The 126,778-nt window shown below is 48.6% G+C and overlaps 5 protein-coding genes across 36 annotated transcripts; 2 read left to right on the top strand and 3 right to left on the bottom strand.

The window, feature by feature from the left end:
* Positions 1-19,466: 19,466 nt before the first annotated feature.
* Positions 19,467-23,192, top strand: Rasl10a (RAS like family 10 member A). 3 transcript variants are annotated; one of them, XM_085692090.2, is made up of 4 exons: positions 19,467-19,854; positions 21,106-21,390; positions 22,202-22,326; positions 22,557-23,192. In XM_085692090.2, exons 2-4 carry the CDS (start codon positions 21,172-21,174, stop codon positions 22,822-22,824), a joined length of 612 nt encoding a protein of 203 aa, XP_085548216.1. In that variant the 5' UTR covers positions 19,467-19,854; positions 21,106-21,171; the 3' UTR covers positions 22,825-23,192. The 3 variants fall into 3 exon arrangements, with proteins under 3 accessions (XP_085548216.1, XP_085548215.1, XP_087765260.1); XM_085692089.2 differs by lacking the exon at positions 19,467-19,854 and adding an exon at positions 19,871-20,181 and having other exon boundaries at positions 22,595-23,192; XM_087909134.1 differs by lacking the exon at positions 19,467-19,854 and having other exon boundaries at positions 19,874-21,390.
* A 127-nt stretch (positions 23,193-23,319) lies between these two features.
* Gas2l1 (growth arrest specific 2 like 1) lies at positions 23,320-28,086 on the bottom strand. Of its 6 annotated transcripts, XM_085692076.2 has the most exons (8): positions 27,931-28,016; positions 27,583-27,810; positions 26,612-27,264; positions 25,597-25,689; positions 25,391-25,498; positions 25,214-25,310; positions 24,954-25,140; positions 23,320-24,624 (listed from the first exon to the last, which is right to left on the bottom strand). In XM_085692076.2, the coding sequence occupies exons 3-8, from the start codon at positions 27,242-27,244 to the stop codon at positions 23,604-23,606; spliced, it is 2,139 nt and encodes a 712-aa protein (XP_085548202.1). In that variant the 5' UTR covers positions 27,245-27,264; positions 27,583-27,810; positions 27,931-28,016; the 3' UTR covers positions 23,320-23,603. The 6 variants fall into 6 exon arrangements, with proteins under 6 accessions (XP_085548202.1, XP_085548201.1, XP_085548203.1 ...); XM_085692075.1 differs by lacking the exon at positions 27,583-27,810 and having other exon boundaries at positions 27,931-28,086; XM_085692077.2 differs by lacking the exon at positions 27,583-27,810 and having other exon boundaries at positions 24,954-25,125; positions 27,931-28,085.
* Positions 28,087-31,893: 3,807 nt separating this feature from the next.
* Ewsr1 (EWS RNA binding protein 1) lies at positions 31,894-61,948 on the bottom strand. 6 transcript variants are annotated; one of them, XM_085692080.2, is made up of 18 exons: positions 61,828-61,948; positions 56,915-56,951; positions 56,729-56,780; positions 54,297-54,420; positions 53,750-53,767; positions 49,375-49,561; positions 47,186-47,353; positions 44,692-44,903; positions 43,635-43,815; positions 40,904-40,941; positions 40,340-40,372; positions 39,803-39,921; positions 35,100-35,229; positions 33,683-33,805; positions 33,146-33,308; positions 32,807-32,904; positions 32,406-32,658; positions 31,894-32,280 (listed from the first exon to the last, which is right to left on the bottom strand). In XM_085692080.2, the coding sequence occupies exons 1-18, from the start codon at positions 61,838-61,840 to the stop codon at positions 32,241-32,243; spliced, it is 1,989 nt and encodes a 662-aa protein (XP_085548206.1). In that variant the 5' UTR covers positions 61,841-61,948; the 3' UTR covers positions 31,894-32,240. The 6 variants fall into 6 exon arrangements, with proteins under 6 accessions (XP_085548206.1, XP_085548207.1, XP_048305834.1 ...); XM_085692081.2 differs by having other exon boundaries at positions 40,904-40,938; XM_048449877.3 differs by lacking the exon at positions 53,750-53,767.
* Positions 61,949-61,950: 2 nt separating this feature from the next.
* Positions 61,951-69,350, top strand: Rhbdd3 (rhomboid domain containing 3). 14 transcript variants are annotated; one of them, XM_048449884.3, is made up of 8 exons: positions 61,951-62,087; positions 62,563-62,709; positions 63,193-63,391; positions 66,471-66,660; positions 67,307-67,690; positions 68,421-68,583; positions 68,671-68,955; positions 69,040-69,350. In XM_048449884.3, the coding sequence occupies exons 3-8, from the start codon at positions 63,314-63,316 to the stop codon at positions 69,215-69,217; spliced, it is 1,278 nt and encodes a 425-aa protein (XP_048305841.1). In that variant the 5' UTR covers positions 61,951-62,087; positions 62,563-62,709; positions 63,193-63,313; the 3' UTR covers positions 69,218-69,350. The 14 variants fall into 14 exon arrangements, with proteins under 14 accessions (XP_048305841.1, XP_048305839.1, XP_048305844.1 ...); XM_048449882.3 differs by having other exon boundaries at positions 62,051-62,184; XM_048449887.3 differs by lacking the exons at positions 61,951-62,087; positions 63,193-63,391 and adding exons at positions 62,198-62,377; positions 66,094-66,214.
* Positions 69,351-69,541: 191 nt separating this feature from the next.
* Positions 69,542-117,436, bottom strand: Emid1 (EMI domain containing 1). Of its 7 annotated transcripts, XR_015738592.1 has the most exons (16): positions 117,159-117,432; positions 110,615-110,728; positions 110,177-110,280; positions 99,428-99,505; positions 98,363-98,424; positions 96,174-96,294; positions 95,722-95,805; positions 94,637-94,783; positions 93,409-93,507; positions 93,216-93,268; positions 92,807-92,869; positions 92,661-92,705; positions 79,610-79,654; positions 73,956-74,040; positions 72,747-72,837; positions 70,231-70,257 (listed from the first exon to the last, which is right to left on the bottom strand). XR_015738592.1 is itself a non-coding variant. In XM_087909125.1 (15 exons), the coding sequence occupies exons 1-15, from the start codon at positions 117,257-117,259 to the stop codon at positions 70,127-70,129; spliced, it is 1,338 nt and encodes a 445-aa protein (XP_087765251.1). In that variant the 5' UTR covers positions 117,260-117,436; the 3' UTR covers positions 69,542-70,126. The 7 variants fall into 7 exon arrangements, 6 of the variants coding, with proteins under 6 accessions (XP_087765251.1, XP_087765252.1, XP_087765254.1 ...); XM_087909125.1 differs by lacking the exon at positions 73,956-74,040 and having other exon boundaries at positions 69,542-70,257; positions 117,159-117,436; XM_087909126.1 differs by lacking the exon at positions 73,956-74,040 and having other exon boundaries at positions 69,542-70,254; positions 117,159-117,436.
* Positions 117,437-126,778: the final 9,342 nt, after the last annotated feature.

The raw sequence follows: 126,778 nt of genomic DNA, 5'->3' as shown, positions 1-126,778 counted from the left end.
CCAGTTCTCGTGTGCAATCAATAACAGTGGCTATTACCTCTGTGATTTGTAAGGCATCGGGGATCCTTGGCCATCAGCTACTAGAAAGAGAACTTTTCTCTGTGTAACAGCTCCAGCTATCCTGGAACTCTCTTTGTAGACCAGGCTAGCCTCGAACTCTCTGCCTCCCAAGTGCTGGTATTGAAGGTGTATGCCACCAACACCCGGCCTATTTTTACATTTATAAACATAGTCTGTTGTAGGGTTTTCTGTCACCTTGTTGGGTATTATCAGTACCTTAACCACAAAATTCCCGAGAGCTCTCCAGCTGTGCCTGGACCCTGGATGGACTTATTTTTCATTCTAGGAAGTTATTTCAGGGGCTTCTCTAAATTTGTAAGAGACTCAGAGGTTAAATTATAATCAAACTTTTGTTTTTCTTTTGGACAAGGTATCAATAACTTTGTTTTTGGTTTTGGTTTTTTTGAGACAAGGTTTATCTGTAGCTTTTGGAGCCTGTCCTGGAACCAGCTCTTGTAGACTAGGATGGCCTCGAACTCACAGAGATCTGTCTGCCTCTGTCTCCCGTGTGCTGGAATTAAAGGCCTGCGCCACCACTGCCCTGCTAATAACTTTTTAATAGTTTCTTTTTGTATACAATATATTCTGATCATGGTTTCCCCTCCTTCATCTCCCACATCTTCCCCACCTACCCAACCCCATGCATTCTTTCTCTCTGTAGAAAGCAAACAGGCAAATTAAAAAATGACCATAGAAAAGAAAAAGGGGGGATTGGAAAGATGGGTCTGCAGTTAAGAGTACTGGCTGCTCTTCCAGAGGAACTGAGTTCAATTCCCAGCACCCACTATCTGTAACTCTAGTTCAGGGGATCTGACACTGTCTTAGATAGGCATACATGTGCAGGCAAAACACCAATGTACATAAGATAAAAATAAGTTATCTTTTAAAAAGGAGCATGAATATATGCAAGCACATGGATCAGAAACCAAACTGTAAGCAAAAGATCAGTAAGGTCAGAAATTCCCAGACAAAACATTGAGACCAAAAAAGAAAAAAACCTCCCAAACACCACGGAGTTCATTTGAGTTGGCTGTCTACTGCAGGACATGGGGCCTGCCCTTAAATGTGGTTTGTGTACTCCTTGAGACTCCATTGGGGAAAGTTTTCCTTTGCAAGTGGTTGTCAGTTGGAGATAGCTTTTTGGTTAGGGATGGACCTCGTGTTCCCTTCCCACTCTCAGTGCAGACCCTGTACATGTTGCCACAGTCTCTGAGTTCATATGTATGTTACTCCTGTTGTGGCTGGAAGGCATTGTTTCCTTGGTGTCTTCCATCCCTACTGGCTCTTAAACCTTCCTACCTCCTCTTCTGCAAAGTTCTTTGAGCCCTGAAGGGAGGAATTTAATGGAGACATCCCAATTAGGACTGAGTGTTCCAAAGTCTCACCCTGCACAGTGTCCAGCTGTGGATCTCAGTTTGTTCCCATCTACTACAGATGAAAGCTTCTCTAATGGTACCTGAGCAAATCACTGGTGTATGAGTATAGCAGACTGTTGTTGGGAGTCATTTTATTGCTACATTCCTTCAGCAGAACAGTAGTATTTGGTCTTCCCTGCATCCATGGATACCTAGTCCCAGGTTCTTGGCCTCCCCAGCAGTGTCAGGCATGTGTTCAGCAATGGAACCTTACCATCAGTTTGTAGAGAGTAAACGGTAGCCTTGGCTGAAGCCTGAGTTTGCTGGGGTTTCCATGGGCCCCTTTGGCCAATAACCCAATTATATGTAACACATTCCTAGCACTGGAGTTTTCATTTGGTGGTGAGAGATGTCTAGTTGAGGCTTTGTTTCCCTGCTAATTTGTGATTTCATTTAGGTTTGTTTTGTTTTTCAAGACAGGATTTCACTGTGTAGCCCTGGCTGTCCTGTAACTCATTCTATAGACCAGGCTGGTCTTGAACTCACAGACATTCACCTGCCTCTGCCTATGTGCCTTGGCTTAGATTTCTTTGGTGTATGTATGTGTGTGTGTATGTATACATATATATGTATTTATCTATTTATATATGTATATATATTAATAATCTTCCACTGTAGTAGGTTTCTATATGCCCTCTCAAATGTACCTTAGTTTTAGCTGTCCCTTTCCTTATTCCGTCATTTCCTCCCTCCCTCTGTTCAATCCTTCTGTTCCAGAACCCCCCATAAATCTCTCCATAAATATATATTTTATTTCTCCTTCCCCAGGAGATTATTGCCTCCACCCTGGTCTTTATACCTAACTTCTAAGGTTATACAGAGTGTGACCACGCCTATTAAAAACTAACATTCACATACATATTTGTCTTCACCCAAAATGATTTTTTCTAGCTTCATCCATTTACCTGAGGATTTTGTTTTTTTTTAACAGCTAAGTAATATTCCATTGTGTAAATGTACCACATTCATCTGGGTTTTGTTGTTGTTTTGTATGTGTAGCTTTGGAGCCTGTCCTGGCACTAGCTCTTGTAGACCAAGCTGGCCTCGAACTCACGGAGACCTGCCTGCCTCTGCCTCATGAGTGCTGGGATTAAAGGCGTGCGCCATCACCGCTCAGCTCACATTCATCTGTTGTTGGAAATCTAGGCTGTTCGCAACTTCTGGCTATTGTGAATAAAGCAGCAATGAACAAGGTTGAGCAGATGTCTCTGTAGCAGGATGTGGAGTTGTTTGGGTATATGTCCAGGAGTGGAATAGCAGGATCTTGAGGTAGATCTATTCCCATCTTTCTGAGGAATTTTCTCACTGATTTCCATGGCAGCTGAACAAATTTTCACTCCCACCAGCAGCAGACGAGTGTTCCCCTTACTCTACATCCTTGCCAGTATGAGTTTTCAATTTGTTTTATTGATCTTAGCCAATCTGATGTGTTAAGATGAAATGTCAAAGAAGTTTTGATTTGCATTTCCTTGATGATTAAGAATGTTGAGCATTTCTTTAAGTGTTTCATCTTTTGAGAATTCTCTGTTTTGCTCTGTACCCCATTTTTTTTAATTGGGTTTTCTTTTTCTTTTTTTTTTTTTGACAAGGCTGTCCTGGAACTAGCTTTTGTAGACCAGACTGGCCTCAAACTCACAGATATCCGCCTGCCTCTGCCTCCTGAGTGCTGGGAATTGGGTTGTTTTCTTGATATCCAGTTTTTTGGGTTTTTTTTTTTTAGCTCTTTATGTATTGTAGATATTAACCCAACACTGATGCATAGTTGGTAAAGATCTTTGCCCATTCTTTAGCCTGCCACTTGCCCTAATGTCTGTCCTTTGCAGTACAGGAATTTTTCAGTTTCATGAGGTCCCATTTAGTAATTGTCGTTTTAGTGCCTGAACTATTGGCATTCTGTTCAGGAAGTCTTTTCCTACTCCCATAAGTTCAATATTATTCCCCATTTCCTTTTCTACCAGATTCAAGGTATCTGACCTTACGTTGAGATCCTTAATCTATTCAGAGTTGAGTTTTGTGCAGGGTGACAATTAGGACTCTATTTGCATTCATGCACATGTAACCATCCAGTTTAACCAGCGCCAGTTGTTAAAGATACTCTCTTTTTTCCCCAGTGTATATTTCTGACTTCTTTATGAAAGATCAGAGGTCCACAGGTATGTGGACGAATGTCTGGATCTTCAGTTTGATTGCATTGATCAACGTGTCTGTTTTTATGTCAATACCATGTTGTTTTTACTGTTGTAGCTCTGTAGTACAATGTGGTGGTGATACCTCCAGCAATGCTTTTATTATTCAGGAGTGTTTTAGCTATTCTGGGTTTTTTATGTTTCCCAATGAAGCTGATCGTTGTCCTTTCAATTTTTGTAAAGAATTGTGTTGGAGTTTTGATGGGAATTGTGTTGAATCCTATCTATCCATGAGTATGAGTGGTCTTCCATCTTTTGATATCTTTTTTAATTTCTTCAATATCTCAAAGTTTTTATTATGTCTTTCACTTGCTTGATTGGAGTTACCCCAAGATATTTTTTGAGGCTATTGTGAAAGATGTTTCCCTGATACTTTCTCAGTCCCTTTGTCATTTTTATATAGAAAGGCTACTGATTTTTATGTGTTAATTTTGATTTCATGCTACTTTGCTGAAGGTGTTGGAGTTTCCTAGTGGAGTTTTAGGTTTATTTATGTATACTACCATATCATCTACAAATGAAGATACTTTGATTTCTTCCTTTCCTGTTAGTTTTTTTTTGTTTTTTTTTTTTTGTTTCTTTGTTTTGTTTAGTTTGTTTTGGTTTTTCAAGACAGGGTTTCTCTGTGTAACCGTTTGCTGTCCTGGAACTTGCCCTGTAGACCAGACTAGCCTCAAACTCAGAGATCTTCCTGTTTCTGCTTCCTGAGTGTTGGGGTCAGAGGTGTGCACCACCACCACCCTGCTCTTCCTTTCCTATTCATATGTTCCTAATCTCCTTCAGTTGTCTTTTTGAGATAGCTAAGACTTAAAGTACTGTGCTGTATAGGTATACAGAGTGTGAAGAAAATCCTTGGCTTGTTTCTGATGTTACTGAAAATGCTTCGAGTTTCTCTGTTTATGTTGGGTGTGGACTAGCTGTAAGTTGCTTCTGTTATGTTGAAGTATATCCTATATCCCAGGACTTCTATCATGAAGGGGATTGGATTTTGTCAAAGACTTTCTTTTCTGCATCTGATGATATGACCATGTGATGTTTGTGTGGTGGATTACATTTATTGGTTAACCATCCCTGCATCTCTGAGATGACCATGTGTTGTTTGTGCGGTGGATTACATTTATTTGTTTGTGTATGTTAACCATCCCTGCATCTCTGAGATGACGCCTATTTGATCATGGCGGATGCTTTTTTAAAATATTTATTTATTTATTTATTTATTTATTTATTATGTGTACAATATTCTGTCTGTGTATATGTCTGCAAGCCAGAAGAGGGCACCAGACCTCATTACAGATGGTTATGAGCCACCATGTGGTTGCCGGAAATTGAACTAGGGACTTTTGGAAGAGCAGGCAATGCTCTTAACCACTGAATCATCTCTCCAGCCCCCACAGATGCTTTTTTTAATGTGTTCTTGGATTTGGTTTATAAGTATTTTTTTGAGAATTTTTGTATTTTTCTGCATAAGGGAAATTGGTTTTTAATTTTCTTTCTTAGTTGGATCTTTGTGTGGTTTAGGTAGCAGAGTAATTGTGGCCTTTTAAAAAGAATTGGGCGGGGGCTGGAGAGATGGCTCAGTGGTTAAGAGCATTGCCTGCTCTTCCAAAGGTCCTGAGTTCAATTCCCGGCAACCACATGGTGGCTCACAACCATCTGTAGTGAGGTCTAGTGCCCTCTTCTGGCCTGCAGATATACACACAGACAGAATATTATATACATAATAAATAAATATTTAAAAAAATAAAAATAATTGGGCATTGTTCCTTCTGTTTCTGTTTTGAGGAATAATTTGAAGAGTACTGATGCCATTTCTTCTTTGAAGGTCTGGTAGAGTTCTGTGCTTTTCTTAGTTGGGAGACATTTAATTACTGCTTCTGTTTCACTTGGGATTATGGGTCTGTTTAAATTGCTTATCTGGTTTTGATTTAACTTTAGCAGGTAGTATCCTCATGATTCTATGGTTTACCTTGGTGTCTGTTGTGATGTCTCCCTTTTCATCTCTTAATTTTCTTAATTTTTATTTCCAGTCTTTTAGTTAATTTGGCTTAAGATTTATCAGTCTTATTGGTTTTTCTCAAAGAACCAACTCTTTGTTTCGTTCTTTGTCATTTTTGTTTCTATTTTATTGATTTCCTGCCAGCTACTCTACTTGCCTTTTGGTTGTTAGTTTTTTTTTTTCTAGAGCTTTCTAATGTGCTACTAAGTTGCTAGTATAAGATTTCTCCATTTTATTTTTTTTTTTACTTAGGCACCTACTGCTATGAACTTGCCTCTTAGAACTGCCTTCAAAGTGTTCCATAGGTTTGGGTATGTTGTATTTTCATTTCGTTCCATTCTAAAAACTTTTAAATTTCTGTCTTACCAGTAGTGGTGGCACACACCTTTAATCCCAGCACTCGGGAGGCAGAGGCAGGCAGATCTCTGAGTTCAGGGTCAGGTTGGTCAACATTGTGTGTTCAAGGACAGCCAAGGCTACACAGAGAAACCCTGTCTCAAAGGAAAAAATAATAATGATCTGTCTTGTTCCATTCTCCATTCAGTAGTGAGTCATTCAGTTTCCATGAATTTGTAATATCTCTGTTGTTTCTGCTGTTGATATTCAGCTTTAATCTGGGCTGGTCAGATATGTTGCAGTGTCTTTTCAACTTTCTTGTATCTGTTGAGGATTACTCTGTGTCCCAAGTGTACTGGCTGGTTTTGTGTGTCAACTTGACACAAACTAGAGTCATCAGAGGAACGAACCTCAGCAGAGGGCATGCCTCCATGAGGTCCAGCTGTAAGGCATTTTCTCACTTAGTGATCAATAGAGGAGGGCCCAGCTCATGGTGGGTGTTGCCATCCGTAGGCTGCTGGTCCTGGGTTCTATGAAAAGGTGAGCTGAGCAAGCCATGGGAAGCAAACCAGTAGGCAGCTCCCCTCCGTGGCCTCTGCATCAGCTCCTGCCTCCAGGATCCTGCCCTGCTGAGTTCCTGTCCTGACTTCTTCCTTCATTGATGAACAGCAATGCTAAAGTGTAAGCCTAATAAACCCTTTCCTCCCCAACTAGCCTTTTGGTCATGGTGTTTCATCACAGCATAGTAAGATACCAAGTATGTGGTCAATTTTGGAGAAAGTTCCATGAGTGTCATTGTTTTTTGTTTGGTGAAATGTTCTGTAAATATTTGCTAGGTTCATCTGGTTTATGACATCTGTCTAGTTTTTGTTTGAATGACCTATTTACCATAGAGAGAAGGGCACTGAGGTCTTCCACCTTCACTGTGTGAGGGTCAATATGTGATTTCAGCTGTAGTACTGTTCCTTTTTGAGCTTGGTTATACTTGTGTATAAATGTTTAGAATTGCAATATCCTCTTGCTGGATTTTTCCTTTGGTGTGTATGTAGTGTCCGACCTTATCTCTTTTAATTAGTCTTGGTTTGAAGTCTGTTTGGTCAGATAGTAAAATGGCTACACCTGCTTGCTTCTTAGGTCTGTTTGCATGGAATAGAACAGGGTCTCTGACTGTCTGTCACCATCCATCACAAGTAAGTGCCAGTTGGCTTGGGATTCAGTAGCTAAAAGAATATCCAGTACAATGTGAGAAGATGTCATTGCTTGGCATCTTAGCATGCTTAGCAGCATGGATAAGGACATTGCCTTAGATCTTTATTATCCATAATGATTCTCCAGGAGCCTTCCTTGCCTCCGAATCCTGGGGGGTCGGGGGGCTGCACATCTCTCTGCCCCTTAGCGCTTGGCGGGCTCAGTTTGTGTTTCTGGTCCAGCTTAGAGTGCAAGTGAGGATGTGATTTCAGCTGTGTCTGTGCATGGCCGCTGCCTCGCTGACCACACCTGGGGCTGAAAGAGTTCCCACCCCAGCATCCTTCTTCCAGGACAGCAGTACGCACAGTTTCCCATCACTGAGACATGGCGGTCTCCTGCACTGCTCCTTTGCCCAGCTGAGAAGACAGATTTTTAAAGCTTCCTTAGCACTGAATTTCCACTTCTTCCTTTTGAACTTTAGCTTGACACAAATCTTGGCCTGTTTGCTTTCAAGTGGCCCAAACAAGCCCGTTTGCTGCCTTTTGCCCCATCCCTTCCCAGTTCCTATAGCACTTTATGAACATGACTTACCTGTCAGTCTAAATCACTCAGAGCCTCTTTTACCAAGACCATGAGGCACTGTGGGGCTCAGCAAAGCCATTGCAGCCTCCTACTAGTCCAAAGTTCCTGCTGAATCCTCTGGGCTCTCCTGTGTTCACAGTCTTGCCAGACCGGATACCCTGACTATCAGAAGACAGCTTGCACATGGCTGCTTCCTTCAGTAATGCCTGTCCTTCCTCTCTTGTCTTCCAGCCCTGGATATTCTCGGCTGGCAAAAGGCCGACTGAGTAAACCTAATGTCTGTATAAACCAGTCCTACTCTCCCTCCATAAATCCCTCAGCTCATATGCAGTCTCCATCTTGAGAATGATTGGGCAGGTGCAGCAGTCAATGCCCTGCATCCCCATGTCCCGTGGCCTCGAGTAAGACACTGAGAGGTTCATTTCTTGTCTAAGAGTTCCCAGTACTTGGCAAGTAGAGGCCAGAGTTCTGGAGTTCAAGGCTAACCTCAGCTACATAGCAAGTTGGAGGCCACCCTGGACTCCATGAAATCCTTTGTCAGAAAATAACTGGGCTGGAGAGATGGCTTAGTAGTTAAGAACACTGCTGTTCTCCCAGAAGAACCAGGTTTGATTCCCAGCACCCACATGGCAGCTCACAGCTGTAAATCCCAGAGCTATGATCCCCTCTTCTGGCCTCTGTAGGCCCCAGCAAGTGTGTGGTACACAGACATACATGCAGACAAAACATGTATCTGTTTCTAAGACACAGTTTTAGAAAATTCAAAGTGATGGCTTAGTGCTCGATGGTGCTGCATAGGACTCCCCTTTGGTTCCCCGCGCGTACATTAGGCAGCTCCCAACTGCTGTGACTCCAGCTCCAAAAGGTGTGACACCTGCATTCAGGGACACATTCCCACACACAGACACCTAATTTAAAAAACTAAATAAAAACAACCAACAAAAACTTTGTAATTCAAAGAGTTCAAAGGCAACTGTATTCCAGTTCTTGTGTTTTTCTGTGTGGGATTATTATCAAGGACTCTATCTGCATGCTGAATCGTGGGTTTTATTTCTTCTGTATTCAGTCAGACCTGAGGAGTCCTAACATGCCTACCACTCCTCACTGTCCGGTTCTTCCTGTGGGGTCTGAGTGTTTGGATACCAGGAAGTGCTCTTAAGCACAGATTAATTTGTGCTGCACAGGCACACATACACAAGCTGTAACAACTGGACAAACCCATCTCACCCTCACTACCCCCTCCTGCCAGTTTAGATAGCTGTGTGGGGACAGCACCTTCATTGTCACCCCTCCCTTATACAGGCACACTGAGTAGAGTTGGACCTCCAATGCATATCTTGTCACCCACTACAAAGAGCCACCACAGCCTGCTCACAGTCCCGTATCCTTTGCCTGACTTTCATCAACAGCTTAGGAGGGCATCCCTGAATTCATATCTTGGACCCCATTGATAAAAGAGGAATAGCAAACTGAAGACAACAGCCACCATAGGAGACTCCCTCTCCATGGACACTCCATCTTCAAATGGAGCAGCCTCAGTGGGTGTTTTATCGCCTACAGCAGGGACAGCGTAGCTGCTTCACCCAACTTATCTTTGGTTCAGTCATGTTCCTGTTTGGGTAGCAAGTGGTTGTGTGACTTCCTGGGAACAGTAGACGTTCATCCAGATAGGGTACCAGCAATGGAAAGAAAAGGATTCTACCCAAGTCTAGCATGGTAAAGCCATGGATTTAAGGAGGATTGCTTACAGGAGCACACTGTTTACACCTGCGCCAGCTGCTGAGGAAGTGTCCCTTCCTCCCCCAGCAAATGACAACCATTTCTACCATGCACCACCTTCTGTTCTGAGTTATGAGCTCTCCCCTCCCTTCCATGGGGACCAGCCACAGCTGCAACCCAGGGAGGAGTCCACAGCAGTGACCCACCGCCAAGACCTCACAAACCTCACACTAGCTAGTTCCCAGGGAGCTCTTCTGGAGGGTTACCTTCTGATCCCAGAGGCTAATGTTTCTAGAAGGTTTGCACATGTACTCCATCAGCCCTGCCTCCTGCCCAGCTCAGACACTGGTTCCCACTGGTCTAACTGCTGCAAAAAGAGAAAAAGTGCCCCTCTCCACTGCTCAAGCTCAACCTGTGTGCCAACCGTGCTGCTCTGGGGACTCCGGCATCCAGAGCCAGTCAAAGCCCTTGAGTGCACATGCTCTGTTCTTAACAGAAAGTCTGGTCCTGGGAAGCCCCAGGCCAACTGAAGAGAAAGACTGTCACTTGCCACTTTACTCCCCTGACCCAGCTTCCTGAGTGCACCCTTGGAGAGCAGCTGCGGGGATCACTACCCCCACAGCCTGCATGTTTGAACCTTCGAGGGCCTTGTAGGCCCCCCTCCTACTGAAGCCAGGGGAGTGTAGACACAGGATGACTGTCCTCTGTGGAGGACAGTGAGCAACAGAAGAACAAGGACAAATGACCTGGGGAAAGGAAAGCTGATAGGAAAGTGTGGACGGAGGACGAGGACTTCAGCAACCTCACCCTTGGTCACTCTCCTCAGCCTACGCCCTCCTCTCGGGTGTGGGCAGAACTCCACCACAGCTCTGCCCACACCTACAGACGCTCAGTAAGAATGGCCCCAGCATGAGGGGAGAAGAGCCTGAAAGGAACATAGAAGGTCCATACAGAATACGGAAGGATGGAGGGAATCCTAGGGAGGCAGCGGGTGCTGTGTGGTGGGTCTGGAGAGATGGCGCAGTGGTTAAGAGCATTTACTGCTTTTCAGAGGACCTAGGTTTGGTTTCCATCACACACACAGTGGCTCACAACCACCTATAACTCCATCCAGTTCCAGGGGATCCAATCCCTTCTGATCTCTGCAGGCATCTGCACATAGGTGGTACACATACAAACACTCATACATACCACAAAATAAATTTTAAATTGTAAGAAAAGGGAGAAAAAGGAGGTTAGGGAAAGGGTGGTTAGGTTAACCGAAACTAAGGATGAATAAAGAAGCCATATGGAAGACCAGGCATAGCGGTGCATGCCTTTGATCCCAACACTTGGGAGGCAAAAGCAGGCAGATCTGAGTTCAAGGCCATCCTAATCAGGAGCCAAGTGGTGGCCACGCCTTTAATTCCAGGACTCAGGGGGCAGAGGCTAGCGGGTCTCTGTGAGCTCAAGGCCAACCTGGTCTACAGAATGAGTTCCAGGACAGCTAGAGATGTTATACAGAGAAATCCTATCTTGAAATAAAAAAAAAGGGGGGGGAGAAAAGGGTGCCACCATATGGAAACCCTACTACTACATAAACTAATTTTAATTTTTTAACACTTTTTTTTTTTTTTTGCTCTTGGTGGCTCACCCTGTTGCTGAAGACACCACACATCTTGGTTACAGGACGCAGAGAAATCAAGCTGACTGAACTGGAAGCTTCTTCCCTGCTGGCAAATTTTCACAGTGCCAGAAGGTGTTTATGCAGACCACTGGGCAAGGAAAATCACTGAGGGGGTTACCCACCTGTGGATCCTGCGTTCGTTACTACCAGTCTGTGCAGTGAGGCAATAGTGCACATTGTTATGAAGGTGACCAGTTGGTTCCAGTTTGAGCTGAGACCCACTCCCCAGGAGGAATTTGTCCACGGCACTGCCGTCCACCACGCTGCTGTCCATGGCGCTGCGAACCGCAACCCAAAGGCTGAGAGGAGGTCATAGGCCCTGGGACTGAACTTACTTTTGTTTTGATGAGTGGGCATATTGTCAAACTAACTCCTAAATACTTGTGCAGCCTTCTACCTTGATCAGAGAAGCTTGTTTTTGTTTGTTTGTTTGTTTGTTTTGGGTTTTTGTTTTGTTTTTGATTTTTTTTTTTTACAGCAAACAGCAATTACTGCAGATTCATTGCTGCTCGAGGTGCTGGGAACAATGGCTGTTAAGTGCTCAGCTCTGAGCTCTAAATGGGACATATAAATCTTCATTCTTGTTGCTACTTCCATTTGATGGTAATTTCTGGAACTCATTCCCTGTGCATGAAGATTGACCCGCCTCAGGATTTCTGGGCAGTCCCTGTCAGTGGATAACCATGAGGGATGTTCTTGTCTTCTGTGAGTCCCGGTGATGCCGCAGCCACACCCTGCCACATACTCCCACGACCACTGGCACAATACCGGCCTGGGGCCTCACTCCAGGCACCTGCAATGGAGGGAGTATGAGGTTTCCATCTGAAACTGTGGTTGGGCTAGCCGAGGCTAAGCAGACTAGTGTGCTGGAGTGCACGACACCCTGGGTTTCATTACAGCACTCCTCTCTCCCAAAGGAAACAAATATGGTTATCTAGGATCTAATATTTTTTTTTCTTTTAGCTTTTTTGAAACGGGCTCTTACTATACAGCCTTGGCTGCCTTGGAGCTCACTATGTAGACCAGGCTATCCTCAAACTCAATCAAGGATATCTGCCAGTCTCTCTCTCTCTCTCTCTCTCTCTCTCTCTCTCTCTCTCTCTCTCTCGTGTTGAGATTAAAGGTGTACACACCACACCTGGCTTTCTTTCCTCTTTTGAGGCAGGGTCTCACTGTGTTTCTCTGAATAGACTGGAACTCTTTACATACATGCTGCCTTGAACTCAGAGACTGCCTGACTCTTGCCTTCCAAATGCTGGAATTAAAGGAATGTGTGACCATGCCTGGCTTGATTTTCCTATATTACATACAAATTGTGTTGCTAAAATTCCTTGGATGAGGGAAAGAACACCGACCCCTCCTCCCAAGATTCCATGGCAAACCAAGTGAGGCACAGTTCCACCGCAGTTCAGTCTGGGGGAAACTAAGTTTATTCCTGCAGAGCAGGAATATTTATTTATCTGCAGAGCAGAGGTGATGGGTCACCTGGCAGGGGTGCCACACTGGCGGTCTTTGCTTTCCCATAGCTGCACGGATGGAGACGTCCCCCGTGCTCCCCCACCAATACTCTCCTGTCCACGTGCAAAGGAAGAGTTGCAACCAACTGGTGGCGAAGGGCATCTGGATACTCAGGGTCTCCTTACCACGCCCCTACGGTGGCGCTGCACCTGAATACTCAGGGAGGGTCTCCTGACCACGCCCTCCCCCCTGCACCTGGATACTCAGGGAGGGTCTCCTGGCCACTCCTCCCTGGGGCTGCAAACAGCCAGCAAGCCCAGCTGGGATGACCCTTTTGCAAAGGGCACAGCTGAACTCCCTGAGGTGGCGGTTGCTCGGCCCAGAGGTCAGTCATATACAACAAATGGAGCACACTGCTGGCGTTTATTTTACTCTTTTGGCTCTTTACTCTTTGTGGGGGGGGCACCACCCAGCTCCCAAATAAATCACACAGAGGCTTATTGTTTCTTATGAATACCCGGCCTTAGCTTGACTTGTTTCTAGCCAGCTTTTCTTAATTTAAATTATCCCGTCTACCTTTTGCCTCTGGGCTTTTATCTTTCTCTGTTTCTGTACAACTTTCTTTCCTTCCTCCTCTGTGCCTGGCTGTGTAGCTGGGTGGCTGACCCCTGATGGCCTCACCTCATTTTCCTTTTCTTGCTACTCTATCTTTTTATTTCTCCTCCTAGTTATCCTCTCTGCCTGCCAGCCCTGCCTGTCCTTTCTCCTGCCTTGCTATTGGCCGTCCAGCTCTGTATTAGACCATCAGGTGTTGTAGAGAGGTAAAGCAGCACAGCTTCACAGAGTTAAACAAACACAACATAAAAGAATGCAACCCATCTTTGCATCATGAGACAAATGTCCCACAGCATGAGCAGACGTGACACATCTTCAGCTAATAATCTACAACCATGCCCTGCCCCACACTGCACTCCCCCTGTTTTCCTGTCACTGAGATGACACAGAGACGTGCCTGTGCCACTCCAGACAGCGTGCTTTCCACTCGGGGAAGAGGATCCAGTTAGCACCAGCCCTGGGTGATTCAAATGAACTTGGCATGGTGTCACCAGTACTATTAGTCAGACATTTTATAGAGAAACAACTGATAGAATTAATATATATTAGTGCAGGGTGGTGGCGGCACACACCTTCAACCCCAGCACTCAGGAGCGGAGAGGCAGGCAGAGACCTGTGAGTCCGAGGCCAGCCTGGCCTACAGAGAGAGTTTCAGAATAGCCAGGGCTACAGAGAGAAACCCTGTCTCGAGGAAAAAAAAAAAAAAGTTAAGAGAAAAAAGAAAAAGAATTAATATATATTAACAGGATTTAGGGGCTGGAGAGGTGACTCATCAGTTAAGAGCGCTGGTTGCTCATGCAGAGGACCCGGGTTTGATTCCCAGCACCCACATGGCAGCTCACAACCTTCTGTAAGACTAGTTCAAGGGGACCTGGTGCCCTCTCTGATCTCTGTGGTCACCAGGCACTAATGAGGTGCACAGACAAAACACCCACACCCACACATAAAATAAAACAATTTCTGGCCATCCAGCCTGGTGCTAACAGCCTAGGGGATTCCTGGAGAACCGCTAGTTTTCGGTCCACATAGAAATTTGAGGAAGCCGGGCTCTGATGGCGCCAACAGACCGCTGTGTCTCTGTTTGCCAGCAAGAGGCATAAGCAAGCAGGCAAAATGTGAAAGCTCTCACCCCAATACAGCTGGGCCACTGCTGGGAGGCGGCACCCGCGTTTAGGAGGTCTTCCCAATTCAATTGATTTAATCGAGAAAGCCCTCACAGGTGTGCCCAGCGGCTGGCCTCTCAGCTGATCCCAGATCCAGTCAAGCTGCCAACCAAGATAAACTGTCAGAGCTTATCTGCCGAGACACCTTGTTCCTCGTGTGCACAGGCAGATCAGCTCCACCGACAGGAATGTCTGGGTCACAGATAGGTATGTTGGTAATTCTGACAGCTATAGCTAAATGGTCAGGTGCCAGCTTCCCACATCCCTACAACAAACTGGCCGGTGTCTGTTTTCATTTAGTTACTTGTCTGATTCATCTGGATTAAACTTTTTCTATTACTTTTGTGTGCCACGGCATGGGTGTGGAGGGCAGAGGGCGACCTCCGTGTGTGCCACGGCGCGGGTGTAGAGGGCAGAGGACAACTTTCAGAAGTGGTTTCTCTTCTACCATGTGGGGGTGGAACTCAGGTCTGGAGGCTTGGAGCAGGTTACCTTTTCGACCAACTAATCAGCCCTTGTTTTCTTCTTAGGGAGATGGGGACTTATACAGCCCAGGCTAGCCTCAAGGTCCATATGTAGCTGAGGATCCTCCTGCCTCCACATGCCAAGTGCTAAGACTCCAGGTGCATGCTAGCACAACCAGCAATCCTGTGTTTAAAATCTTCGTTTAGATTTACTTACCTTTCTCTATGTTGTAAGTGTTTTTCTGCATGTATATATGTGCACTACGTGGGTGCTTCAAAGGTCTGAAGAGGGAGCTGGAGTTACAGATGGTTGTGAGCCCCATGTGGGTGCTGGGAACAGAATCTGGTTCCTCTGCAAGAACAACAAGTGCTCTTGGCCCCTGAGCCATCTCTGCAGCCCCAATATTGAATTTTAAGTGGGCCTGCATTCATGCGTTTCTAGGCACTCCCCCAGTTTTGGGCGCTGGCTCACGCCTTTTGCCTGTTTTCTGTGTGGTTGTTGGTTACTTTTTAGTGATTTGTCTTCATTTCTCCGCATTTTGTTACTCTTGTTTTCTCTTCCATGTCAATATTGTATTTTCTTTCTTCCTTTTTCCTCGTGTGTGTGTGTGTGTGTGTGCGTGCACGCACACGTGCACACAACTCTGGGAACAGTGCTTGGATCCTCTGCAAAAGCAGCCAGTGCTCTCCACCATCTCTGGGTTTTATGTAACGTTCTTGTATTTCTTTCTAGTACTTGTCTGGCGTGTTTGAATTTCGCTCCCACTCCATCTGGCCGTGTGTAGGAATGAAGTAGGGCTCCAACTTCCCCTCCCCCTCACGGTCCCCTAGTCGCCTCCACACCACGTAATGAATATTCATCTTTCCCCACAGATCTGCAACACATTTTTTATCATATATTGAACTTCTACATATACTTGGATGTCTTTCTGGACTCCATCCTGTACCAGGAAATTTCAGTACTTTCTTTCCAAAGTGTGCCTACCAGAGTTCAAATTAACCCAGCACTCAGGAGGCAGAAACAGGCAGAACTCTGTGAGTTCTGTGAGTTCCAGGCCATCTTGGTCTACAGAGTGAGATCCTGCCTCGAAGAAGAAGAAGGAGAAGGACGAGGAGGAGGAGGAGAAGGAGGAGGAGGAGGAGGAGGAGGAGAAGAAGAAAAGAAGAAGAAGAAGAAGAAGAAGAAGAAGAAGAAGAAGAAGAAGAAGAAGAAGAAGAAGAAAAGAAGAAACAAAAATAACAAAATACAAACCCCCAAAACACACATACACAAGACAGCACCCTCTATGTCCCGCTTGAGCTTCAGAACTGGCTAGTGTTGGGAGACAAATAGTATTTCTATTTAGATTTCATCAAGTGTTGACATTGCTTTTAGATCCTTGGCGTCCTTATAATGATCTCAGTTAACACAGAGGGGTTGAGTATAGCCAAGTGGTAAGGAACTTATGTAGGCTGTACAAGGCCCTGGCTGTGATCTCCACCACAAGCGCACACACACACTCATACACACACATACACACACACGTGCACACATGCGCACACACACTCACACATACATACACTGGTTGTGTTAGTTTCATTGTTTTTCTTTTTAGACAGGTTCTCCTTGTGTAGACCAGGCTGACCCCCGGCACTCACAGAGATCCACCTTCCTCTGCTTCCTGAGTGCTGGGACTAAAGGCATGCACCACCATGCTTGGCTGCACACATACATTTTTTAAATTAAAAATAATAAAATATTTTTTTAAAAAATATCTATTTATTTATTTATTTATTATGTATACAGTGTTCTGTCTGTCTGTACGCTTGCTGGCCAGAAGAGAGCACCAGATCTCACTATAGATGGCTATGAGCCACCATGTTGTTGCCCGGGAATTGAACTCAAGACCTTTGGAAGAGCAGGCAATGCTCTTAACCTCTGAGCCATCCTCTGGCCTCAGTGCACACACAGGAGGCTTGTGCTAGCATGCATGTGTGTATAGCACTCACACAGCGCAGGAAAGGTAAACAGACAGATGGTGCTTGGTAAAGGCCGGGTCACAGGGACACATCTGGTTATTCCAGAATTCAGATGGCAGAATGATTCCAGAAGTTCAAGGCCAGCCTGGTCTACAGAGTACCAGGCCAGCCAACGTTATACAATGAGACCTGGTCTCAAAAGAAAGAAAACAATGCTTCTTGAATATTCTAGCACATGTATTGATTTCTGGCTTCAGGAGGTTACACGACACTTTGGCCTCAAACAAACCAACAAAATAATAACTAAATAAACGTTGTTTATACATTTCTACCACGCTGGGGATTAAACAGGAACCTTACACATGCTGGGCCAGAAATCTAGCTGCCTTGATTTTGCTTCTTTCCTTCCTTCCTTCCCCACCCCCAACTCTCTGCACAGGGCAGCTGCGGCCTGAACTGGCATCCTCTTCCTGCAGCCTCCCTGGTGCTGGATGGAGGTCTGAGTCACCACTATGCTCAGCTTCTTTCTGATTTTTCCTTTATCCTCCCAGAGCTGGGGATGCAGCCAGAACCAGGCTAGGCAAGTGCTATGCCACCGAGTCACCTCCAGCCCTAGGCCCCCAGATTCTTCTCTCTGGAAACAAGTCACCGACCCAGTGCTCTGGGAGACAAAACACGGGGGGGGGGGGGGGGGGGCAGGGTACATACAATCTTTGAAAGTCTTCTGAGAGAAAAGTAAGTTTATTCTCTTGGGATTGTTTGCATATTCAATCATTTTTATCAGGTTGGACTTACGGATCAGTTTTTGTGTTTGTTTTCTAGTTGTTACATATTTGTGTGTACGTGTTCATTTGTGTGTAGGGGGTCAGCACGCACATGTGTGAAAGTACTTCCATTGCTTCATCCAGCTTTTGATGTGGGGGCTGGGCATGGCAGCTCAGGTCCTCAGCCTGCAAGCACTTCGCTGACTGAGCCGCCCTTCCAGACCTTGTTTTGTTCTTGCTATCCAGCCTAGACAGGCCTCAAACTCAGCATCCTCAGCCTCAGGCTCCTGTGTGCTCAGCTCACGAATGCCTCTAACCTGAGCAAGCCGGCCACATCACTGGACCGCTGCTGGGAGGGTTCCAGGCCCCAGGAGCCCTTTCCTGTCCTACCCTGCCCCTTTGACACACCATCCTTGTGCTAATTTATTTGTTTTGGCATTTCCTTTTTTTCCTGACTGCCTAGGCTATTCTGGGCTGTGTTTGTCCTGTCCCAACCTTACAGCAGGCCATTTCTCAAAGAGCCTGGTTCCTGTCATTGAACACAGAGTACGGAACCAAGCCCTGGGTCTGAATGTGCTCATTACTACTCAGGGTGCCACGTAGGTCCTCACAACTGACAGAACGGAAAAACATGTGTGCCTGCTTACCATGTAGACACACAGCATCCCACGGCCACATCTTTACATACGAGATGGAATTGTTTTCTCTGTACAGATTTTCATTCCCTAATCTCATTGTGTCCCACAACTCTATGAGGTCTGGACTAGGAATTTTAATAGTTTAAACTTATTTTCCTAAATATTTATTTTGAGACAGGGTCTTGCTATACAGTTCCTTGTGTTCTGGGGTTGCCCATGTGTGCGACCACCATCAGCGGGGTTACCGTCCCTTTGAGAGAGGTGGGAACTGAGGCTCTGACATAGCTCTGGGAGGAAGATCTGCCTGCTGAGGGCTCCCCTCAGCACCCGAGCTGGCTCTTTGCCTGATGATGGGGAAACCCCATTTCCCCTGCAGGAGGGTGAGGCCACTGTGGATGATGACATAGTGCCTGGTGTCTGAGCAGCAGGGGACCCCATTTAACGCTCAGGGAGGTGAGTACGTGCTGGGACGGCTGCTGTGGTGTCATGATTGTAGGCAGAACAGTGATGTGGCCTGGGATAGCCCAGGTCAAAGTCCCCTGAAGCTGATGCAGGCTGAACCCCAGGGAAAGACTGGAACCGGGCTCCCCAGAAAGAAATCATATGTGTGCAGGTCAATAGAATAGATCTGAAGATATGCCTTAAAAAACAAAACCAAAAAACAGAGCGTGGCCTTCACACTGTTGCCCGACTGAGAGGCGAGGGCAGCAAACTGGGAAAGAGAAGGGGGAAGGGCCTCCCAGCCTGGGTAAGTGTGAACTGCTGTTGGTAACTCTGGTGTGCAAGGGATTTGTGGGGTCCTGGGGGCCGTCCCAAGGATAGCATCTTCCACGGTTCTAAAAACACGCAGGCCAGGTATAGTGCTGCACATGTAACCCCAGAGCTCAAAAGACTGGTGCAGGATTAAAATTTTGAGGCCAGCCAGGTGTCTTTTCAAAAACAGACATCTGGGCGATGGTTGCACATGCCTTTAATCCCAGCCCTCGGAAGGCAGAGGCAGGCGGATCTCTGTGAGATCGAGGCCAGCCTGGTCTACAAGAGCTAGTTCCAGGACAGGCTCCAAAGCTACAAAGAGGAACCCTGTCTCGAAAAGCAAAACAGATAAACACAGGCTTCACAGTCTCACTGGGGGCCAGAGTTGCCCCACCCACAGTGTTGCTTGCGACTCCCGAGGAAGCCCAGCCTTGTGCACTCAGCCAAAAAAAAAAAAAAAAAAAAAAAAAAGGAATCTTTTAGTTTTAGAGAACTCCAGAGCTGGGCCCTAAGGCACACACAACCCCAAAGACCAGCCTGTTGTCTGCCCTGCTCCTTGCTGTGTGGTAAGAGGAAGAAAATTTATGTACTCACTTCTTTGTTTCTGGAAGCAGCTCGTAAAACTCAGAAGTCTGAAAACCTTTAAACGGAAGAGGAGTCATTCTAGGGAAACTCAGCAAGAAGGGGAAGGGGGGGGGGAGCCAGCTGTCGCTAGTCTGAATGTAAAGGCCTAGAATATCGCCGCCATACAGTCCCTAGCGGCTGAAGCGGGAAGGAGCCAGACCAGGCCCAGGTTCGCTCTGGGACAGGAAGAAAATCCAGCCTCCAAGCACTACCCCTGGCAGCTGACACCTGCTTCCTGTGGGAGGGTCTGTCTCCTCCCCCTTCACAGGTTAGTTTCTCCCGCCCTTTCTTCCGCTAGTGGGTGTGCGGGTCAATGCCTTTAGGCCTTTAGAGCTAGTTCTAGTACTTCTAGAGCCTTCCGGCTAGACTTGAAGTACTTGTTGGATAGGTGACTGAATAACCACCTTGGTTAGTGGGAGGTCACGGATCTGCATTTTGCATTATCTGGGTGGAGGGCAGAGGCTTGGAAGTTCTTCCTAATGTGTGAAGATGGCAGAGCCAGATGGAGGCTGGACAAACCCAGACTTTCCAAACTGTCGGAGGAGCTTTGACGCTTGCCCACGGAGGGGGGAACTGGACCCTACCAGTTCGGATGGTATGATGTCTCCCTGTGAGGGACTCTATGCAGTGACCCGTGGATCTGGATCTGTTTCTGCACCTCCAATCTCTTGAGGCAGTGGTTTGGGGCTGAGCTTCTGAGCAGAGATTTGTGTGTGGGCTCAAACCCTTCTGTCCCCCCGCCCCCACCAGGTTAGTCCTTTGAAACCCTGTTCCTCTGGTCATTTGCCCTTGTGGGTGTAATGAAGGTGGAAGGGTCTCAGAGGAGACGCAGGTTCGGACCAGGGCTCCGCTGTTCTTACTTGGAGACGCCTCTCTCCAGCCTCAGTTTCCTCCTCCCTAAACTAAGAATACCAGGTTAAAGTTTCAGGTTCAAAGATGACCCAGGGTAAAACTCAGAAAAGGACCTGGCATTTAGGGTCTCAGGAAATAGGAGGAAGCCTTGAAGCCACGGGTCTACGCCGCTTGCAGGGACAGAGATCCAGGAGATTGGTCCAAGGTCACTCAGCCCGAGGCCGGGTCTGACCTCAGGTGGCCTGATTCCCAGGGCCTGGGCTTGGCCAACAGCCAGGTTGCAGATAGCGGTGTTGGAGGAGCGGGAAGGCGGCGCCTAGGGGCTTCTGTTTTGGAACGGTTGACGGGAGCACGCTGCCACCCGGGGGACTAGGCACCAACGGGGCGGCAGTCACTGAGCCCTGACCCTCCCCGGGAGGGGCGGGGCGGGCGGTTACCTCATCGCCGCCTCCGAGAGGACCTGCTCGCTTGCTCGCCCGCGCGGCCGGCTGGGGCGGCGGCTCCCGGCGCCGGAGCGGAGAGGACAGAGCTGCGGGCGGGGAGGGTCTGCGCTGCGCGGGGTGCGCTTTCCCAGCGGGGCTGCGGGTTCGTCTGCCCGCTCGGTCCTCGGGCCTGGCCTCTTACTGCCCAGGTGCTGCAGGCGGCGCGACGCGGGTGTCTTCGGCAGGGCGCGCACGGCGCGGTGCCGGCTCATGAAGCTCCCCGGCACCGAGCGCGGGGGCGCGGGCCAGCCATGGGCGGCAGCCTGCGTGTGGCTGTTCTGGGTGCTCCGGGAGTGGGCAAGACTGCCATCATCCGCCAGTTCCTGTTCGGTGACTATCCCGAGCGCCACCGGCCCACAGATGGTCCTCGCCTCTACCGGCCCGCCGTGCTGCTCGACGGCGCTGTCTACGACCTGAGTATCCGCGATGGTGACGTCGCTGGCCCTAGCTCAAGCCCCAGAAGTCTCGAGGTAGCGGTTCGAAGGTGGCCAGGGGTGTGTGTGTGTGTGTGTGTGTGTGCTTGGTGCCCACGTGCATGTCCACGTGGACTGTCAGGGCGCCCCAGCGTGTCACGGAATTGAAGAGTATGTCTTGCTGTACCGCATGGGAGCCTCCTGCACTAGCCTAGAGGCACCCTGTGGCTGTTTCTTGTCACCGTGAGTTCTGGTGTCTTTCTTGCCTGTCTGGGCTGGTGGCGTGTGGCACAGTACTGTCTGAGCTGAGCCACTGTGATAGACTGAGCCAGACATAGATACAGGAGCATCTTTTCTAGAGGGGGCCAGCGCTCGCTCATTCCTGTGTCCTGGATCAAAAACTCAGTGATTTGTGCAAAGTCCCAGACAGGCTTCTAGTCTTTGGCGCTGGATGCCTTTGAAGACTTCCCAGAGGGGTTGGCAGTTGAGCAACACCTGGGAGGCTAAATGGATAAAAGAAGCCGTAAGAATATTGCAAAGGGAAAGAGCAGCAGGTGCTTAGGCCAGAGGCTTCACCTGTCCAGCTGCACCGGGACAGTCACAGGAACCATCTGCTGGCTGGTGGAAGGCCGATTTCGGGGTCCGCACCTGGCAATTAGAGGCAGCAGTAGTTGTATAGGTAGGGAGGATAGTAGTTTGACAGGAGGTCCAGGACGGAGGGAGAGTTCGGGACTGACAAGATCCAGGCATGCCTGGGAAATCTAGACTGAGGGACGGTGCATACAGAGTTTGGGAGGTGATGGGATCTGAGGAGGAACCTTGGGGTTTTGGAGTACGTCCAGCTGTAAACCTCAGTCTCTACCCCCAGGAGTGGCCAGACCCTAAAGAATGGAGCTTGCAGGACACAGACGCCTTTGTGCTGGTTTACGACATCTGCAGCCCCGACAGTTTCGATTATGTGAAAGCCCTGAGGCAGCGCATAGCAGAAAACAGGTGAGGGCTTGGCTGGCGGTGGAGGTCTGCTTAGGGGAGTGGGTAGTTCTGGTTTGGGTGTTTTTGGATCATACTTTGTGCCCACGAGGTCTCCTGCTGTATGAGGTCTTTGGCATACCCCGGGGGTCTCTGGCAGTAGGAAGGGACCCGCCTGCATTTGTACAATGGGGAGGGTTCCTCTGGCCACGGAGTCTCCAGCACCGCGTCTCTCATATCCATCCGGCCTCCAGGCCGGCAGGCGCTCCAGAGGCCCCCATCCTCGTGGTAGGCAACAAGCGGGACCGTCAGCGGCTGCGCTTCGGACCTCGTCGTGCACTGGCCACTCTAGTACGCAGGGGCTGGCGCTGCGGCTACCTCGAGTGCTCAGCCAAATACAATTGGCACGTGCTGCGTCTCTTCCGAGAGCTTCTGCGTTGTGCTCTAGTGCGCACACGTCCTGCGCATCCGGCCCTACGACTGCAGGGGGCGCTGCATCCAGCGCGCTGCAGCCTCATGTGACTGGAATGGACAGGAAAATCTCATAAAAGCAGGCTCCCACCCAGTTTCCTAGCCGACAGGCTTTTCTTTGAACTTGATTGGACCCAGCCAACTCCCAATCATTCAACAAGACCAATTTTATCTGAGACCTTATTGGGTCACAATCACTGATGGAAAGGACTTGAATATGAACATGGCTGGAAGCATTCGTATAGCTCTTGGCGCTTTACTGGAAATACCTTCTGGTTTTGGCTTTTTGAGACAGGGTCTCACAACACAGGCCTGACTGGCATCGAACTACAAAGATCCACCTGCCTCTGCCTCTCCAGTGTTGGACTACTTTTTAAGTCATGCCTTACCAGGTAATAAAAAACAATTTAAACGCACAATTTAAGGGTTCTTGTTCTGCTCGAACAGGCAGGTTTGGCCTGAGGTTTGGCCTCGAGGCAGTTAACTCTAGAATCCCAACATATAATGAAGTCTCAGTCCCCCAAAGAACAGGAGCTGGAGCAAAACTTTACTGTCAGAGGTTCTGTTTACTGGACCACAGGTCCTCAGGACACCAGGCTGACCCAGTATCCTCTAAGGCATTCAATAATATTAGTAATTAAATAGCAACACTCATCCCTGAAACCGGAATGTACAACAGGTGTCCCATTGTGCCATGTGGTCCCTTGGGGTCTGGTCCCATGAGGTCTGGTGCTCAAGAGGTGGAAGGGGGGACCCTGATGCAGAGGGTAGGTTAAGGCCACAAAGAAAATGGAATGGGGTATGGGTGCAGCTGAGCCGGTTCATCACATTCAAGAATCTGGTTGGGTCCTTGGGGTGACCGACTGCAGGGAATGCCAAGCCCCAAGCTCCATGGGTCCTGATGGGCGGCGGGGTCCCCGAGGTGTGGGGATGCGTGAGGGTTTACGGTCTGGTTGTGTGTCCATCCGCCCCCTTGCCAAGGTCAGAGGCGGTGCTGGGCCAGTTAGAGAACTGGTTGTATCCACTGCCCCCCCTACAGCAAGGCAGGGGCTGCCTTCATCAGAGGAGCTGGACAGAGCTTGGCTGCGGGGTGTGGGCAGCCCATTGGCTGTGCGGCCTGATTCCCCGGGTTGGCCACACTTGCCACCGAGGACACTGAGTGATGAAGATGAAGAGCTGGACGAACAGTAAGCAGAGTCCGGAGCTGGGGGATCAGGGGCTGGTCCCATGGGGGTATGGCTGGCCGCAGCCTCCAAGGCTCGGGAATTGGCCAAGAATTCCTCTTCCAGTCGCCGGAACAGCTGCTGCTCCTGCTGTGGATCAAGCTGCAGCGGCGTGCGGAAAACGCTGGCGGGTGTGGCAGCCAGCTCTGGGCTCCGGCTGGGGCCCCGGGAAGGCCGGGGCGCCGCAGGGCTGCGAGCACGCGGAGTCTGTGGGGTGCTCCTTCCAGAACCTCCCGGTCCCCCGCCACCCCTGCCCCGGGCTATCCACGAGTGCTGCCCGTCTTGGTCCCTGCGCACCATCAAGACTGCCTGTTCCTCGCGGCTCTGGCTACGGGCGCGACGCACGGGGCTTGAGGCCGAAAGCTGAGCGCCTCGGCCTCCCGGGGCCATGCGGGGCCGTCCCCGGTCCAGCCGGTCTCGAGACTGGCTGCGAGGGGTGGGCGGCCGTCTCGGGGAGGCGGGGAGGCCAGAGGTCAGCCGGTGGCTGGGCTGCTCCCTCCTGAAGCTAGTGGCCGTGTCGTCGCTGCGGGCACCCAGGGAGCCGCTCTTGGCCGAGGAGGCTGAGGAGGAGTCACTATCCCCGGAGTAGCGGCGGGAGCGGGGGAGAGGGGGCAGCTGATCTCGGGGCCTGAGACGGGGAGCGAGAGAGATGTGTATCACTGGCGCGGGTGGAGAGAGCTGGTGAGGCTTGGGCTTGGCCAGGGGACTTCCAGGGACAAGTGAGTATCCCGGGTGAGGCCGCTACTCCCCGCCCCAGGTTTCCGAAGTCTCGGTTGGACGGGCCACAGCCTGGAGCCCGCCCCAGCTGTGTTGTTGGTTTGTCTGGGTTACCATGGAGATGGAAAGCCAGGCCCGCCCCCACGCACGGGAACTTTTCCCAGGGTGTGAGTCACCGCGCCCAAGCGGACGCCCCTCCCCCACCAGCCCCGGTAGCTTCTCTGCCCTCCAGCTTCTCACCTGAGCGGGACCTCAGGCCCCTCCTTTGTGCTTCGCAGGCTGATGGGGGTCATTTCTGGCCGGGAGCCCCGGCGTTCACTCCCAGGGACTGGACTACCAGGGCGGGGACTAGGAGTGGGTGATCCCCTCCGTGGGGAGAAAGTCCCGGCCCTCTGTGGGGGCAGACGGTGGGCTGTGGGGATGGATGCTGCAAGTGAGCGGCAGGGCCTCAGAAACCAGTCCCTCCCTGCCAGTGGCCCACACCCGCACCCGGCACTTACCAGTAGACGAGCAGCGGCATGGGTCATGCTTGTCTAGGTAGTGCTCCAGTGTATCCCAACCGCCACCCACGCGAACCATCACGTGGCTCCTCAGCACCTGCAGGTCAGAGGGCAGGTTACGTGGGCCTCCTAGACACACCCTGGGCGGCTGGACTTGGCCTTTCCGTCCCCACTTACCCTCACAAAGATGAGCAAGCTGGAGTCTCCTACTCGGTACTTCCCCTCAGAGACCTTGATCATGGGGAACTGGTCCGGGCAGGTGCAATGACCCAGGATCTCCCTCACCTGAGGCCAAAGAACAGGTCAAGGATTAAGTCCCTCCTTCTGGGGCTTAACAGCAGCAGCAGGACAGGAGGAAGTGCCCACTCCCTCCCACACAGGACCTTTTGCCAGCTCACTGTCGGGGCTCTGAGAACTCTTGAGAGTTCTGGAAGCCAACCAGAGGATAGGACTGCAATCAGGTCAGGAACTGTCCCCTGGAAGAAACACCCTGAGAAGCCTTAAGCCCATGAGAGTCTTGGAGCCTCCACTGCCAGGCCAGGATGAGCACAGAAGGCCCATGCTCCCATCTGAGCATCCCAACCAGTGGTACCATGTGGGACACACGCATGCACCAACAGGCACAAAGGCCTGACAAGCACACATGTCAATGGAGGCAGCGGTGACAAGCTGGCTATGTGGAAAGTCTATCCTCCCTACCAACAGAGGCACCAAAGGGAATGGGCAGGTGGGGCCTTGGGTGATCCAGGCCCGGGCTGGGGGTGGGTGTGGACGGGGTGTCCATTCTGCCCACAGCCACCCAGCGCCTGACTCTTAGAAAGGCACATCGTGGTCCTAAGCTCCTGATAAGAAAGAAACTCTTGATCCAGCTGCGGGGGCTGCGGGGGCGGCAGGGACACCTAGGTCTTGGGAAAGGAGGAGGGAGCTGGAAGCCTGGACCTCCTATGCTCCAATAGCATTTCCTGTTCCCAGCAGCAGCCATAACGGGGCTAGGCTTTCCATCTGGGCACCAGAGCTGAGGTCTCCCCAGATACTGTGGACACCTAGCCTAAGCCAGGGGCAGCAGGCGCTTAGCACCCGTGTGCCAAAAGATGCCCCAGTCAGTCCTCCAAATGAAGCAACGCAGGAATTGTGTTGCTGCTCACTGAATACAAAAGGAAGAGCTCATGCCAGAAGCTGGGGTTTTATCTGCTCAGACACAGCTGGGCTGTGTGTTTAACGCTGCCTCTCTGGCCTTATCCATTTTTTTTGTGTCCAGGTATACACCCGGCAGTCAACATAGGTATTACCCTTTCTGTGGGGCAGGCTCAGGGATGGGGTGGGCATTAGCTCTGCCATCTGGTCCCCAGGTGAGGAGGGTGGGCAGGGGCCACCCAGTGTGTGTCTCAGAAGACTCACCAGCTCATCGAGGTTCCGAAGGTCATTGGGTGTCATACGGGGTGTGCGCGTGTGAGCTCCGGATGCAGCGACAATTTCAGTGGTGCCCTCTTCAGCCGCAGGGACGCTGGATACCTGAGGGGTAGCCTGAAGTTCCCGCTCAATTTCCTGCTCAAACTGTACCAGCCTCGGGGCTAGCAGGCCGAGACGCGCCCCGCGCCGGGCCACCTCCAGCAGGCACAAAACCACACTCTTCTCGTTCTTGCGCAGCACCAGGTCCTCTGTCTCAAACATGAGCACTTCTGGCACCCCCAGCTCGGCCCGGCACCAGCCGATGAAAGTGGCCACGTTGTCTCGGGCCAGGAAGGAGCCGGGCGCCACACTCTGTGCCTGGAAAGCTACACCTCGGGTTGGGCGGGCAGCAGCCAGAGCCCGGGCAGCCTCGGTGACAGCGTTGGCATGTTGGCACAGGGTTGTGCCTGTGGCCAGCCCTGTGAGGAAGCCATCACCACTACCGGGTAGACCTAGACCGTACAAGGCATTGAGCCAATCGGCCAGGTCTTCCTTCATGGCTTCCACGTAGGCCTCACTGGATCTGAAGGGCCGCACACTCTTGGCCGCAGAGCCCGCGATGCCCGCCACTGGGTCCGCCATGCCCAGGGCCAGTGGAGTCACTGTAGGCAGAAGACAAAGGTCAGGATTGCCGTGGAGACCCGCATGGACTCTCCCTCTGCAGTCTGCCCCTGTGGCTACAGTGCCATGGCCTGCTCCAAAGCGCTCAATGAAATTTACACCGTCTTAGTGTTTGTTTGCTGTCTGGCTCGTGAGGGGTGGGTGGCTAGGGCCAGGCTGGCACCCGCGGGGAAGAAATGCCACTTAAAGACATGTGGGCAGGGAGGGACAGGAGAGGGGCCTCGCCCAGGCAGGACCACAGAGGGGCAGTTTCTACTGCTCAGCCCAAAGCCCTCACGAAGTCCCCGCCTTTCCCTCACCCGTCCGCTAAGCGCCGCGCCACCGGCTGCGCGGCGACGCTATCTCCATTCTACAGATGAGGAAACTGAGGCGCAGAAAGGGCAGGCGCTGGCAGAGGTCGCGGAGCAATGGGTGGAAGAGTCGGGTCGCTCAGCCAGGCCCTGCCTTCTGGGAGAAGCCGCCCCCAGCCGGTGCCTGAAAGGTCGGGGCTCCGAATGAGCCCCGCGAGCCTCCGCAGTGCTCGCGGCCTGGTCCAGAGAGGGTGCGTGGTCGGTCAAGGTCACACAGCCCTGAGAAGCGAAGGCCCAGCTCCGCCCGGCCCACCTTCGGGCACCCTGGACAGGGATCCTGGGAGTCCCCGCGCTCACCTGACTCACCCCGCCGCCCCGCGGAGCATCGCCCCGGCGGGGCCGGAGCCGGGCCGCGCCGCCGCACACAGGCGCCGCCCGAGCTCGCAGCATCCCGGCGCCGGCTCCGCCCCGCCCCCCTGGAATTCGGATCCGGCCAGGAAGGGGCGGGGCCGCTCTCTTAAAGGGACCGTGTCCTTCTCGACCTTTAGACCCCGAGGCCGGCGAAGACGCCCTCTTGATCTTTGACTCGGCGCCTCTGCCACCTCCTCAGTCCTGGATCTCCCGAGGAGGAGTTCGGACTCTTAGTTGTCCTCCCTCCGCGACAGTGGCCTTCCCGGAAGCGATAGGGGCCCGGACTGCAGAGTCACCTCCGTCCCTGGTGGACCTCTGCAGGCCAGATAACCCGATGCCCTTCCTCCAGGGTGGCCTAGAGACAGTAGTTTAGGGGGCCAGGACATTGGGGCTCAGGGATAGGCAGGTGGGTGCGGGTTAGGCTACGGAGGGGGCGTGGCAAGGGCAACTCCACGCCTGAGGAGGAGCGCGGAAGATCTGGGGAATCCTGCCCCCTACTGTCGCCCAACGGTCTGGGCACCGCCAGCTACTTGGATGGCCACAGCTTTCATAAAGCTCCCACTGTGCTCCCTAGACCTGAAGACTGTGGAATCACCTCTAGGAAGGGCATCTCTAGGAGAGAAGCTGAGGGAGTAGCAGCTTGATCAGTTCTGTTACACTCTCAAGGATCACAGGCATTTGCTAGCGCCTACTGTGAGCCAAGCTCAGTTGTCAGGAAAGCAGCCCCTGGTTTGAGAGAGGAAGAGGTACTGTGGGGAAGAGTCTGGGACCTGTGGGTATGTGGAAAAACTACAATTTTAAGTCAGGTCAAGGAAGGAGGTGAAGGAGGAATCTGGGTGATATCTAAAGGGAGAGTTTTTCACACTGAGGGAGCCTGTCTCAAAAAAGAAGGGAAGGAAGGGCTGGAGAGATGGCTCAGAACTTAAGAAAAAACTGACTGCTGTTCCAGAGGTCCTGAGTTTAATTCCCAGCAACCACATGGTGACTCACACCCATCTATAATGAGATCTGGTGCCCAGAATAGTATATACTATATATAAATAAGTAAATAAATAAAAATTTCAAAAAAAAAAAGAAGGGAAGGAAGGGAGGAAATAAGGAAGAAAGAAAGGGGGACAGATAAGGCTGGAGTGGTAGAGACATGAGGGCAGGTCATACAGGACCTGTGCTTTTCAAAGGACATGGACATTATAGATGGGGCTTATTATTATTAAATTGTTATTGCTGGGTGGTGGTGGCACATACCTTTAATCCCAGCACTGTTGGGGGAGAGCTGCTAAATAACAACCAGCAGGGAGGGAGGGAGGGAGGGACTGGGGGTAATTGGATATGGAGACTAAATACTAAGTGAAGGAATTGAGAAATGACCTGGTCTAGAACAAGCAGTAATGAGCCATCATACCCAGCAATAATCTGCTACACAGATACTTTGTATTACCCCCCACCCCGTGTGTGTGTGTTTGTGTGTGTGTGTGCATGGAAGGCAGGCTTTTGGGAGTTTTCTCTGCCTTTCACCATGTGCAGTCCTGGAGATTATAGCTTGGTGGCAAGAACTCTTATCCTTTGAGTCATTTTGTCAGCCCCATATGAATTTTGTAGATCTAGAGAAACTGGGGATTCGGGAGGTTGAGGTACAAGTGCAGCCAGCAGCTGTGCAGGAATTTGACTCCTGGTTATATCCACCTTCAGGGTTCTGGACACAGGAGAGACCTACGACAGACTGAGGTACAGATACCACAAAAGTTCAGTTTTTATTGGAGTTACTTACAGGAGCAGAAATAACTCAGACATCAGCATCACCAAAGCCCATCCAGCATGAGTGATGGCTCACAAAGCTGGGAACCTGGAGCACAGTGCACAGTCTGCAGGCAGCTCAACAGGTTGGAGAGTGTCCTGTCCAGGTGCCTCAGTTGGTCTAAACCTCTTCTAGGCAGCTAGCTCAGCTGATTTCTACTTCTTTCAGGTCTCCTTTCAGCTCAGCTTGTCTGAGAGTCTTTGCAGCCTGACTCTGCTTACCCTGGTGGGGAGAAACGGGCCTAGTAAATTTGGTCTGTTTCAGGGACTTCCTGAAGCTATTTTGAGTTATCTTGTTTAAATAGCTTCCTTGTAGGATGGAATGTTTCAATCTTTTTTAAAAATTTTATTTATTGTTTATACAGTGTTCTGTCTGCATGTACACTTGCAGGCCAGAAGAGGGAATCAGATCTCATTATAGATAGTTGTGAGCCACCATGTGGTTTTGGGACTTGAACTAACCCAGGTGTCCTGGTAGAGGAGCCAGTGCTCTTAACCGCTGAGCCATCTCTGCAGCCTGGAATGTCTCACTCAGTCTTGAAACTGCTTCTCAAGTATAATAGTTAAGCTCACTAAGCCTTAATGGTTTTATCTGTAAAACAGGACTGTAGTCATCACATCAGAGTTAAAAATAGTACTCACCGTGGCTTGGTGACGGGGATGTCTATCAACCTTCTGAAGGGAGGAGCAACAAAGACAACTCTTTTCCAGTCCCTTGAGCAAGGGCCTTTGGATCTTGCTCCACACGGCAGCCTTTAACACTGGAATTCCCTGACATGGCAGCAGTGAATGCAGACCTCATTGATGTGACCATGATCAAAGTTGCCAGCTCAGGGCCACTGTGTAGCCTTGGGTTTCTTGCAGATCCTACACATATAGCAGAAACAACTAGAACAAAAGGGTTGTGTTCTGGGATGCCTTGAGTCCATCTGCCTCGAGGGACAATCATCTTGAGGCAATGGCTCCTGGCATGAACACATGACCAGTTTCCCGTTTTGAAGTAGGGTCCATGATGTTTTCTAGCTGGCCTTCAACTAAACAGTACGGCAAGCAGTTTGATTGCACTCACTGTGTGAATGACTCTGACGAGCTTCCCGTATTCTACAACAGAACAAAGCAGAGCAAAGGCTTAAGGCAGTCCCCTTGACTGGTACCCCTACATCCCTCAGGACTGAGGAAGAATGGGATGGCAGGGAAGCTAACTGCTGCCCTGAGTTCTGATTGCACTGAGGGATACTCCCAGTCTCTTCCCACATGACCCCACTTTTGTCAAGACCAGTGGTGTGGCCTGAGTGTGTGGCCACAAGACTATTTCAACAATTCTATTTGCCGTCCTTCCTTTCCTCCCTCCTGGCATCCACCTGGATGTTTAGGCACATCTCCAGTCAGAGGCAAGGGTTCCACCACTCAACCCTATCCTATTCTCGAGTCTTCAGTATTTGTGACCTTAATTCATGATTGTATTTTAGCCTCCCGAGTCCTGGTCAGAATGTGTATCAACACACTTGACTAAATGTTAAGTTCTTTGACCTCTCCAATCATGTGTTTGGAGTTAATATATTAGTATGTCAGATACATTTGACATGGTATCTGACAGCTGTCTGAAGGCACTGTGGCGCTGCTTGACTGTAGTGATCAAGAGCAGGGTGTGGGTGAGGCACTAGCCAAGATCACAGAAGTCTTGGGGAGGGTGGATCTGCCCCAGGCATGGTGGAAGATTTTAAATGCCTGGTCTATACAGACAAACAGGGTGGGAGATCAGCTGGGTGTGAAAGCCCTGAAAGTCTCAGGATGGGGACAGCAAAGGAACTAAGGCTGACCTGCTGGCATTGCAGAGGACGTACGATTTAGTTTTATTATCTCAGTGAAGACATTGAATGATCCTGTGGGTTTAGTTAGCTAAGTGGAGTTGGGATGACTAAGGGCCTGATGGCTGGCTCAGTCTTTCAGAAGTAGGGGTGTAATGATGCAGTAAAGCCTACCAATTACACCTCACTCTGGAGGCACAGGTTTCCAAAGGTTCACCCCTTCAAGAACACCACTAAGTCACTATTCCCATCCAGTAACGGCTGGAAAAAACTAAACAGGAGATTGCGTAACAGAGGCTGAGAAGGATGACAGTTTATAAACATTTGGAATTTTATTTAAAAAAAAAAATCACAACCATGAACATTGTTACAATTAGAGGCCCTCTTGGTTCTCCACAATGATACTGAGCATGCTCACAAGGGGTTCCCATTGTTAAGTCTTAAAACAACCATCTTTAAAAGAAAAAAAAAATAACTCAGCACACTACCATTTAACTTGTTTTAATGTTTCTTCACAAATGGTGAAAATACTAAAGTACAGACAAGGAATAATCATAATGTTGTGGCCAACATTATAAATATGGAATTATAAATTTAAAACATTTTCTGGTTTAAAAAATAAATCTGGTCGTCAATGCAGCTCTGCAGGTCTCTCTAGTAGGGCCGGTCTCTACGTTCCTGACGGTGCTCACCTCTGCAAAGTAAAGGGAGGCTTTAGTTAGAATGAGGAAGAAAGACAGAGCCCTATCAGAGCCCAGGTGCTCCAGGAGACTCACTGCAGCAGAGGTGGGCAAGGGCAGCGCTCTCCCCACCACATACTTATCCATTTTCCCAGGTCCTCCACGTCCGCCTCTTCTTCCTCCCATCTGTTCCATCAATGGTCCAGGAGGACCCCCAGGACCACCTCGTCTTCCTCCACCAAAGCCACCTCGGTCCATGCCACGGCCACCACGGAAGCCACCTCTGTCTCCACCTCTGCCACCTCTGAACATTCCTCCAGGTCCACCACGGTCCATAAGTCCACCTCTTCCTCCCCGCATACCACCAGGGCCGCCTCGGCCACGATCACCACCTAAGGCAGGAATAGTGGCAGGAGAGTCAGTCAGAGGAGTAGAAGCTGAGGCTCTGAGGACACAGTGGTAGATCTGCTAATCCTTCTCCTAGAGTAGACATTACTCAATCACCAGGAAGCTGAGGAGCTCCAGGAAACCTCTACCTACCCGGAGGTGGGAAGGGTGGCGGGAGGAAGCCCTCAGGCTTGGGGGCCTTACACTGGTTGCATTCTGTTCTCCAGGCGAAGTTCTGGTTTCCACAGCCCCTGCATAAAGTTGTACACAGCAGAAATCACCAACAGAACAGAGGGAAGTGGAGAGAGCCACACCATATTCTATCCACAATCATGGGATTCCAGGCATGAAACACTAGGTCTGCAGAAAGTCTCTCTCAGGCAGCGATGCACCCCAGCAGCTCAATCAGATCCCTACCCACAACAGAGTGGTCAGAGTGGGAATGGGGTGACACCACTAGCAGGCTCTCAGTCTGCAGGGGGAGGTACATACGGATTGGGACACTGCCAATCTCCGGCTCGGTGCTGGACATTTCCTCCTCCAGAGGGGTTCCCTCGGGAGCCTCGGGGTCCTCGTGGGGGGAAGCCTCCTCTGTCTCCTCCACGGCCTCCCATGCGACCCATGGGCCCTCCAGGACCTCCTGGGCCACCAGGACCTGCAACAATAATCAATCACCTCTTCATTCCAATTTTCCTACAGGAAATTCTTCCACTGGGCCCAGAATGCTGGCCATGAATGCTATTCTTTCTGTGTAATCCCATGTAGCCTCCAACTATGGCATTTTTATATAATGAAACTGACACCCAGGCAGAGGTTCGCTGGAAGGAACTTCCACCCCCTCTAGCCAGTTAACCCAATAGTACAAACATGCAATGTTGGCTCAATGGTCTAGTATCAACTTTACACACCCTTTTCTTAATTTACTGCTCTACTAAGTTTCTCAAGGGCAAAAATTACTGAGAAAAAAAAACCCAAACCAACCCTGTTTAAAAAGAAACACAAGAGTAGCTAGAAGTGCCCAATTAATACCTCCACGAAGTGGTGGTGGCATCCCTCTGCCCTCACGAGGTGGCATGCCACCCCGCATACTGTTCATTGGAGGCTTCTTTCGGGCAAGAGAAACTTTAAGTTTGCTTCCTTGAAAATCTTTTCCTGGAAAAAGATAACAACATCAGTAATCCTCACATTTCAACTCTTCTCTCTTCAAGCAGATACTTTCCAACAAATTCCCCCTTACTGAACTTGTCTACATCCTGAAGCACAAAAACCTGCCCCCTCAAATCTTTAGGATCTTTCCTGGTATGATTGGAGATATATCACAGTTGGTAGGGCTTGTTTAACATGAACAAAGGTTTAGGTTCAATCCCTAGCACTGTATAAGACTGGGCATGGTAGCCAGCTAGCTAATGCCTATAATTTCAACATTTGGAAGTAGAGTAGGCCTAGAAGATTAGGAAGCACAAGTCATCAATAGCCACATGTGGAGTTTTGGCCAGCTTGGACTAGATGACAAGCCAGGAAATAAAAAGAAGAAAGAAAGAGAGAGAGAGAACAAAGGCTGCTAAAGATATTTATTTAAGCAAGGTATGTGGCACACTCCTGTAATCCTAGCATATGGTATAGAGACTGCCACATTTGAAACCAGCTTGCCCATACAATGAAAACGTTACTTAAAAGACATCAAAGGCCTAGGGATTAAACTCAGCACTCGGGAAGCAGGAGTTCAAGGCCAGCCTGGTCTACACAGAGAAACCCACTCTTGAAGATTCCCCGCCCCAAAGATGCAACTGCCCTAGCCTAATTATCAGAACTTGGTGGTGGCTGCTTGCCTTGAAACAATCAATGTACATTGGCAAAGACATTTTCGCTCCTGTATATGTCTCTCTCATGGCGCTAGAAACTGAACTCAGAGTTTGTACACATTAAGTGAGCTTGAGCAAGGTAGCTTTGCAATCAAACAAACAATAAAGGGATATTCTGACCCAGGGCCAGTGTCTGTGTGCTTTAACAGTCGAAGAGGAACATGATGAACAACTTCTTTTAAAAAAAAAAAAAACTTATTTATTTATTTAGTATACAGCTAGCCAGAAGAGGGCACCAGACGTCATTACAGATGGTTGTGAGCCACCATGTGGTTGCCAGGAATTGAACTCAGGACCTTTGGAAGAGTAGGCAATGCTCTTAACCACTGAGCCATCTCTCCAGCCCGATGAGCAACTTCTGCAATAGATCGTCTTAGTATTTCAGCTCTCAAATTCCTCCCTCCTCCTATACTGTGGTCCAGAAAAGGTTAAGTACATGATTCTGCATCTAGACTCTAGAGAATGGTATTTTAATGGTTTCCAATATAGTACATGCTCTCTCGGAAGGTCACACACACAACTGTTCTAAGTTCCTAAATATGCCTGAGTGAGCAGAATTCTGAGCTACAAGGAGCACATCATACCATCAAACCATTCCACAGCAGCCTTGGCAGTTGGTGGATCTTCATAGGACACTGTGGCATCACCTTTAGGCTTTCCTGTCTCCTTATCCAAGTAGATGTGGATCATGGGTTGCCCAGTTCTCTTGTTCATCTACAGATAAAACAATAATTAGGATGTGACTGTAACACCTGAGCCTTAAAGAAGTTCATAGTTACAGGGTGGTGGTGGTGTATTCCTTTAATCCTAGCACTCGGGAGACAAAGACAGGTAGGATCTCTGTAAATTCAAGGCCAGCCTGGTCTATAGATTGAGTTTCTGGACAGCCAGGACGACACGAATTAACCCTGTACCAAAACAAACGAAATAAATCAAACATTCACACACACAAATAGGTGGCAAGCATTTCTGTCTTTTTTGGGGTAGTGGTGGTGGATATTTTTCTAGACAGGGTTTTTCTGTGTAGCCCTGGTGGGATTAAAGGAGTTTGCTGTCACTGCCTGACCAAAAAGCTTTATCTCATGGAGCCATCTTTGACAGTATTAAGACTTTAAAAAAATATTATATGTATATGTGAGTCTTCAGAGGCGAGCATAAGGTGTCAGATCCCCTGGAACTTAAGTCATGGTTGTGGCTCACCATGTGCATGCTGGGAACTGAACCTGGTAAGGCAGCAAGTGTTCTTCATTACTTAGTCATGATGCAAGCTCATGCCTATAATCTCAGCACTCAGAAGGGTGAGACAGAAGGATCATCACTGGTTCCAGGTAAGACTGGGCCACAGGGAGTAGGACACTGTCTCAAAAATCCTAAAATTATACATGTGTCTGTCAATACCATTTTTTGTTTTTGTGACAGGGTTTCTCTGTCTACCCTTGGCAGTCCTGGGACTGCTCTGTAGACCAGGCTGGCCTCCCAAGATTAAAGGTGTGTGCTACCACTGCCTGGCAATCAATACCATTTTTAAAGAACACAGAAAATACAGCAAAATAGTCATATAAACGAAATGTCATTTTAAAAAGATTTTATAGCCCAGAATGCCTGCATGTATGAATGTTATCTCATGTATGCAAATAATCACAGAATCCAGAAGAGGATGTCAGATTCCCTGGAACTGCAGTAACAGAGGGTTGTGAATGTTGGGACTTGGGAAGGACAGCAAATGCTCTCTAACTGTTGAGTCATCTACCTAGCCCCAGATGAATGAGCATCCTACCTGTGAATGTCAGCACACTATTTATGTGACTGGAGCTACAGACAATTGTGAGTTGTCATGTGGGTGCTGACAACTGAACCCAGGTCCTCTGGAAAAGGAACCAGTGCTCTTGACTCCTAAGCAATCTCTCCAGTCCCACAATCTTTATTATAACAAAACTGATGGCAAATTACTGACTTAACCAGAGTTAATTATTAACCCAATTAAAACTAGAACTATATGTGCACGTACACATGTATGTATGTATCAGTCTATCTCTATACAGTCCCGTCCAAAACAGCTGGCTGGGTGGTGCTAGAGCATACTTTTAATCCCAGTAGTCAAGAGGCAGAGTCAGGTGGATCTGAGTTTGAGTTCAAGGCCAGCCTGGTCTACAGAGTGAGCTTCAGGACAGTGAGGACTATTACACAGAAAAACCCTGTCTTGAAAAATCAACCAACCAACCAACCACACACAAAGAGACCGACAAGCTGGCTCAGAAGGTAAAGGTGCACGTTGCCAAGTCAACCTGAGTTGATCTCTAACATGGTAGAGAACCCACTGATTTACAAGTCATCCTTTTATCTCCATATACACGTTGAAATGCTCTTTTAAATGCAATAAACTAAACAGATGTAATCAATAGACACCCCCCCCCCACCCAGGAACTCCCTGTGAAGCCATGGCTGGTGTCAACTCAGAGATCGGCTTGTTCCCTGCCTCTGGAGTGCTGGGGTTAAAGCATATGTCACCACACCTGGCTAATAATCAACATCTCAAATATAAAATATAAGCACAGAATTTGAACTTTCACTTTTGCCCAGAGTGGATAGGACAACAGAAAATATAATAGCATATGGTGAATCTGTGTGTATGCATAAACATAGAGAACATGGGGTATTCTTGCAAAGGACCTATGTTCAATTTACAGTACTGACGTCAGACTTTGCAACTGCTGGTAGGCCTAGTTTCACCAAAGACACCCTCTTCTAGCCTTCCTGGGGGCATCTACATGCATTCAGTGCAGAGACAAACACTCAGAGATGTTACAGATGGGGTTAAACCTGTACTGCAGACTGGACAGCAACTGTGCAAAGAGAGCTGATCAGACAACTGACACATGTACCAATCCCTGGGTCCCACAAAGGGGAAGGAGAGACATGACTCTCAAATTGATCTCTGACCTCTAGAGATATTCTGTGGATCGTGTATATATACTCCCACATTTACACAAACATATGGATTTTAAATAACTGTAAAGACAGGCAATGCAGAAGAACCTATTTTCCTGGCTATGGAGACTCAGAACAAAGCTGTTGGACAAATCAACCAAGTATACCAGTCAGCCAATATTAACATATGGGTACACCTTTCAGTAAGATGTCACAACAGGCCTGTAAACAGGAAAAAGGAAAAGTCAACAAAGAGCAGATCTGATAGCTAACAACATTATTTAAACCAAGAACTTCTAGTCCAGCCAGGTGTGGTAGCAATGTGCTTTTAATCCTAGCACTGGGAAAGAAACAGGCAGGAATATCAGCCTGGTTTACGTGGCCAGCTTCAAGTCATCTATCTTTAAAAACAAACAAACAAACAAACAAAAAAAAACAGCAAGCCATGGCACCAGGCAGTGGTGGCACACGCCTTTATTCCCAGCACCCAGGAGGCAGACATAGGTGGATTTCTGTGAGTTTCAGGCCAGCCTGATCTACAAAAGCTAGTTCCAGGGCAGTTAGGACTATAACACAGAGAAACCTTGTATTAAAAAAACCAAAAACCAAACCAATGACAACAACGAAAATCAAAACAAATTATAAAGAACTTCTAGTCACCAAAAGAATATAAATACATGAACAAAGATAAAGGCTGAAAGAAGGTACTTCCCACAGACAAGGATTAGCACTTAATCTATACAGGGCTAGAGTTGGTTTATTAGTTAAGAGCACTGGCTGCTCTTTTAGAGCAGTTGGGTTCAATTCCCAGCATTCACGTCGCAGCTCACAACTATAATTCCAGTCCCAGGGATATATCACCTTTCTTCTTTCCTCTGAGAGTACCAGACATGCACACAGTGCACACAAAGACAAAACACTCATAAAATAGTAAGTCAATCTTTTTGCTGCTGTTATTTTTGAGATAGTGTCTCACTATGCAGAACAAGCTGGTCTTGAACTCATAGAAATCTACCTGTCTTTGCCTCCAGAGAGCTGGGATTAAAGGTTATGTCACCATAGCTAGGCAGCGCTGGCTCACACATTTAATCCCAGCACTCAGGAGGCAGAAGCAGGCTGATCTCTTGTGAGTTTGAGGCCAGCCTGCCTAGTCTTCAGAGTAAGTTCCAGGCTGGCCAGGGCTGTTACACAGAGAGACCCTGTTGTGTGTTGGGGGGACACACTCTCTCCCAAGAGGGATCACCACACCTGCCTTAATTTACTAGTGTATTATATTTTCAAAATTTGGTTGCTTAATAGGAATGTGAAATAAAATATTATGGAAACCACATTTTAGAGATGAAAATAAAATTTAAGTATAAGAATGAACTCAATTGTTATATGCCAAGTAATTAGAGAATATATCTAAATCAGGTGTGTGGTACACACCTTTAATCCCAGCACTAGCAAGGCAGAAGCATGTGGCACTCTGATTTCTAGGCCACCTGGAGCTTCATAGTAAGACTCTGCCTTAAAACAAAATCAAAATTCATAAAATTCTAATTGTTTGTTTTTGTTGTTGTCGTTAAATTCCCTCTGAGACTGAGTTTGTCTGAGCACACCAGACTGGCCTCGAACTCAGATATCCTAGCAAACCTTCAATTCTTATTGAAAAATAAATCTGTAAGCATTTAAATGTCTCTTAATATTACACAATTAATAATATTTTTTATTTTATAAGCCTAATGTTTGTATAAGCATTTGAACAATTAATAATTTAAAATCATGTCTCCAAGTAATTAACTACTCAGGGAATAGTAAGAAAAACCTATCTTTACTTTTTTTCCCCTCAACAGAAAAAGACAAGTTTATTTATCTTTAAATTAAAAAACAAACAATTTAGTAAAAGAATCAACAGCTGCTTAGCATTTTTCAGCTATAAAAACTGGCTAAAGTTGGTGCAGTAGTACCAGACTGTAAACCTGGCACTTGGAAGGTGGAGGCAGAAAGATCAGGCTATCCTGGAATACAAGAGAACTTGTTCCAGAAAAAAAAAAAAAAAAAAAAAAAGACAACAATAACAACACCCCCCCAACAAAAACCCAGCTAACAAGAGAAGAAGCTATTTATCTTTGTAGCCTTAAGGGCCTTGTGCATTATATTATGCACATCAGGCAAGTGATCCATCACTGGGCTATAGCTCTCAGGTCTTAACACAGGGTCTTGCACCACACAGTGTTTAAGGAGTAAACTACAAGGCACCTATCTACTGACAAAAAGTCAGGGAACTTCATCAACAATTCTTGACATGGTTCTGGGTATTTCAAACATGTCTTGCTGGTTCAATTTCTGCTGGATCACTTGATCACTAGCCACTTACCTTGACAACCCCACACTGCTTAAAGAAGTCTGCCAGATCATCCAGAGTCACATTGTCATTTAAACCTTGCACATAAATTGCACTGTTGTCAGAATCTTCATCAGGATCTATAGGAAGGCCTTCCAGAGAAAATAAGATAAAACAGAATTACTGTCCTGTATTAATGGTGGCTTCTTCTTTTGGGGGAAGAAATAAGCTAGCCTCAAACTGCTAATTCTCTTTTTTCAACCTCACCCCAACAGGAGCTAAGAACAGGGACTTCTTAAGCAACTGAACATTATCAAACAATATTCATAACAAAAATCAAGAGAACTACCAATCATACTGATAGTAAGATGGAAATTTTTGGCTACTTTAAAACAACTGTAAAAGGAAGCCCCAAGTTGTCTTTGCCAAGAACAGCATCAGTCTACAAGGCTGCTGAATTCTCTCTTTTTTTTGGTGGGGGGGGGGGGGAAGAGGTTGCTGAACTCTTATTTCTATGGCATTTACTCAAAACAGTACAAGGTTAAAAAAAGTTCAAGAATTCAAAGTTACCTAGATCAAGATCTGGTCCTTCATCCATGGGTCCTGCCAACCAGGAAAAGATCATATAAGATATTATTAGTGCAAGCCTTGCAAGCTACAAATCTTACAAACACACACAGCTATCTACTACACCACCATTTGATGGGGGACTCATTAATTCAAAATGACCCGCACTGCTAAAATGGAGCAGTGCCCCTTTAGCGTTTGTGAAGTTTGCTAGGGCTTCTTTTTCCTTTGCTCGTTTGTTTCTAAACCATTAACCAAATACACTCTTAATGCTTTATGTGCCAAATTAGTGTTAAATTAAAGCCAAAACCTTTCCTCCACATAAACCAAATTAAAGCTGTACTCTCCCCCATATTATAGAAGCAGTTGCTCAATACTTCAAGTTACCCTTTGTTTTGTAACCATAGGTTAACCTTATAACCCCTAAGACAATGCCGGCAGTACCCATTAGTCTCTTTTGTATAGATCATTTTTAAACCACTTATGAAACTAGTAAAAATTATAGTTCTCTAAAAACTGACTGTATTTTTTTTTAAACACTATCCATGGTAATACTCAAAAACTTACCACCAGGCTTATTGAAGCCACCTCGCTCTCCAGCGCTGCTGGGGGGATAAACGAAGAAATGAAGGCCTTTCCCTTTAAAAGCCAGTACCGCTCTGAGCCTTGCGGGGGCTCGTGGGGAAGAAGGGCACTGGCTAAACACATCTCCAAACAATGCATCTCTCTCATCTTGTCACTATGCCTTTCTTCAGGGCAGCTCGCTCAAATTTCCTTAATATACAACCTTGCTTGTTTGATTGGACACACCAGTGTGGCTTGTTTCTTTCATGTCAGGGGCTGGTATTAATAGTGCAATACTTGGCAAATTAAGGAAGGAAAAAAAAAAAACCCTAGACCCAAACACCCACCCCATCAGCTGAAACACCAGGGAGCTTGGTGTAGAACTGTGAAGGCGGAGACAAATGCTGTGATGAACCTTTCCAAGTTCATAAAGGTGCACCCTCAACCTCTCCCAAGGGAGAGTCAAATGAGGCCCTAGGCTTCCTAACAAGTAACAATATAATAGAGCAGGAGACAACCACATTAAATGTCTACAACACACATCAGAGGACGCATCCAGCCAATCTTCAGCATGAAGCCATACAGTCCAGGGCCCTAATGGATTCAACAGTTACTGAGAAAGGAGAATTTACAACAAATACCAAGGCTCAGCGGACTGGGGGTGCAACTTTATAGACATACCAGTTAAGAAGACTATGGCAATATATACACTATAATACAGAGAGGAGAGGGAAGATGAGTTGTTTTTTGGGGGGAGAGAAGGCAGTATTTTCTAGGGTTAAAAAAGGTAGCTCCCCAGTGGGAAGACCTGACATTTTCTTAACCAGTATTGCACCTTTAATACCTAAATATACAATTAACTTCAAGCTGTTGCATGCAGCTTTGCTTCTCTTTTAAAAGTACACACCATAAAATGTTCTCTCTCTTCAAACACAAAGTTTACACTTTAATGTTACACAATTCTAGATTATTATACCTCCTCTGGTTCATTACCAAACAACAAGTATGCAGTTACCAAAGTTACAGAAGAATTCCATTTATACAATGAATACATTTTGTTTAAAATATTCTATGTATATTTTTCCTCTCCATATGGACACCGTGTCTAGTCCCACTTTTCATTATGCTGCCGGCTGAGTACTGAGTACGGGTACTTTTTAAGTATTGAAGTGTATACAAGGCTCTCACTTTGTAACCTGTAGCATATAAATGCGACAAAGCATGTTAAAAAGTTTCCACGTTTAACAGCCAATGAAAATATCAAAATACTGAGGCAATGAAAAAGGGCATGTTAACAACATTGAGCGCCTTACCTGGAGCAGACACTGAAAACCATCACCACACCACAATAAAAAAGGGGAAAGGGAATGCCCCGTGTCCTGTCCTCACAGGATCCAACAGACTGCTTCACAGTCTGTTAAAAACCTATGGGGTAGGCCATGGTCTCTTCTATGGCTCCAGGAGAGACTTCTCATCCAGAGAGATGGGCCCCTCTAATAGTAGTCTAACAAAGTCAGTAGAATCATTACTTCTGGAGTATTAAGATGAATAAACTTCAAATTGCTTTTGCAATTGAAAAATACTAAGAATTCTAAGTGATTTGAGACGTGATGATAGTAATTTCAAGTGTCTATGTCTATTTTAAAACATCCATAAAGACGTGAAACCTTTATAATGGAATGATATCCAAATCAGAAGACCAATTTTTACTTTGTCAAATACTCATAAAAATTTGCATGTTATGAAATAGCTTTTTCCAATAAAGATTTCACTTAAGACTTTATTAAAAAGTTATGCAGAATAAAGAAAACATTAACTATCTTTAAGTAGTATAGAAATTTGCTAGTACGTGAATAGGTCAAATTAATTGCTTTGAAGTTTGTTTCTATAAAAAAGAATTGCTAGCTTTTCTTTGAAGTTACCCCAATCAAATTTATACTCACTACAATATTCTGCATAACTTTTTTACTAGTTTATAGGGACAGAACACACACATAACTAAATCTGGATTATGTTAACCACCAACATCATACCTCACCTTCATCAAAGTATAGACACCAGAAAGGAATGAGGGATGGAAGGAGGGAGGGAAGGGAAGGCAGAGGCAGCAGGGTCACGTTACTGATCTAAACAGTCTTCTAAACCAGATTGTGCCATCAATTACAATGGTCAAACCAATTTAGACTTTTAAAATCTCCAATAGGGAGCGATGTTACACTCATACACATTACTCTGTAAAAGTTATTAGGTTGTTCTGTGCTCCAACTCAGGCCATGGTTTAAGAGTTACGGGGCCAGTCTTCATCATGTTCAACAATTCTGGGTACAAACACTGGAAAACAGCTGCATCCTTTTTCTGTAGTATATACACCAGGTATTTTAAGACAACCGTTCAAAGTTCACTAGTTAAAACCTAGGTGTTAGATGGTTGTGTGTGTTCCATCCCAAATCTATTATCCAAAGAGGTTCTCACCTCTGAACACCATGAAGGGGACTGAAAGCTCAAGTTTCAAAGCCATTATTTGTTCACCCCAACCCAACGAAGGTTACTGGCAGGGAAAAAAAAGCAATCTGCCACATAAATAACATTTCCATGTTTTAGAAGATAGCTTGACCTCAACAGATTGTCCATGGAAATGTGGAATAAATTTCTTATGTCTTTCAGTCCCTTCTTCCCATTGAAAATCCTATGGATGAAGCAAAATTAGGTAAAAGGAGAAAAGGTTTGCTCTTACCCCATTCCACCGCGTCCTCCTCCCCGCCCACCTCTGCTCATGCCTCCACGATCAAATCCCCCTCTTCCCCTGCCCCGGTTATCAGGGCCACTCATGCTCCGGTTCTCTCCTGGTCCGGAAAATCCTCCAGACTCCTGCCCATAAACACCCATGCTACTGGGGTGGTCCTGTCGGAATGAACCTGAGGAAAAGAGTCACATCTGTAAGCCACGGACATTTATACCCCTGCCTGACATCCTTTCTCTTGGAATCATGAACCCCTCAATTTTAAGCAACTGTGTATGTACTACACTGGAAGTACTTCTACCAGAAGGCTCCATTAAAGAACTATTGACTCAACAAGGCTAACATATTCTTGTACAGCCAGGCCATAATAAACTACTTCCAAAGGGGAAAGGTGTCCTGGGAAAAAACACATTCACAGGTTTGGGTCTCCAAAAGTAGTTTCTTTGCACTATCCTCCAGAAACAAAAGCAGAGCCGGGTTTTCTAGGGCTCTGAGTTATATATAGCAAGGAGCCTTAGTCCAGTCAAAAAAAGCACAGATGAAACAAAAAGGACAGCCAGGGCTACCCAGAAAAACAAAACAAAACAAAACAAAACAAAAGGGCAACAAGTGAGGCAGAAATTAAATAGTAAATGAAGATACTTTTGGGTTTTAGTTACTTCTCCAAATATAAGAACAGGGACTCCATGTTTTTAAGACCCTGGGCTTAACCCCAGCAGAAAACAAAAATCAGTTCCACCCCAATCATCTCCTAAAGTTTTAAAAACTCCTCCGAACTAGTTTTTACTTGACTATCAGAAACCCTAATAGCCCTCTACAGCTACCTTCCCACTCTTAATAATTTGGGGCAGGTCCTAAAGAATGTCAGCCCTACTCACTGAGACAGCCCACCTTGCTGACTGAATCCTACTGGGGCATGCAGACTATCTCCAGGATGTTATGCACACTCATACCCTTGACCCCAGAAGCAAACAGTGGTAACAAGCAGCCCCCATTTTTAGAAACTCCAGGCACAAACACTCATACTTATTTGTCTCTCTTAGCAACTCACTCTGCTGCCCGTAGCTGCTGCTCTGTTGGCTATATTGACTTGGAGCCTGGCTGTAGGATCCAGTCTGAGGGGGGTAACTAGTGGGAGGCTGCTGCCCATAGCTGCTTTGTTGACCATAGCTACTCTGCTGTCCATAGCTGCTCGGTTGCCCATAGGTGTTCTGCTGAGAGTAACTGCTCTGATCGTAACTAGTTGGCTGTGAAGAGGAGTAGCTGAAAGAAAAAAGAAAAAACAGTTTTCAGGAAGGAAAAAAAGGCATGTTATTTTTCCTAAGACCTCAAATACAAGACATTCATGGGTATCCTAATAGTTACTTTTTTCATTGTCATGAGTCTTACTATACGTAGCCCAGGCTATTCTTCCACCTACACACAACATTTCTGTTTTAAGTTCATGAGTGCTGGTATGCTTCACTGTAACTGGCCAAGGCAATATTTTTTGTATTTATAATAACAAAGCTTTAAATGGAAGAGAGAAAATTAAAACAACTCATGCATGCTCTGAGCTGCAGTTTAGAGCTCCCATTTAAAACAATATTTATTTTGAACTACATTTAAGGCAAATCCAGGAGTTCAGATGGGCAGTATATGTACATGTGCCCTTAGAAACAACTAATGCAGTGAAAAGTGACATTGAAAGTAAGGACAAAGACGCAAGTGAGGTATTCAGTTCCAAGAATGCCTTCCTTTCTTTTTGTAGCACCAAGGCTACGAACTAGAGACTCATAGGCAAGAGTTCTACTCCAGTCATCTAGTAAGCTGAGTGGTGATTATGATGTTCTGAGTCACGGTTGTATGGTACAGTGTGAACATGTGTGCATGCCACTCCTAAAATGACAGTTTTTCCTTCAGACTCAAAATTGCTTTGTTATAGTTTCATTCTTTTAAACATCCTTAGAAGTCTAGGAATAAACCTTAGGTTGTTGTATCAAAGGTGCAAGGTCTCTGCGAAACCACCCAGCAAGTAATCCATAAAACTTAGCTGGGCAGTGGGGGCACAAACCTGTTCCAGAACTTGGGAGGCAGAGGCAGGAGGATTTCTGAACAAGGCCAGCCTGATGTACAGAGCAAGTTCCAGGATAGCTAGAGCTACTCACAGAAACCCAAAACAAAACCAACCAAAACACACATACACACACACACATACAGTCACCCCTCTAACCCCAACCAAAACCTTAAAAGTCAGACTTAGTGATACACCTTTAATTCTAGCACTTGGGAGACAGGCAGATTTCTGAGTTTGAGGCCAGTCTGATCTACAGAGCAAATTCCTGAAAAGCCAAGGCAACAGAGAAATGCTGTCTAGAAAGAAAAAAAGAAAAAGAAACAAAAAACCCAACGCTCAATGAAGCATAAATATGTGCATGTTACACCTTTTCACAGCTGTTAAAATGCACGACTACACGCACCAATTCAACTTTCCAGAGCAATTGTTTTACTGTTTTTAACGTGACAGGTATAGGTCTCCTTTCCAAGAAGAGTTATAAACCCTGCCCACTGGACTGACTGAAGAGATGGCTCAGAGGTTCAGAGAACTGGTTGTTCTTCCAAAGGTCCTGAGTTCAATTCCCAGCAAACCACATCGTGGCTTATACCATCTATATGTAATGAAATCTGCCCTCTTAGGGCAGAACACTGTATACATAATAAATAAATCTTAAAAAACAGAAAACCTGTCCACTTCTGTTCCTTGTTGTATTCAATGTGTTAACCTATGAAATAGATGATCAGGAATTATTTTAGCAAATTAACCTTTAAGATTCAATTCTGGGGGCTGGCAAGATGGCTCAATGGTTAAGAGCACTGACCACTCTCTTCCAGAAGACCGGGGTTCAATTCCCACCACCCACATGGCAGCTCGCAGCTGTCTGTAACTCCAGTTTCAGAGAATCTGACATCATTATATCAATGTACATGAAATAAGGTTAAAAAAAAAAAGACTCATATCTGCCAATTTAGTTGACGCTTACTTCAAATGAGACACAGGTCAGAAAACTTCGAGCTTTCCTTATTTTAAAGAAACCAAAATTAGACAGTGTAGCTACGGTGGTTAATTTAATACAGAACATGAAGTATAACTGAGTTTGAGCTGCCCAGCAATGAATAAGACCCTGGATTCTCTTTCTCAGCCCTGCAATGGGTGGTAGAGAGGAAAGGCTTGTCTCTACTTTACCAATGGTGACTGCATTTGAGAAGACAGTTTCTATGGTTTTATGAAGATTGTTTCAAACATTTCTGTTTCTCATATTTCTAAGTTAATTGCAAGAGCAAAAATAAGTTTTTGGTCAGTATTTAGAGAATAATTATTAAGATAGAACCCAGATACCACTATAGGAACCCAAAACTGAGGCATGAACATTAACTATTATGTAGTCAAGAGTTATGAGAGTCAGAAAACAAATCTTACCTAAGGAAGCCAATGCTAGTTGGTTAACAACCTGAAAAGAAATACCTGTCCTGTTATGTTATTTACTGGCCACAAAGGAGAGACTGACCTGGTAGGAGGATAGGATGGAGGTGCGGTGACTGGCTGCATGGGGTAGCTCCCAGGTACCTGGGGATAACTGTAGTTACTCTGTCCATATCCTAGGCTGGGCTGGTTATAACCCCCTGTGCTAGATTGAGGTTGACTAGTCTCAGCGGGCTTGTTACCATCCTGTGGTCTAAAAGGAGAAATAAAATAGTCAAACTTAGTTTCAATGACCCCCAAGCCCCAGGTTAAGAACCCTATAGTTCCGTGAGCAATAGGAAACATAAAGACCAGCTAGAAAAAAGAAAATAAACTCAGTATCAGTCCATCAGTATTTGTTAGAAGAGAACATCAAGGAAAGTGAACAGTGTACTTCATTTGTTTTGTACCTTTTTTGGGGGGACTGTTTATTTTTCAACACAGGTTTCTCTGTGTAGACCAGGCTGTCCTGGAACTCAAGAGATCCACCTGCCTCTGCTCCCAAGTGATGGGATTAAAGGTGTGTGCCATTGCACCTGGCTGAACTTTATTCCATTTGTTCTGTATTGGTAGTTACTAAGGGACTTTCATCATGTTATATTAAGTAATGGAGGGAGGAAAGAAGAAAACACTTTTCTTTTTTAAAGTGAACTTCTGAAGAGAAGAAATTTAAATAACAATGTAAACTGATGTTTAATTTGTAAGGTCACAGCACCATACATTTTGAGTATCTGTGCGTTTAAGCCACTTATTTACTAGAAACAGATCAGAAAAGACACTTTCTAACTTGGGCTGCTGTAAATTCACCTAACCTTCCACAGCAGTCTCTACAAGACAGGGGATGCACCTCCCATCCCATGCTCAGATTAACTAACTCAGGACCCCCAATTCCTCATGGCCCCAGTAGTTTACACCAAGGCAGTAGCAGAGTTAATTTAAGGCTATCTCAAGCAAAGCCCAATCAGCAGGTGGACCAGGGAACATGCAAAAGCGCTGGTTTCGTCACTGAGATGAAATGGGTTGTAAAGTTATAAGGTTCCTCTTTCCAGTGAGAAAGGGGTAATGTTGATCAAGACTAGCTATTCTTAAAGGGAGTCAGCTCAGAAAACTTAGCTTGGGGGTGGGACACAAAATGATGATCAAAACCCAATTGATACACAGAGTAGTATATCCCACTGTGGCTTGGATATACATACCTCTGCACGAGGGCATCACATGGGACTTTGTATATCTGATAAAATTCCGTAATACCTAAGTCAATTGCAATGGGACCTTCTAGGAACCAGCTGATTAAATATATAACTACTGTACAGGCTTGTCTATTGGATATCAACTACGAGTGGCTCTGATTACTCACTGTGCATTTTAGAAGTAATTTCACGAGTGTTTGCCAGAGCTAATGTCTTACCTCTACAGCAGATAAAAAGTCTAGGTTACAAGTTGATCTCTTGTTTATTCCCTAAAAAGTCTTCATTCAAATCAGAATTCAGTGTTCCTTCAAGACTGTATGCAGAAGCCACCTAAGTACATTGTCTAAAGCAAAGACCTGAAATCTTCTGTTAAGTAATAATATACACCACTTATCTACCAACCAGCCATGGAGTATGAACTTTATTGGACCTTTAATATTTACCACATAGCTGGGTACCCAAGAATTTACTTGTCTATGACTTTCGGTCCAAACTACTACACTACATGGAAGAAATTATGCTTCAACTGAGGCAATAATTCTTTCTAGACATGGAAATATCCTTTACTGATAACTGGATCATATACTACACTTCTGACTCATGTGTAACCCACCCATCCTATACTATCAACTACTGCATTATTTCCTAAAGGAAAAATAGTTATCAATTTACAGGGTTAATAAACCAAAGCTTAAGTATCAAAAGTGTAATTCTATTGGTAGTTAAACAATGTGGGAAAACATACTCAATTTTCTTGTGTTTAGAAAAAACAGTCTCCTCTTTCCGGTAAAGTAAGTTCTAAAACCAGGCAACTGATAGTCCTCATTTTTGGTCCCCAGACAGCACCATTTCTTTACCAGAATACCACCTGTATGCTATGCTCCAATACCCTGACTGCTGTAAAGACTGTGAGAACAGTCAATACCCAGGGTACGTGAAGAGCCATCAGAGGGAACAAAGTCATGGACAGTCAAAGTGTACAGGGTTACTCTTTCCTTCATATCCAAAGCTGACGTATCAGAGGAATATGCAACTATTGCCTTACCTTGTAGGTGCAGTGGCTGCTGGCTGCTGGCCATAGGCTGGGTAGGCAGGCTGGGTGCCATATGCAGACTGAGCTGCATAAGAGGCCTGGGTTGTGGTGACTGTAGCAGTGGTGGTGTCATAAGCACCAGTGCCATATCCTTGGACAGGCTGGCTGTATGCCTGGGGGGCAGTTGGAGTGGTATAACCTACAACAAAGAGAATCAGATCAGACTCAAGAATCAGACTTCAGGTTCTTTTTGTCAATGAGTTGTGCTAACGAAACAACTCAAACTGCCTACTTTAAAGCATCAAATATTGAATCCCTATATTCTCCTTGCAGGAAGAGTAGTAACAAAGAAGTGTTTAAATTACTGTTTTTATTACATTTATTTTTTAAAAAATTAAGTATGTGCACATGGGAGTGCACCATGACACGTGTGGAAGCAGAAGACAAATCTTGGAAGTTGGTTCTCTCCTCTGACTACATGGATTCTGGTCATCAGGTTTGGTGGCAAGTGCCCTTATCCACTGAGCTATCTCACTGACCCAAAAATTTTAAAGTATTGTTTTTTAGAAACTCATTCATTCACGCATGTATGTGTTTTGCCTGCATGTCTGTCACTGCAAGGGTGTCGGAAAATCGAACCCTGGTCCTCTTGAAGAACAGTCAGTGCTCGTAAATGCTGAACCATCTCTTTAGCTGTTTTTTGTTGTTGTTGTTTTAGTAATGTATTACTTCATCTCTTTTCAAACTGTATCTACAAGAGAGGTAAAGTGTGCTTTTTTGTTGGTGGTGTTTTGATATGGGGTCTCATGCAGCCTAGGCTGTTGTAGAAGATATCCTTCTAAACCCCCCAACCCCAAGTTTCTGGCCTTGGGACTACAGACACATCATACCTAGTTTATTGGTGCTGGGGACCACAGGGATCCATGAATGCTAGGCAAGCACTCTACCAACTACGCTACATTCCCTACCTCAAGACAGAATACTCTATAAAAACCCGTTACCATGGAGAACAGGCTTCTTTCTACCCCCATGAAAATGGACCTGACAGAAGACAGTGCTGTTTTAATTTCTCTGACTATAGACCCATCTTGCTAGCAGATTTCCTGAACAAGTTTCTCAACTAATTAAAAAATAAACAAACCCTCTCAAAACAAGAAATAAAATGCTCCAGAACAGGAGGTAAAGAGCAAATAATATAACACTTAAAAATAGCTACGTAATAGTTATCAGGTACTAGATTATGCACTAAAATCTACCATTTTAACGGCAGTATATAGATAAGCTTAAAGTATCACAAACTTTCCTGGTACTGGATCTTTGCTTTCCTCATATCAACAGGCTCCAGTAAATGATGCACTTTAAAAGCTCAGTCCAGATGCCAGGATTCACATCTAAAGAACCCCATTCTGCCAGGCGGTGGTGGCACATGCCTTTAATCCCAGCACTCAGTAGGCAGAGGCAGGTAGATCTCTATGAGTTCAAGGCCGGCCTGGTCTATAAGAGCTAGTTCCAAGACAGTCTCCAAAGCTATAAAGAAACCCTGTCTTGAAAACTCAACAAACCCAAAACAAAACACAAAAAGAAAACCCATTCTTACTAATGTTAAAAATGACTTCTGTGACCAACATTGCAGGATCACAAATACCAAATCCGCCTGGCCTACAAAGGAGAACATAGCAAACCAACCAAACAAAACCCCAAAAACAACAACAAAACACAAACAAACAACTCCCAAGAAAACAAAAACAAAAAACAGGCGCTTTAACATTAAAAAAAAAAAAAAGATCTTGAACTAAGACTACTTAGTTTACATTATATTTAGGACTAGCCAAGAGAGTATCCAAAAACCAAACCAAAACAACCTACAAAGACAACACCAAAAACTGAGGTAATATCATTCAACGGTCCATGCTTGCTTACTGTAATCCTTTCTTTTTTACCTCAACTGACAGACTTCTAGGATTACAGACATAAACAACCATGACCAGCTTCAACTTGTTTTTATTTCTTTGAAGCAGGGTCTCACTATGTAGCCCAGGCTGCCTTTGAACTCAGACAGGAACCTGTCTCCGTTTTTCAAGTACTGGGATTAAATTAATTAAAGGTGGCACCACCATCTGATTCAACTCTTAATCTAATGGTATCATTTTTTTTGTCGCATGGAATCCTTTCTTCTTAAACATTAAAAAAAAAACCCTAAAATTATATACAAAGACAGTAGTCTCCTGTCTAAACTGGTGAAAGTCACTAAAATATATTTTACAAAAGAGTCCAAAAACTTTTGAGATCATCTGAAATTGAGCTGTTTTCTTTTGTAGTAATAGGAATAGGAAGAACCCAGAGCTTCATACACATGCTAGGAAAGAACTGTACCACTGAGCCCTGTGTCGTGAGGATAATCCTTTTATACACTGTGTAGATGTTGCTGCTGTTTTACCTTGCCTGCCTAGGCACATTCTGATTGGTTTAATAAAGAGCTGAATGGCCAACAGTTAGGTAGGGAAGGATAGGTGGGATGTGCGGGAAGAGATAGGAACTCTGGGGAGAAGTAGGATTTGCCAATCAGACACAGAAGAAGTGGGATGAACAGTACTAAGCAGAGGTTAACAAGCTATGTGGTAGAATATAGATTAACATAAATGGGTTAAGTTTTAAGAACTACTTGGGAACAAACCTAAGGCAAGACCAAGCTTTTACAATTAATAAGAAGTTTTTGTGTCATTATCTGGGAGCTGGTGGTCCGAAGAAAATCTAACTACAGTCTTAGGTATTTTAAAGTTCTTAGCAAAGTTCTAAAGTTAACCATACACTGTACTCATCTAAACTACAACAGAAGTCCACCTATCCAATTACTCTTTATACGATTTCTCCCTACATGATTATAAGACCCACAAAAGTTCAACCAAAACCAGACTGATCAAGACAGTAACTTATATCTCAGATTTGCAGAGTACGGGCCTGTATAATATTGCTATTAAGAAATGGCAAAAAATAAAATAGCAATGTTATAGTACTAGATACCAGGTTAATAAGTAATTTTTAATTAATCTGTAGTACTTACATAAGCACCCAAGCAAAATAAACAAAAATCTACAAGATGACAAGACGCTAACAGCACATCTATGTGACTGTTAGTGAAAAAGGTGGTAAGAAGCATTGTACAAAATTTTGTTTACACTGAACAACAACAACAACAACAAAAACAGCTTAAGAATTGTTTGAATCATGTAAGTGAGATGCAAATATATAGTACCTTTCTTCTGGAACTTCATTTACAATCCTAGAAGAGAACAGTTTATTTCTACGCATTCCCTCAGATAGTTATTCACTGACTTTTATGTGTAAAGGCAGCATGGGGTTCAGAAAAATATGCCTGGATTCAGCTTCCTACAGCCTAAAAGCAGTTGACAGGAGTAAGTGAAGTATGAGAGATAACTTAGAATCACTTACCATGCAAAAGCCTGCCTGGCTCACTAAAACCACCACTTTCTGCTTACAGTGCTCTATAGTTTCTGGGCTCACAATCAGGACTAGACTTTCTATTCTGCTTAAAATCACTTTGTTCTAACCCTGTTGAATGGCTTAGGGATAGCAAAGGCTAAACCTAAAACATGTTTTCAAATCTACAGTTTTAGTTTCAGTTCTCATCACACCTGCACTAGGTTAGATACACACTTCCATCCAAAGACAGTAGTTAAGATAGGTTAGCAAATTCTTCCCATGAAATCCATGACAGTAAACTAAATGCCACATATTTTCCCCTTTAATTCAGAGTTTAGATGCTGGAAGATAAAGTCTTCATATCTCCAACATTGTATAACATAGCAAAATATGCCAAAGCAAAAATATGGTCACTTTTCATATATCCCATATAATGGACTCTTAGACCAGCTTTCTTTTTTTTAGTGTCCTGGAATCTTATTTTATGTTTAAAACACACTATGTCTAAAAAAAAATTCATAACACTTAAAACAGAAAACGGATTAAAATAATTTATAACACTTAAAACAGAAAATAAAATGTGCCTGTGCTATATACAACGGACAAACATGTACATGCAGGGTGGTAGTCTGCCCCTTAAATAAATCTAATCATGCAATCTAGCTTTCAGGGAGCAGGGAAAATCAGTCGGAGTAATACCTTTGGGAAGGCAAATGACTTTAACAAAGGCTTGACCAAAGTTAAGTTCAAAAGCACAAAACCTTCCCTCAATTATAGAAGGGCATGGATCTGCAAATGGCACCTGAAGCAGCCTTTTTCATTAGCACCTTTTGTGTGATGTTAGAAAGTCTGGGGTTTAAACAAATGAAACACCTAAGGGTTAACATTACAGGGTTAGACAAGATGAAAAGCATTTCCCATGCAAGAATGAGCAGGATAGTCAAACCTGTACTGGTCCCTTCTACTGTGGAAAGCACAAAACAAAAAGTAGAGGGTACACTATCAGATGAAGCAAACAGATGTGAAAACCACTGTTTTTCCTTGAGACAGGGTTTCTCTGTGTAATAGCCCTAGCTGTCCTGGAACTCACTCTGTAGACCAGGCTGGCTTCGAACTCACAGAGATCCACCTGCCTCTGCCACCCAAGTACTGGGATTAAAGGCGTGCACCATCATGCCCAACAACCATTTCGATTTTTAAGCAGCTCAGTTTAAGAAGGCTGAATCCTTGGGATTAGCACAATCTTTTACCTTAGTCCCATTTTGTTGTATATTATACAGGGTATAAAGTTTTAATTTCTTTTGAAACTCATTCCACCCACACTCTATTGAAATATAGCTCTCAAGGACAATTAAGGGCAAGGAAAAAAAATACTTCCTAAAATAAAAGATCCCCAGATGTCAACACATGAACCAAAACATATACCTAAAAGAACAGGCCTTTCAGCAAATACCCTCAACACTATCACCAAGTCCCTTTAAAGCTGGCCTTACCAGTGGGAGGCTGTCCATAAGAAGTCGCATATGCTGTCTGCCCGTAGGTGGCAGTGCTCTGAGCCTGGGTATAGCTGACATCAGTAGGCTGTCCATAGGTTCCATAGCTTTGTTGCCCATACGCCTGCTCCAAAGAAAACCATGTAGTTTTGTAAGAGAATTTTGTATTTTAGCAAAACACAAACTGATTTATTAGTTCATAAACTGGAGAAACAAATAGAAAATATTATTTTCTGGAAAAAAATTATAAAAATAAGACAAATCTTAAAAATTCTAAGTGTTCAGAGGCAGGCAGATCTCGAGTTTGAAGCCAGCTTGGTCTACAAAGCAAGTTCCAGGATAGCCAGGACTGTTAAAACAGATAAACCTTGTCTTGAAAATACAAAAATAAGTAAATGCTATACATTCATGTTTTAATAAAGTTAGAAATAAAAAACAATTAGGTACTGAGTGATGGTGGAGTATGCCTTTAATCCTAGCACTCAAGAGGCACAGGTAGATAGATAATCTCTGTGAGTTTGAGGTCAGCCTGGCCTATAATAGCTAGTTCCAGGACAGCCAGGGCTGTTATACAGAGAAACCCTGTCTTGAAAAACCCAAAATAAACAAAAAAATAGGCAAAGTCTAAGTTAACTGAGCTTAGCAAAATGCTTTCAAGAGCAATACAGGCACAGGTATGTAACTGACAGCACAAAATGAACATCAAGAAAGATAATGAAGGATCAGAAAGCATCCTGCCATATTTGAAAATCCTGCCAGATTTTCAACATAATATGAAAATAAATGCTCTTAACCCTATGTCAAGAAATTGAACCAGAACAGTTTTTAAGAATGTTAGTTTATCAAAATCACTGTCTTTAAACTTAGACATCAGGGGTTGGAGAGATGGCTCAGTGGGTTAAGAGCACTGGCTGCTCTTTCAGAGGTCCTGAGTTCAATTCCCAGCAACCACATGATGGCTCACAACCATCTGTAATGAGATCTAGCGCCCCCTTCTGGCCTGCAGGCGTACATGCAGGCAGAACACTGTACACTTAATAAATAAAATTAAATAAAAAAAACCTTAGACATCAATAATACCTAAAACCAGATAAGGAATAACTTGGGCTTTTTTTTAGATACTAATGTTATTTTATAGACTTATCTGAAAGATCAATTAAATGTGAAACATGACTTCCAAATGTTTCCATGGCAGTTAATATCAACTTCTTAGCAGATCATTCCAGAATTAGAGGTCTTTTTTTTTCTTTTTCTTTTTTTTTGGGGGGGGGGAGAGAGTTTTACTGTCTAATTTAGTTCTGGAGCTTGCTATGTAAACCAGGCTGGCCTCAAATTCAGAGGTCTACCTGCCTTTGCCTCCCCATGTTGGGATTAAAGGCCTGTGCTACATGCCCAGCTGAGATAATTAATTCTTGAAAATATAAACAATATATACTTTCTAGAATCTGTTACCCTTGGCATTTTGAAATGTTGGTGGCTGAAGTCAGCATATCACACATTCTACCAATGAAATAGTCTCCTACCTCCTGGTCAATCCTGTACCCCTCCCCCCAAATATTTCTGCAGTGCTGGCACACAATCTACCACTGAACTCCAGTTGAGAAGTATTTAATTACTTAATTTGACTGGTGGAAGGCTGCATATGTATATACCATGCATGGTGTATATGTGAAGGTCAGAGAACAATTTAGAATTTGTTTTTCTCCCTCGTATGTGGAACTTGGGGATGAAACTCAGGCTGGGTGGCAAGGGCTTTTCCCTCAATGAGCTATTTCTCTTGCCCCTGGCCTATGTTTTTACACAGACTTACATAATGACAAAAGCCGAGGAATAGTAATTTTCAAAGCTGACTCCAGTAGTCAATGTACAACCACTTGTAAGTTATATAACTGTAACTTGCTATATGTGTGTGTGTATATATATATATAATTTTCTCATCTACAAAAGGTCAAAAGAGGATCTTCCTCTGAAAAACTGCAATGATGATTAAATTAAGCATAATAAAATATGTAGATAAGACCAAGACTGCAGTGAAATGCTTATTTTGAGCCTAGAAGTTAAAAGATGAGCCTATTTTCAGTTTTAAAATGGTTTCATTTACAACAAACCCTCATTGTAAAAGATTAAAGTTACTGAGTTTTTAAAGATTAGATAATACCACTACTAGTTACATGCATATAATTTTTAAAAAAGATCTGCTAGCTATTGTTTTAGTGGTCAACTGAAACATCTTTTTGTTGTAGTCTTTTTTGAGATAGAGTTTCTCTGTGTAGCCCTGGCTGTCCTGAAACTCACTCTGTAGACCATGCTGGCCTCGAAATCAGAGATTGGTCTCCTGAGTGCTGGGATTAAAGGCACGTGCCACCATAGCCTAGCTAAACTGAAACATCTTTATTGAAAATATAACTACACATCCTAGTCTTTGGGATTACCTGGGTGGTCTGCGCATATCCTTGAGTTGGCTGGGCGGTATAAGCACTGTAGCTGCAAAAAGAATTAAACACGAGAATTGAATATAGAACATCTGACTGTGCTACTATATCCTTTATAGTTACAAAAGGCCTCATACTCTAAAACATTAAATGCGGACAAAGTACTGTTGCAGAAGGCTGACTTACCCCTGCTGGGCTGCAGCTTGGCTGTAGGTACTGTAATCTAGAAGAAACAAGAAAAAAAATTATTAGTATAGCCAAGGAACAGGAGACAGAGGAATAATTCAGGCAGCAAAAATTAATTCTTTAAATTGTTTAGAGTGGACCTATATGCAGACACAGGTCACAGCACATCTCTCAACACCAAACCAATTAAGTCAGTTAAATGCACAAAGTCTGAATATGGTGCTAACTTGAGTTGGCAGAGATACCTTGCATATCCTGCATACTCCCATGACCATAACCCATCTCAACCACCAGCTATTAATTCAAACATATGATCATTATTTTAAGGCTAACAGAAACTAAGACCACAAAACAGGATCAACTTTACAGTCATAAAAAAGGACCCCCACAAAAGTATTAGAATCCACCCCACTCCCGCGCCTTTCTGCTTTTTGAGACAGGGTTTCTCTGTGTAGTCCTGGTTGTCCTGGAACTTACTCTGTAGACCATAGTGGCCTCAGGCTCAGGGATTCAGCTGCCCCCTCCCACTAAAGGCATGCAGCACCATACCCAGCATTTTTGTTTTTGAAACAGGGTCTCTCTAAATAACCTCAAACTCTGATCCACCTGCCTCTGCCTCCCCAGGACTGGGATTACAGAAATGAGCTACTGTGTCCAGCTTCTATCAATCCCTCTAACATTACAGTGAAACAATAACAAAAACTACAACAGTCATTAAATCTAAAAAGGGCCTGTTATCAGAGATCTACCTTTACAGTAATGAAAAAACTAGAAACCCCAGGGAGGCCAAGGTAAAGGATGGAGTACATCCATGGTTGGAACATATGCATATTCCCACGACTATAATGTGGAATGTGTGGATGCCCTGGGTTCCAACTCCAACAGCAAGCACACACAACCGAAGCAAGGTTAACATAATCCTAAAAATTGGCAAGGATGAGAAAGCACTTAATAGGCCTGGGGGGGGGGGTTATTCTAGGCTCACTATTGTCATTTCCAAAAACTTGAAATTATTTCAACCTAAAAACGCCACAAATTTTCTTCTCTCTAAATAAGTTCAACTATCATTTTCTTTCTCATATGTAATTTATACTATATCAAAAGGAATTAGTTTGGTGAGGTGGCATATGTCTCTAACGTCAGCATTCAGGAAGCAGAGGGATGTGGGTTTGAATTTTAGGCCAGCATGGTCTACACAGTGAGTTCCAGTACAGCCAGGACTATGAAAGACCCTGTCTCAAAAACATCAAAAAGGGATAAAATTCAGTCTACACAGGTAACAAGTGATGAAAATAAATGCTTAAATTTTCAAAGCACCACTGAATTAAAGTTCCACAAGTTTGGGGGCATTTTTTTTAAGGCAGAGCAATTTTTTTGTTTTGTTTTTTTTTTCCTTTTTTTTGTTTTTTTTTTTTGAGACAGAGGTTTCTCTGTAGCTTTAGAGCCTGTCCTGGAACTAGCTCCCATAGAACAGGCTGGCCTTGAATGCACAGAGCTCCACCTGCCTCCCAGGGTTTGTGTAACAGCTCTGGCTGTCCTGGAACTTGCTTTGCAGACCAGGCTGGTCCTGAACTCTGTCTGCCTCTGTAGTTTGAGGTTGGCCTCAAATTCAGATCCACCTGCCTCTGCCTCCCAACTGTTGGGATTAAAGGCCTGTGCCACTATTGTCCAGCAAGCAAATATTTTCAAATAATAATTCTACCTAATTATTTCCCCTTTACAAGAATAGATATCTTCTTTGGTGTTCAAAGACAGCACTGCCATCAAGAGAGAACAAATGGGTCCTTCCTTTTCTAATCAGAAAGTAGTCAATCTCTAATCTAAAAGCAACAGTTGACATCTTTATGGAGGGGATCTTCCCCACTCCATGCAATCCAAAGCATGCTTCACAATATCCTGGTCAAGAATACTTTCCTGAATCCATCTCTTAAAAGCTGATTGTCTTTCTACCTTTTTGCACCTTACATGACTATTTCTCTCCTCTAGACCCTTAATTTCAGAGCCTGCTTATCAATGTTATCAGTAAGCTGTCCAAAAGATACCTACAACAAAAAAAGAAATGTTCAACAAAATCCTATTGTTTTTTGAGACAGGATCTAACTACTTAGCTGGCACACCAAGCTAGTTTCAAACTTGCTACAGACCCTATATCGCTCTCTCTACAATTTAAATGCTGAGAATTACAGGTGTGTTCCACCTTTTTTGTTTTGATTTTTTTCCGAGACAGGGTCTCAATATGTAGCTCTGGCTGTCCTGGAACTCACTACATATCTGATCTCATACCTGATCACGAACTCTGCCTGCCTCTGCTCCCCAAATTTTAGGACTAAACTATGGCTATTTGTCACATTCTTTATATGAAATAAAAAATTGTAAAACACTTCCTTCCATGTAGTGTTTGTAAAATATACCAACAAAGCATGTAAATCCAAATATTGCAACCTTCATTTTGTTGAGGTTTCTATGTAAAAAATGATTTTGAGTTACTGGCATTAAGCTCAATGTTTACAAAAGACTTACACAAGAGCAGTTATGTAAAATTGGCAAAGCTGATACAGAACAGCTAACCACCTCAGATCAGCATAAAACCGAAGGATTTGGTGGGCTAAGAGAAGCAACCCCCAACTCATGTTTATCTACCTAACAGCACACAAGCCTCCTACAGTCTCAAACATTACACTGAAACAATGGCCAGATAATTTAACAATCAAAAAACCATGCCCAACTATACAGTGAAAGAAGCAGGTAAAAAGTAGGATGGGTGGGGAGGGCTCAAGAATGCTGGCAACGTTATTACTTCTTGTTCTGACAGTAGTTATTTTGGTACTGTAATTCTGCTTTATTGAACATACTCTGTAGGCACTATTCCACAAGATATAGATGAGGGGGAAAAACCATTATTCCCTAAGGCAGCGGTTTACAACTCAGGGTAGTCATTAGCCAAGCTGTAGAGATTTGGAGGTTTAAGCTACATAATGTATTAAAGTCAGCAAGGGAGATTTCCTGGTACCCAAAAGCTTTAAGGACCGAAGAACTCAAGAAAACTCCCCCCCCACCAGACAAGGTTTTTCTGTGTAGCCCTGGCTATCCTGGAACTCACTCTGTAAGACCAGGTTGGCCTTGATCTGCTGCCTCTGCTGGAACTAAAGGTGTGTGCCACCACTGCCAGGCAACAAGAAAACTTTAGCTAAACTCTATTTTTCAGAAAGGATGCTAAGTCCTAAATAAGTTCCTTCCGCAAGGGTAGGGCTATGGGTATAGCAGATCATTTTTTTTAAACCTTGATTTATTTAACTTTATTTCACGCACACTGGTATAACGATGTCAGAGTCTCTGGAACTGGAGTTACAGACAGCTGTGAGCTGCCATGTGGGTGATGGGAATTGAACCTGAGTCCTCTGGAGGAGCAGTCAGTGCTCTTAACCACCAAGCCATCTCACTGAGCCCCAGAGCAGACTCGAATATGGTTCGTGATGGTCTTCAGTAAAACGGATTTAAAACACAGATGACTAAAAAGTGTCAATGATCTACCAAGCAAAAATCTGCAATTGCCTTCTTGGTCTTTAGCGGGTTAAGAGAAGCGTAGAAGGCTCACTGCCGAAATCGTTTCCCACCAGAAGTACTGGGCTGTAGTTTCTCAGTCTTTCTCTTGGTAGCTTGGTATCAAAAGTCAGCATTTACCTGTTTACTGACTACATCGTTAGCATCGCCAATATGTGATGCTGGAACTTTTCCCAAGCACAAAGGAAGGACCCAGAGCTTCTCCTGTCTTCCCCTTCGATTTCTCCTGTCTCCAGGGCCACATATCAGACCCCTAATTCCTCCAGACGAAAAAAAAAATCGCTACTGTGCCAGTTAACTGTGCACCAAACTGCTGGTGAAGCCTAGGCTACACTCATTCGCTCATTAAGGAGCACAACACTCATCGCATCCCCGAGCTCCTAGCAGTCGACTTTCAAAGTCCGTCTTCTTTCCCTGGCCTCGACAGGACCACAAAATAAACCTGCTGGTTTAACGAGCAGGTCTACAAAAACGTTCTGGGTGAGGCTTTGTTTCTCCTGGATCAAAAACGCTAAATCTTTCTGGTTAAGATTCTGCTCCCCGGATCCAGACGGGCCTAGTTACACAACCGATGCCCGCGCCAAACGCTTGCTGAGCAAGGGACCCCGGGAAGTCACTGCTTTTTGGGTTAGGGAAGGTAGTGGAGTTAACACACGATCAAATCGATGCCTCCGAAAGGATCTGTGGGACCCACTAGGTCTAAAGGCCGAGCAGGCTTTAGACCTCGGGGCTTGAGGCTGCGAGCCCTCTCGGGTGCACCTCGGCAGCGCCGAGCCAGGCCTGGAGGATAATGGGGCTCCCACTCATAAGCCGGCGCCCCTCAGCTCAGACACTCGCGACGCCTTTTTGTTTGTTTGTTTTGAATCTGAGTTTCTATACAAGAAACGCCCTCAGGCTGGCAGCGGGAGGAGGTTACCGGGGCCACCGACCGCGGCTTCTCGAGCCGCTACCCGACACCCCACCTCACGCGCCTTCGGGGTGATGGGCCCGAGGCCCAACCGCGGTCCCCTCTGGGCCTCGGAGGCCGTAGGCCCCGCCCACGTGGCGGGAGGCCCGGGTCAGCCGCACCGACAACCGCCACACAAAGGAGACCAAGGCCGGCCCCGCACGCCCCAGCTACCGCGAGGCCCTCGCGCGCAACGCGGGCGCCGGAAGGTTCCAGAACCAGCCCGCCTGGTGGGGGAGGGGCGGGGGGAAGGGAACGCGGACCCCCGAGCTCGTTGGGTGGCGGCGGGAACTCCAACCCCTCTCGGCAGCTCCACTCAGTCATCCCTACCACCCCCAGAGACAAGCGCCCCCGAGTTTGGGTGTCCCAGCCGTCGCCAGCGCGACCGCGATCCCACTCCACTTACCCGTGGACGCCATTTTCTCGCCTTCCTCCTCGTTCTCTCAACGTCCGTCTCCCTCTCGCGGTCCCCCTAGGCGCCGCACTGCGCAGGCGCGAAATCCGCAACCTCGGAAGCTACCATAGGGCCAGGCCGCGGGGGTGGGCAAGGAGGTTTGAGCCAGTGATAAGCCGGTCCTTGGCGCCTGAAACCGTCGACCCAATCCTCTCTAACGAGTCGGACGTGACGCGCGGGTTAAGAAAAGCACCTCGGCGGCCAGCGCGCTCGTGAGCGAGTGTCCCCACCAAACCCCGGGGAGCCTCCGCACGAGGCTCGGGGGTTGGAATGGTTACGCCCGCTGGCTCTAGGGACCGTCTCCGAAGAGTCCGTCCTGGAGGGAGACGGAGGCTGGCGGGAGGGCTGGGGGAAGGGATCCTGGCCTGGAACAACTGCTGACTAATCGGCAGGCGGGATCACGCGCCCGTGTGTGCGCGCTGTGGGTTTCGGGCACCTAAGTCTCGACCGGGAGCTGGCGGCCCGACTCCCAAGCGGGACTCCCCCCACCCGGCCTTCCAGGGTAGGGGAGAACGTGCTTCGTAGAACCTTGGACGCGTGGCCCGAGAGGGCGGGGGAGGGGACTGAGGTCGGTCGGTCAGTCGGTCGGCTGGGGAGGGAGGCCGGGAATGCCGCGGCAGGCTCCAATAACGGCCGGAGTTGAGTAGCCCTATAATCATCCTCCAACCAGTACCCTTGTTTTAACAGAATAGAAAACCCAGGCCCACGAATCGAGTACTTTCCCCTAAGTTACAAAGCTGAATTCGACTCCGGGACTCCCCCCATCTGTGCACCACCCGGAACCATCTTCCTTGCCCTTGACTTCCCAGTCTGTCCTCCTGGCTTCCCAGTAAGGTAGGCAGGATGTGATGGTGCAGAACTGTGAGAGGACCCTGACAGGGCTCCAGGGGGCCACTGAGGCGGATTGTTAGCGAGTGAGGAGCTGTCTTGTTCCTAACACCGTGGACAGATTCAAACATTAGCATGGCGGGCGAGGACTCTGAAGAAAGCAGGGCCCATGTGGGTGCAGTAGGCGTGTCACACCTTTCGAAGGATGGGAGTGGTTTCCCCGCTGAAGCTTCACACCAGTCTCTCTGATTCCCTGGCGAGAAGCAGGGAAGGGAGTGGGGAGCAGGATGTCGTGACCCCCGGTTTCTTATTTGATGTAAACTCACTTCCTCAGGTGAGAGATCCAGGCACTTGTTAGCTAGGGACTCCGCGTCTGAATAGGGTGCTCGTGGGTCTCTGAACGTGAAGAGCTGCTCCATGTGTTGTGTGCTAGGAGCAGCAGCTGGGTTCATTACTTGATTCTTACGAGTTCCATTTTATTAATTGAAGATACGGTTGGAGATAGAGGCGCAATGATACTGCTTGCCTAGGATGTGTGAGGCCCCGGTTTCCGTTTGCAACACCAAGAAAGAGAAGAGACTGATCCAGAGGACTCGAGGCCCGGTCCCGAATGTCCATGGATCAGTCCCTTAGTGCTCAGGGATGGAATGGTTGTGAGAAGCTTCAATTTAGGAGACCCTGCCTCCAGGTAAGGGTGAAATCGGCCTGCTTTTCTAAACCCAGTGCCACAGAGGAAGGGCAGGGTTCACCCCAAATCCGGAGTTCACCCCAGCAGGATCTGGGGCCAGCTAATATGTCTTTCAGTGAACACATAACTGGAGATGAGAGGGAATGTTATGTACAGATCGCGAGGTTCCCCCAAAACCACCATAAAGTCTGCACTCGTATGCAAAAGTGCAAAGAGCCTTTAGCCAGTCTGTGGTGGCGCAAGCCTTTAATCCCAGCGCTTGGGAGGCAGAGGCAGGTGGATCTCTGTGAGTTTGAGGCCAGCCTGGTCTACAAGAGCTAGTTCCAAAATAGTTTCAAAGCTACAAAGAAATCACATCTCGAAAAGCCAAAAGAAAAAAAAGAGCCTTTAATCAAGCTCCAGGTTGGACCATCCCATCTATTTGACATAGTGGTGAAGTAGAGAGCCACGAACCCAGTTGGAGTAGGTTTTTGTGGGGTTTTTTGTGTGTGTGTGTGTGTGTGTGTGTGTGTGTGTGTGTGTGTGTGTGCTGGGATTAAAGGCTTGTGCCACCACTGCCCGGCTGGGGTGGGTTTTTTTTTTTTTTTTCTCATAACAGAGGTTGGAGTGAGGGAGTTTCTAAGGTTCAGGACCCCTGATTGACTATCGTGTGGGGGGGGGGGGATGGGTGTATGCTGGCCGAAAGGACATCAGGTGATCCTGTCTATAATAGTTGGAATGTTAGGTATTTCCCCTTGGATGGTCTGTTCCCGGGTGGTCCCTATTGAGCCTGTAGGGCAGGGGAGCCTCTTTTCCTCCATTAGTTCAACCACTTGGGAGAAAATTCAAACTTTGTTCATTAGGATAAGATTCACGATGTGGGAAGGCACCATTTGAGCTGGGCTTCAGAGTGAGTAGGAGGCTGTTTGTTGAGGGGCTGGAGGTAAGGACCCTGAAGGCAGAGATTTTCACATTTCTGTCCTGTAGGAAACGGGCCTTGGCAAGGAAGCTAACTAGGATCCGCTTTCTGCCCTGAGTCATCCCAGGAGACTTGAGAGCATTGCTAGGGAGTGCTAGCAGGGCCCGCAGGCAAGGCTGGCTGCGAGGAAAGTGATGACTACTCCCAGAGTGCAGGACCCTGAGCTGGGCCATGTGGGGACAGGGGGAGGAGAAGAAAGAGGGAGAGATGAGAACCTGGTGCAGCAACGAGAAGCCCACCATACATAGAGCAGGTAATCAAAGTGGGAATAGCAGTTTAGTCCCCTGGGCTGCAGAAGTTTAGGGTGGGGGTGGGGGTATGCCAGCCAGGAGGGCCCTGTAACTGGTAGGGACCAAGGGACTGCAGGGAGAACCTGCCTGCCAGCATCTGCATTGATATGTTAAATAGGAACCTCAGCCATTTGTCCTGGTTTGAAACTTAACTGGAGAAAAGCTTTGCTGTTTGGGCAGGGAATGACCTGTTTGGGGACCAGAGCTTGAACCAGCTGGGCCTTCACTTGTAAGCTATCTGTCCCTTCCATAAGTAATTAGGTGGTGCCTTGGGTTTATTGGGAAAGAGCTGGAGGCCAAACTAGGTGCAATGGTGCAGACTGTTGATCCAGTACTCAAAAGCCCAGGCAGACACAGGAGAATCTCACATCGCAGGCTAGCTTGGGCTCCATGTTGAGACTTTAAAAACAAAACTTTTTTTAAAATTATTATGTATATAGTATTTTGGGATGTATGCCTACGTGCCAGAACAGGGCACCAAATCTCATTATAGATGGTGGTGAGCTACCATGTGGTTGCTGAGAATTGAACTCTGGACCTCTGGAAGAGTAGCCAGTGATCTTAACCTCTGAGCCATCTCCCCAGCCCCCAAACAAGCAAAATTTTAAAAAAGAAAAAGCTGAGCCAGGTGTTGCCTTTAATCCCAGCACTTAGGAGGTAGAGGCAGAGGCAGGCAGATTTCTGTGAGATCGGGCCATCCTGGTCTACAAGAGCTAGTTCCAGGACAGGCACCAAAGGTACAAAGAAACCGTGTCTCAGAAAAAAAGAAAGAAAGAAAGAAAGAAAGAAAGAAAGAAAGAAAGAAAGAAAGAAAGACTGTGGGCCTCCAGTCTTTTCTCTTATGATGCTGTAAGCAAAATGTTGGTTTTTTTGTTTTAGTTTTTTTTGGGGGGGGCTGGCCTCTAATTCACAGAGATCTGCCTGTCTCTGCCTCCTGAGTGTTGGGATCAAAGGCATGTGCACCACTACTACCCGGCAGAAAAAAGTGTCTTAATCACCCTTTCACAGACTGGGAAACTTGCCCAAAGACAAACAGCAGAAGGCTGGAGCAGATACCAGGGCTGGGGAGGAAACAGTGCCACAGTTATGAACCACTTTGTAAGGCTTGGAATGTGGGTCTCCTGTAGCTTCAACCCCAAGCTGCTTGTCCCATTGGTGGGCCTCATGAGGCCCCTTGTTCAAGGGCACCCCAGGCTATCTGGACTCCCTGAGGCCTGGAACACTAGAAGGGGGGGCGGAGTCTAGAACTGGCCTTGGCTTTGCCGTTCCCAGGGAGAATGTACCCGTCTTATTGGCAGTGAAGGGCCACAGCTCAACTTTTCTGGCCCTGTCTCTTCCACTAAGACACCTTCAGGGCCCACCAGACTCTTGTAGAAACTGGGTCTCATGTCACCCAGGCTGGTTTTTCAACTCTGTTTGCAGCCAAGATCTAAATGTTTCTTTTATTTTTACAGCACTGGGGAGCAAATCTAGGTGCCCATGTATGCTAGGTAAGCCTCTCCTGCTGGTCTGCATCTCTAATGGTCTTGGTCTCCTGAACCTCCTGCCTCCACCTCCTGAATGCTAAGATTACAGGTGTGCACTACCACACTGACCTCATCAGGACTTTAAGCATGGCCCATGGCCATCCCAGACCCGTGGGCAGGTAGGATAGAAACGTGGCTAGTAAGCACACAGGTTGGGGCTTGATAAGCACACAGGCCAAGCTATTGGACCTGCCTCTGCTGGTTCAGTTTCTGCCTCTGTATAATGGGACCATTGGTAAAGTAGTTGGGAGGGAGTCAGATAAAAGCAGCAAGGATGATTTGTTACTGTTTTTGTTTATTCCCAGCTTACAGCCTCAGGACCACCTCTGACTACCATCAACCAAACTATGCATGTCTGGGACTCTCCCGGCTCACTGTCCCGGGCACTGCCCCTTGCCTCCTCAGTCCTGATGCTCCTGATGAGCTGCCTTTGGTTGTTGGGGGCTGGCCCCAGCCTCACATTGGCTCCAGAGCTGCTGCTGGACCCATGGCAGGGTGAGGACCAGCTGCATAGCCCTTGAAGAAAGCTAGAGACCTACTCTAGGGCCTGAGACCACCTAGTGGAATTAGTGTGCAGCTCGTGAAGGTCACAAGAATAGGACACAGTGTGGCAGGGCAGGTTAGCCTACAGACATGCCCAGTTCGTCCACAGTCGAGAAGGAGGACAGAGAATCCTGTCCAGAGGGTGAGGTGGGAAGCTGTGCGTGGGAGTTCTGATAGTGTCCCTTTCTGACAGCCTTCCCTGGAAATAAGAAGTTAAATTTCTGCCAAACATGTACTTCGCACAAAGCCTCTGGTTTACATTTGAGGAACCCAAATGATGTTAAGAGAGGTTAAGCGATTTTTCTAAGGCCTTGCAGCTCTGTGGGAGTGAGAGGTTTTGGCAGGCAGTTTTCATTAGAACTTGTGCTATTAACCAGATGCAAGAAAAGATTCGGTAACTGACAGACAGCTTCACTGTACCTGGGCCATGGCACCACTTGGTGGCTAGTGGTGAGTGGGAAGACTGTGTTGGTTCCCTTCAATATACCCACAGAGTAGCTGTGGTGTTGAGAAGCCTCTGGTCCCATCTACTGGCCTACCAGGTGGCCCTTGCAAAGGCTAGTCCAGCCCCCTAACCTGACACCCTTCTCATTCCCAGTGCACCGGCTTCTGACCCATGCTCTGGGCCACACTGCACTGCCGGGCCTGCTCCTGAGCCTGCTGCTCCTTCCCACTCTGGGCTGGTGGCAGGAGTGCCGTCTAGGCACTCTGCGCTTCCTGCACAACTCCGCCCTGCTTGCCTTGGCTGCTGGGCTGCTGGCTGTGCTGCTGGCAAGCCTTGGAGTATCCAATGCAGCTGGAGGCTGTGGATATATGCCTGTCCATCTGGCCATGCTGGCAGGGCAGAGTTACTACCCTGGATGGCGTCAGGGGACACTGCCACCATGGCTGCTCCCATGGCTACTGCTGGCCCTGACCCTGCTGCTCAGCTCTGAGCCGCCCTTCCTGCAGCTCCTCTGTGGCCTTCTTGCTGGCCTAGCCTGTATCCTTTGCCTGAGCCCAGGGACCATGTGGACTTGTGGCTGGGCCTCCGGGGTGCCTTAGAAAGGAGTTAAATGTTAGGTGAACAAACACCTGCTCCTGGCACATCTTCTGTGCCATGCTCTGGGCTGGGGACAGGGCTCATGGCCAAGAAGAGGTGTCAGTTATCAAAGGACCCCATGGGATGGATGCTTGGGAGAGCTGAAGGGACCTGAAAGTCACTAACCTGGATCCTGTGTGAAGGTGGGATCAAAGCAAAGATTAGCAAAGAGGAAGGTTTGGGGTAGGAGTGAGTGTGGGGCTCCCTGGAAACAGAGGGCCAACTTAGGGCCCATAGTGCAGGTATCTTAAGCATAAGCTTTGCTCCTAAAATATGGGAAAATAGCTACCATTTTTGGTGGTGATCATATAACCCTTCAGGCAGTCACAGGGAACCATTTCAGGATCCAGACACCAGCTACTTAAGTCTGGCTGATAGTAGGAGGACCTATCTCAGGTACACGGGGTTATGCAGTAGCCAAGAAAGTGGAAAATAGGGTTTGGGGAAGGCACATACAGTTCCCTGGCTGAGTAGTTTCAGGTAGGCAGTTTCCTTTTGTTCTCAGCTTCAGCTGCTCATGTGGTCCTGGGGGGATGCAGCAAGGGGAGACGCATGGGAATGCCTAGCACACTCTCCTCCCCCCAGTTCAGTTTGATTTTCCTTGACCTGCCGCCCTGCCCTGGGCAGGCAGATGCTGCTGGGGCCTTCCGGTGGCTGGAGCTCTCTGAGCGGAGACTGCAGGTGTTACAGGATGGTGTCCTTTGTAGGACTCTGGCCCAGTGCTGGCCACTGAGGCTCCTTCCCACCCCAGGCAGTCTGACTGAACTGCCTGTCACTTATCCTGCTGCAGTGAGGTGAGGGTAATGCCAGGGGCTCGGTATTGGGTGGTGGAAGTTGTGACAGTAGCTGGCAGCCCAGGCCGTCCACCTCTGTCCCTACAGGCCTGCTACCCCTGGACCTCCCTACCTTGCTCCCCCAAGCTCCTGGTCTCACAGTGATGGTTCTGCCCAGCTTCCACCAGGCATGGGGCCTGTGCAGCTGACATGGAAGGACTCAGAGAGGAACTTGGACTGGGCTGCGTCTAGCTTTGCTCCAGGAACCCCGATGTGGGCAGCCCTAGATGAGCAAATGCTACAGGAAGGGATCCAGGCTTCACTTCTTGATGCATCAGTTCAGGGTTCCCAGAGCTTGACGTGGTTGCCCAAATCCTCTGGGTCTTCTCTACGGTGAGACAGGGTGGGCAGGGGTGTGTCTTCCCAATGTGGGAGACATGCATGCCCTGACATTTCCTCCTTGTCCCCACCTCACAGGCTGCAGCAGCTAGAGCACATGGGATTCCCCACTGAGCAGGCTGCAGTAGCCTTGGCAGCTACAGGGCGTGTGGAGGGCGCAGTGTCACTGCTGGTTGAAGGGCTGGTAGAAACCGAGGCCGTAGTGACTGAGGGGAGGAGTGGTCCTGCCCACTGCAAGGACACTGGACCCTCATAATCCAGGAAAAGAGCAGGATCTTCGGCCTGACCTGAGTCCTTGCCCAGTCTGTTGAGGACATCCCTGAGGGCAGGAGTGGGCCCCGGCATGTTCTAATGCTTCCTAAGAATAAAAGCTGATGTTTTCAACCTGGCCTCCTGAGTGGCAGTTGTGTCTGGCTCTTCTGTATTGGCATGGGAAGGATGAAGGAATGAGTGGAGAAGGAGTGAATGGGTGGCTGATGGCAGGAGGGTGACTTGTGGTGTCTAAGCCCACAGGCCTCCTGCCCCAGTATCCTCAGCCTAGGTGGACCCTCTGGCTGCAGCACACAGAGACCAAACTGGGTAGGGTCAGGCAGGGGCGTTTATTGTCCAGTACATAGCAATCCATGGCATCTGCAGCAGATACTTGGAGTGGGAGTCCTTTCTATACATCCTATCCCCACATGGAACACTGGGGAGTGGGGTTGGGTAGAACTGACTTAAGGAGCACCAACCATTCAGTCGAGGATTAAGCAGCCTGGACTCAGGTGGGAACTCAGCACCAGAAAACAGGGCTCCCCAAGGTCTTAAGGAGGGGAATTGAGACTTCTGCCTCGATCCATGCATATCTATAGGGCCAGGCAGAGTCCCAGGTCTCTACTCTAGAAGACTGGAAGCATTGTATCTCCACCCACTCCCCTTTTCACCCCATTTCACAAGGGGAAATAGGCCTGACTTCTTGAGTAGGCTTTCTCTCAGGGCCCAGTCCCTGCTTTGTCATGTACAGGCTGACATCACTGAGACCTGCCTGCCTATCCCTAAGGCCAAGATGGCACAGGGGTCCCTGAGGTTATTAATAAATAGGAACTGGCAGTCTCTGGAGACAGCTGGCCAAGTCCAGGCTAGGGGAGGAAGCCTGGTGTGGAACCCTGAAGAGCCACCACCATCCTCAGCTCCTCTTGTCGTGTCTCCTGGGGGTCACGATCTGGTAGTTGGTTGGGTGTCCTCCCCTCTTGCCCCGAAGGAGGCTGGGGGTACCTGTGCCATCAGGGCCTACCCCGGATCCCAGCTCTGGTTCTGCTGAGGGAATAAGAAGAAAAGCTATGTTAGGGGGGCATTCACATTCATGAAGAGTGGGGGAACCCACTCTGTGTCCTGGGAGGTAGCAGGGTACCCTGGCATCCTAGAGATGGAGCTGTGGGAAGTAAGGGTACTGAAGACTGGTTAGTACTTCCCCACAACCTCTGAGTCCCCAGCCATCTGATGCCTGATTTGTCTAATGGGGATGGCCGGGCTCACCACATTTACATGTTTGGTATATGAATAATGCTCCCTAAGTAATCAATTTGGATTGATTTGGAGTGAAGGTAAATTCTGCATCATCCAAACTTCATTGCAAGGAAACTGAACTAGAGATGAAACTTCCTCTTTCCTTGGATTATAGCGCCATTTGGAGGAAGGGTTTTGCCCTGGAGCAGCCTCAGGGAAACTGGACCCCGTCAGGGCCCCAGCTGTCTGATTTCTAAAACCAGGGACATTTTCAGATAGACTCTGAGGCCCTAGATGGCACCAACAAAGCCTGAAGTCAGTTACCAAGGGAGTTGTGGTGAGATATGCCCTAATCTGTTTATAAGCTGAACCCCACGCATGAAACAGCATGCTTGCCCCCCCCCCGGAAACTAACATCCTTCAAAACCCAAGAAGGTGCTGTCTTGTCCAGGAAGCCCATGTGTATCCTTTGGTAGCCCCTAAAGCTAGGGAGGTCAGGACAGGCCGTTTTTCTGGTGGGGGAGAGCCTCGGAAGGGGACTTGGCCAAGCCAAGGACAGACAGTTGGAAGCTTGATGATGACCACTTCCCACAGAAGGCGCTGCTTAGGGGTGGGCCACTAATGGGGCCTGGCTTTTCCCAGGCGCCTTGTACATCCTCCAGGGGCTATCAGGAGCTTAGCCAGCTAAGGACGGGGTACCGTGTCGCCATTCAGCTCTTCTACACTATCTAGCTGTCCCTTCCACTGCTGCGCCATGCTGAGAGGAGGGGCACCTGGAAATGTGCAGAGAGTCTGGAACTTGGGTCTTTGCTCCCAATGGTTCCTCAGGTCATTTGGAGGCAATGAGGGATGGAGGACAGGTGCCAAGAGACTTCAGGGGAGGGGCTTGATAAGTCTCCATCAAGTCTCATCAAGTCTCGCCTCCTAAGGTAAGGACAAGGCTGTTGAGGCCAAAGGAGGTCCGGCAGATAGTCCCTGATGTTTCTAGAGGTCAGAGAAGTCACACAGCTAATGGTGGGGATTAGAAATGAACCGTGTCGAGCAAAACTTTGTTTTGCTCAGTAGCCCAGATCGGCCTCAAATTCGCTATCCTCCTGTCTCAGCCTTCCAGTGCTCGGCTCTTAGGCACATAGCCACCATTCTTGGCCTGGACATACACTCCAGCCTCCAGATCTTGTCTCACATTAGGCTTCTTGTCAGGGTTGTTCCTCCACCTCCACCAGATACAACCATGTATCTTTTATGACCCCACACACAGTCCCCTCTTCCAAGAAGTCACTAATGTCTAGCAAGAAGGGCCCAATCCTTGGGTACTCCATTTGAGTGTCTAAAGTGACTGACGGACAGCTCCCCAGAGCCCAGCTACTTTGCCGGGCCCAGTGCCCATCCAGGCCTAGCATTCAGTAGGTGCTTCCTGGTTTTGCTGAACAAAGGACTGGTTTTAGCCCAGACCCGACCCTCCTCCTTCACACTTAAGGCCTAGAGGGGAGGTTGGACACAATATGGAGGCCTCTGGGCACTGATGTGCATATGGGCTGTGAAACAGGACAGTGACCGGAAGGGGCAAAGGACAGCCAGTGGGTGAGGACTCTCGGTGGGCAAATGAGAGGCGCCATTCCTGTGAAGGGCCAGCCCCATCTTCCCACACCAAAGCTTCACCCCAGGAGCCAGGTGTGTGTGGGGACTACCCCTGCCCCCAGTCAGAAGCCTAACCACCTCTCAGGCTGCCTGAACCAGTCTTCTAGAACCATCCCAGTACAGCTCTGCTCCGTGTTCGTCTTCACCTCTCAGAAACCTTGTGGGGAAAAACTCTGTAGACTTCTTAATCTCTGATTCTCCTCTGCTTGGTCACTCACCTATGATCCTTGCCTTTCTGGGCTCCACTGAGATATCACTTCCAGGAAGCCCTCCTGGACTGTCCTCTCATGGTGACAACTGACTAAGGACTTGTACATGCGAGGTAAGTGGAGCCATGTCCCCAGCAGGCCAGAGGCAAATCTATGCTCACTACTCTGTCACTTACCTCTTCTTGGCTTTTGCTACCGGTGCCAGCCCCCACCCCCACCCTAAACTGCGCTAGGGCACGGCTACATCGTTTGGGTATGTTGGAGCCTGTGCCGATAGGTGGCTGCCAGAACAGGAAAACTAGTTCGCTGTGCCAGGTTCTATTTCCTTGATGAAAGGAAGGAACCAGTGTCTTCTGGCCCAGACCAAACACTGGGAGGCATCTTCTTCATGCCCAAGCCTGCCCCAGGCCCTTCCTGGGAGAGTTTGCCCCTGCCTGCCCACCCTGCCATTACCTGGCCAGATGATGGCTTCCAGCAGGGTGACCCGTCTGGCCAGGAGCTCCAGCTGGGCCTGCTGCTGCAGGAAGCTCTGTAAGCTAGGAGCCTGATGGGAGATTGAGAAGAGCAGACGGTGCCGAGGCTGGCCTCTAAGGGCCGGGCTGGGAGTCCAATGGTGGGGGGCGCAGAGAGAGGCTGATGGGCTTCAGGGCAGAGGTCTGGACCAGTGTCCATCAAACCTCATTGTACCCCTAGGAGGTGAGGAGAGGGCGTGCCTAGCTCCTCAGGTAGCCAGATGAATGGGAACTTGGAGGGTGAATGTCAGGCTACGGATCTGGCTCCCTCGAGCCCTGACAAGGAACTTCAGGACACACTAGGACTACTGTGGCAACTGTGGGAGGGATACAGGGCCAGGAAGGTAGGTCCTGTGAAAATCTCCAGAAGTTTATGGGGAAACTGGTCAGAACTGGCAAGTGGTCTATTACCCAGAGTTCTTTGGGTCCTGAGTCTGACTCTGTCACCCACAGTTCCCTGCATTTTTAGAATCTAGCTGCATTGCTCATGACTGGTCTAGAGTTGAAGCCCAAGTAGTTTACAACCTTGATCTATAATCCTGTGGCCTTGGGCTCTGACTGTGTGACCCATGACCCCAGTATGGCTAGAGTTTGCTTGTTAACCACAATCCCTCACTGATCAGGTTTCCTTTTTTTTCTCTCTTTCCCTTCCTTCTTTCCTTCCTTCCTTCCTTCCTTCCTTCCTTCCTTCCTTCCTTCCTTCCTTCCTTCCTTCCTTTCTCTCTGAGACAGGGTTTCTCTGTAATGGCCCTGGCTGTCCTGGAACTCACATTGTAGACCAGGCTGGCCTTGAACTCACAGAGATCCTCCTGTCTCTGACTCTCAAGTGCTGGGATCAAAACCATATGCCATCACACTTGGCTTAGGAGTCTGGTTTCATTGCCCATAACCTCTTGCAAATCTCATTCTCGGTTGTCTCCACGCTCCTGAAGTCCTGTAACTGTATCACCCACATTGTCTAGAGAGAGGCACACAGATGAGTCCAGGAACAGGACCTTCCCCTGCAGAGAAGGGAAGGATTGGGTAGCCTATGTAGCCTCTGCTTCTTCAGCTTCAGAACTGGACTCAGGCCAGTTACACCCCAGGACGGTTTGGGGGATGCTGGTAAGCAGGGGTTGGGCTGGCTGGCCGTCTGTCTGTCTCTACTCACCATAGAGCCCAATCATTGTTTCCAAGATTAAAACCCTCTCAGCTAAAATCTTCAAAGCCTCGCGTAGTTGGTGCAACCCCTCCCCCTGTGGAGAAAGAGACAGATGCAGCCGTGATGGAGGGTTGGGAGGGGACCCCGCAAAGCCTGCCAGTGGCCCCTGCCCCACCCGGGACAAGCACCTGTAGCCCTGTACCACCTGCCACAGCCCAGGACCCACGGACAGCCAAACAAGACAGAGAGGGACAGGAGGGAGGCAAGGCAGGAGGAAGCGACCCCTGAAATCCCCCCTCAGAAAGTTCCATTTGATCCTAACTGGCTGCAAATTGCGCCACTCTGGAGGGCAACTCCTCTGCTTGCCCCACAGGCTGCCATCCATTTGTTCCCAAGGCCCTGGGGAGCCAGCTTGTCCTCCATCCTCACATCCTCTGCACAGTTCCTGCGATACCCCTGGCGCCATCTGTACTCTGGGGGCTCTCCGCTCTCCCCTTCCTCTCTCCTCTCTATTTCTCCAATTTAAATTCTTAATTTTTTAACATCTTTCTCTTTACTCATAGTCTTCAGATTGACGTTTTGCTTTAAGCCATCATGCTGGCCTCACCCTAACGAACTATATCAGGGAGAGCAAGCTAGTGATTCTGTCCCCAGTAGAACGGGTAGTAAGTGAAAATCAAAAGACTTGACTAGCATTGCTGCCTAAAATGAGGCTGAGCTGAGGCCCCAGCTTCCTTCCCTTCAGGAGATCAGTCCTACATTCTCTCTGCCAGCGCCAGTCCCGCATTCTGATACACCTTGGGGATAGCCCGCAGCCCAGCCCCTCCCAGCAGCAGCTGAAGGCATCAGTGTGTTCCCAGGGGTGTGGCAGTGGGTCCACCAAGCTCCTTCTCTAAGGCCCCCAAGCTTCACGGCTCTCCACTTCCCCAAAGCAGAGGCTTATTCAGAGAGCTCTCTGAGACTTCCTCTCAGTTTATTCTCTCCTTCCCTAGCACAGGGTCCATGGTCTTCACTTCATGTTCCCTCCCTAAACAGCTTTCAAAATGCGAGTGTTTTCCAACAAAGCACCAGGATGGTGTGACAAACTACCCCAAGCCTGACAGCATCTAGAAGAGCCTCTCAGCATTTAGGATAGGGCGGGTGAAGGGATGCATAGTATGAATACATCTCCTTGTGTGTGTGTGTGTGTGTGTGGTGTGTGCACACGTGTGCCCATGAGGACTTATACAGAGGCCAGAGGAGAATGTGTTCCTCTTTACTCTCCATCATATGCAAGATTTTTATTATATTTTGTGTGTGTGTGTGTGTGTGTGTGTGTAGGCCTCATTGTGTCACAGTGTACATGTTGAGGTCATAGGCCAACTTGTGGTCACAGCATGTGTGCGGACAACAGAGAACAGAGAACAAATTAAACGAATCGGTTCTTCCTTCCCATCACGCAAGTCCTGGAGACTGAACTCAGCCCTCAGCCTTGTTGGAAGCATCTTCCCCAGCAGAGCCACCTTGTAGACCCCTTCATCTAATTTTGTTTTCTACATTTTTGAGACAAGGTCTTAAGGTGAACCTAATGTGTGCCGTCTCAGCTAGTCTGGCTGGTCGCTGGGCTCTACCTGTTTCCAGTTCACCATGCTAGTGTTACAGGCACATGTGCCACGCCTGACCTCTCTGTAGTGCTAGGGATTAGGATTAGGTCCTCGTGTGTGAGCAGCGAGTGCTCTTACCCAATTAGCCATCTTCCCCACCCCTTTTTATGTGATGTGTGTATGGTGTGTGTGTGGATTTGTACACTGATGCTCACATTTGTGTGTGTGCATGCATGCATGTGCATGTGTCTACAGGTTAGAAGTGGACATCGGAGTTTTTTTCCACCCATTTATTGAGGCAGGATCTGTCAACTGAATCCATAGTTTGTTCTGGTAATCCTGTTTCTGCCTTCTAAGCTTTGGACTTAAGGGTGGGCTTGAAAGCCCACCCGGCATTTATGTGGATCCTGGGAATCCACATAGAGCTTGCTATCTCCCCAGTTCTTCTCCCTTCTCCCCTCTCCCTCCTCTCCCTCTTCTCCTTCTGTTTTGAGATATATCCCTCTGTAGGCCAGGTTAGCCTCAACTTACAACAGTTTTGTTTTCTTTGAGATATGTCAACTCTGTAGCCCAGGTTAGCACCAAACTCACAACAGTTCTGCTTCAAACTCCCATGAGCTGGAACTCCAGACATGAGCCCCTACACCTGACTCACTATCTAACCCATTGAAGCAATGGTTCCCTATAAGAACATCGAAGCAACTAAGAGGACTCCCAACATGTCCATTATGAGCTCGTTCATTCCCTGGGGCTATTCCTTACTCTTCTTACGCTCCAGCTGTCCTGCTAACATAAAGACTGAGCTATTCATGGGTCACTGAAGTGCCATTTCAGCCTGGGGTACTGGGGTCACTATAGGTCACAAATGCAAAGTAATCCCTCTTTGAGTATCATGGAGCAGGATGCAAAAATGGATGATCCTGGGGCTGGGGAGATGGTTCAAAGGTAAAAGCACTCACCAATAGCGAGGACCTGAATTGGAGCCCCAGAATTCATGTAAAAAGCCACCCAATGTCCATAACTCCTGTGCTGGGCAGGTACAGAGAAAGGGAGGTTGCTGGCTGCTAGTCTACCTGAAAAATAGTGAGCTCCCACCCAGTTCCATTCACAAGGGAATAGGGCAGAGAATGATACATGTGCACACACACACACACACACACACACACACACACACACACACGCCTTGCTGCCTGTCCATGCTCCCACTGGTCTCTGAACAGGATGCCCACAGCCTTCTAGAGTCCTTTTCTAGTTCCAGTCCATTCTGTATACTGGCATTCAGAGACATACTTTGCAAACAAAAACCTGACTATACCATTCCCTCTCATTCTTTAGTTTATTTTTTTAAAATGATTTGTTTGAGATCCTTGAGTATCTCACTCTGTAGCTCAGGTTCACCTTGAACTTGTGACCATCCTCCTGCCTCAGTCATCTGAATGCTGGGATTATAAATGTGAGCCACCATGCCTGGCTCCCCATTCAGAAATACTAAAACAATGTCCCATTGGACACCAAAGTTCGAATTCTTTAATGTGGCCTCCCAATTTTTGAAAGCCTCTAGACTCTGTCACTTCTTGCCTGTCAAATTGTCACTCTACAAATATCCCAGGCTCACTCTGACCCCAGGCCCTTTGTACAGACTGCCCCTACTTCTCAGCTACCGTATGACTGGTTATATTCCCTTCATCACCAATACACTATATCCTCAAACACAGCTAAATTCCTTTTTTCCTGTTACTGGTGACCCCAGCTCATTGTGACTTCTCCTGGGGACTGAATCTGCAAAGTATCGCTCTGCACTGCCCAGCCCTGAGCTTGGTATACAGAAGAGAAGTTTAGGGAAAAGCATTGGGTTCCCAGACCCCCTCGGGGGATTTGGATGTCTCATCCTATTTCAGTTCTGGCCCCAGTTTGCCATCAGTTTGCTCTGAAGAGCTGGATCTCAGTTTCCCTGTCTGAACAAGGGCTTCCCTCTTAATAAGGTAGAGTAACTCAGGCCAGTCACTCAGCTCTTGCAGTACATGACTGTGACCACTTGGTGACACCACTGAGCCACAGCTAAACTTGGCAGGCAGCTCAGAAAGCTGCACTACCCCTAGGGGGCGCTGGTAGGTGAAGTGTATCTGGAGAGTGTCCACAGGATGTTTTCACTGTACCTTCCCTCCCTCCAACAGAGCCGGTCCCTCAGCCCAGAAGCCTCATGCATCTGCAGCCCAGCGAAGCCTCTCCAAGGCAGCAAGCAAAGGAAGAAGTGCAGGGGGTAAAAGAAGGAAGGTGGGCAGGTAGGGGTCCTGCTACCTCTTGGAATCCTTCCCGTAGGTGGTCCTAGGTTCAAGGTCTCACCTGGGGTAGCTCAAGGTTCCCATGCAGGGATAGTTCAGTCTGGCTCTGTTGTGACCTGTTTTGTTTTGTTTTTTTCCCCATACCTTCCAGGATGGGCCAAAAAAAAAAAAAAGCCCGTTTTCTCGCCCAGGGTCTCTGGGAGAGTGAGAGGTTGCTCACATGGGTCTCCCTGCTGGGTCCATATCCATTCTGTCAAGGGCACAGGGGGTGGGAGAGTGAGGATGGAGAGCGGGGAAGCAAGCATCTTGGAGAGGTAGCAGGGCCCCTAGAAGTCATGGGCTACACGGAGCGCTCGTGCAGGGTGAGGACTACACGGCTGTATCCATCACTGACTCCATGACCACAAACAGAGAAGACATGGCTTGTGGCTGGTGCTGGCCACACCCTCAGGAACGACTGGAAGGCAATGACACCTTCTAAAGAGTACCCAGGCTGGCTTTCTTGTATGACCCTTACTCGACCCTGCCTATTTTCCAAATGTCTCAAATGCCAGCAGGGGCTGCCAGGTTGTGCATCAGAGCATGGTTCGTTCTAGGCACATGTGTCTTTAGCAGAGTAGACTCTTGGGCCCCAAATCTGTTCATTAGTCATCTCCATTGATCTTGAAGGTTCCCAGGACCTCACATGCATCATGAGATTTTTGAGTGTGTAAGTTTCTGGGTCTCTCTTCCCATTTGCTCAATCCCTGCTAAGCATGGCATGTGACAGTTTCGAGGCCTCCCTTTCTATTGTTCACTGTTTGCTTTGTAGCTGGTAGTGTCTAGATCCACCTCATCTGATTTTCCACAGTTCTCTGTGCATATGACGGTTCCTAGATTTCCCTTGGGGACTGCTTGAAGTATGTGATAGTACCTATTACAGATCTTTTGGGTACAACCGTTAGGTCTCATGACCTCATTAACTATGTCAAACACATACATAATGGTTTCAAGGTTCCCCTTGCCACGCTTCCTAGAGTCTCTATGTGTATGCTGGTTTCTAGGTCCTTGTGCTTCCCTTTTTGTTTCCTGACTTTCCTAAGGTCCTTTTCTGTTTGGGTGGATTCTGTCTTCTCTTTCCCCTTTCTTCTGTAGACAACAGGACAAAGCTAAAACCTTTGACAGGAGGGACCCTAGAAGTGGAGATGCAGTCTGGGTCACCAAAACTGCCCAGTAGAAGCAGGCAGAGCCTCCTGGGCTTGGAAAGGCTACAGAGGGTAAGTGGTGAAGACAGAGACAGAAAGCGTGAGTGGGGGCCGCTGGGAGGGCTTGTCCTGCCTAGTGGGTGTACTAGGAGGGGTGTGGGAGCAGGGCTCCTGCAGGTATGTGACTAGACACACTCAATCCCAAGATCTACTGGTGACAGAATTTTTTTCCTGAGTACCCAGGGCATGGGAGGACAGGATGAGGTAGGGTAGAGGAGGGGAAGATGGGAGGGCAGGGGGAGGTAAGGGAGGGCGGGAGAGGCAGCAGAGGGCAGAGCGAGGCAGGGGAGGGCAGGGGGAGGCAGGGTAAGCAGGTAGAGGCAGGGGGAGGCAGGAGGAGGCAGGTAGATGCAGGGGAGGGCAGGGGGAGGCAGGGGGAGGCAGGAGGAGGCAGGAGGAGGCAGGTAGATGCAGGGGAGGGCAGGGGGAGGCAGGAGGAGGCAGGTAGAGGCAGGGGAGGCAGGGGGAGGCAGGAGGAGGCAGGAGGAGGCAGGGGAGGCAGGAGGAGGCAGGGGAGGGCAGGGGGAGGCAGGGTAAGCAGGGATGCAGCTTACCCAGTGGCTCTTCTCACCAGGGTCTCCTTTGGGACCAGGTTCTCCCTGAAAGGAGAGTCAAAGTCAGAAGCAAGGAAGAGGGGTGGGGGTGGGGCATGAGGGAGAAAAACTCAGAACAATTCAAAATAACAGTGGCAACTTCCCAGCATAGGTGGGTTAGATCCTTGCAGGAGGGAGGAGCGTGGCACCCAGGGAGCAAACAACAGGCTGGCAGACCTGAGCAGGCTTCCCTCACCGCCTATCAAGTCGGAGGCAGAGCTTGGAAACACCAATGCTTTCCTGTGAAATCGCAGAAAACCCAGGCCTTAAACTACAGCACACAGGTCAGGGCTAGGGAAGCTCTCTAGGACCAAGAACAAAACCAAAATGGATTTTCTGTGATAAAATTGAATTTCTGAAAGAGTGAGGTGACATCTGAATCTAGCCTTGGGGCACTCAGCGCTTCTCACAAGAACAGAATGGAGTTTTTCAGACATTACCGCTCTTGTCCAATAACACATAAGAGAGTCACTAGCTATGTGAAGAACAGGAAACATGAAGCACATTTAAGAGAGAAATCAGTCAACAGAATCGGATCCATAGCTGATTGGTGTTGTCAGTAGGTATTTACTATCTCCACGACGGGCTGGAGAGCCGGCTCAGAGCTTGAGAGCACTGGGTGCTCTCGCACAGGGCCTGGGTTTGATTCCTAGCACTCACACGGTGGAACACAACCATCTGTAACTCCGGTCCCAGGGAATTCAACACCCTCTGCTGACCTCTGCAGGCACCAGGCACACATGTGGTGCACAGACATACACGCAGGCAAACACTCATACATATAAAATGAAATTTTTAAAAAAATTAATGAAAATCTATGACAGATATTTGGACCATCAGGATGATTCTGCAAACCTGGGCACCAGAGAGCCTAGGAGTTCAATTCCTGAAATCCACAGGGAAGGAGAGAGATGACTCCTAAAACTTGGCCTGTCTTCCACACAAGCTCCCACCATCAAACACACACATAACAATAGTAAAGAAAATTAAAAAATTTTTAAAGATTAATTTTGTTTTCCAAGACAGGGTTTCTCCGTAGCTTTGGAGCCTGTCCTAGAGATCCATCCGTCTGCCTCTGGCTCCCGAGTGCTGGATTAAAGGCGTGCGCCACCACCACCCAACCCAAAATTTTAAAGAGATATGTGCTCATGAGTGGTACACCAACAGAGGCCAGAAGAGGGTGTTGGGTCCCCTGGAGCTGGAGTTGCAGGCAGTTGTGAGCCACCTGACAAAGGTGCAGGGAATAGAACTTGGGTCCTCAGGAAGAGCAGTTATGCACACTTGACCACTGAGCAATCGCTTCAGTTCTCTGAAAAAAATGTTTTAAAAGAATCAGTTGGGCTAGACATGGTGGTACATGCCCATAATCCCAGCTTTTAGGAGGCTAAGGCACAAGGATTGCTTGGTAGGAGTTCAAAGCCAGCCTGAGTTAGATAGTGAATTCCAGACCTATCTAAACTACAATAGAGATCCTGTCTCAAGAGAAAAATAATACAAAAACAAACAAAACAAGAAATTAACTAGGATTGATATACTATGTGACAAGATGGAGAATATGAAGAGACATAAATTGTTTGTAAAAAATCAAAGGGAGTCAGTCAGGCAGTGGTGGCACATACCTTTAATCCCAGCACTAGGGAGACAGAGGCAGGTGGATCTCTGTGAGTCTGAGGACAGCCTGGTCTACAGAGTGAGTTCCAAGACAGGCTCCAAGGCTACACAGAGAAACCCTGTCTTGAAACAAAAACAAAAATAAAAACAAATAAACAAAAAAGGAAATCCTGGAAATAAAATTTCATTAGACATGGGGCCAGTGAGATGGTTTAGCGGGTAAAGCTACTTGCCACTAACCATGGACACTTGAGTTCCACCCTCTGGACCCACATAACGAAAGGAGAGAACTATTTCAACCTGCCCTCTGACCTCCACTTGTGCCATGGCATTCCTGTGTGCACACACATACAAAATAAATAAAATGTGATAAAATCTTTAAAATTCGTTAGATAGAACTAACGAAAGATTGTACAAAAAAATTAACCAATTTTGAAGAAAAGCCAATTTAAACTGAAGTGCAAGGGGAAAAACTGGGCCGGGGCGACCTCTTGACGGGTGTGTGCTCTGCAAAAATGCAGTCTGGGCTCCAGGCCATCACCATGTGTAGCTGCCGTTCCAGGCAAAGAAGACAGTGGGGCCAAAAGCATTTTCCCTCAGCCCATTGTTTTTCTTCAAATTTGATTTCAAAACAAAGCAAAATACACTTTGTTGTTGTTGTTGTTTATTTGTTTTTTGAGACAGGGTTTCTCTGTAACTTTGGAGTCTGTCCTGGAACTAGATCCATAGACCAGACTGGCCTTGAACTCACAGAGATCTGCCTGCCTCTGTCTCCGTAGTGCTGGGATTAAAGGAGTGTGCCACCACGCCTGACAGGAAAATCTACTTTTAAAAATGATTCATTTTATGTGTATGGGTGTCCTGCCTACAGGCAGGTCTGTGAGCCGAGTGTGTGCCTGGTGCCCAGAGACCAGAGAGGGAGCTGGATCCTTGAGTTAGAGATGGCTGTGAGCTGCCTTAGAACCTGGGTCCTTTCTCCAGCCCCCGGAGAAACTATTCCTCCTGAAGCTAATCTCTAGAGTTTCATGAAAGTTTGAGCTGCCTGGGAAGGGGGATACTCATTTCCAAGTCCTTCTAGATCCCAGAACACGGGGAAAGGCCCAACTAAGGGCATGTCAGAGAGAGAGCCCCCCCGCCCCGCCCAATACCTTAAAGACAGAATAGACATGGCAAACCACAACAAAAATTCCAGCTCGCCCCCACAACCATTGCTTTATTAAAACCTGTCTGCCAGTTTCTGGTTTGTCTGTTTGTTTGTGTGTATGTTTGTGTGTTTGTAGCCCAGGCTGGCAGGAAACCGTTGATACTCTGGCCTCAGCCTCTTGTATGCCAGGGTCACAGGAGTATGGCGCCATGCCCAGCCTCTTGCATGTGGGGTCACAGTACGACGCCATGCCCAGCTTTACTACAGTTTTTTTTTAACTCAGAGCATCATGGCCACTGTTCAACAGAGACAAGGCACACGGGAACAGCTCGGAGAGACCGAACGCACATCAGAGTAGAGTCACAGATGGCAGACATGTTGGAATCACTTTAAAACCAACTGATGCCGAGGGACATGGTAGCGCACACCTGTAACCCTGGGGCCCAGGAGACAGAGACAGGAACAGTAGGAGTTCAAGGTCCTCCTCAGTGTGGTGGCTACGTAGGTCGTCAACCTGACAGCAGCTGAAATTAGCTCAAACCCAAAAGTGGCTGGGCACACCTGTGAGGGTGTGCTTAATTAAATCATTTGAAGTGGGAAGATCTACTACTAATCCAGATCTTTTTTAAAAAGATTTATTTATTTATTATGTATACATTCCTTCCATGTATGCCTGCAGGCCAGAAGAGGGCACCAGATCTCATTACAGATGGCTGTGAGCCACCATGTGGTTGCTGGGAATTGAAGTGAGGACCTCTGGAAGAGCAGTCAGTGCTCTTAACCTCTGAGCCATCTCTCCAGCCCCCCAGATCTTTTTTTTTTTTTAAGATTTATTTATTATGTATACAGTGTTCTGTCTGCATTTTGCCTGTAGGCCAGAAGAGGGCACCAGATCTCATTACAGTTGGTGGTGAGTCACCATGTGGTTGCTGGGAACTCAGGTCCTCTGGAAGAGCAGCCAGTGCTCTTAACTTCTGAGCCATCTCTCCAGCACTAATCGAGATCTCTCCATATGCATTCATTCTATAAATTATACTCTCTAGAGCACTCTGACTAATAATATACTCAGCTACATAGTGAGTTCAAGATCAGCCTGTGATGAACTAAACTGTCTCAAAAAATATAACTTACTGATTAAAGTCATACAGTGTTTGGGGTGGTGGAACAAGGAGGCAGAGGCAGGCAGATTTCTACGGGTTTGGGGTCAACCTGGTCCAAATAGCAAGTTACAGGCTGCCAGCCAGGACTACATGAGATCTTTTCTCTGAATCAAAAACAAGGGCTGGAGAGATGGCTCAGAGGTTAAGAGCATTGCCTGCTCTTCCAAAGGTCCTGAGTTCAATTCCCAGCAACCACATGGTGGCTCACAATCATCTGTAATGGGGTCTGGTGCCCTCTTCTGGCCTGCAGAAATACACACAGACAGAATATTGTATACATAATAAATAAATATTTAAAAAAAAAACAAACAAGCCCCCAGTCAAATAAAGCACTCAGTTTAAAGCACAAAGGGGTACGATGGTGTGCAGTAGAGGCTTGCCTTGCATGCATGAAGGGCTTCCTCTTTCTGCAGTGGCCTAGGTGACCCATGAAAATGGCTCCCTACTCTCTTGACCTAGAAACTTCACAAAGCCACGCAAATCAAGAGGTTCCAATCTTTATGTTCATCTTAAGGACTGGGAGGCTGCCCAGGCCATCAGGGGTATACATAACGAATTGTTTTCCAAGCATCTGGAAAATGTCACTTTACAGAAGTAGCGTGGGCCATTCCAGGGGTATTAGACAATGTTGGATGAGCCCAGAACAAACAGTGGGGCTGGACACCAGCACACAAGCTTTAAAAAGTGTTAAATTTTAGTTATACATGCTTTTAAAAATGCAGACACGCTGAACTGAAAGATCAGTGATCACATCTAGGTGAACAGTGTGCCAAATACTGGCTCATGGTGTGACTAGCCATACATGAGCTCCCCCAGCCCCCGCCAATACGTTAACTCCCTCATGCCACCTGGAGGCAGACGATCCCACTGAAGAGGAAGGCATGGTTCCTCAGCAAGATGGGAGGTTGTCCAGAAGAAAAGTGTCCCAGAAGAAACCGAAGAAACAACACTTAAGGGATGGGGATAAATTCGGCACAATGTAAATGCAAATAAAGGCAGAACTGTGGCAAAGGATAGAAAGGCAGAGGTGGGGCTGTGGGGACAGCTCAGTCGGTGAGGTGTCTGCTACACTAGCATGCAAGATGAGTGTGGATTCCCAGTGCTGAGGTGTAAAGCCAGGTGTGTACAAGGCTAGGTACACACACACACACACACACACACACACACACACACACACTGGAGTGTGCTCCCGTGATCTCAGTGCTGGGGAGGCCAAGGCAAGAGGATCGCTAGGGGCTCAATGACCACCCAGTCTAGCTGCACTGATGAGTTCAGGTTCTGTGAGGGAGCCTGACTCAAGGGTGGAGAGTGACTGAGAAAGACACTCCATGTCAGCCTGGGCCTCCATGCACACATATGCACATGTATGTACATGTCAGGACCCACACATTCACACACACACACACAGTAGAAGAATAGTAAGAGTAAAATAGCAATAGGTGACCAAGTAGAAAATAATAACAAATATGGCAGACATCAGTCCAACACTATCAACAAGCCCTTGAAACATCAGTGGTATATGTATGTGCTGGCTAGTGATGTAGGTGGGCCTCTGTCTATGTGCTATTTTCATTGGTTAATAAAGAGACTGCCTTGGCCCTTTGATAGGACAGAAAATTAGGTAGGCGGAGTAAACAGAACAGAATGCTGGGAAGAGGGCAATGAGGCAGACACCATGGAGCCAACCACCAGGTCAGACATGCTGAATCTTTCCCGGTAAGCCACTACCTCGTGGTGCTACACAGATTATTAGAAATGGGTTAATCAAGATGTGAGAGTTAGCCAGTAACTAACTCTTTAGAGATAATGGGCCAGGCAGTGTTTAAATGAATACAATTTGTGTGATATTATTTCTGGGGCTAAGCTAGCCGTGCGGGAGCCGGGTAGGACGAAAAGCAGGCCTGCCCACAGCTCCTCACTACAGGCTAGTTTTTATGTCAACTTGACACAGGCTAGAGCTACTTGGGAAGAGCGAACCTCAGCTGAGAAAATGATCCTACCAGATCGACCTGTAGGCGTATTCTTAATTAGTAATTATGTGGGAGGACCCACATCTACTCACTATGGGCAGTACCAGTCTGGTGGTCCTGGGTGCTATAAATAAAACAAAACCAAAAATGTTTATTGCCAGGCAGTGGTGGTGCACACCTTTAATCCCAGCACTTGGGAGGTCAAGGCAGGCAGATTTCTAAGTATAAGGCCAGCCTGGTGTAGAGTGAGTTCCCGGACAGCCGGGGCAACACAGAGAAACCCTGTCTTGAAAAACAAAACAAAAACTCAACAAACCTCACAGACTAAACAGTCAAGCAGATACTCATATTAAATAGAAAGACATAATAAAAATAAATCTTAAGAGACCAGATGGGGCTGGAGAGTTAGCTCAGCAGTTAAGATCACTTGTTGCTCTTCTAGAGGACTCTGAGGCTGGGTTCCCAGCACCCACATGGTGGCTCACCGCCATCTGTAACTCCAGTTCCTGTGGATCCAGTGATCTCTTCTGACCTCCGTAGGAACCAGGGGTGACGCACATACATATAAATGCAGGAAAATCACTCATACACATAAAATAAAATAAGGAACCTAATTTTTTTAAAGGATCCAATAAAGTGCTTGCTGAGTTTAGACTTCCAGCACCACATGACAGGCTGAGCATGGTGGCTTGTACCTGCTCCTAGAACTGGAACACAGAGGCAGGAAGATCCTGAGGTTTGCCCATTAGGTGAGCTCAGGTTCAGTGAGAGACTTTGTCTCAAAACCGAACAAATGAATGAATGAATGAAATGGAAAGTAATAGAAGGCGCCTGATATTGACCTCTGGCCTCCATCATATGCACACACACAATACACACAAGATTAAAAATTAAAATGTTGTCTTGGTCACAGTGTCTCCTCAGAGCAACAGAACAATGACTCAGACAGAAGGCAGTATGGCACAGCTACCCTGAAGGACACATTGGCAGTTTTTCTGATGTTTTTTGGCAGGGTTTTGTGTATTCCATGCTGGCCTTGAAATCTGAAGCCAGGGATGATCTTGAACTTTTGATCCTCTTGCCTCCAACTCTTGAATACAGGGATTACAGATGTGCACGACCATGCCTAATATATGTGGTGCTAGGGATGGAACCCGGGAGCTTTGTGTCTGCTGGGCAAGCACTCCACCAACTGAGCTGCATCCCAAGTGTAACCCTGGCAATTTGTGAAAAACTAATCTCTATGGTCTAGCAATTACGCTCGTCGGTCTTTTACCCAAATGAGCTGAAAACTTTGCGCCCCCACAAAAACCTGCTTATGGGTGTTCATACAGCATTATTCATAATCTCCAAACCTTGGAGACAACCAAAGCATCCTTCAGTATGCAAATGGATAAACAAATTAATACACCTAGACAACAGTGTTATTGAACACTAAGAAGTCACAGGAAAACATGAAAAGATTGAAATCTGTATTATTAAGTGAAAGAAGCCACAGGAAAAGGGCTATATACTGCAAGAGTCTGACAACAGGACAGTCTAGAAGAGGCAAAACTATGGAGAGAATAAAAAGATCAGAGGCAGTCGGTAGTCAGGTAGGAAGGAAGGATGAACCGACAACGCACAGAGGGTTTCTAGAGCAATAAAACTTTATTGTACTGAATGGCAGTACACAGATGTTATGTCTGTTACAGCTTTCAAACCCTCAGAGTGAACAAATCCAAGAAAGAATGAGATCCTTGTTAGTGCAGGTCCGTCCAGTGTCATAGAGGGGCTGTCAACAGCGGAGAGGGTGTGCACGTATGTGTGGGGTTAGTGCACTTTGCACTTTCCACTGAACCTAAGGCTATTAGATAACATTTGTATTAATTGTATTAGTTAACTCCCAAATCCTGTTGGAGGCACAGAGGTCTTGGTGCTCACAGATGTGCAATAGGGGAACCTGGACTGTTAGCTCAGAGTTGTTCTTTCAAGGGAAGGAGTGTAAAAGCTATTTCCCACCCAGAAGGCCGGAGCAGACCTGCTGTCTAGCCTGGTGACCTCTGTGAAGTCTGTGTGGCTGAGACCTTCTGGTACCAGACTGTTTTCCAGGTCCGTTTTCATAGACTTGTGTTTTCAGTCAATCTACAAAACCTACTTTACAGAAGGTGCCACAGGTACTTCACAAAGGGTTTCTATGTAGTCACGTGTGTATTTAGCTTCCTTTGTGTGCTTTGCTGTGGACATGGGATTGAGTTCCCCATCCCCAGATAGTTTTCACCAGGTTGTGCAGTGTTTAAATACACCTAAAATAAGCAACTCCCAGGGTGTGAACCAGCACCGGCTACTGTTGCACAGAGCCGCCTTTCTGCCTCCTGTGGCTTGTGGCTCCACTGCCCGTGAAGGCTTCAGAGAGTCCACACAATTCCCCACGTACACTGTTACTATACCTGTTTACAGATGACCAGAAGAAATATGAAGAAAGACAAAACTGCACAGATCCAGGAATCTTAAGGAGCCCAGAGTAGGTGAGACACAAGAATACTATACCATTTACCATACCATACCATACCATACCATACCATACCATACCATACCACACCACACCACACCATACCATACCTAGCCACATCACTGCCACATCTACTGAGAACTAAGGCTAAAGAGAAATGTTAAAAGCCAAAGGGCCACACACACACACACACACACACACACACACACACACAGAGGGTGGGGAAGAGAGCGAGAAGAATAGTGACAACTGGGGGCTGGAGAGATGGCTCAGAGGTTAAGAGCATCGCCTGCTCTTCCAAAGGTCCTGAGTTCAATTCCCAGCAACCACATGGTGGCTCACAACCATCTGTAATGAGGTCTGGTGCCCTCTTCTGGCCTGCAGGCACACACACAAACAGAATATTGTATACATAATAAATAAAAAAAAAAAGAATAGTGACAACTAATTTATTGTGAGAAACTATATAAGCAAAAAGGTCATAGAGCAATCACTACCTTTAAAATGGTACAAGATGATAATTTTATATCCAGTAAAAATGTCTTTTACAATAAAACAACAATAAAGAGTACCTTAACCAGGCATAGTGATGCACGCCATTAATCTCAGCACTCCGGAGGGAGAAGGAGGTGGATGTCTATGAGTTCAAAGACAGCCTTGTCTACATAGTGAGTTCCAGGGCAGCCAGATATAGAGAGACCTGTAAAGTATCTTACTATTGATTGATTTTTTTTTTGAGACAAGATTTCTCTGTGGCTTTGGAACCTGTCCTGGAACTCCCTCTGTGTCTGGCCTTGAACTCAGGGAGATTTGACTGTCTCTGTCTCCTGAGTGCTGGGATTAAAGAAGCTACCACTGCCCGATGGTTTTTTTAAATTCTTGTTGATGAATGCTTTCCTTGCATGTATGTTTGTGCACCAGGCCCATGCAGTGCCCATGGAGCCCAGGAGTTGGCACCAGATGGTTGTGAGCCACCAAGTGACACTGGGAACCAAGTCCAGAGCCTATGCAAGACCAACAGCAAAGCGCAGGTGTTCCTAACCACTGAGCCATCTCCCCAGTCTCGGTTTTTGTTTGTTTGTTTGTTTGTTTGCTTGTTCTTAATTCTATTTTTATTTTATGTTCTTTGGTGTTTTGCCTGCATGTGTATCTGTGTGAGGGTGTCAGATCCCCTGGAACTGGAGTTACAGACAGTTGTGAGCTGCCATGTGGGTGCTGGGAATTGAACCCGGGTCCTCTGGAAGAGCAGCCAGTGCTCATAATCATTGAACCATCTCTTCAGTCCCTGTTTGCTTTTTTCTTTTTTTTCCTTTTTGGTTTTTTGAGACAGGGTTTCTCTGTAGCTTTGGGGCCTGTCCTGGAACTAGCTCTAGTAGACCAGGCTGGCCTTGAGCTCATAGATCTCTGCCTGCCTCTGCCTCCCAAGTAAAGGCTTGCACTATATAACCACCCAGCTTGTTTGCTTTTCTAACATTTTTTTAAAGATTTTTTTTTTAATGTGTTGGTGTCTGTGTGAGGGTGTCAGGTCCCTTAGAACTGAGGTTACAGACAGTTGTGAGCAGCCATGTGGTGGCTGGGAATTGAACCAAGTTTCTGGAAGAGCAGTCAATACTCTTAACCTCTGAGCCGCCAACTCTCCAGCCCCACCTATTTGTTTTTTTAATATAGGGTTTGTAGCCTAGGGTAGCCTGGAACTTACTTTATAGACCAAGATGGTCTTTTGAACCTTTGGCCTCAGCCTCCCATGCATTGGGAATATAGCTATGTGCCAGCATGCCTAGCTTTCTAATTTATTATTAATTAATTAATTAGTTAGCTAGTTATTGCAATGGTTTGAACTCAGGGCCAGACAAGAGCTCTAACACTGAACAACACACCCATCCCCTAAAAATAGTTTTAGCTAAGTTTAGAAAAGCTAAGGGATGTTCTTTAGGCTAACAGGAAATGCTATCAGTAGTATATGGTTTGGTTTTCATCTTCAGCGTGGGAACACAGTGCATCCATCAGACTGGCCTGTGGCGTGTCTGAGGGGTATGCTGACGGCTAACAGGGCCCAGTCCACCGGGGGCAGTGCCACTCCTGAGCAAGTGCTCTAGGTTATATAAGAAAGCTGGCTTGAGCACGTCCCAGTGTAACCAAGCCAGTAGGCCATATTCCGTCATGCCCTCTGCTCTAGCTCCTGCCTCCAGCTTGCACCCCAGCTTCCCTCAGTGACGGACTGCAACCTGTAAGCCAAACGAACCTTCTCTCTTCTCCAGGCTGCTTTTGGTTATGACGTGTATCACAGCAGGAGAAAGCTAACTAGGACAGACAGAACTCTGGATCTACAGAAAAGTACAGCATTAGAAAGGACATAGCATCAGCAAACTGAAAAGACTACAGCCATCCCTCTGCATTCACATGGAATTCGTTCTCCTGTGGGTACTAAGACCAACAGGCACTCAAATCCCCCAGTAAATTAGTTTTGTATGCGACCTGCAGGTGGAGAGAAGAGTTCATCTGCTCTAGATTCTTTACGCCAACGTATCGTATACTGTATCATCAGCCGTACCCTTGCCACTGTACAGCTTAAGAACTGGTACGAGGGGACTGGAGAGATGGCTCAGAGGTTAAGAGCACTGACTGCTCTTCCAGAGGTCCTGAGTTCAATTCCCAGTAACCACATGGTGGCTCACAGCCATCTGTACTGAGATCTGGTGCCCTCTTCTGGTCTGCAGCATATATGTAGGGAAAACGCTGTATACATAAATAAATAAATTTAAAAAAAAAAAAAAACTGGTACGAGCTGAGCCTGACGGCGCCGGTGAGGAATCCCTGCTATTCAAAGGGCTGAGGCAGTAAGATCAAAGCTCTTGAACCTGGGCTTGCGTGAGCAATTTAGTCAGACCCAGTCTCAAAATGGGGGTAGAGTAGGGGCTGGAGAGATGGCTCAGTGGTTAAGAGCACTTGCTACTCTTCCAGAGGACCCGGGTTCAGGTCTCTGTACCCATGTTGGGTGGCTCAGACCACCTCAATCTCCAGGACATAGGACACCCTCTTCTGGCCTCCAAGGACCCCACCACCAGCAGTGGTAAGCGCTCACATGTATATACATAAAAATAAATATAAATCTTACTAAAAAGATGGCTCGGGATGTAGCTCAGTGATAAGGCTGCTTGCCTGGCATGTGCAAGGCTCTGAATTTGATCTCCAGGAACCAGAAAAAATGAATAATGATTTTAAAAATCTGTACATGGTCAATATGGGTTCAGGATATTGAGGGTTTTTTTTTGTAATATTTTCAAACCATAATTTTTCAAACCATAGCTGCAGAATGTGCAGAGTTTAAATTTGTGTCTTTTTTTTTTTTCAAGACAAGGGTTCTCTGTGTAGCCTTGATTGTCCTGGAACTCTCTCTGTAGACCAGGCTGGCCTCGAACTCACAGAGATCCACCTGCCTCTGTTTCCTGAGGGATTAAAGGCATGTGCCATCACTGCCTGGCTATCTTATTTTTTTTAATGCTAACTGACTTTAAAGTGATGATGATGCCAATGACGCTGATGACATGGGCCTGAGGATGTATGTAGCTTCATGATAGATACCTGCTGACGAAGCTGCTCAATGCCCTGGGGTCAATTCTCAGCACTCTCAAAAAAGTGTTGTGGGGCTTATAAGGAAAGGAGAAGAGTACAGAGCAGTGACAGCACAGGAAAAGGATGAGACGAGGACCGCACACACTGAGAGCACCTACACCAGGGTGGGACGCACACTCACAGTGGGTGTAATACTGAGGCATTATGTAATTCATGTAAAATGTGATGAAGGAAGGACAGTGTTGTTCTCAGCAACTATGATCAAACCAACATAAACAGGGCTCTCTATCCTGAGGGAGGCAAGTGAGTCTGCGGCTCAGAAGCCGAGCAGTGACTAACGGCAAAGGAAGACAAGGAGAGGAGCAGAAGAAGGGAGCAGATGAACAGATACCAGCTGTGGACGGTGGCTTAAGCAGAACTCTGTCGATAGTTACGCAGATGACGAAAACATCAATGAGCTAAATGGCAGACTCTGAAAACTGCAAGACTCATGTTATTTACAAGAGATGTACTTTAAATGCATTGGCACCAACATGCAGAGACAGCAAGCATTACAGCAGTGGTGTGGTGACTCTAACAGACAACAGACCAGAACTCAAGATGAGTATTCTAGAGATGAAAGTATTAATTTCACAAAGGCAAAGGCAGCGCTGAAATCCTAAACATGTATCTGCTTAATGATAAGGATTCAAAACATGTAAAGCAAAAATTGGCTACATTAAGGAGAGAAATAGACAAATCTACATTCAGAGATGGAAAAGGAAAGAGAAATATAAGTCGGGTGGTGGTGGCGCACGCCTTTAATCTCAGTCTCAAAAAAAAAAAAAAGAGAAGAGGAGAAGAGAAGAGAGAGAAATACAGAGCCAAAGAATCATGCAGAGAAAGAAATGGGTATAGAGCCACAGACAGACAGACTGAAAAGGACAGATGATGGGTCCCAGCAATGGGCAGCAACTGATGGAAGGAGCTCTGAATCCCAAAGGGGGAGGCAGGTGCTCCGGGTTCAGGAGCCTGGGATGATGGGATTCTGGAGGGATGGGTAGGGGGAGAATGCATCACTTACCGGCAACCCCATTAACCCTTGGGGGCCAGGTTCCCCAGGCAGCCCCTATATAAGAGGAGAAACAGAATTAAGTTAGCTGATGGCAGCTATCATCTAGGACACCGCGGATTTCCTAGAATCCCCCACTGAGGTCACAGTGTACTCACTCTCTCGCCTTTCTCTCCTGGGTGGCCAGAGGGTCCTTTGGGTCCAGAAGAGCCCGGGGTTCCCTGAACAACAAGACAGGGCCTGAGTCTTGTGCTGGGGTAGGTAGGACAGGGGAGACAGGAGAAGGGGACAGAGGAAATGGGAAGGGAAGCCCCAGCTTGGCTGAGGCCTCATAGCATGCCCAGTACACAGCAGGCAGGTCAGACAACCCCACCCCATGTGCCGGCTGCAGCCTGAAGACCCCCCCTTTCCTCCGCCTCAAGGGATAATAGTGCTTCTTGTTGGATGAACTGAGTTAAGAAGATTTATAGCAAGCACTTTGCATATCAAAGTACGCACTGAAGGGCTGGGTGAACAGCCGGGAGAATGGAGTTACGCATGGATGATAGAACCTGGATAATGACTTACCATGTGTCCAGGACTCCCAGGGGCACCCGTGGGGCCAGGAAGTCCGGGAGGACCTAGATAAAGCAGGGTGTCTTCAGGAACAGAATGAACCACAAGGCTAGGGATGTCCCCACTGACTGCCATCTGATAATAGCCAGAGCCCTGCTCCTTTCTACCAACCCCTACCCTTACCCCAGGCCTGGATTCAACTTACCCATGGGCCCTGGGGGGCCGGGAGGGCCTGGGGGTCCAGTGGGTCCTTGGGGCCAGTGGCTGCTGGTCTCAGTGAAGGTGTTAGACAGTAATGAATCTCCTGGCGGAAGAAAGATAGCAAGTGAGCGGAGCTGGGGAGTGGGCCAGCCATTTCCTGTCACTTCTGCCACATTGGCTCTGACTGCCCTTCAGGACAGCCTGCAGCACGGACGGGACGGGGTCACCAGTACCTGCTGCCAGGTACAGAGAGGAAGGGAACCTGGGTTCTAACCCTACCACAGTCTGGTTAGCGACATCCAGGACTCTCTCCTTTGCTGACCCCGTACAGTTACATGCTGAAAGAGAGAGTGGAAGCTGCCTTTTACCAACTGTCTACTGTGTTTCAGGCTTCTGTGCATCGAGGATCATGAGGCTCCATAAGGCTGGCACTGTTGCCTACACACGATAGAAACAAGGACACTGAGGCTAGGAGCAAAGACAAAGACGGTGAGATGGAGCAGTGACGAAGAGAGAGAACGAATAAGGAATGCCAAAGACGGAGCAGGGCGGTGTGGCGCACGCCTTTAATCCCAGCACTCGGGAGGCAGAGGCAGGCGGATCTCTGTGAGTTCTAGGTCATCCTGGCCTACAGAGTGAGTTCCAGGACAGCAGGGCTATGCAGAGAAACCTTGTCTTAAAAAAATAATAATAAGGAGAAGCAGCTGATGAAGTTGAAATTGTCACTGTGCGCTCTACTTGCTCCAACCTCTGGCAGCACCTCTGGCCGCATGCAGGTAGTTCAGGCCAGGCTACCTGCAGGAGATGCCTGGGTTCCATGCTGGTATTCAGTTGGGGGAGGGGCTGGAGCCATCCTGTGCAACTGGCCCAGGGCTATGACATTGGGAGCTCAGAGTTTGAATCTTGAGTTAGGCCTGGAGTTTCCTGGCACCCTGAGGGGCTCGACTGCAGCCAGCTCTGAGGCATGGGGAGGGCCTAATGCCAGGCGGTTCTGAGCAGGTGGGTCTGAACCACTCCTCATCTCCCCAGTGTGTGAACACGGCATGTGATTCTTCCCTGGCCTCAGTGTCCTTCCTTGGTGAACATAGATTGGCAGTACCTGCTAAGCAGGGTGACAACTGGGCAAGTCCAGCATGCAGGTGACACAGGATGGACAGCCACAGGTACCACGGTTATGGCCGCTTCACATTCGGTTACCCCACCTCAACCCCGGGAACCCCAGGGGGACTTACCATTCAGGGAGATATGGGCATGGGGTGGTCCAACAGGGGCTGGGGGGCCTGGGGGCCCAGGAGGTCCTGGAGGTCCCGGAGGACCCATGTCTCCAGGGATGCCTGCAGCTCCTGTCTGGCCAGGGCGCCCTGGGGGTCCCTGTGGACCTGCAGTTAAGAACAGGAATGAATGGGCATATGGGAGGCGGGATAAAGATGTGTGGGGTAGTGGGGTACGCAGGCCTGCCCTCTTCATTCATCTGTTACAGGGACAAACACAGCACCGCTCCCTTTGTCCCAGTCAGGCTGTCCTGGGCTCCCTTCTGAAGGGCTTCCAGACCTCCCAGTGTCCTCCAAAGAATCCTGGTCAGAGGAGCCAGGCACTGTTGTTTCTCATCTGCCTAGCTATCCCCTACTCTGGAGGCAAAGACTGGGCCAGTTCCACCCAGTACCCAGTTCAGGGTCTGCTGAACAGAGTGCATGAGCCAAGTGGACCCAGACAGTTTCACATCCCAGGAACGAACAGGCACCACTGCAGGGCTGGTGAGCAGAGTCCAGGTAAGAGGCCAGGGCCTGACTGGGAGTTCCCAGAGGACACTGCAATTCCAGTGCTAGGTATACCCAGGAGAACAGAGCAATTTTTATCGTTCACAAAAAATGTATCCTCAGTGCTCATAGTAGTATTATGTAGAGCAGTCAAAACTAGAAATCATATGCCCATTAGCTAATGAATGAATAAATAAAACATTAAGAAAGAGGACCAGGCCTGTCCACTTTGACGATGGCAATGAAAGCATCCTCTAGTCCCCCTGGCAGGAGGGATGCCTACAGAAGTTGGAGAGAGTCAGCCGTGGGGGCACACGCCTTTACTCCTACCATTTGGGAAGCCAAGAAAGGTGGATTTCTGAGTTCAAGTTCAGCCTGGTCTACATAGCAAGCTCCAGGCCAGCCAAAGGGCATAATGAGACCCTGTCTTAAACCACAAAAAACAACAACAAATAATAACAAACAAACAAACAAAAAAAAACCCCCCAAAATTTCCAACCAACCAACCAATACAATACAATACAAAAAGAAGCTTGGGAGTCAGCCCCATGGGCACTCACCTGGGGGGCCTCTCGTCCTCACTGGGTCCTGACTGTCTCCCTTGGGGCCAGTGGGCCCAGGCAGCTCCCAAGGACCAACTCTGTCTGCAGAGAAAAGACCATGAAGCAGCTCTGTGGTTGTATTTGACCCGACCCCGTCCTGGTCCCTCAGGCAGACCCTACTATCTTGAGGTAGCTATGCACCCCCTCCCATTCCCACTAGGTCCTAGTAAACCCTGGGCTGAGCAGTTAGGCAGGGGTCAGCATCCCTGCTGGACCTGGGAGGGAAGATCCCAGGTCTCCCTCCCTGAACTGGGACTGTTTGCTTCCCAGACTCCAGCGTTCAGGAATCCCCAGGGACTTCCAGTCATGGCCACTGGGGAGCTGGGAAAACCAGTGCCCTGAGGGTCAGAGGGGGCATTTTCTTCACCTAAACTATCACATGGGGGTATATACCCTGCTGTACCCCTTACCCTGCAGGTCTCCATCTCCAGGGCTGCCCTGGGCAGCTGGGGAACCCCAAAGCAGGGCAGAGTCCTTAGGAGTAGCTGGGACTGAGGACACCGTCCGCTCTGTGACACTCAGAGCAGCTACCTGTGGGGGCAGACAGAGATGGGTGGGTGCCAGGAACTCACGAGGGACAGTCCAACCTTGGCCTTGGGGGTCAGGAGGCCCAAGCTGTGAGTGGAGACCTTGGGCTCATAGGGGCCCAGAATGTCATCAGAAGTGTCACACGTCATAATATGCCCTGGGGAACAATCATTCCGTCCTACTTCTGCCACCCACATTGAGCTCCGGAATCATGGGATCTGCTGGCCATAATAGTATGCTGCTTCTGTTAATGTTCCACAGGGGGTTGGGAGGAGCTGTGTGCGTGTGTGCATGTGTGTGTGTGTGTGTGTGTGTGTGTGTGTGTGTGCATGCTGAAGATTGGCACACTGCCTCCCGCATGCCCAGCAAGTGCTGTACCACTGAGATTTTGCAGGGGAAACTGGGAGGGTCTGATCCCCTCCCCACCCACATTAGGACCTAGGACAAAGAAGATTCTGCAAATATGCCAAGCTCCTGACCAAGGGTCAGGAAAAGAAGAAATGACCACTGGTGGTGGGTCTGTGCTCACAGCGGGTGGTTTGTAATTATGTAACATTTCCTCCTGCCATGATCTGGCTTCCAGATTTCCCTATGACAGCTAACACTTTACTAAACTTCTCCACATCTGATCAGGATAAGTTCCCAGAGGAGGGCCATAACAGAGAAAAAACAGTGCATATCCATGCACGTCCAGAAACCCTGGAAGAAAAAGATGATTAAAACGTGGTAGCTGCCAGGCAGTGGTGGCTCACACCTTTAATCCCAGCACTTGGGAGGCAGAGGCAGGCAGATCTCTGAGAGTCTGAAGCCATTCTGGTCTACAGAGCAAGTTCCAAGACAGCCAGGGCTACACAGAGAAACAGTGTCTTGAAAAACCAAGGAAAGGGCTGGAGAGATGGCTCAGTGGTTAAGAGCACTGGCTGCCCTTCCAGAGGACCCAGGTTCAATTCCCAGCACCCACATGGCAGCTCACACCTGTCTGTAACTCCTGTTTCAGGGGATCTAACGCCCTCACATAGACATGCAGGCAGAATACCAATATACATGAAATAAAAAATAAATAAATTAGAAAAAAAGTGGTAGTTTAGGGCCAGTGAGGTGGTTCAGCTGGGAAAAGTTCCTACAGCCAACCTCAATTCCCAGGACCCACACAGTAGAAGAAAAGAGCACCCCCAAATTGTCCTTTGCCCTACACATACACACACACACATGCACATACACACACAACGGCACTCTGACATGCCCACTAAACACAAATAAATAAGTATAATTTTCTAAAAAGGTGGCAGCTTATCTGTAATCCCAGTTGCTAAGGAGGTAGAGACAGTAGGATCTATAGTTCAAGACCAGCCTGCACCACACAGTAATACCCTGTGGGGACTTAAAGAAAATGGCCCCCAAAGGGCTGGCAAGGTGACTCAGTGAGTAAAGTCCTGCCACTGACTTGATGGACCCACAGGTTAGATGGAGAGAACCCCACATATACACAATAAACAAACAAACAAACACACACATGATTTAAAAAGATAGGTGGGTCTCTAATAGGAGTCCAGCCTGGTCTATACAGGGAGTTCCAGGCCAGCCAGGGCTACAGGGTAAGATCCTGTCTCAGAAGCTGCCGGTTTTCTCTCTGGGACACAGGCAGTCTCTGTAAATGGTTTTCTGGCACGTACTCCAGATTTCTGAGCTTTCCTGACCCTGTGTTTACTGTCTTCATTTTGTAACCTTAAAACCCTTCTTGAGATAACCTGAGATATGTAATGGGCATTTTCATTGATGTATATGGTGTGGAGGGGCAGGATGAAGGACACAGGTGAGAGGCAGGAGGGGCTGGCATTGTGCTTGGGGACGTGCCTTGGTTTATCTGCCTGGAACTGGGTCTCCCGCAGAGATGGTATGCCAGGCTGTAGCACCGGGCAGTAGCTTCATGGCGAGGGCAACCGAGGAGCAGAGGGCAAAGAGCTGGAGGGACATCAGGCAGGGCAGGACCTGGCCCTGCGCCAGGTCCAGGAAGGAGTGGGGGAGGCCAAGGTCTCCAAGGCCCAGGGCAAGAGGGGGGCTGCTCACCCACCTTGGCCTCCAGCACCTTCAGTCTCTCGGTCAGCTCAGACACTTTGCTGCAGTTGAGACAACCTGTGGGGAGGGGAAGGCTGGGGCTAAGGCTAGAGATCCAGGTCCCCTTAGGGGCCTCACCCTTAGGGGAGAAAGGTACCTAACCATCCTAATCCACGGGGGAGCAGTGTGGGGCTGGGCTGCAGAGTCACCAAAGAACCCCTTGGTGTTCTTTCTATTCGAGAAGCCTTCAGAATGGAACAATTCTCTCAGCACAGGCTCTGGGGCCCTGGGTCTGGTGGTCTCAGCATCCAAATGGCCAACACCAAAGCCAGAGGCAGGAAATCCTATTGTTTCCTACTGGGTGGAGGGCTACCAGCTCTGGGGATCAACAGACCACAGTCGGGATGCTACTGGCCTCACAGGTACTGCTGTCTGGCTGTCACAGAGCCACACTCCAGCCTCTCTGGCCATTGGTTTTTTTGTTTTTTTTTTTCTTTTCATGAAGCCTGCACAACAAACTGGCTGCTCCAGTCCTCACTGAGGTCCTGTTTGTTACACAAATGCCAAACAGGAGGAACTGAGTTTGTGACAAGGAGCAATGAGTGTCCAATACAGTAACCCACACAGCTCAGAGCAGCCAGAGCAGCCAGGCCCGGCGCTGCCCACTCCTGGCTATGGCACCTTGGACAGGGCAAGGTACCACTTGACTCTCCGTGTCCTGCTCAGGAGAGTAGACTGAACAAGGTCATCTGGGCGCCGTGGGCAGCTGTGAAGTTTGAAAGCATCTGGCTGAAGACTCAGGCTCCCCAGTACAGAGAGGACACTGGTGAGTTGGGCTATAACTACAAAAACCCAGGGTCACAAGTCTCAGGGTAGCTGACCCAATTCAGACTCCCTTCTAGGAACACCGTCCGCCTCAAGGCTCCCTGTCCGGGGTTTGAGGTAAAGTAGTGTTACCCTTGATCCTCTACTGCAGGACCCAGTAGACTTCTGGGGACAATCACCACACTCCCCTGGGTCTGCCCTGGTCTCCTCCAGCCCCCACGAGGGAGAAGTCCCCACGAGGCTGCCCCAGACCTACCTGAGAACGCTGTGGGCCGCACGGCCATCCGTCGCATGCTGCTGCCTGACCATGTGGGCTCCAGGAAGCCAGCGGAGCCTGCAATGGAGGGACGGTGGGCTAAGAGTTTGCTGACCTGACCTGAGCTAGCCTTGCTCCATTAGAAGGCCCATCACGCTGCTGTTGTTCCAGCAGCGATCTCTGCTCCCCTTCAGGCACGGAGAAGCACAGGGAGGTGGGGTAATTTCCCTGGGTCACACAGCAATAAGGAGGCAGGACCTAACAGGTGGACGGGTTGGTGGGCTGGTGAGAGGGGTTGGCTGTCTGTGGGGGCCACACATAAGCTGAAGGTTCCCCCAGGGACCCAGTATACGACAGAGTTGAGAGGGTAGAACTAACAGACAAGCCCAGCTCCCGGTTCCTGTGTGATCTGCCCTCTCTGACCTCCTCTTTGCTCCCATCTGTAAAACACAGCAGCCTCTGTTCTTGTTCCACAAGGCCAGGAGGGAGTGACGTGTGCAAAGGGTCTGCCGTACATATACAGGGCTCAGGTACACAGTAGGTGCTCAATAAATGATTGCGCGGTTGCTGTGCTTGCTCTCCAGACCCCACTTAGTAAGAAAAGACCGAAGTGATATGTTTTAAATAAAAGCCAGGGAGAGGCTGGCTGCCCATTCCAGGAGTCTACACGGTCCACACCCAGGAGGATTATCCAGCCTGGCTGGTCTGGTTTCTTGGGCCTGGGTTTCCATACAGCTGGAGGGACAGGCTAGCCAAGCCAAGGGCGGAAGGCGCAGCTGGAGGGCTCTCCAGCCGACAGCGCTAACTGCCCTCCTCAGCCCCCTGTGCCTGCCTTTTAAGGCCATGAAGTGTCATCCTGGGGGGGAGACAAAACCCAAATAAGGCACAAGCCTGGCTGTTTGGACATGGGCTGTGGGTTGAGGCAGGGAATGAGAGGCGCCGGCAATCCAAACCAGACGGGTCTCTCTGGCCAGCCCCCAGCAGGGAGGCTGCCTGGCTCTGCTGTGTGCACATGCGAATTTTTGCTCAGGCTGGGCAACTTCCTTAAGAGTCCCAGGGACCTGCAACTTGCTCAGGTACAGGAGGTAAGCGCCTTCTGCAGGACACAGGAGTGGGGGTTTGCAGTCCAAGTCAGTGGCAAAGATGGAAGTGCCTGAAGAGAGCAGATTCCACTGTGAAGCAGGCCAGTGCTTCACAGGCACCGTGAAGTGCCCAGTGCATTGCAAAGCTCAGCACAGTTCTCAAAGAGGCAGTCACGGCAGTTAACTTGCGTTTAGTGAGTGCTTGTGAGTGCGTGTGTGCGCGCGCACATACACACACACATGTGCACACACACATGCACGCACACACACACGTGTGCATCCATTCTTGCACATCCCAAGCACTCCACATATGTCTTGTTTTGATTTTACCACCGCAAACTGGGACCATATGGTTCTAACAGATGGGAAATCAGGCATCCTCTTCTGGTCCCAGGAGCAGTCAAGTGGATGTGTGAAACTGGGGAAACCGAGGCAGAGGAATGAAGTGACTTACTCATGGTCCTCCCTCTGTTCTTCAGTTCACGACCAAACCCAAGCAGGGACTGTCTGCATGTCCACCTGGCGGGAAGGCTAGCATCCAGCAGGGGACGAGCCCTTCTGCAGCCCTTCATCTTTTTGTTTCAAGTGAGAATGCAAAATGCCACTTGATCATTCTTTGCAGAACACGGAACACGGACCCAGACCCAAAGCAGCACCAGTCTGTCTTTTCCTTTTTTTTTTTTTTTTTTTTTTTGCAGTGGGGTGTGTGTGTGATGTCTCACAGAGCCTAGGCTGACCTAGTACTCACTTTGTGGTCAAGAATTTGAATTTGTAGCTGGGCGGTGGTGGCAGCGCATGCCTTTAATCCCAGCACTCGGGAGGCAGAGGCAGGCGGATCTTTGTGAGTTCGAGGTCAGTCTGGTCTACAAGAGCTAATTCCAGGACGGGCTTCAAAGCTACAGAAAAACCCTGTCTCAAAAAACAAAAACAAAACAAAACAAAAAAAACCCAAAGAATTTGAATTTGTGATCCTCCTGTCTTCACCTCCTATATGTCATGGTTACAGGTATGTGCCACCATGCCTAGCTCCCAGGTGTTATGATTACAGGTGTGTGTCACCATGCCTAGCTCCGGGTGTCATGATTACAGGTGTGTGCCACCATGCCTAGCTCCAGGTGTCATGATTATAGGTGTGTGTCACCATGCCTAGCTCCCAGGTGTCATGATTACAGGTGTGTGTCACCATGCCTAGCTCCAGGTGTCATAATTACAGGTGCCACCATGCCTAGCTCCCAGGTGTCATTGTCATAATTACAGGTGTTACCATGCTTAGCTTCATTCCCTGATTTTAGAGAAGGGTCTCCCTATACATGTAGCCCAGGCTGGCTTCAAATTTTTAATCCTACTGCCTAAGTCTCCTTACTATTAGGATTAGAGGTGTGCATCACCACAGCTAGCTTCTTTTATTTAAAAATTTATTTAAAAAACAACAACAACTATCTTTTCTCGTTTTACCATGCCAAGTCCAGTTCCCACTCCTTCCGTTCATTCCGCTCCCTCCACCTCCCCCCATCCACTCCTCAGAAAGGGTAAGGCTTCCCATGGGAAGTCAACAAAGTCTAGCACACTGCTTTGAGGCAGCACCAAGGCCCTCCCCACTATATCTAGGCTGAGCAAGGTATCCCTCCAAAGACAATGGGTTCCAAAAAAGCCAGAACAAGCAGTAGGAATATATCCTGGTCTCACTGCTAGTGGCCCCACATTCTTTCCCGGTCATACAACTGTCACCCCCATTCAGAAAGCCATGTTTGGTCCTATGCTGGTTCCCTCACTGTCAGGCCGGAGTTGGTGGTTCAGGACCCGGGCATCCACAAGGATGACCCCCAGCTAAGACCCTAAGCAATAGTGGAGAGGGTGCCTGAACTGGTCTTGCCTTGTAGTCAAATTAATGACTATCTTAAATGTCACCATAGAACCTTCATCCAGCAACTGATGAAAGCAGACACAGAGACCCACAGCAGAGCACTGGGCTGAGCTCCCAATGTCCAGTTGAGGAGTGGGAGGAGTGAGAATATGAGAAAAGAGGTCAAGACCATGATGGGGACACCCACTGAATCCCCACAGCACTTTCGGTGTGGGCATACCCTCGGATGTACTGACTAGAGCAGCTCTCCAGATGACCACCACTGTTTGTCCCTTGACTTCAGTTCCTGCCCCACCAGGACAAGGACCTTTTCCATCTTGTATCTGCCAAGAAAAGTCCTACAAACTCTGCAGGACTGCAAGCTTCTTGATTAAACTTCTGTCCGTAAACACACTCATACCTCAGGCAAACAAAAAATAGACTCCCAGCAAGCACACTAGCAGACAAAATAGTGCAGGTGATGGACACAGCCGCCCCGAGGGCGAGCACACAAACGCTCTGGTGGCACACAGGCTGTCTGAGTTACTGATCAGTGGACCTGCAGCTAGGAATCATTTTCCAAACAATTCGGTTTGGAACATTTAGCCTCAAGACAGAAAGAACTGGAAAAATGAACAGAAGGGCTATGGATGGCTTGGTCCAGAAAGTGTTATGCTTGTTATGCAAGCATGGGGACCCGAGTTCAATCCTTAGCACCCGTGCAAATGTGTGTAGTAGCACATACCTAAGCCCAGTGCTGAGGGGTGAAGGGAGGAGAGAGGATCACTAAGGCATGGTATGGGACAGCCAGGCTAGCTGAATCAGTGAACTCCACGACCAGTGGTAGACACTGTCTTAAAAGTAGAGAGAGAGAGTAAGGGAGGCACCCAGTATCAAGTTCCAGCCTCCATGTGTGTGTGTGTGTGTATAATATACATATGGGCTTGCCCACATGTGTACACATAAATACATGTATACACATACCCACACACATGTGCACAATTTGGACACACACCTCACACATATACGCACGCATACACACATATATACATATACATACATACGCATACACACATATATGTATACATATGTGTATACATATATACGTACATTCACATACATACCTGGAGCAGCAGTACAGACAGAGTAGCTCAAAGTGATTGTGAATTCCAGTTAGTAAAGTAAGTTCAGCTGGACCTTGTGGTGGGCACCTGCAATCCCAGCACTCGGGAGGCAGAGGCAGGAGGACCAGGAATTTGAGGCCAGCCTGGTCTGTACAGAGAGACCTAGTCTCAAAAATGTTTAGGTGGAGCTGGAGAGACTGACTGTGGTTAAGAGTGCTTGCTATTGTGGGGTGGTGCACGCCTTTAATCCCAGCAGAGGCAGAGGCAGGCAGTTCTCTGTGAGTTCGAGGCTAGCCTGGTCTACAGAGCAAGTTCCAGGACAGGACAGGCTCTAAACTCCAAAGTTACACAAAGAAACCCTGTCTTGAAAAAAAAAAGAAAAGAAAAGAAAAGAAAAGAAAGAAAAGAAGAAAGAAAGGTGCTTGCTATTCTTTTAGAGGACTCCAGTTTGGTTCCCAGCATCCACATTGTTGGTCTCTTTGGGTACCCTCATTCACATGTGCCTATGTACATGTGTACACATGCATACACACACGTGCACACACACACACACACACACACAATCAGATTATAAAGTTTGTTTTTAAAAAGTTTTTTTTTGTTTTTTTTTTGTTTTTTTTTGGAGCTGGAGAGATGGCTCAGCAGCTAAGAGAGTGCTTGTTCTTGAAGAGGCCCTCGGTTCATTTCCCAGCACCCACATGATGGCTCACAAACATCTGTAACTCCAGCTCCAGGAGATCAGGGCACATACAAATGCACAGGCAAAAAACCCATAAAATAAATAAATCTAAAAGAGAAAAAAGTCTGGGTGTAAGGCTAGGGGTGTGGTTAGTTCAGGGGAGGATTGCTGGCCTAGCACAAGCAAGACCCTAGGTCCCATCCCCACTGGGGTAGTTTGAATGTAATTGGCCTCCATAATCTCATAGGGAGTAGCACTATTAGGAAGTGTGGCTTTGCTGGAGTGGGTATGGCCTTGTTGGAGGAGTTTCTCACTGTGGGGGTGGGCTTTGAGGTTTCCTATGCTGAGAATATGATCCAGGGTCTCAGTCGACTTCCTGTTGCCTACAAGATGTAGGACTCTCAGCTACTCCTCCAGCATCATATCTGTCTGTGTGCTGACATTCTCCCTGCCATGATGATAATGGACTGAACCTCTGATAAGTGAGTCACCCCAATTAAATATTTTCTTTATAAGAGTTGCCGTGGTCATGGTGTCTCTTCACAGCAATAGAAACCCCAACCAAGACACCTAGCTACAAGGCAGAGAAAAAATGTTTAAGGAAACAATAAAATTCAGAAAGGACTAGAAAATATTGAGCTTTCATTTAGGGTTCACAGAAATCAGGTAAATCTCTCAAAGTTCTGATAAGCAAATAAAATACTTTTGGAGGCATGCCATGCTGTGGGCCTTTTAATGTACACAGCTTAGTGAAGATGCTTGGGTTGGGCAGGAGGATGTCCTGCTATGGTTAAGATATTCCATCACTCCCATTGGTGTTTGGTCAGAGACCCTAAAGCAGGATCACGGTTGAGGCCTTTCTTGCCTTGGAAGACCCCTCTGGTCCCATATTGTATACTAGAAGGGCCCTAGGCTGGTCCCAGAACCCCAGATTCCACTCACTCTGGGGCACTTCCCACTCTCTAGAAGGTCTCCAGCTGTCTGCACGTTTACACCCCCTGCCCCAATTCCCACATCCATGGTTCCTATGCCACCTCCTCTAGGAAGTCCTCCTAAACAGGTCAGGTTGCCCATCAGTGCCAATGCCCTGCTAAAGTGCTCATTGCTCAGTGTGCTGACCCCTGAGGCCGGTGTGTTCCGCAGTTTCTAGACCTATGTTCCCCTTCCTGTACCAGTGTCCTTCCACACAGCAGGGCACGGAAGAGCACCAAGGCCCAGAGAGGAGGTCTCTGCCCTGTCCATGCAGCAGGACCAGGTGGGCTGGGTTCTGACCCTTCCCCAAACTGGAAATGAGGAAGAAGCAGTTTGGGGGTCTCTGGGCTCCCTCAACCCTGTGACTTTTCTTGCAATAGAGCAGAGCCGGGGGAGGGGCTTCCTGGTTCTCATCTGACCCCCTAGGCCCACATGGCTTGGTGACCACACAGACCACACGGCCACAGCCTTCCTCGCTGGGTCATGTCTCCTGTGTGAATTTACTTTGCAGATGTAAATATTTGCTGACCGCCAGCCGGTGGCCTAAGTCAGGGCTCAGGGGTCAGAGCTGGGGCTCTGAGCGCTAAGAAACCTCCAGCCCAATGAGGGGGCCTCTGGGAAGGCTTGCTATGTTCCTGGCCTGTTCAGGGTGGGTGAGTTTCATTCATTATATGCTCACTTTCTGCCAGGCCCATTCCAGGCACTGGAGCTGAAGGATCACATTGGCAGTGGGGCCAGCTTAGTCAGCCTCCCCTCGGAACACCAAGGTGGCCAGAGGCAGACCAGCTAGCCACTGCCAAGGCCACAGGGTGCAGGGAGAAAGCCAGTGTGGTACAGGGCGAAGTGTGTGTGCGTGAGAAGCTGGGTGTTATGGGAACGCAGGACGGCTGTGGCCTGCTGGATTAGCAGGGAGGAGGGGCTGGCTGAGCCTTCTAGACAGGAATGGGAGTGGATGGGTGGTAGAAACGGGCAGGATGACAGAATATTTAGCCCTCAGGACTCTGAGCCTATAAAGCAGAGGCTTGGCTCTGTACCTGGCACCTGGCTGGCACAGACAGACATATGTGGGATGTGACCGGCCCTGGAGAGTGGAGAAGCTGAGGGGCCCTGGAAGGGCATGGCCACACCCTTTCTCATATCTGCTCTGAGGCTTTGAGGCTGTGGATTCTTAAGTGAATGTCCACCTCTGGTTCCCCACCGTGGGAGGACAGGGGCCATGGAGGTTCCAGGAAAGAGACATACACATTGGAAGGCAGTGAACCAATGAAGAGAAGCAGAGGCCACACGTCTCTAGGGAACCCATGAACACAGGAGGGTGAGCCCCAGCTTCTCCACCTTTCCATCTGGGGGTGCTAAGGACAGCATCATGGCACCCGACCCATCTGATCAAAGCTCCTCAAGGAGTCTTCAGCTGCGCTACTGCAGAACTCGAGCCTCACTCCAGAGCCGGCTTGACCTGGCTTTCCCCTCTCTCAGCCTCACTGTGGTGACGCAGAGGACGTTGGTGGCTTTCCTTTCCCCACGTCACTGTCATTGCAGGAGGGGCTGAGACAGGATGCCACTGGAGAGAACCGGGTCACAATACTTAGATACTATGTGACCTTCTGCAAGACCCACACCCTCTTTGAGCCTAATTTTTATCATCTGGACTATGGGACTGGTGGACAGTAAGTCTTCAGTGGGCTCTGCAAACAGAGTTATGGGGTGAAGTGGCAGGGAAGGGCAGTATCCCCCTCTGCACAGGTTTAGGCCCTGGTACTGTGCCAGCTCTCTGCCTGCCCTGCCTGTGTAGTATATTTTGGCTTTGGATCCATTGTTTCCACAAGTAGGTGACCAGGCAGGGCCTGAGCCAGGTCATTTTTAGCCATATTGCCTCCTCCTAAAGTCTGGAAGGACCAAAAGACAGACGAATCTCAACCCTGGCTCTTATATCCTCTGTGACCCCAGGCTGGTCCCTTCTCCTTTCTGAGCCTCACAGTCCCCATCTTAACATGGGACCCTCACTGGTGGTCATGAACAACGTTACTGTCACAGCATGGATGTCCCCTTTCCATATGTGAGGAAACCAGCCCACTAGTACAATCACTTGCTGAGCAGCTGACCGAGGAATGGGTCCTGTATCTGCTGGGTCACCATGGTCATGCCCAGCATAGGGTGCAGAGAGGAAAGATTTATCCAGAGTATATGAAAAATGTCAGGCACAACTGTTCACTTTTTTTAAAAAAAAATTCTGGAATGGCAACGTTTCCCTTCCTCTCTAGCTGGAAATGAAGCTCTGGGACCCAGGGTCATGTCACAGCTATGGGATGGCCATAGGAGCAGCCAACAGCAGGGGAAGCAGCTGGGGGAGGATGGCCTAAATCCAGCTGTGGGAGGAAGGGCAGAGCCCAGGGTGAGCCAGCAATGTTCCCACATCTCCCAACTCCCATGTCCAGAACAGTCTTCCAGAACATTTGGATCGGGCCTCTGTTCTCCTTAGCCTTGCAGGTGGGATAGCCCTCCTATCCCACCGATCACCGTGAAGCCGGACACCACCTCACCCCAGGAACACCTGGGAAAACAGACTCCATTCTCAGACTCAACATTATCATGGGTGGTGACCCTGAGGCTCAGATGGGGAGCCTAGGCTGCCATAAGTGCACCGTCAGTCTGGTGCCCTTTACTGATGCCCACACATACTGTTTTTGTTTTGTCTTGGCTAGGGTCTCATGATGTAGTCCTGGATGCTAGAACTCAGAGATCTGCCTGCCTCTGCCTCCCAAGTGCTAGAATTGAAGGTGAGCACCACCATACCCTGTCCCCCCGACTCCCAGTCTGGTCAAGCACAGTGCTCAGACTGCAATCCTCCAGGCCAGGGCTCTTGCACAATGCCTGGGGAGTTCTGAGCTAAAGGTTCCACAGCTAGTGGGTGGTGAAGCTGGCCTGGCCAGGAAACCCCAGGTACCTGGTCCCCAGGCTGGGACTCTGAAGGCCCCACAGAGACAGCAGGAGACATTGGCAGTGGTCCAGTCACTGCCTCCACATCTGCTCTATCCTCACCTGCTCACCAGGGCACCAGGGACACAGTAGTCATTGTCTGATAAGGCCTTACCCGATCTCCCACATCTTGGGGTTTGCCCACAGTACCCCTGTGGTCTCCTTGGCAGCTGCCCCTAGCAGCTGGCTTTCCTTTACCCTCGGGGCCCTTCCATCTACTGGTGGGGAAGGCACTGGTCCAGGCTTCTACCCCTCCCATGGCTGACAGTATGGTTCCCTCAGCAGGGGCGTCTGATCTAGGGCTTGCTCACTCCGTTTCTCTGCAGCTCCACTTGAGACCCCTGCCTCAGAACTGGCAAATCTCCTCTGTCAGCTCATGCGAGGGATGGAACCCAGAGCTTCGCATATACTAAGCAAGCACTATGTCACTCATAATGGGCTCTGGGCCTACAACCCCACCTCTCTGCCTTCAGTTCCCCCTGTATGAGTTGGGGGAGGCTTCACTCAGCTCCTCACTCCCCTGAGGCAGAGCCCCACTTTCAATGTCCCTGTTTTCGCTAAGGCCACCACCTCAGGCTTTGGGCCACTTTATTCCCAATAGGGTCAAGCCTGGAAATGAGGTTCTTGATTGTCTCACACCTGCTGCTGTGAGCTCAGCCACTCAGTGAAGCAGGCAGGAGCACACGGGGCAGGAAGGCCCAGGGGGAGCTGCAGGCTCCAGCACAGAGCCACCCCAAGCTGAGCACGTACAAGGGCAGTGTGTGAAAGGCTCCCTCTGGATGGGACACATTCTGCACATGGAGAACACAGATGACTGTACCCCAAAGACCCAAGACAACAGAACCAGGCAGACAGCATTTCAGTTCCACGTCTACCGTGTAGCTCTGGGCACCCATGACTTCGCAGGGTCTTAGACTCTTCTGCCACAGGGTGGGGAGCACTGCCCCCCTTTCCTAGCTGGCTCAGATAAATAGTCTAGGCTTTGCTATCCTGTGGGAACATCTGGATGGGTTTCCCCAGTGCAGAGCTTGGATACTGAACATCCCACAAGCTGAGACGCTGAAACCGTGGTCCTCAGGGCATCACTATTAGTGGACCTTGGAAAGGTGGGGTCCATGGGCTGGGGATGTAGCTCGGCTGGTAGAATGCTTGCCCCACAAGCATGAAGCACTCAGGCATGGTGGCACACACCTATAGTCCCAGCACTTGAGAGGTGGAGACAGGAGGAACAGAAGTTCAAGGTTAGGGGCTGGAAAGATGGTTCAGTGGTTAAGGGCACTGACTGCTCTTCCAGAGGACCCGGGTTCAATTCCCAGCACCCACATGGCAGCTCACAACTGTCTGAAGATCCAGTTCCAGGGGATCTGACACCTTCACACCAATGCACATAAAATAAAGTTAAATAAACCGTAAAAAATATTTTTTTAAAAAAAGTTCAAGGTTATTCTTGGCTACACAGAAAAGTCCAAGAGTATCTGGGTGGTGGTGGTGCATGCCTTTAATTCCAGCATTCGGGAGGCAGAGGCAGACAGATTTCTGTGAGTTTGAGACCAGCCTGGTCTAAAGAGCGAGTTCCAAGACTGAGAAACCCTGTCTCGAACTCCCCTTGCTCCCACAAAAAAAAAGAAAGTTCAAGATTTACCTGGGCTACAAAAAAACTCTATTTTTAAAAGAGGAGGTGGGGCCCAGCAGGAGCCTTTTAGGCCACCGAGAATGTGCACTTACAGGGACACCAGCACCCAATCAAGTCCTTTTCTGCATCAGCCATGAGATGTACTCCTTCCCACAGGCCCAAAGCCCTAAGACCAACCAACCAGTAGGGCTGGAAGCTCCAAATGTGAACCAGAATAAACCCTTTTGCTATGGAAATGCATTGCATGAAGTATTTTGTCCTAGTGGTGGAAAACTGGCTCACACAGGTTAGAAGAAAGGCCTTGGGATGGTACGACTTAAAAGAGTGAGGCCACCTGGGCCCCTAAGAGGCCAGCTGTCACCATGAAGGGGACAGAAGGCATCATCTGGATGGGAGGCACTCCACAAATGTCCCAGGTCCCACGTCCCAGGCTTTCCTACCTTCCTCACAGGTCACCCCTGAATGTCCAGGGCAGCACCTCCATTCGCGGGCAGTCACTGTCTTGTACATCACTTTGTATGTGGGCCTCACCACAGTCCTGTAGCTGAAAGAAAAGCCAGGAGCGTCAGCTCAGACAGCCTTCCACCAGCCTTCCCGCTCTCCTGGTGACATCGTCTTCCACTTCTAGCCTTGGATTTAGCTCTTTACTCACCACCATGGCCACGGACTAGCCTGTTCCTCACTGTGCAGCTCACAGTTCTAGCATGATCCCTCCATGCAGAGGCCCTGAAGTTTCCCCCTACACAATGCTGCCTTTGTCTCACCTATCCTGAGGCCCCCGGACTTCCTGGGCACTCCACACAATCACTCAGGTCTTAGCTCGTGCTGTGCCCCAACGAGAAGAGCCAGTATTTCTTCCCCACCACAGTGCCGCTCACCTGCTCCCAGGGCAGCCCATGGGCCACGGGCAGTTCTGCAGCACTCGCTGGAGGTAGGTGCCATTCTGCACATGGCACGAGACAGTACGGGTCACCACGTAGGAGCACCAGTTCCTAAGAGAGACCCACAGAAAGGAAGTTCAAGTGGCAGGCTCAGGACTTCAAGCAGATGGGTGAAGGGGATCATCTGTTCTCCAGAGCCACGTCTCCAGGCAGGGAGACCCCTGGGTTCTGTTTCTTTTAAGTGTGGTAGCTACAGAGCCTCTAGCTCATAAGTAAACTTAATGACCCCCATGTTAGCAGCTCCCAGGAGGCCTCAGGGAATGAGCTACAGGGGCAAGATGGAGCAGGGCCTGATTATCACGGCTCTGCCTCCTCGTTTCTGGTCTCTAACATTGAGTTTCTGCCCCCCGCCTCCCCCCCCCCCCCCCGGTCCCCTGACGCCCGTTGAAGCCTTTTAGAAAGAAGCATACCTTTTCAAAGTTACTGAATCTTCACCTGTTTCTTAGGAAAACCATTTCCAGTCAGGGGTTAAGAGGCAAACTCTGGGGTCAGCTGGCACTGAGGCCAACAACCACCCACAGAGAACACTGGAGACTTCAGAACCTCGGTCTCCCCATGTGGGCAGTGGCCCTTACATCAGAGTGCAAGAACTCAGGTAGAGGAACTCAAGTGCCTCTAGTGTCACAGCAGGCTCCCATCCGGGTCTGTGAAGGACAGCACTCGGCCCCAGAGGCGGTTTGACAAGGATTGCTTGTCTTAAGGTTGTGCACACACAGGAACACGTGCACGGAAGCGGAGCAAGGGCTAGGCTCTTTCCCTCTACTTTATTTTTCTTTGTTTATTTAAGACAGGATCTCATTAAGTATCCCAGGCTGGTCTCAACAATCCTCCTGCCTCTGCCTCCTAACTCTGGGACCACAGGCATGTGCCATTTTTCCAAGCTCCCGCAGTCTGGGAGGGCGCTTGTTCTGTAGCTTTGGGCTGTGTGTGAGAGCCGGTTCTCAGGTTAGCCTGCTGAGGCCTAGTCATGGTCTTGTAGCCACTCAAACTAGTGCCAGGTTTGAACCATGCCCAGCATTGTAACAACACTCACTTTTCTTGCTCCTGACAAGCCTGACCATCCCATCCATCAGACGTTCCTTCCCTGGACCTCCGTTCCCTTGGCCGGTTCCAGGGAGACCCAGAGGATGAGGGCACTTCCTCAGCCTCACGGACTAAAGCTTTCTCTTCCTTGTAGGTGGAATGGAGCTAGGGCAGCTGAGTGGGGGGTGGGGACTGCTGGACTGGTGCAGGGAGGGGACAGGGACATTCCAGGTGCTCAGTAGCCCTCAGCCTAGCCTGGGGTCAGGAGCCCAGAGTAATTTGTTGGGGCTCAGGAAGGAGGAGATGGTGTCAGGTGGCCTTTCGTCTTCCCTGCAAACTACTCTTCATGGTCTTGAGCCCAAGGTCAGCAGCTTCCCAGGCTGGTGCCTTCACAGAGCCACGAACCATGTCTCAACCAACACACAGGGAAGATGAGAACCAATGCCTCTGGAATCAAAGGCCAGGCCTGGCAAGCTACATTCTTGGGCTCAAATCTGACTCTGTGCCCCCAGCGTGGTGACATGTTGTCTTCTCTTCCCAGGGTCTCAGTTTCCTCTCTAAAATGGAAGGATGTCTTTCTGGCTTAGTAGAGAACCATTTAAATACCCATAGCATATAGTAAGCCCAATGTGTGCAATTCGGCATCCTGACGGGTCAGTCATCTGTGCTTAGAGCATTGCATCCTAGCTATCTCTCAGAGGGGACACTAGCATCAGTGAGGCAGTACCTGACCTCTCACATGGCATCCACGGATGGGGACAAGCACAAACCAGCGACCTAGCTCTACATGATAAGGGAGGTAGGGAATGGAGGGCTAACCACAGCAGGTGCTGGGCATCAGGAAGAGAGAGGAAGCAAAGGAGAAACATGGTTGGCTCCATTCATTGAACTTCTTAGACAGGTGTGGCGGCTTGACCTGCATCGTCTGTGCTCTGGAGGCTGAGGCTGAGGATCAGTTGGCCCAGCCCAGGTGACAATGCAAGACTCCCACCTCAGAAAAGTAAAATATAATGGCAAATGACTCAGCTGCAAACGCCTGATGTTGAATCCTTGGAACCCACGTGAGGGTAGAAGGGGAAAACCAACTCTCCAAAGTTGTCCTCTGACTTCTATATATGTGTCACACACACACACACACACACACACACACACACACTGTGGACAGTCTAAGATCATGTCCTTTGTATGTTTCCATATAAACAGTGTCATATAGTCTCACCATGCACACCCGTGCACACACACACACACACACACACACACACACACACAAACTGGCAGAGGCAGGCTCAGCAGGGCTCACATGCATTAGAGCTTCTGGGCACACGGCACACACAGCCATGCTCCACATGCATGGGAATGCCTCCCCCCGCCCCCAGCTCTGAATGAGGCAGGGGTAGTCCGAGAACTGTGGAGACTCACAGTGTTCCCAGTTATTTGCCTCATGCCAAACTTTGCTTGAATCCCTGTGTAGGACACTTGGAGCCAGTAGCTGATCAGACATTTTATACAGGAAGGGATAGATACTCAAGTCAGGTGGAGTGCAAGGTCGGCGGCAGGTGCCTCCTCCACCTGACGGAGCAGAAGCCCAAATTCCGACCTCGCCCACTTCCAGGCATAGCAGGAGGTTTGACTTGGTTTTTTACATCTTATTTGTGTGCGTGAGCATGTTGGTGTGTGTGTATAATTGTATGCATTCCTGTGCATGTATGTGTGCATGTAAGTATGTATGTGTGTGCATGTATGTGCATGTACAGTTGTGTGTGCATGTGTAAGCATATTGTATGCACATGCATGTGTGTGTGTGCCAAAATATGTGTATGGACATCAGAGTCCAACTTGTGGGAGTTAGTTTGTTCTTTAATGCGAGTCCTTGGAATTGAACTCTGGTCATCAGGCTTGGTGGCAAGCACTTCTACCTACTGAGCCATCTCAGTGGTCCCTGTTGGCTTTTTGCAAAGCATGTATTTAATACGGTCTCTGCTTGCCATGGAACTCAAAGTACACCATGACTCCCCATTGTCCTGCAACCCCTGTTCCTTCCATCCTCTGTGCTGCTCACATCTACTGAGCACTCACTGGCCAGGCTGCCCTATTCCATTCTGTTGTTTAGGATCTATTTGCAGAGCTCCACTCCCTTATTCTGGCAATTCTTGTTCACCTTTCAAGGTCCAGCCAAGACTGAGGTCTCCTTAGCCACGCACAGTCGTCCTGAGCCATATTCTCTCCCATGAGATGAGGGGCATAGGCAAGGACCAAGTCCATACAGAATTCAGCTCAGGGATGTTTGTCGAATGACTGCATGACTGAGAACACAGTAGCCTGGGCAGAGAAGTCAAGACCCAAGGCTTTCAGAGAGAGATGCAATTAATAATCAGACACCCTTCTGTCTCTGAGGACTGCCTTCCCTGAGGTGTGGCCAGTAATAGAGGTGCCCAGTGGCCAGGTGAGGCTGAGAGGTGGGTCACGGGAAGGGCTGGGAGGAGACAACACATCCCTTCCTGGTCCTCCACCCCTGCCCACTCAGCACCTCCAGAACCTCCAGAGGTCACTGAGAGGGAACAAACAAACAATAAACAAACAAACAAAAAACCCAGACCAAATCAGTTCATCCTGGCCCCAGCGATCCTCCCAGCAGTCCTCCCAGAGGTCCTCCCAGCGGTCCTCCCAGTGGACCTGCGCACCCCTCCACTCCCTGCATGGAGCGTCCCAGGGGACTTTGTCTCCTCAGGGCCCAGGGCTGCGATCCGGAACAGCGATAGGAACTAATTGCAGAAGGCAGCCAAGCAGGCCAGGGGCCAAGGGCCGTTATGAAAAGGAGAGGAAAGAACTGAGACAGGCCGGTGGGGGTGGGGTGACAAGAGCCAGAACCAGAACCTCACCAGGGTTCAGCTCTAATCCTGTGATGTAGTTTCCTACAGCTATCAGTGACCGTGGGACATGATCCCGACTGGCTCTGACCTTGCTGTGCCCATTTGCAAATGGGGAGAGCTGAGTGGCTTCCCTGCAAAGTGCTCCAGGAGCCCTACCTCTGGGGACAGTTCTTCCTGGCCTGAGGTGTCACATTCAGCCATGGCTGATGACAGCCTAGTAGGAGGGGGCCAGGGGCTTCTAGAGGGGCCCAGGACATCAGCATCATGCTGTCTTCACAAGGTTCCACAGGCTTTACATAGAGGGAAACTGAGGGCCCGAAAGAAGGCACCTGCCTGGGGTTAGCCATGTGGGCATAGAACTGGCATCTGTGAATGGCTGGAGCCATTCAGAGAAACAGGACTGAGTCTAGGAAGGATGTAACGGGGCAGAAAGCAATCCTACTAGGTAGGGGATATGGACTGGCAGCAACGACATGTTCCAAGGTGGCTTTGCACAGCCCCTGGGCACCCTAGCTGTAGGGGGCCCGAAGTCTCACCACATTCCTGGGGTTGGGGGTGGCCCCTTGGATGCCTTCCCAGGCCACCCCCTCCTCAGGCACAAAGCCTCTTTTCTGCCTTCAGTCCCTCAGCTGCCAAGGGGTGCCTGGGGCGCCTGGCTGGGAGTGAAGGGAGGGCTGATCGGGCGCGACATCCCCATGCTGTCTCCAAGATGGCTGGGACAGGGCCATGGGGGGAGGCCCTGGCAGCCAAGGACCTCAGTTAACTCCAGTTTGAGGTCCCTACCCTACTTAAAGTTGGTCACAGTGGGGATCCATGTACGTGGCTGGCACTGGTTTTCACTCTCAGAACAGATCTTCAAACACAAGAACAGCAAAAGAGGAAACTGAGCCTCGTGGCCATGATCTGTCTCTGTGTCTATAAAATGAGGGTGAGGGCACAGCAGGAAGGGCTTTGGGACCCTGACATTGTGACAGCAGTCTGTACAGAGATGGAGGAACAGACCCAGCGAAGGCCAGAGACCTGCCCACAGTGAAGCTCCCACACAGGAAGCCCTGTGGCTCTGGACTGGCTGGTAGGGAATATGGTCATAAGCTTTCTCATCCATCACCCCATCTGACCCTGGGAAGCCCACATTCCTAATCCTTCTCAAGTCAGCATCTGGGATTCTGGGGGCTTGCTGTACAGACTGGGACAGGTCATCTCTGTACCTCTGTTTCTCTAAAAACCAGATCATAAGAGGAGGAGCCTTGCATGGCAGCTGGGGAAGGTTCTAGAGGCACCAGAAGTAGGAAGGGGCCAACCCAAACCAGCTGTGGCTGGCACACTGTAGGTGGTGCTGTGACATCTGCCACACGGCTGTCCCTATGCCTCTGCCACTTCTGCCCTCTGCGGCTGCTCATGTCACCTGCTCCCCGGGGACCTGCTGGCCTCTGACCACTGAGAAAGGGAAATTTCTGAAAGGAATGAAAGACTGGGGCCGCAGGGGGTGGGGCCCCGGAGGCCGGTGAATGGGCTGAAAGGACTAAGAGGCCCGCTAGTCCACATTGTCTGTCCCGGAGACAGAAGCAGGGACCGCAGGCCGAGTAGGGGCCAGGGCAGGTTCAAATTCTGCCATCAAGCCCAGGGGGAGATGTGAATCCCAGCTCTTTCACTCATAACCCACGAGGCCCGATCTTGGCTATCACCCGACTCAGTTTGCTCCTCTATTGAATGGGAGCAGGTTTTCCATTATTCTTCAGTCCTGAAAGACACCATCTAGAAAAGGCCCCACAGGACCCTGTCCTGGGAAACACTCCACAAAAGCCGGCAGAGTCTCACAGGCTGCTGAGTTCCAACCAAATGCCAGGTCCCAGGGGAATCTCTGACACTGACCCACTGTGCAGACTCCACCCCAGTCCTTCCTCCAAGCGAAATAAATAGCTGGGACACTAAAAAAAGTCAGCAACAGGGAAAAGGGGAGGGGATCCCTGAAGGGCCAGGCCCACAGAAGTCCTGAGGAGCTTTGGTTACAATGCCATGGGTTTATCTTCTGGGGGCTCTGGGATCTCAGGGGAGGAGCAGGGAAGGCTGTCTGTCCTTTCATACACGGGTAGGTGAGCGGGTTCTCCAGAGTACCGTGAGCGGGTTCTCCAGAGTACCGGGCGCCTAGGTCTCCGCCCCCACAGTTATGGTATGGGGGGGATGAGAGATGGAGCCACTGCCAGACTGCCGCCAATGTGGGAGACAGGTTCCTGCTCCAGTCCCGGGATTGTACGGAGTTGAGGTCAGGTCTCCATTCCAGTCCTGGTGTGGCAAGGAGCTGGCTGGGGTCGGATCCCTTTACCAGTCCCGGGTTTGCACGGAGTTGAGGTCAGGTCCCTGTCCCAGTCCCAGTGTTGCCAGGAGCTGGCTGGGGTCAGGTCTCTGTCCCAGTTCCAGCGTTGCAAGAAGCTGGAGTCCTGTTCCCTGTCCCAGTCCCGGGATTGTTCGGAGCTGGGGTCGGGTCCCTGTCCCGGGCTCGGGGTTGCTCCCAGGCTCGGGGCTGCACGGAGCTGGGGTCCAGTTCCCTGCCCCAGTCCCGGGATTGCACAGATCTAGGGGAGACTTACCTGCGACCCGAGAACCGGGCGTCAGGGACGTTCCACGCGGCGCCGCCTCCCGGGAGCAGGAGCCCGAGGCAGATCAGTGTCCAGGCCCGCGGACCGCCCATGCTGTCGTCCCCGCCGCTGCCGCGGTCGCGCAGAGCCGGTTCCGGGCTGAGCAGGGCGGGGGCGCTCGGCTTCGCCCGCCCCTCGCCCCCCGCCCCCGCCAACCCGGAAGCCGCCCGCGCCCCCGCCAGGACGCCCTCCAGGTGCCCACCTGCGCCACAGACCGGGAAACCAAGGCTCTGGCCGCGGTCCCCCCAAGCTGCCAAGACCCGAACCCACCACTCCTGAGTAATCAGGCCCGGAGGAACCCGGCTCTGACATCTTTGAGGAACCGGGTTCCCGAAACATGCAGGATCCGCCCATTGACCCAACAAAGGCTTCCTGAGCTGTGTGTGCCATTGTCCCGGGCATCTCACCCCGTATATCCTGCCCTGACTGAAGCTTTTCATCACTCCATGCTGGTCGGGCAAAGTTGTCCAAGTTACAGATAAGAAACTCAAGGCCCGGGTACTCTCTGGGCGCCCCCTAAGTGCAGTGTCCACTCTTGTCTCTGTTTTACAGATGGAGACACTAAGACCCAGAGAGATGTCACCTACCCAGAGCGAACACTCTAGCAGTGACTGGCAGAGTCAGTCTTAGGGCCCCAATCGCTGCAGCTCAGTGTTGGGGCCACCTAAGCACATACATAGTCAGCATTAGTGTGGGCCTCAGTTTCCCATTTTATAAGGACTGGCTGAGAGTGGAGGGTATGGGTGTTCCATGAGGCGTAGCAGGTATGTGTTTGTGTGAGCACATGATAGGATGCTTGTATTTAGGCATGATGCTGTGTACATGCATGGTGTTATATACATGTATGTGCTGGATCTGTGTGTGTGTGCATGACGTGTATGCATGTATGGGCAGTGTTGCTTATGTATGCCATATTTGAATGTGCAATGTATGTGTTTGTGTGGTGGGCATGTGTATGCATGTATGTTTGTGTACATGTGGGATGCTTGTATGCATGTCATGTTTGTGTACACATGTATTTGTATGATGTATGTGTGTATATGTAGTATGTGTTGTTTCATTTTGTTTTTTGAGATGGGGGTCTCTCCTTATAGTCCTGACTTGATCTGGAACTGATTATGTAGACCAGGCTAGCTTCATCTCAACGAGATCTGTCTGCCTCTGCCTCCTGAGAGCTGGGGTTAAAAGGTATTCGATACTACGACCGCCTTTAGTATTTATTTTTGATAGCAGTGTGTGCTACCTGATGAGAGCAGAGTTATCACGGGAATTCCCAGAAGAGTGTCTACCCCACCCCTTGAGGAGGAGGGTGAGCAACCTGGGTCAGGGAACCCTTGCCTCGCTCGGCCTTGCTGGGACTCAGATCAGCTGTTCAAGGTTCCTGTAGTTGCTGTCTATCTCTGTGGGGAAACAAAAGCAGTCTGATTCCTGGGGATTGCTTCTCCTGAACCCGTGGGCAGGAGCAGGTCCTGGGTTGGAGTTGAGACCCAGACATAGCTGGAGTCTCAAATAAAAGAAGACAAAGCCCAGTCCCTGTCTCCAAAGGGCCAGATAGTAGGTGCTGAGTTCAGACCTTGTCTCTTGACAGTTCTGGCCACACTGGCTTACACTCATCCTCTCTGTGTCTGAACCTGAGTTTTCTGGTTGGATTATGATGTCCCTACTTCTCATGCCCTCCCAGCCTCTTCCAAGGACATGAGCATGGGCTAACTTGGCCCCTTAGGGGTGGCTGTCTCCTCCATTGAGGTCATTGGCACTTGGTGTATGCTGTCTTCTGACACTAAATCACTCAATCCTGTGCCTCATTGGCTAGGCCTTGGGGGAGTTGCTTGTCTTGCTTTGTACGGTATTCAGAATTGAACCTATAACCTTGACTCTAACCCCAAAGTTAGCCCTGTTTTTGTCACAGGCAGATCAGCAACTTAATTCCACCTCAATATGCTCGTCCTACTGCGGGGCCTAAGTCTGTCTGAGGTCCCAGTCGCCAGGATCCTCCATCACCCCAGGGACACTGCGAAAAGCATGCTGGCTGCCATGTTTCCTACCTGGAAGGAGGCAGCCAAGAGGCCCCAGCAGCTATTAGCAGTATGTCTGGACACTCCTGTAAGTTAGGACACCCACATTCCTTAACTGATCCACCGAACACTCAGATGCTCCCTACAGCTCTGGACCATTTCACACCAGGACAGGGCCTGACTTACTGAGGCCAAAACCCCATAGTCTGCAATAGTGATTTATAATACAACCGGGCTTTTCTGTGCTCACTGAGAGTCGTGTGACCCAAGCCGTGTTGCCCCCCTTTTGGGAAAATGACTCAGCTTTGGTTTCCCTGAGGTGGCAAAGGCTTGGAAGCTGATGCGATGGTCAACAGTGGGCTTTCTGGTTCTCTCTGTGGAGGTGCAGAAAGGCAGGATGTATTTCGAGGGATGGGCTTTCGGTTTAGTGGAAGTTTCCATGTTCACTGAGGGGCTTGGTGGGGGCTGCTGACTTGAAGTCTCAGGTTGAAGCCTCCCCCCAGGAGCCCAGTCTCCTCACCTGCCAATCCCAGATCCTAACTGCCAGCAATGACATCAACCCCTGCTGTGTCCCAGTCCCCCCAGCTGACCACAGGTCAGGTGGCGCTAAGCAGTTTGCCTGCTCTGTCTCCTGTCCAAGCTTCTGCTACCTGGGAGTCGGCAATAGGACTCAGGGCTGCTGGAGAGTGGGGGGTAGGGCCCTGTGCTAATGACCAAACACTATTACCTCCTCCAGCCAAGTCCCACAGGAGGAGGCTTCTTTGGGGTGAGGGAACTTGGCACAAGCTTGGGCTCCCATCTGGACTGAAGAGGACAGAGCACGTGCAGATGCGCAGGGACCTGAATCCACACGCTGGGACCACAGGGGACACACATAGGGACCTCCTGGAGCTGGCCGTGGGGTGTGGGGACAAACGTCCACCCAGCATTGCCCAAACAGGAAATGCTTTGCTCCCAAACAAACCTGGGCCATGGCCTCTTTCCCTTGGGAATTCCATCTGGACCTCAGCTCTGGACTGCCCCTGACCCCGCTTTGTCCCATGAGACAGTCTCTCCTAGCACGGGGTGCGCTGAAGTCCTGTCCCCAGCAACAGGGCAGGACTTGACCCTGACAAGTCTGATTCATACCCACGGCCCCAAGAGTTCAGGCTCCATAGATCTGCCATCAAAGTCTACTCCTTCCAGGCTGGGGAAGGCGCCAGCTCGCACCTTTGGTCAAGGAGGACTGGCTCTGTGTGTGTGTGTGTGTGTGTGTGTGTGTGTGTGTGTGTATGTGTCTGCCCTACAGTTACTTCTGTTCAGCGAGCTGCTCTTCTTACCCAGCTGGGCTGGCGGGCAGGGAAAGGAAGTGTCAGGAAATCATAAATTAGAAGTGAGGGGCTTCCTGCCCTTCTCTGGAACCCTCCAGAGGAGCAGCCTGGGCTTTGAGGGTGCTAGAAAAAGCACAAGTCACCAGAAAGGACAGCACAGCTCCACTGGAGGGTTCCCAGTCATCTACAGGGTCTTTTCCAGCCTCAGTTTCTCCTGTGGAAGATGAGGGTAACAGGAAGGCTTGGAATGTGCTGTTTTAGCTATGGAGGGGTGGAAATAGGAGAAGTCTTCTGACAACATCTGCTTTCCCTTCTCCCTCGGTCTCAGTCTTTCCCTCTGGTGTGCATCTCCACACACCCCCGCTGCCCTTTCTGGGGTTCCTTACCCTGCTTCTCTTTTCATACGACTCTGCAAGTGTGGACTAAGGAGGGCTCATTCTGTGACAGCATCTGATGAGGAGAGAGGAGAGCTTCTTGGGTACCCATACTGCAGCATGAGTGGTTGATGTATTTAATGGCGTTTAAAGTTGGGATGAAGGGCCATTAACTGAGAGTCCACCTGATTTAAATTCTAAATCAATAATGATAAGGTTGGTCAGAAGGCTGTTTGCTGACCAGGGACCCAAAAGTGTGTTCTGCAGTGTGGAAAGGTGTCCATGTCCCAGCTCCAATAAGGTCAAGAACACTCCTGCTGGATGTATCACAAATGAAGGTCGTGGCTCCCCAAAGTTAGCTGGGTATGGAAGAGGAAAGGACAGGGAAGAGGTGAAGCTCACACCAGAGAGCCTGAAATTGCTGGTTGCTATGTCAGCCCCAGGTGGCACTGAGTAGGCCCTGAGAGCCTTCTCCGCCTGGCACCCTCCCCCGTGGGAGTGGATGGGTGCAAATGGTTCTCATCAATGGGGGGGGGGCGGGAGACTCAGAGGAGGAAAGACAGTTGGGTGGAGGGCCACACACCCATAACGCTGGCACTTGGGAGATGGAGGGAGAGGATCAGGGATTCAAGGCCAGCCTGGGCTTCGTGAGACCCCATCTGCATCCCTGTACACACACCGGAAATAAGAAAAGGAAGAGAACCATAAGGCAGAGATGGCGATGGAGTGAGCCAGAGATACGCAGAAAAGGGAACAGGGGTGGAGTGCGGGGGTTGGGGGGATGGAGACAGACATGCAGGAAGGGTGTGCTTTGAATAGAGGATCCCAGGTTGGTGTTAGTGTCCGTGGGAGCCTGGGAGCAGGGCCAGGGTATGTTGTCAGCACCATGAAGACTTTGGCTTCCCTTGACCCCTCACAGCTCCCAGGGTGGGAGTTTGCCCCTGTCTGGCAGTGGCTCTGGCTGCCTGGGGCTGGTCGGTGTCATCTGAAGGGGTTCTTTAGGTTGTCAAGCAACAAGAGGCATGGATCCTAGCCCAGGACTTGGCTCAGGGAGGCTGAGGCAGATGGACAGCTGGATGGGCAGGGTCCAGACCCTTGCTGCAGGCTCTCTTTCCACCTCCAGCCTGTGGAGTGGCCCTGGTTCCTCTCTCTCTTGTCCTCTGGTCCAGTACAATCTACTTGTACCCTGTGGACAAGGTCCTGCTCTCCACGGCTTCTCTCCTTGTCTCTGACCTCCCAGGCCTTGGGCTCCTTCTAAAGGCAGAGGACCCATGAGAGGCCAGCCTTGCTCTCCCCATATGTCTTGCGTCTGTCTCCGCACATGGCAGCCAGTCCCAGTCCCCAGCCTACTGAGAGCGCTCCAGCTGACCTGAGTACTCATCCATTCCTCTCTCAGCCTGCAAGACCCGCCCCTTCCTCCCATCCCAGCTCAGCCATCATTCCCTAAAGTTGTTCTAAATCCAAAGGGCCACACATCCCTGGCCCTCTCCAGTCACAGCGCTCCCTGCTGGAGTCACCTGCATGTCTGTCGGCTTCCCCTGCTGGGTCACAAACCGGCAGAGATTCTGGACCCCGTTGGCAATCTTTCTAAACGTTCTAGAAAATATAAAAATCATGCAAGATATGCTCAGCTATAGAAACGTGCTGCAGAGGAAAACAAAAAGAAACAACATTCATGTACAGTCTGTAGTCAGATCACAGAAGCTGCTTCTGGGACGGGTGGTAGTGGTGCTTGCCTTTAATCCCAGCGCTCTGTGTAGGAGGCAGGTGAATCTATGAATTCCAGGGCAATCAGGGCTACATGATGAGATGTTGTTAAAAAAAAAAAAAAGGCTGTTTTTTCTCCACATGTAAAGAGCTCTTATCAACCAAAAACATTTGACTGATGATGAAACAGACACATGGTCTAAAGTTGTGAACAAATGGTCATTTCAGAATGCAGAAGAATTCAGATTTATACAATAGAAAACAATAGGGCAAAAGCAAAGATACGAGCAATAGAGAGAGCAGGCTGCACAACCAGGCCCTGTCTCTAGAGACAATGGAAATGGAAACTGCAGTCAGGTAGAATCTAGCAAAACTGATGTGAGAAGCTTATTTATTTTAATAAAATGTGGCAGCAAGGATGTGAGGTCTTGTCAAATTCCTGGGTGCTCTTTTTGGAACTTATCAGTGCATAGAACAATATTAGCTGTGCATCCCTGACCCAGTCGTTTTACAATGAGAAGCTTCTCACGGCTGGATTTGTAAAGGATACAGGGAACTGGCTATGGCAGCAGAAGTCTGGCTATACCCTAAACGCCCATCACAAGAGGCTGGCAAGTGAGAACCCCCACCTCCGGCCATGGGATACTGTATCACCATGAAGATCAGAGTGTATCTAGAGTGGTGCCACACTCCTGTAATCCCAGCTGCTTTGGTGGCAGAGGCAGGAAGATCCCAAGTTCCAAAGTAACTCAGTGAGACGCTGTCTCAAATTAAAAGTAAGACTGGTGGGTGGAGTGGCATAGGCTTGGAAAGCAGAGAAAGGAGGATTGCTTTGAGTTTAAAGTCAGTCTGGGCTACATAAGACCCTGTCTCAAACAGCCAGCCTTTGGTGGGGCACTTGCCTAGCATGCAGGAGGCCTGAAGAAGAAGAGGCAAGCAGAGAGTGATGCGCACATACCCGAAAAACGGACTGAGGGATTGAGGCACAGTACAGGGCGGGCCAACATGCACACGGCTGAGGGGAGAATTCAGTCCCAAGGGGTTGGATGCAAAATACAGAAGATACAGAGGCACAGACAGGAGCCATTCAGCCGTGGAGACAGGCCTGGGAAGGTCTACCAGACGTCTCTTTGGGGGACGCACTACGGGGAATTGTGGGGAGTGACGTAGCACTACCTCCGAGACCTCTGTTCTAGAGCCTCTCACTTACCACCCTGAACAGTACACGGGACGTGAAATGCACAGATGTGAGCACAGGTGATCAGCCACAACCGAGCATGGGACACAGGTGTTGTGATGAGAGGACTGAAAATCTGGCTGACAGCAGCCTCGTTAACTGCATGCAGTGACTGCTCACAGGGACACCACCTAACAGCGTGGAGCTCAGAATGCTCCTTCATGTCAAATGCGCAGGACTGGGAAGGCTGCAGGTAGGAGGATCGTGAATGTGAGGTTAAGTTCAGGGCACACACACACACACACAAAGCAGTACACAAAGCAGTTACAGAGCTATTCCCCAAGATTATTTGTTTATTTTTATTTATTTTGTTTTTCAAAACAGGGTTTCTTTGCAGTTTTTGGAGCCTGTCCTGGAACTAGCTTTTTTTTTTTTTTTTAGATTTAATTATTATGTATACAGTGTTCTGTCTGCATGTATGCTTGCAGGCCAGAAGAAGGCGTCAGATCTCATTACAGATGGTTGTGAGCCACCATGTGGTTGCTGGGAATTGAACTCAGGACCTCTGGTAGAGCAACCAGTGCTCTTAACCACTGAGCCATCTCTCTAGCCCCTGTAACTAGCTTTTGTAGACCAGGTTGGCCTCAAACTCACAGAGATCTGTCTGCCTCTGGCTCTCGAGTGCTGGGATTAAAGGCGTGTGTTACCACTGCCCTGCCCAAAGAGAAATTTTTTAAATAAAAAAGTTATTAGTGCAGTCACATGGCCTCCCGTGTGCTGCCACAGAGCATGTGTGGAGGCTAGAGTCCGTCCTCGTCGGCCGCCTTGTGAGCTAGGTCTGGCCATCCTCGAGCTTCCCGACGTACGCCTGTCTCCCCTCAACCCATCACTGCATCCATCCTGCTTTGTTTTTTTAATTGCTTCTTTTATTTTTTGCTCTGTGATGCAATCATGTGCACATGTTTTTTTTGGGGGGATCTCTTACTATCCTGGGCTCTGGTGCCTGGTGACAGCAGCCTGGAAGGGCACCTGGCACAGATGGAGCAGGCAGGGCATCACCTTCCTGGACTGACTCTGTGCTTCTGAGTGAGTCCCTTTTGTGGAGTATTATTTTAAGTGGGCAAATATGTGTTGCATTTGTTTATGCTGCAGAATATGACTTTAGCTGTGTAAAGGTGTGTTACTTTTGTTTCTGCTGCATGGGTTTAATTATGGAAAGATGTGTTGCCTTTGTTTTACTTTTCCTGCCCAAGACTGATTGGTCTAATAAAGAGCTGAATGGTCAATAGCTAGACAGGAGAAAGGACAGGCAGGGCTGGCAGGCAGAGAGAATAAATAGGAGAAATCTAGGTTCAAAGAAGAACGAGAGGAGAGAATGAGGATATACAAGGGCAAGAAGCCAGGCAGATGCCAGCCATAGGGAAGCAGTGAAAGTAAGATATACAGAAAGAAAGAAAGAAAGAAAGAAAGAAAGAAAGAAAGAAAGAAAGAAAGAAAGGTAAAGAGAAACAGGTTAGTTTAAGTTAAAAGAGTTAGCCAGAAATGAGCCTAAGCTAGGCTAACCATTGGAAACTAATAGTAAGTCTTTGTGATTTGGGAGCTGGTCAGTGACCCAAAAGAAAAAGTCTGGCGCATGTCCCTACGGAGGTACCCCCTACCCAGGACCCTGTGTGTTGGTCCTCAGCAGGCCTCGCCTAGGGCTCCCAGAGCTCAAGGCTCATCTGAGTAGAGGCTTCTTGGAAGCACAGAGGAGAGAGGATTGTGACCGGAAGAGAAGGCATGCCCTCAAGAGCCTGACCAGGGCTTCTCTACTACCCCAACTTTATTGGGGAAATAGAACTGGTGTCCTTCCTGGTTCCAAGGAGGGAGGAAAAGGAAGAGAGAGGGAGTAGGAAGCCATGCCAAAGGAGGAGGTGCTGGAGACAGACCAAATAGGATACAGAAACAGAGACGAGAGAGATAGAAATGAAGGAGACAGGAGAGAGGTGAAGCCTGGGTATCAAGACCAAGGAAGGAAGCACTGGTGGGGGCAGGAGAGCCAGAAGCAGGGCTGTCCAGGTCAACATTCCACGGTGCAGGCTGGAGACCTTCTCTGGTCCTCCTGCGCAGTCACAGCCCTGGGAGGAGGACTTGGCGCTGGAGAGGCCAAGGAGTAGAGGACCGCAGCCTAACTGACAGTAGCTGAGCCAGGCTCAGCTTGGATTTAGACCCAGGATCCTGCACTATGCCCCTTTCCCCATCAGTAATGACTGTTGGTTATCTGAGCTGCTGTAGCCAGTCCTAGTGGGGTATTCCCAAGACACAGCTTACCTGACTTGGGCTACTCTATTGAGTATCGAGAAAGGTGGCTTGTGACCGGGAAGTAACCCGACGCAGATGACAGCATGGGACCCACTTGGTCAAAGAGAAGGGTGAACCTGCGCTGCACCAGTTTCCTTTGTTGTGTGGCTTGTGGTTTTTCCCTCTCTGCGCCTCAATGGTCTTGTTTACAAGGTACATTTAAATAAGGTACTTAAGTCCCCTCCAGGGCCCGAGGTGCTCAGGAAATGCAGCCAGCACGGACCTCAAAGTGTGGTGCACGTAGTGTATAGAATGAGAAACTGGCACAAAAAGGTCAGCCTTTGTCGGGGGACACCGAGGGAGAATCTGAGGTTCCTACCCACTGTTTCCTGAAGTATGTCTATTGGCCAGTCAATATTTTCCAGCCAAAACAAGGAAAACTCGTGTAGCCTAGGCTGGCCTGAAATTCACTATCCCCAGAGCCTCAGGAACTAGAGGCACAAACCACACTGACTCTGGGAAGCAGGCTCTCTGCCTGCAATTAGCAGATGCCGCCACTAGGTGGAGCGCTGGCCTTCTTCTGCGCAGGAAGGATCCTAGGCCCTTCATCTCCCTCCTTTGTTCAATACCTGGTCCATTCCTAGAAAATGCCTTTTGGGAACAGGAAAAAAACCAAAAACCAAACCAAACAAACAAAAAAACGTTTCTA

The sequence above is a fragment of the Myodes glareolus genome, chromosome 8 (assembly GCF_982192425.1).
Source record: "Myodes glareolus chromosome 8, mMyoGla1.1, whole genome shotgun sequence".
Taxonomy (NCBI): Eukaryota; Metazoa; Chordata; class Mammalia; order Rodentia; family Cricetidae; genus Myodes; species Myodes glareolus.
This window is presented reverse-complemented; position numbering and strand designations above follow the sequence as displayed.

Coding starts and splice junctions, on each gene's coding strand:
- Rhbdd3 (XM_048449884.3), top strand. CDS start 63,314: ATGTCCATGGATCAGTCCCTTAGTGCTCAGGGATGGAATGGTTGTGAG. Junction 66,661..67,306: donor GCTGCTGGACCCATGGCAGG/GTGAGGACCAGC, acceptor TCTCATTCCCAG/TGCACCGGCTTCTGACCCAT. Junction 68,584..68,670: donor ACTTATCCTGCTGCAGTGAG/GTGAGGGTAATG, acceptor CTGTCCCTACAG/GCCTGCTACCCCTGGACCTC.
- Rasl10a (XM_085692089.2), top strand. CDS start 20,089: ATGGAGGCTGGACAAACCCAGACTTTCCAAACTGTCGGAGGAGCTTTG. Junction 20,182..21,105: donor GGACCCTACCAGTTCGGATG/GTATGATGTCTC, acceptor TGTCTTCGGCAG/GGCGCGCACGGCGCGGTGCC. Junction 22,327..22,594: donor CAGCGCATAGCAGAAAACAG/GTGAGGGCTTGG, acceptor TCCTCGTGGTAG/GCAACAAGCGGGACCGTCAG.
- Emid1 (XM_087909125.1), bottom strand. CDS start 117,259: ATGGGCGGTCCGCGGGCCTGGACACTGATCTGCCTCGGGCTCCTGCTC. Junction 96,295..98,362: donor TGAAGGTGCTGGAGGCCAAG/GTGGGTGAGCAG, acceptor CTGCCCCCACAG/GTAGCTGCTCTGAGTGTCAC. Junction 93,269..93,408: donor CGGCCCCCCAGGGCCCATGG/GTAAGTTGAATC, acceptor TGCTTTATCTAG/GTCCTCCCGGACTTCCTGGC.
- Ewsr1 (XM_085692080.2), bottom strand. Junction 44,904..47,185: donor CCATCCTATCCTCCTACCAG/GTCAGTCTCTCC, acceptor TTTTTCTTTCAG/CTACTCCTCTTCACAGCCAA. Junction 35,230..39,802: donor AGCAGTGTGGGGTTGTCAAG/GTAAGTGGCTAG, acceptor TTTTATCTGTAG/ATGAACAAGAGAACTGGGCA.
- Gas2l1 (XM_085692075.1), bottom strand. CDS start 27,244: ATGGCGGACCCAGTGGCGGGCATCGCGGGCTCTGCGGCCAAGAGTGTG. Junction 25,311..25,390: donor GCTTGCTCATCTTTGTGAGG/GTAAGTGGGGAC, acceptor TCTGACCTGCAG/GTGCTGAGGAGCCACGTGAT. Junction 24,625..24,953: donor GGGCCTGAGGTCCCGCTCAG/GTGAGAAGCTGG, acceptor TCCCCGTCTCAG/GCCCCGAGATCAGCTGCCCC.